Here is a 122,573-nt window from a genome sequence, read left to right on the forward strand (position 1 = left end):
TTTAGTGGAGGTGATTTAAAGTACCCTAAAGAAACAATATGGGCAGGGAGGTGGTGAAACGCACACCCAGTGCTCTCTTGGTATTTGTTGATCACTTGTCTAGTCCAATGTCATGCTGATTGTTTTAAGCTCTTTTGTAATTCAGTTTGGTTGTGCTATGTGGACATAAGAATGCTCGTACTTTTTTTACCCCAATGATTTAAAAGAAAAAAAAGTTCTTTGAATGAAGAAGTTAAAAAAAAAAAAAAAGCAAGAAAACTTTTATGCGTGGAGATGTTCTCTAGAATGATGTCCAGGAGGACATCCAGGAGGATTATAATGATAAAAATCTAAAAATAATCATAATAGTTGTCTAGCAATAGGAAAGTGGCTAAATTGTGATGTTAGCTCATGGGATATTATATGATGGTTATATGATTATGAGGATTGTAGTAATATAATCAAATTATGTATTTAACATATTAACTTATACAATTATATTAAATGTAATTACTGTAACTATTACATTAATTATATATAATTATCAATATATTATAATTAACACACCAGTATTCAATATAATGTTAATATAATTAAATGCTTGATATATTAAATGAAGAAACCAAAATCAATTAGTACATACAAGATGAATACATTAGCAAAATATGTAAATAATGACCAGGGACTACAAAGGAAACAGAAAAATACAACAGTTGATGTGATGCAGTAATGAGCTTCTGGGTAGATATCCTTTAAAATTCCTTTATTATAAAATTGGGCAAAAAATGAGGAGGAAAATGTTTTAAAATGCAAATAGCCATTTATGGCTTTAAAGATGTATTTTCATATTGTAAACCTTGTTAATTAGTGGACATATTATTGAATACGTATGTAAATGGCTTCTCTTGATTAAGATGCCTGTAAATAGCTATTTCTCAAGAATTTTAAAGGACACTCCTCTAGTATCTGTAGGAAATAAAACTACCATGTGCTGGGTACTGTGCTGAGTTGCTTTTATTTCTTTATCTCACTCATGTTTCACAGTTATCCTTTGAGAGTATGTATTAGGTGATTTATAGATTATAAGGTTATAATAATTTATAGATGAAAAATTGAGGCTTGCTGGATTACTGAGTGGTTAACTAGTGAGCTGGGAATTCAAACCCAAGTCAGTGAGTTCTTCCCGCTTTGCAGGTTAATATATTTGAAGTACCAAAGAAGTTAAGATTCTATGGAGTTTTTAGGGAAGTATGAAGTCTAAATATTATTTCTAAGGAGCTTCCTATTTAATTACACAAATAATAAATGTTAACTTTTGAAAATGTTAACTAATTGAGAGCCCTGGCCAATGTGGCTGAGTTGGTTCAGTGTCATCACATGTACCCAAAGGTCACCATGTCTAGGTGCAAGCTTGATCCCTGGTCAGGGTGGGTAAGGCAGCTGATTGATATTTCTCTCTCACATCAATGTTTCTCTCTCTCTCTAAAACACAAAGAAGTCCTCATTTATAAAAAACAAACAAGCAAAAACCAAAGTATCCCAGCCTGTGTGCCTCCTGCACATCCCCCTGCTGTGGGTGGAGCCCACAACCTGGGAATGTGCCTTGACTGGGAATCAAACCGTGACCTCCTGGTTCATAGGTCATCACTCAGCCATTGAGCCATGCTGGCCAAGCTGGATTAGTATTCTTTTTGTTGTTTGTTTGTTTTTTGGATTTGTATTCTTGAGATCAATCCTGGCTTCTGCACTTACAATGTAGGGCACATTATCTTCTCTGAGTTTTTCACCTGTAAAATTGTTGTAAAATCGCTTTTCTTACAGGTTGTCCTGAAGACTAGAGATAATATATGTCAGTCATACCTACTGCACCTGAGATAATATATGTCAGTCATACCTACCAATAGTCCTTGGCACCTATTAATGCATTCAATAAATGGCGGCTCTTTTCTTTCTTTCTTCCTTCCTTCCCTTCCCTTCCCTTCCCTTCCCTTCCCTTCCCTTCCCTTCCCTTCCCTTCCCTTCCCTTCCCTCTTTGTCTTTCCTTTCTTTCTTTCCTTCCTCTCTCTCTCTCTCTCTCTCTCTCTCTCTCTCTCTCTCTCTCTAATCCTCACCTGAGGATATTTTTCCATTGATTTTTTTGGGGGGGTGGGGGGAGAGTGGAAGAGAGAGGGAAAGACAGAGAGGAACATCGATGTGAGAGAAACATCAATTGGTTGCCTCCTGCACACAGCCTGGCTGCCCAGGTCAGGGAAGAGCCTGCAACCAAGGTACGTGCCCTTGACTAAAATCAAACCCGGGACCCTTTGATTCTCGGACCACCGCTCTATCCACTGAGCCAAACCGGCTAGGGCTAATGGTAGCTCTTTTAACACTCAGAGCCTTAAATATTATTTGTCTCCCCCTACAGCTCCTACAGCTACTTCCCTGTATTAATCCCATCTCAGATTGTAGGGAAATGGCAAATAGCTGGTCTTTATCAAAAGGTGGAATTCTCTCTTTCAAGGCATTGGGGAGCCGCTGCACTTTTGAGTTGTGGATTGACGAAGCAGCTTGCTCTTTTGGTACTGGGATCCAAGTAAGTGCAGTTTTATGATGTCAATATGCAGAATCTGTCTTCCTTAGGTTTCCCTCTGTTCCCCAAACCCAGACCTCTCTTATTTCCAAAGGGAAAACACAAACCTGACACAACGGAAACATCCTGCCCCCACTTCATGTTTCCCTCCCAGCCTGTGGCAAAATCCATGCTTGGTAAACCTATCAGATCAATTCTCTCTCTCTCTCTCTCTCTCTCTCTCTCTCTCTCTCTCTCTCTCTCTCTCTCTCAATACTTTCTTTGTTTACAGCAGTTTGAAATTTGCAGTAAAATTGAGAGGAAAGTACAGAGATGTCCCATATACCCTCTACCCACAAACATGCACAGAAAAGGGCAGGAACAGGGCAGGGGGGAAGGGGGCGGGGAAGGGACTGGAAAGAGAGAAAGGCATTTGTCTCAGAAGCTAGAAAAAGGGAAAACTTCCAATTGTCAAGTAATCTCATGTTGCTGAAGTGCTAAGTACTGTCCCTAATTGTGTGGGGGTGCTAGTTTAGATAATGTGCCAAGGGAAGTATGCAACCTCCACTTGCGCCAAATAAAACTGTTAAAAAGCAGTCTAGTTCCAGCAGGTACAAACCTCGGCTTTGATTTGTTCATCATTCTGTCTTCCTCCTTCCAGTCTTCTTCCCTTCAAATCTAGGTTGCATTGGACTTGCTCTTACAGCTGATTACTGTGTCCCACTGCTCTTGAGACGACTCCAACCAGCACTGAGTTTTACAGCTTGGACTGTTAAAATCAATATTGTGTTTAACACAGCGGTAGCTATGGTAGGTAGCTACGTGAGTTGTTTTGAGATTGCCTCGACCCTGCTAGCATGTTAAGTAGCTGTTTAAGAGGAAGGCTCTTTTCAGAATTATGTCAAAATTAGCATCTGATTGTCAGAATTGTTGTGGTCCAATAAGGAGACAGTAGTAGGTAACTTCCCTGGGGTGAAAGTATTGCTATAATGTGCTAGACCTGTGCTCTCTCCTTTTATGTTAGAAACCTTTATATGCAAAGCACTGGGCCTTTAGTACCCCAGAGATATTTTTAATGGGAGAGGGGCACACTTTTCCTTAAGGATAAAACAATGGGGTCTCTTATCTCCTTCAAAACAAACCCCAAAGTATTGTTAATCTACCAGTTATCTCCCCTCTGTTGAGAAGACTTCCCTTTTTCTTCCCATCCTAGAAATATTTGGGATGTGGGACCTTGACCACAAACAGATTTTATATTTATTTTTCTTCCCCTCTCTCTCTCCCTCTCTTCTTCCCAACCTCCTGACATTCTCAGAAAAGGTCCATCAGCTTAGTTCCTGTGTGGCCTTATGGGGGCAGAGGAGGCGGTCTTTTGACCTACTTTGGTTTAGGCTCTGGGTGGCCTAAAGAATCATCACAGCTGGAATTCTCCATCTGGTTCCATCCAGTCCAAAGCCTGGCCCAGTCTAACTAAGATTTGAGGCTGAGATTTGGCATCAAAGCTTGACGAGTAATTAAGGGTTTATATATCTTCCATTGCTTTCTCTGAATGTTGTTTCCTTGGGGACCTAACTGGAATGCATGGAGGAATGTGCATATTCCAAAAGGAAAAACTAGATGAAATCTGAAAGAGAGAGGGAAGTGTTATCAAAAAGGATAAATAATTCTGAAAAAGTAGTAATGTATAAAATAACATCAAGGTTTTGAGCCTGAGTAACCTGGGAGAATTATAGCATACTTAATGGAAATAACACAGTTACAAGGAGAATGACTTTTAAAGGGGGACTATATACGTTTGTTTTTGCATATCCTGAGTTGGAGATACAGTGGATATTCCAAGTAGTGATGTTTATGAGGCATTGGTTGTCAGGGGAGACATTAAGTCAGTATTTGCCAGAGAGCCTGAGAAATCCATATTTTGCTCGTAAGACTTTTTTTCTATTCTCTTCCTCGTAATTACTCTTGTCAAAATTCTCTTTTGTGCTAAACTCAATTCAGATGCTACCTCTGATTGTCTTTGTTGATTGCCCCCAAATGGGTATGCCCTCTGAATTCTTGAACTTAGACTTATTCTTGTGTGTGTGTGATTTTTTTTTTCATGGCACAACATTCTACTAGTTGCTTTTCTAATTATCCAAATGCTAGTGATTATGTCTTGAGTGCAAGTATGTCCCTACAGTGTGTAGCATAGCACTGAGTACATTAATAGGAGCTCAGAAAATGTTTACATGTATTTATTTGAACCCATTTGTTTTCAGTTAGTACCACTGCTTAGAGAGGTATGAATTTTATTACCCATTATATAAAGTTCCTTTAACAATTTTGCATAAATTTGTCTCTGAGGCTTTAAGAACATCTCCCAATGCTTATATTTCAGAACTTAACCAATAAGTGTGTTTATACTGTAAACCTGCTCTAACCAAATAAAGTCTATTTTGAGAGAGATAGCTCTGCTCTTTCTCATACTCACCATTGGATTTATCACCCTATGCTGCTGGGTTGTTGTTTTTTAAATCCTCACCACAGGATATATTTAGAGAGAGGAAGAGAGAGAGAGAGAGACAGACAGACATTGATCAGTGCCTCCCATATGTGCCCCGACTGGGTATTGAACCTGCAACCTAGGTTTGTGCCCTGACAAGGCATCGACCCTCCAACCTTTTGGTGTGTGGGACAGTGCTCCAGCCAACTGAGCCAACTAGCCAGGGTAGAGACTTTTTATAAATCATTTTATTTTTTCCTATACCAGTTTCAGTTTAGGTTTCTGAGGTTCATGGCCTCAGAAAGAAATATATGACTTATTCTATTAAGAATATGCTTTTTTTTTTTTTGCCAAACCGGTTTGGCTCAGTGGATAGAGCGTCGGCCTTCGGACTGAAAGGTCCCAGGTTCGATTCCGGTCAAGGGCATGTACCTTGGTTGTGGGCACATCCCCAGTGGGGAGTGTGCAGGAGGCAGCTGATTGATGTTTCTCTCTCATCGATGTTTCTAACTCTCTATCCCTCTCCCTTCCTCTCTGTAAAAAATCAATAAAATATATTTAAAAAAAAAAAAAAAGAATGGATCAAAATACCTATTTAAAAAAAAAAAAGAATATGCTTTTTAAAGAGTTTTGGTCTATCATAAGTATAGTTTAAGCACCATCTTTACCTGAACTGAACTGACCTGAAACTAATTTACTATTTACTTATCTGTTCAAAGAGCCCTGAAAGATCTTACTGTGTGTTCCCTCTCATTGAGCATTTTCCTGGTAAAAATGTTTAATGCCACTTAGAAATATGACCCTACCTCTGGCCAGCCTGTCACTTAGATTAGTTATGAAAATGTTAAATTCAGTCTTCACATCCATCACTGAAAGTCCACTCTGTCTAGAGAAATGGTTATTTATTCCTACTTTTGTTTTCTGGTCCTAATTCAGTTCTCTGTCCAAGATAAATATTCTACTGGCCTCACACTGTTTTATCCTCATAAAAACAAGTGACCAGATAGCTCTGTACTAATGCAGTTCATGTAGTAAAAACATTAATGGCAGATGAGATTCAGATGAATAAGGGAACACTTGTTTTGGTTTTCATTGGCCATAGTTTAAAAATACAACCTGCGTTTGCTAGTGCATAAGTCATCTGCTATTATAGCTTCAAGGGACTATTAGAAGTTTGTTTCTCCCATTTGAATTTTGTGGATATCAGTTTTGAAGTAAGCGGACCAACTAGGGCTTGAAAATACTTATTTCACCTATAAATTGTAGCTGTCCTCAAATTGTAAAGAGAGTTGATAGAGGCTTTTACTTTCCACATAACACAGCTTAGTTTGGGAAGAGGCTCCGTCAGTCACCCCTGCAACCTTTATTCTGTGAGATCCTTGCTCCGTGTTTCCTAAAAGAGTAGTAACAAATTAACCAGAGTCAAGGGTATTGTGATTTTGATCTCCTGGGGTTTCCTTCTCATGATGGTTCTATGTGATTTCCTCTTCATGATGTTCTTCCTACCTTTAATTTGCCACTTTAATGGATTTAGAGGAGGTAATTTCTTAGTGGGGTGGGGATAGGAAACACAAGGGGAGACATTATTTTCTGAGTCTTGCTTTTCAAGGCCTTAAGGCAGCGGTTCTCAACCTGTGGGTCGCGACCCCTTTGGCAGTCGAACGACCCTTTCACAGGGGTCGCCTAAGACCATCCTGCATATCAGATATTTACATTATGATTCATAACAGTAGCAACATTACAGTTATGAAGTAGCAACGAAAATAATTTTTTGGTTGGGTCACAACATGAGGAACTGTATTTAAAGGGCCAGAAGGTTGAGAACCACTGCCTTAAGGTTTCTTTTAGCTCCCAAGTGTGTGATTTTAATTTTACGTCTGAGACAGAAGCACCTGTGACTCCAGGTGGCTGCTGCCATCTCCCACTAGTCTAGGAGGGGACAGTCCGGGATTGGAGAATCTCACACTTACATGTTATTAAGAAAGTTAGGAACATTGCCTGACCCCCATGAGAGCAATTAGCCAGAAGTCCTCTTAATTGAATCATTTCTTTTCCTTAGCAAAGACAAAGATTTGTTAGTGTATGAAATATAGTGGTGATGGTTTCATAGCAGAAACAAGCCATGCTGGAAGTTTAGGATGATGAAGTTAGGAAATTACCTGTGATGCAAACCAATTTTTCTATGGTTTCTTTTCTATAAATTGTGGTGAGAGAGAGGTGAATATTGGTTAAATGTGCCGTTGTCTGTTAAAGGGCAGTATTTCAGAGAAAATGTAATTGATAAGATGGACTTAGCCATAATAACTCTCATTTATTTTCCAAAGCAGTTATATTTATTTTATAGACTAGGAAACAGGCTCACTGGCCAGGGTCACAAAAATAGTTGTCTGTATGGGTAGGGCCAGATCTGAAACACAGGCCTCTTGATTCTTGCATTGGGCCTCAGCCAGTTTTTAGTCCTAAATATGGCAAGTTGCCTTGTTTAACAGTTAAAAGCTAGCTGTTATGAACTTATAACTAAGATGCATTCAAAAATTTTTAATGATCATAAATTTGCATTCTTTTGTGTGTTGTTGAAACTTTGTTATTTTCGTTAGATTTATGCCCTTTCCTGATATTGCTGTGCTCAGAACTGTACATGAAACTCATAAAAATCACCTCTCAACTCCTTCACGTGGCTGCCTCTGTCTCATTTCTCTTTGCTTTTCCCGTCACACTCCTTACACCAAAGTGAACTTTTCTTAGTTCCTCAATTTTGAGCTTTCCCTTTATAAAGATTTCTTTGCCTGGAACTCGCCTTCTCCCTTCCGCCTTTAATCTACTGACTCCGACCTACGCTGGTGGTTGAGGCTGGGTGTGAGCTCTGGAACCAGACTTCAGGTTTCAAATCCTTTCACCATGCCTAATAGCTGTAGGATATGTATAATTCCTGAACTGCTCTGTGCTGTGTGCTGCTGTGTTCTTGGTACATTGGGAATAATAGTAACCACCTCCTGGTGTGGTTATGAGATATAAATGGGTTTGTTCTTGCAATGTTAGAAAAGTGCCTGGTACATGGGCATGCTCTGATAGGGGTCCTCTCCTAGCCTTCCACCCTCCCAGGACTAGATAGCCCTGCTCTTTCTCATACTCATCATTGCATTTAGCACCCTATCCTGCTGGGTTATAATTGCCTCTGCAAGACCCTACCACTCCACTGCAAGGACTGGGAGGACCATTTCAATGTCTGTATTGTTCACTTTGGGATACAGCACTCAAGCATGTATAGGTACTTGGGAAATGTTTGAATAAATGAATAAACAAAGGACCCGTTAGCTCATGTTGTGAGCTTAATGTCTTTGACCTCAGCTTTCCTTTTCTTTTTTTAAAATATGCTTTAAAATATGAAGGGAGAGGGAGAAAGAGAGAGAAACATCAATGATGGGAGAAGATCATTGATCGGCTGCCTCCTGCACGCCCCCACTGGGTATCGAGCCAGAAACCTGGGCATGTGCCCTGACCGGGAATTGAACTGTGACCTCCTGGTTCATAGGTCAATGCTCAACCACTGAGCAACACCAGCTGGGCAGCTTTTCATTTTTTCCCCTGAAGATCATCTTAGCTTTTGTTTGGGGTTTTTGTTGGGGATAATTTTAGGAGAAGGGAGATAAGATCATCTAGTTTAGCTTAGGTTTCTTTATGGAGATTTTGGACATTGTAGCACATTATTACTCAGTGTAAAAGAGGCTGTACATATGGACAGGCCTCTTGAAAAGTTGCTGTATTCTTTAAGAAAATGTTAAAGTGGGTTCCACAAAAACAGGCGAGTCTCCTGAGGAACACTCAGTTGATGTTGAGCGCAATCTGGATTTAACCTAATAACTGTCCCAGCCTCCCTGCCCCAGCTCTCTAAACACCCACTCACAGGATTTCCCGGCATTCAGCTTTTGTTGGCAGTCAGGTGTGCTATGTCCATATGTAGCAGTCAAAGCTACTTGACTTTTTGCCCTTACATGCTCTATCCTTAGTCAAGAATAAAAACAATGTAAAAGGGAAAGCTTATGTAACAGCAGAATAGTTTATGGTTGACAGTAATGAGAATTTTTTGTCCTACTCTAGGGATGGTGGCTTTGTCCTGGCAGTTACTCTGGAGTGGTGGGAATGTTCTAGATGAAAATAATGCTGCACTTGAGGGGAAGGGTGAAGGGGGAAGGAGGAAAGGGTCAGCTGTGCTGCTGTGATTCTTTTGTTTAAAGCCGTTAAAGGTTTAGAGTGAGACTAGCAATTAATTGCTGTAGAATCTATTGGATTGTCAAGGGACAGTAGTGAAAAGCCAGGGTTAACTAACTCAAACTGGACTTTCACAGCAGTATCATTTAAAAAACAAGTTCCATTTCATGAGCTTGCTCCTCCTCCCTTCCTACATCTAGTCTGCACTAATAGAAAAATGATAATAATAAAGTTTAGTGAGCACTGACCATGTACAGGCCCTGTTCCAAGCACTTTCCACATAGAGCCAATGTATACATGTTCAGTATATATAGTTTGTTTACATTTTAAATTTTAAGTTAAATAAATTTAGTCTTTTTCTTTTTTAGGTAGGATGCATAGCAGTTAAGAGGTTAAAAATATGTGTGATGTGTGTCAGATTTGAGCCCCACCTCTCTTTTACTAGCTGTTTAACTTTGGGCAAATTACTTTCTATCTCAGATTGTATATCTATACATTGAAATAGAGTCCCTCTTCGATGAGATAGTGAGAGCAGAGTACTATGCTAAGCTTATAGTAAGCTGCTCAGTTATTAGCTAATTAACCATTTGTTATGCTATCTTCTACTGGGTGTGACCTTTGATTGGGATTGGTGTCCAGGGAAATTTATGAAAAATTTCAGAGCATTTTCTATTCTATGGCTTGACTGGAAAGTTAATTCAGTGTATTGATCAGTGCTTCTGAGGGTATTGCTTTTGTCTGCCGATATAGGGTGAGAACACCTCACCTCTACGCAGGCTTACCAGGCCTTTCCTGATCTCCAGTCACATCTTGTAACTGGTTCTTTATTAATATGCAGACACAGACAAAATTGAAGCAGTGTTTCTCCAGGAAGTGGTGGTGCCTCATTGAATCACTCTGTTCCCAGAGCAAGAGGGGACCATATTGTATTCATGGAGTCTCAGCTACTTCAGATTCCTCTTCTTTAAGCTATACCTTAAACATAACTCTTGGTTCTTGAGCAGTCTCCTGCTATCCTCCCTTACCCTCAGAGCCTCTAAAATAGAGTGGGATTGGTGTGTGTGTGTCTATATAAAATACAGGCTCTTACCATTTGGAAGACATTTCTCATGGTTAAGATGTTAAAGGTGTTACTGTGTTATGAAGAATAGTTGATTCATGTACTATTAGAACAGTGGCTATAATGCAGTAGGTCCTCAGTTACGTCGGAGATCCATTCCTACAGCACGACGTAACGCGATTTTTGCCGTAAGTCGGAACCCACCTACCTAAGCAATGGAGCACATACACAGCGGTAATGAAGTGAAACAGTAAAAAATATTTAAAAGAAAGATAACGATTCCTGACCTTTACTTGTGGTAAATAAATAATAAAAAACATAAAGCACATATGTACATATGTCGAAATGACGGAACTTTCTTTTTAATAAATAAATGGGAGATGGCGACGTAACCACAAAACAACGTACGTTGAGTCCGACCTAACCCGAGGACTGTCTGTATAGGTTAACCTGGATGGCCAGGTACTCTGACCATCTTTTGTAGTGTTTCTGACATGTGCTCTGAGCTCTAAAAGTAAACTTAAATGAACTCATAGGACACCATACAATAAATCTTTATTCAAGAGCATTTACTGCCCTAGCCGGTTTGGCTCAGGAGATAAGAGCATTGACCTGCGGACTAAAGGGCCCCTGGTTTGATTCTGGTCAAGGGGACATGCCGGCAGTGTGGGCTCGATCCCCAGTACAGGAGGCAGCCGATCAAGTGTTCTTTCTTATCATTGATGTTTCTCTCTCTCTCCGACTCCCTTCCTCTCTGGAAAACAAACAAACAAACAAACAAACAAAAAAAGAAAAAAAAAAGCATTTACTGAACATCTTCCATAGTCCAGGTACAAAGGATTGGTAGAATACAAAAATGAATGCCCTTTAGCAGTTCAGTTCATGAAGGTTTAGTCCATACTGCTCTGTTACAGTGTGTCCTAGGAGCTAACATTATACCAGAAGATAGAGGCAAGGAGGATTTACAAGTGCTCCATAAACATTTGTTAAATGACTTAGGCCTCTGAATTTGGTGGATTTCTTTATTTTTTTAGTGTGTCTGTGTGTGTTTTCCCCCCATTAGCATCTTCTTAGGTTTTTATCTTTCCATTTGGTGAGTTAGATGCTAAATATGTATATTTAAGTCATTTTGATATTTGAGCTCATGATTTTTAAATTCTTAACATCTTTCCATTTAACTATAGATGTTTTTCTAAATATAAAGACCAGGTGTGTTTTTTTAATTAGAAGTTGTTCACTAGTATTCCAGAACCCTAATTCGGTGGAATGGACAGAGTTCAAGGTGAGAGGTGGGTGGAGGAAGGGGCAGAAATAAATGACAAGGTGTATTTGTGATAGGAATACTCTCAGGCAGTATTGCTTCCAGTCCCTTCTTATACATCATTTTTATTTTTAGTGGCCACAGATACACTAGGCTTTAGATGTTCATTCTGGATTGAGAATCCTTAGGAGTTTTTGTGTTCATATGTTTGTGATACTAGGAATTTTACGAGTTACAACTGGCCACTGTTAAAATACAGGAAATTCTCTCTTGGAACGTCATTGTTTTCCATAGACTTACAGAGTGTAATGACTCCCTGCCTCTGTGGACTGTCAGTAATGACCCTATGTGTTTCATTCCCCACAAGTTCTCTGCGTTGTATAGAATAAAAAATGAGGGTAATATAAATCAGTAATGTTGAGTTCAATATGTGTCAAGTATAGAAGGGTTGAAAGTAGATAAAAGGAAGAGATGGTGGGGCAGCTGATGGAGCAGTGTCCCTGAGCAGGGGAGGGACACTGAGACCCAGAGGTCAGGATCGATCTAGTCTTCTTCTTAGACTAGGGGAAGCAAAACTTTTTCCTATAGAAGGAGGCAAAGGTGAATGTGGATAGGTTCTGGTTAACAAACATTTATTGAGTGTCTTCTGTATGCCAAGCACTACTGGTATGCTAGTTTCTGGAAACAAATGGAGGATTAAGACCTGACCTATTTTCAGGGGGCTTATGGTTTAGTAGAGGAAATGGTCACAAAAAACCGTATCAGATACTAAGTACAGTTAATCCTCATTATTCATGAATTCCATGTTTTTAAATTCGCCTACTCACTTAAAATTTGTTTCTAACCCCAAGTCGATGCTTGTCATGCTTTTGTGGCCATTCAGGAACATGGGCAGATGGGCAAAATATGGAAGTCATCCGATGTTCACATTCCCTGCTAAGGTCAAACAAGGCAGCACTCTGCTTTCTTATATCAGCTCTCATGTTGCACACAGAGTCCTTTTCATGGTCTATTTAGTGTTGAGGTGGTCATTTTTTTTTTCATTTTTGTGCTTTTTATTGGTGATGTTGCCATTTAAAATGGCCCCCAAGCATAGTGCTGGGGTGCTGTCTAAGGCAAGAAGTCTATGATGTCCCTTAGGAAGAAAATATGTTAGATAAGCTCTGCTCAGGCATGAGTTATAGTGTTGTTGGCTGAGATTTTGATGTTTTGAAGCAACAATCAATATATATTAAATAAAGTGTCTTTAAACAGAAACACACATAAAACATGGTTCAGTATGAATCAGTTGATGAAAATGCTGTGGCCAGACCCTTGTAGGAACCTAATTGTTTATTTCCTTTAGTAGCAATGGTTCGTCATTAACTAATTTAGTTTTCTCAGAGATTTATAGAACATAAGTGCTGTGAATAACGAGAATCACTTGTACAGTAGAAGTGCTGTGCCTGCTCAGCAGCCTTAGAGTAGACAAGGTAAATGGTCAACTGATGCGAGAATGAGTTTTGAGGGCTGTTCCAGCTGAATGACTGATGTGGTGGGGAATGAAAGTGATGACTTTGTAGGGCTTGAAAGCCAAAGAAGTAAAGTCAGCATGGGTTTGATACAGGAAGACACTGGAAGGTTATATAAAGTCAGAGGTCAGGCTTGGAGGGAATAAGGCAGCTGTAAGGATAAGAGGTTGTAGTTAAAGTCATACTAGAAAATGGGAGAGTAGAAATGAAGGCTGTGAAAGAAGGCAGAACAACACATAGTTGGTTATTGGATCATCGTTCATAGGAGCGTTGAGCTCTGAGGGACAATGTAGTGATAGATCAAAGGGCCCAGAGAGCTAACAAAGACAATTTCAGTGCCCACTGAGTGCAGCTGTGTGCTTGTTTCCAGAGATTCCAAGAGCCCTGAGACATGATCCAGGAATTTTTAAAGTCCAGGTGTAAAAGTGGGTATAAGAGGCCTAAGCGAAGTATCAAATGAGTGACAAGGTTCTTCACTGCAGAGAACACATTGAACTTTATGGTGTACACCCTCTTTGTACCATGGGAAGGACATGGAGAAAAAATCAACAAGATTGTTTACTGATTAAATTTAGAGGTAGGAGGGGAAGAGAGGAGTTGCTCCAAAGTGTTGACTAAGTGTCATGAGATGCTTTTTCTTCTACCGAGAGCTAGATTGATGTTATGCTTCCAGAATTTTCTTTGTTATCTCTTGGTGCCTATAATTCTTCAATTTTCAGTTCCCTTGTCATGTGATTTTCATTATTATGGCATTTGAGACTGGCGGATGTGCATACTTATGGTTTGGTAAATAGAGGTAATGATCCCTCTCGGTTCTGTTTGTGTGGTGGTTGGTTAGATAGCCAGCTTCCTCTTGACTCTCTTAAAGGTTCCACTCACACCTCTCTGGACACTTTGATTCTAGCCTCCCAAACTTTTCCACTAGCCACCGGATTAGATTTTGTGTCTTTTCTCATTAGTTGTTTTGATAGGGTTTGGAAATGAAGGAGAGGCAAATCACACATGTACACTACTACTGTAATTCTTAAGAGTTTTCTAGAGCTATACTACTGAATTCGATAGCCACTAGCCACATGTGGCTGGTGAACACCTGATATGTGGCTGGTCTGAATTGAGATGTTCTCTAAGTGTGAAATTCACACTGGGTTTTAAAGCCAGTATGAAAAAAAATGAATTAGAATATTTCATTAATAATTTTTATGTTGGTTACATGTTGAAATAAGATTTTATATACAGTGATGGACAAAAGTAGGTTTACAGTTGTGAGTACATGAAACAGAGTTTATTATTGTATTACTAGAGGCCAGGTGCATGAAATTCGTGCATGTGCGAGGGGAGGGGGTCCCTCAGCCTGGCCTGCGCCCTCTCGCAGTCCAGGAGCCCTTGGGGGATGCCAGACATCCTTAGTGCTGCTGCAGCGGTAGGAGTCTCCCGCCACCTGAGCCCAGTTTCTGGCTGAGCGGTGGTCAGTGCGAGTCATAGCAACCAGTCATTCCACTGTTCAATCGATTTGCATATTAGCCTTTTATTATATGGGATTTTCTATATGAACAATTGTAAACCTACTTTTGCTCACCCCTATATGATGGGTTAAATAAATTATAAAAATTCATTTCACTTGTTTCTTTTTTCTTTTTAAAAATTTTGAATACTAGAAAAATTTAAATTTTATATACAGAGCTCATAATATATTTCTGTTGGATAGTATTTCATTGCTCCCTTTGAGTTTCCAGGGTATACTTTGAAAATGACTATTAGATGTTACTACTACTAAAAACCAAATTGCTAGGTCCAGTTGTATTTGTAATGTCACTGAAGTTGCTAGTGTACCTGAATGTAGTTCTTTTAAATAAGTAGAATACTGTCACTAATAGTAAAAAGTGTCTCTGCTAAGAAAACTTTTCCCTAAAAAGTTTGTTCTTTTTCTTTGGAAATCCTTCTGTAATAAATAAAATCAAGTCAATGGTCACAACAGTTCTACTGGATGAAATATAACTGAATCCCTTTAATAATTGATATCAAGGTTAGTGTTAGCTTGTGTTTTGGATTAATTAAACACAGTCAGATTTTTAAATGTGTAATTATTTTTCAGAGAACCATTTGAATCTATGTCACCTCCAGCCAAGGTATAATGAGGTTATGAGTGACTATTTCCAGAACTTAGGTGAACAGCTATTTGTGAGGCAGCCTTAGTAAATATGAGAGAAAAGAGGTCACTTCTAACTTAAGAACCATTTACTAAATGCCTTCACTCTGCTCAGTGTTAGCTTAGCTACACAAGGAAAACACAAAAGAAATTAAAGATGTAGTGTCCATGCCCTCAGGAAGTTCATGATCTGGTGTGGAAGTTCTCTAGGGATATTCTAACACTCTGATGTATGTGATGAACTGCTAGGAGAGAATAATACCTTACAAAAGTAGCTAAAGCATTACAGTCTGAAAATTGTTATTACAAGATGCAGGTTCGAGGTTACTGTGAATCAACACCGCTTCCCTGTGTGTTCTTTTCTGGGAATTGTGCATGGCTTGCAGCCCTTCTTCCCTACCCTGGGACCATTGCAGTGTGTAAGACACAGGTGTAGCCAAAGTGGGAAAGTTGAACCATGGCTGTTGGAGAGATTCTAGCTATAATAAACAAATAGAGAATCTTCTGAAGCATTGTATATAGAGAGTCTGTTCTGCCTTCCCATTATAGATAAATGTTGAAACATCTTTGGAAAGGGGTCATTGTGAGGAGTTTTTACAGGTTTGCTGCCCGTGGTTTGGGTCCTAAAACAACTTAAGAGGATTTGACTTGGAGAATTAAATGAAGGGTATTTTAGGATGGGAAACTGTTGTGATTGAAGCTACATAGGAGGTGGAAAAGTAATTTATCAGTGGAAGAAAGAATGCCTTATGTTAATTTGAAAACTAATTAGTTTGTAGATATAATTTTCTAGCTGTTGCACTAATTTGTTCTAGAGTTTATTGTTCGCAAGGGACTTTGCAATGAGTAATTTAGAGGGTTTAATTGCCTGGAGCTTCCAGAGAATTGGCCATGTTTTGGGGTGGGGGGTAGGGAGTTGACTTTCTTGGATAGAATTATCATTTGCCAGATGTCACTGTGGCCAAAGTTATTTATCTTGGCTTTATGTTGTGTAAATACAATGCAGCCGACTATGAGCTGAGCAACTCAAACAGGACAGGGAGTACTTTTGGATGCGTGCATATTTAAAAAAACAACATACACCACATTTGCCTAAAGTTGTACAGTTTTTCAGAGGGACTTTTACATTTTTAACACTTATATTTTTAACACCCAGTAAGATGGGTGGAGTAAGTATCATTATCGCCCATTTATTTGCAGCTGAGGAAATAGGCTCGGGAGAGCTGAGTGTCTTCCCCAGAGGCATGTGGCTAGTGAATAACTGGGCCAGAATAGAGATCTTCTTGCCTTCTATACAGGGTTCTTTTCCCTTGTATGACACCCTCTCGCAGCAGAGACACTGCTGATGGTGACTGCTTGTCTGGTTGCTGGCTTGTCCTGAGTTCCTAGTACTAAGCCTTGTCATGAGGAACTGACTCAGAGAAATGAGAGTCTGCTGATTCAGAGCTGAAGATCCTTTTCCCAGCCTCTCATTTCCCTGCTTTCTCTTCTCATAAATTAATTTCTATCCACTCCCAAGCAGCTTTCTCAGTCTTTGTAGCTTAGACCTCTTAAAGCACATTAAGAATCTTTCTCACTTAATTGGCCAGTGGTAGACATATTATAGGAGAAGCTTTTAATGTTAGCTATATTTTGGTAGTGTCACTATTGTTGCCTGTCAAACCCATACTGAAGGAGAACAGAAGAGGAGCATCTTCTGTCACCACTAACTTACCTTTTAACCTAACCTCTGTTAACTCTCATAACTTGATTCTTCTGTGTACCTTGCCTTTTCCTTTGAATGGATTTGTAGCAGGCCAGGAATGAGTGGGATACTGGTAAGAAGGCTACTGCGAGAGTCTTGGCCAAATCTGGGGCTTGGACAAGGGAGGCAGCAGTGGAAGTTGTGATGTAGGCTGCCTTATCTCCATGGGCAGGGGGTCAAGAGGGAGCCAGGAGCGCGACGTGCGTGCTGCAGATAAAACTTCTTCCCTTTCTTCAGCTCTCATATCACTAGTGGTGAGCAAAGAGACGACCTTAGTACTTTGGGTACTTCTAGTAAGAGCCTCTCCTTCCTCTCCCACCCTCCCAGTAATGACAGTCCTGTTACACCATCACCACATCTGCCCTGACACTGTCAGCACACTAATTGCGTTTTTCTTTCCTTCAGCATCCCTACACTGTGACCATTGCAGGGTTTAAGACACTGGTATAGCCTGGGGAGAGTGGGAGCACCGAAAATGCAGTACTGCAGAGCTGTTCTTGGCACATCAAACATTTGAAAGGATGAAGTCCTAAGTCTTTAGATAGCATGTTTTAAGACAGGTTTGTAAATTATTCTGCAAATCCAATGAGATATCTTTATAAATTGTATAAGAGTCAAATGCTTTTTATTTTGTTTGCTTATTTAATTACAGAATGGATTAATAAATAACTCCCAGTAGTTCTAAAATCATCCCAATGGCTATAACAGTTTCAATAACAACAGCTATTGTTTGTGTGATGCCATTTACACTAAGTTGATTGAATCATTTATTCCTCTGGGATAAATAGTTGTATCCCCATGTTATAAATGTTAAAAAATTATAAATGCTTAAACATTATGTTTTTAAGACTGTTATACGTGTAAGAAAGAGAGGGAGAGAAAGGCCTTTTGACAACAAAACTTTCTGAAGGAAGACTCAGAGACGAGGTGGGACATGGGACACAGGTGTGTAGTTTACCTGAATGGAGCACGGTGCAGAGCAATGAGTAGGCTTATTGCAGAGGGTCTCAATGCTCAGCTAAGGGAGCTAAAGCTTCAGTTGTGGCTTGGGCATGTGAGCTGCTGTGTCTGAATACTGACAGCAACTCAGCATGTGACTTTGCCTGACAGCTCTGCATTGCACTTGAGTAATGTAGGCTGCATAGTTTCAAAGCATCAACAGAAAAGTTTAATGATGTTGTAGCTCTACATCCAAATGGAAGGGAGACGGAGATAGCTGAGAGTTCCCCACTGCTATTTTTTGATACATGCTTCTCACAAATTATAGTTTTGGTAGGAATAATGGCAATTTTGATGGGGAGAGTGGGAGCACCGAAAACTGGCAGTACTGCAGAGCTATTCTCGGTCAGATAGGTAGCGTGAGCAAGTGCGTTGAACAGGAATTTCTGCAACAGCTCTTCAAGGCAACTTCTACTTTACTTTGTAACTGTGTGTGCTCTGATCACATGTTTGGTAGAGAATGGGAGACCAGTGAATGATTCCAGAGATGATGGCCCCAACCCAATAGCTCAGCTTCCAACTCCTTAAGCGGATCTGGACTATAGATACTTTTGCTAGGGTCCAAATGCTAGTGACAGCCTGGCTTGAAATCAGAGTTAAACTTTAAAAGTTGTGTAATATTTTGTCACTAATATGTTTCTAACTTGTGGAAGTCTTGAAAATAATGGTGTGCTTGTTTTTAATTTCAGTGAAACATGGGGATGGGTTGTAAAAATCATGCACAGGGAAAAAGTACTGCAGACTGAGGTCTGATCTTAGACCTTAAAGAATAAGTGATAAAGTTTTTTAAATCTAAATTTCTGGTTATCTAGCTGGTTTCAGAAAGGGTGAATCATTATACTGACACAGAAAGATAAGCAGTGCCCCTTCTTATGGGTGGAGAGTTACACTGTGGAGCCTTTACGGACCTTGACTTAGCAGGCCTGGCCTGGCTGCCTCTTTTTCTTGTTAAAGGTTAGAGATGAGATAGTTACAGCTACACTTTCATTGTAACTCGCCTCCTCAAGGCCACTGTTTCATTTATTACATTGGGGATCTCCTGGACGCTCATCTTTCTTTTCCTTATCTCCATTGTCAGCCTGTTGGTACTTGGTTAGATAGCCTTTGAAAAGCACTTTTTCAATAAAAGTGTAATGTATGTAGCTTAATCCTCTCATTGTTATGTGTTTTGTATTGCTGCTAGGTACTAAATTAAGTATCCAAATAAAGGGAAATTGAGGAGTTTTGCTTTTAGAGATTTTAAATTAGTATATAGTTGCAGGTATATACTTCTTCCGGCTTATATTAATATTAATGATAGCAATTATGTTGAAGGAAAAACGGTGTGAGTAGCATTGCACTTAAAGCATGGAGCTTTGCTTTGCTTTTCAGCGGAAATTGTTTTGACTCTGACAATTCCCTTACAATAAAGCCTGCAGAATTGTTATAGAATAAAGAAATCAAATGAACACTTCTGGTATGGCAGCAAGGACTTAAAAAAAAAAAAGTAGTTTCACTCATTGTTTGTAAATAATATATACCTACTATTGAAAAATGGAAAATAGAGAAGACTAAACAGAAAAACATTCTTTTTTCCATGTTGGGTTTTTTAAAAGTACACTTGTTACCACAGTGCATGCATAATTCTGTATCCTTTTGATTTAACTTTAGAACATAAGAAATTTTCTGTGTTTCACAGATTTCATGTAAACATGCCACTCATTCATTATTTCTTTCAGTGTTTTAGTACCCTTTCTGTGCCGGGTGCTAAATGCTGTTTTCTTTAAACCATAGGCCTATGGGAGTGGAAAATCATCTGGATTATAATTAGGAACTACAGATAGATTATCCTGAATTTTCATGTAACTTTTATCTCAATATGAAAGTCAAATTATCTCCCAGGCAGTTCCTTACTTATGTCAAATCAGCAGTACTGGTTGGTTTTATTATATATTTAAGCTAGATTTGTATGGATCAAAAAATCACTCTGTGTAGGAGTTTGTCCCTTAGCTACAGTGCTGGGCTGGGCACAGTCAAGAGAAGAGGGCAGAGCAGGCATCCCGTGGGGTGGCTGCTGTGCTTGGCTCCTGCACAGCAACTGTTTACCAGAGAGCGGGGCAGGGTTCATGGCAAGGTGTCCAACAAGAGCCTTAGTCACCCACAGTGCATGTGACTGGGGCCTTGTCCTCACAGAGGACTGAATGAGTGAGAATCTAAACATTGTAGGTGGCCCAGGGTTTGAGACGTCAGAGAAAGAATTTGACTTAATTTATCAGTCAGTGATATCCAGCTGCCTCCTCTTTAACCTCTTCCCAAATCAGCCCTCAGAATGGCAGGCGCAGATGTGCACCTCCCGGCATAGCAGGTGAGGGTGAATGGTGTGGTTGAGTCATGAGCGGCGGGGGGTGGGGCGGGGGGGAGGGGAGTGTGTGTGCCTGGACAGAAGGCTTGGCTCTGCCATTGACATTGACAAACTACATTATTTGGACCAGTTCCCTAACCTTTCTGTGCTGCATTCCCCTCATCTGTTAAAAGAAGATACTAGTGCTACCAACTTCCAGTGATTAAATGAAACACTTAGAACAATGCCTGGCATGAAGAATAAACAGTTGATAAATCTAGCTAGTTATTATCTACTTTGTATGCCTGAGTTTGCACCTATTGCCAAATTTCCCAAGTGCCGAGCTTGTCAGATGAGTTCAGAGGGCATTAGGGCAAGTATGTTATTTTCTGATTGCACACTGAACTGGCATTATGAGGCTGGGACACTACCTAGGTATTTGGAGCTCTTCATGTTCATGTTTCTGAAAACAGCCAAGTATTGACAGACTTGATCTTTTTTTTTTTTTTTTTTAAAATCCTCACCTGAGGCTATGCTTACTGATTTTAAAGAGAGGGAAGCGGGGGAGAGAGAAACATTGATGTGAAAGAGAACATTGATTGGTTGCCTTCTGTACACACCCCGACCAGGGATTGAACCCACAACCTAGGTATTTGCACAACCCACAGCCTTCTGGTGCATGGGATGATGCTCCAATCAACTAAACCACACCGGCCAGGGCTGATAGACTTGATTTTAATCCTGGATCTTTCTCCAAAGCCAATTTCCCTAAATCACACTGCTTTAAGAAAGCTTTCTCATCCCCTTACCTTTGTCCATTTGCTCTTGGTCCATGAGCGCTTTTTTATAAAACTCTGTATTGAACTATAATATGTGGACAGAAAAGTGTACATATTTTGCTTGCTGCGTATTCATAGCACCAGTGCCTAGATCATGAAACAGTAGTTTACCAGCATCCCATAACCCTTTTGTGTTGCCTTCTGGAGATTATGCTTTGAAAATCACTGGTAGAAAGGCTATGATCAGCTGTTCATGGGTGTATGGAAAATGCATTATGGAAGAAAGGAAATTACAGTAGTCCTCCCCTTATTCATGGTTTTGCTTTCCATGGTTTCAGTTACCCATGGTCATTGGAAGTCTCAACATATTAAATGGAAAATTCCAGAAACAATAAATAAATAAGTTAAATTGCGCTCTGTTCTTAGTAGCATGATGAAATCTGGTACCATCCACTCCATCCCACCTCGGAAGTGAAGCATCCTTTTGTCTGTGTCTCCAGGCTAGACACACTCCCCGACTGTTAGTCACCTAGTAGCATCTCACTTATCAGATCTCCTGTTGTGGTAGAGTAACTATTATTTTACTTAATAATGGCCCCAAAGCACAAGAAAAGTGGTACTGGCAGTTCAGATATGCCAAAGAGAAGCTGTAAAGTGCTTTCTTTAAGTGAAAAGGGGAAAGTTCTCAACTTAATATGGGAAGAAAAAAACTCATGTTTAAGTTGGTAAGATATACGGTAAGAATGAATCTTCTGTGAAATTGTGAAGAAGAAAGGAATTTGTGCTAGTTTCGCTGTCACACCTCAAACTGTGAAAGTTACAGCTTCAGTGGGTGATGAATACTTAGTTAAGAGGGAAAAGGCATTACATTTGTAGGTGGAAGACATAACATTGTCACGGCTCAGTGATCCTCCTCTGGAATATCATCAGGTCAGTAGCAGCCTATCGCTGTGCCACAATGTCAGCGTCATTCACCTCACATCACCTAATCACATAGGTACTCTGTCATCTCACATCATCACAAGAAGAAAGGTGAGTACAGCACAATAAGATATTGTGAGAGAGACCACATCCACACAACTTTTATTAGAGTATATTTTTATAATTATTCTATTTTATCCCCCATAGATAAGAGGTGACTACCGTACCCCAATAAGAGGAGGGTCATCTGTGGCAGCTAAAGCTCATGAACTGCCAAGGCCTCTCCTCCGTTTATTTTTCCTTTTTTTCTCACTAAGGTAATGTGAATAGGCAGATAAATATTCTTTATAGAAAGATTCATTAGATAGGGATAATTAGACTGGGCTTTGGGGGGAACTATATTAAACCTTTGTTTTTTTTTTCTCACTTCAAACCCATTTCTTTCAGTTGTGGCTTTTGAGTTAGTTTTTCATCACATATAGTGATTACTGTTATTTATCAGCTGAAGAGTGTGAAGTTAAGCGAATGCAGAATTGCATGAATACTTACCTTGAAACTTTTTTTCCTTTAATTTTCCCTACTCTGAATCAGTGAGGGGAATAGATTTTTTTTCTCAGATGCCAACTATTTTGGATTGGAGGTGGGTCCCTGGAACACTGCATTGGAAGGATCTGGAAGGAGTCTGGGCACAACAGGAAACAGTGTTCTCATTGATTAGAGATTTTGGCCATGGGCAAAAGAGACTAGACTGGCATCTTGAGTCCCAGCTTTTTGCTTGGGATGGTCTAAATTATACTTAGGCTATTTTATAAACTTAACGTTCTTCTCTGGGACCACTCAGTACCTGGACTGTGAGATTGGAAGCAGTGCAAATACAGCTGAAAAAGTTGAACCAGTAGTCCCCCTTTCTGACACAGATCACAGGGATGCCAGCTACTTCCACACTTCTCTGATCCTCCCTTCCAACATTGGGTAAAGTTCATCTGTGTTGTGAAAGTATCTGGTGGCAGCAGCAGTTTAGTCGACATGTTGAACTGCTGGGGGAGTATGCCAGTCCAGTCACTGAGGCAGATGCGTGTCTACTTGTGTAAGGTGGCTGAGCTGTGTGAAGGAAATAGAGAACTTTACCATCGGTGGGGTTATAGATAGGACTGATGATCAGTTTTAATGTGTATATTATTTAATATTTAAGAGCAGGGTATCCAGCATGCTAATGAGCAATAGCATAAGTACCTATTTAAGAGTATGACTCCATTTGGGGAAAGAGAAGATTGTGAAAAAGGGAGATTGGATTGAGGTAGAGAACAGAATTTCGGGCACCAAAGGTCTAAACATACCTTTCTCTTAGGTATTCTATGAGCTGTTGTAATATCCCAGAGGAATGGTTGTGATGATACAATTATTACTTTTTTTTTCATTTATTGAAGAAAAGTTAAGACTCCTACTTAAATATAAGGAAATTTGGAACCATATAGTGTATAATGGTTGTGGTTTTGATTGCATCACTACTTTATTACATCTTATCAGATTTTGAACTGAAATTAGGGGTTATTAAGGGGAGGAACAGGGGAAATGGCATTTTCACTTTTTAAAAGTTCTTTCTGTTAAGATAACATGCGTCACATCAATCGGAGTGAACATAAATTGTTAAAATGTCTAAAGGAACTTTGGCTATAGTTGTGGGGGAGGGAAAAGTTTCCCCCCATTTTTATTTATAGTTTTTCTGGTTGGTCTAATAATTAAATTGACATGAGACATATTAATAAGAGAAAAGAACCAAACTTATTATGTATGTACATACATACATGGGTTCTGTAAGAATATAGGGCGGAAGGTAAATCAGGCAATTAAGGCTTATATGCAATCTTGAGCTAAGAAGAAAGAGAAGGTAGGTAATTCACAGGTAGATGAGACACAGCAAAACATTGGGCAAACAGCCCTGGCCAGGTGGCTCAGTTGGAGCATTGTCCTGAACACCAACAGGTTGTGGGTTCTCATACCGGTCAGGGCACATACCTAGGTTGTGGGTTCGATCCCCTGTCTGTCGGGGCAGGTGCAAGAGGCAACTGATGTCAGTCTCTCTCTCTCCATCTCTCTCTCTCTCTCTCTCTCTCTCTCTCTCTCTCTCTCTCTCTCTCCCTCTCCCTCTCCCTCTCCCTCTCCCTCTCCCCCTCTCCCCCCCCTCCCCCTCCCCCTCCCACCTCCTCTTCTTCCCTCCCCCCATCTCCCTCTCCTTCTCTCTAAAAATCAATAAAAACATATCCTCAGGTGAGGATTGAAAAAACACACAAAGCATTGAGTAAACAAATTCTTGTCAGCCACCCAGAAACAGTAGGACAGAGGGGAGTCTAATAGACTTTGCTAGGTTGTTCCCTGTCTGCCACCCTTAATTCATAATATGTTAATGTGATGCTCCCTTCCTTTAAGCAGGGTTTCTATCTGAATCCTTTAAGAAGCTTTTTATTCTTAAAAATAGCCAAATAACCAGCTTAAAATAATTCCCAAAACTCTTTCCCCCCGCATAATAAATGAGAGAAAGAGAAAGTGTGTGTTTGAGCACAAACACCCTCCTGGCAGAGTTTATGTACAAAGAAGCACACTATTTGTTTGCAATCGATGCAGGTCATAATTTTAATGTAAATAGTCAGTGGCATTAAACCAATCAGAAAGTTGTCTATTGGGCATCTCCCATGTGTAGGAGGTACAAGAGGAATGTCAAGACCCAGTTTTGATACTCAAAGAATTTATGATCTAGTTAGGATCGAAAGACATGTACACTACTCTTTTGCAAAGCAGTTGTGTGTTGTGTTGAAAGTGTGGCTTAAAATTATAGAGGAATCCAAGAGAGAAGATGTTCTTCCAGCCCAGGAAGGCTTCCTGGGGAAGATGGAATTGTGACTGAGGAAGTGGTTGTCCAGTGTGGTTCCCAGGCCAGCAGCAACAGCTTTGGGGGAACTTAGAAATGTAAATCCTCAGCTTCCACCCCAGAAGTGTTGAATTAGAAACCCTGGGGAGAAGGCCAGCAATTCATGTTTATAAAGATGCTGAAGTTATAGCCTTACTCTACCAAGGAAATGGTGGCTAAAAGGTGTGCTGAGTTTCGGGAGAAACAGTGACTGGCACATAGTAAGTGTTTAGGTAAAGATGGCTGACTGAGTGAAGGAAACACACAGAAGAGGTTTCGGGTTTTCTGTGCCATTTGGTTTCTGTTTAAGGGACTTTTTCCCCAGTGCAGTTTGATCTTTATTTCATCCAAACACCCTTTGTAACCATGTTGTCATTTTCCACTCCTATGATTCTGATCATTTAAAATGTTTGCATCATCTGGATAGGGGATAAAATTTGTATTTTTATAACAGTTTTGAAGCCTTTGTAAAATATAAAGTATCAGAATTATTGAAAAGCTTGTGGCTAACTACTAGGTAAATGTATATGCAGAGCACGTATTTTAAAAGAGGGTTTCATGGCATTTCATCAAGTCCTCGATAAATATCTTTTAGAGATTAAAGTTTTTAAGTGAAAATTCAGTCTTATAAAATGTGGGATGTTGTTCCCCAGTGTTTCCTCTACATATTTTATAAAATTCAGTTAGTGGCATCTTTAAAGACCCCCACCCCATCAACAGTGAACTATACTTTTATTTCTCCTGTGCTTCTAGATGAGGTACACCCTAGCTGAATTGAAGATGCTGACTTGGGGCTTCACTGGTGATGGTGAAAGGCTTTACTTTCAGCCTTTGCTCAGTGAGCTGCCCCGACCTGAAGTGGAAAAGTTAGAGCATTTGCATAAGTGATCTTCTGATTCTCTGTTAAAAAAGACAAAGTGATTTTAAAGACAGTTCAAGGGGGGGGGGGGGGGAGAAGAACCCATGATCACACTCTGGCCATACAGTTAAACTTTAAGTTTAAAATGTGTTCTCCTTTCTGGAAAAATGAACCCATTTTCTCCTAATGTAGTTTTATCTTAGCACTATCCATTTAGCATGTTCCACAGAGCAGTCCAGTTGCTGTTGTAGGTGTGTTGTAATCTTTGTTTCTCAGAGGAGGATGTATTTAAGATCTTTTGGGGGTTTGTTATAGAAAGACTTCAGGGTCACGTACATAATAAAGTCTTAAGGTAGTAGAGACCTCTACCACACTATCATGAGATTTTTCTTCCACTTGTGAAGTGAAATACGGCTGCCATGTGTAAAGATGCATTTAAAACCTTCTGAAACTAAAGACTCAGGCAAGTGTTCATCAGATATTAGGACTCTGTTAATATTTTCTTCAGCCAAAATCAAGGATGAGGAAGAGGGAAAGGAATTGGGACAATCCTTTAGTTATTTATTTAGTATCAAGATTTGACCTGTATTTTTAGGGGCCTATGCTTTACTTCTCAAAGAAAATTAATTTTTTCCTTGAACTCACAGTAGTGTAGAAAAATCATATTTTATAACATTATTCTCAATTTACAGATGAGGAATGTTAGTGTCAGAAGTTAAATTTGAAAAGCTTTTGTTCTTGGTTCTGGTAGTCAGGACTTTCTCAACATAAATATACTCAGGAATCAAGAACTCAGTGCAAGAGTTTTGAGGGTTTATGGCTTCCCACTTATTACTATATATTAGTTTACAGTATGTATTTGGTATTAAAGCAAGGATGTGTCCCTACTCTGCCAGCCCTAAACCATCTCCTGTACATTAAGCCTTACATTTGTCTGTGTGGGTAACCATCTCTTTCACTTGCCATGGGCAGAGTTTTGCAAGGTTGCAGAGTAAGACCTGTCAGCTGATGCTTGCTCACATGAGAGCCATTAAGAGGGTGATGTGGCCAATGTCAGAACAACCTTGCAGCTGAAGGCAAGCCACTGCATTTGCCCAGAGCCATATGAATAGGTCTTGTGACTGAATACTTCACTACCGCATAATCTCCAACCGAGGAGCACAGATGGAGTGGGTCAGTCCAGGCTGCTGAACCTGTTGAGGACTTTTCTTCTGCTAACAGGAGCACAAGCTTAGGAACAAAAGTAGGAAGTGGGAATTGGACTTGTCTGTTGATAATGAGTTTGCTGAGAGCATGTTTTATAACGTGATGGATGCATCTGACTTCCTAAATCATTGGTGGGCTTAATTTACGTAACAAATGAATGTTCCTTTTTTTTTTTTTCCTTAAAAAAAAAACTTTCGAAAGAGGAATTTGTAGGCTGCTGCCAAGTAGCTTGTCTCACCTACTGTATAGGGAGTGCAGTGATCATTTAGAGTAGCTAGTCACTTCGGAATATCCCTCAAACAACAAAGGCTCTTCAACATTTGTATCCAAGTCCATGTTGATAGTCAGGATAAACCGGAAGGAGGTTGAACTGCTCAGGAGATGTGTGGCGGCACAGCGAAGACCACAAACCGGCCCCCTGGCCGGCAGGATTCAGCCAGTTACGTGAGTGATGCTGTTTCTGGTGCTGGGAGGACTTGCAAGACACTTTTCTGCACAAAGATTCGAAAACGTGCCAGGGTAGGAAGGGGCACTGATCACACGGAACTCAACAGCAGGTTTGAGATTTTAATTCTATTTCAAAACCTAAGCAAAGTTTTAATTTAATTCACTGTGTACCAAGATGGTATTATAATGAACTATTTTAATAATGGCGCTTAGCTAAATAGAGTAACATACTTGCTATATTTTTTTAGGCTGATTATTTCATTCATTTTAGAAGAATTCATTAATTTTATTAGGAGCTATTAATGAAAGCATTCTTTGTAAAGAATTTTATTGCCCTATCAATGAAAAGGAAAGAAATCCTTTGAGAATTACATTCATTCCAAAATATAATGTAGATCGATAGTAAGGAAAGCCATACATATACTTATTGATTGGTTTAAAATGTATTTTCAGGATATAGTTTCTGTCATATAAAAATCTTTGTCTTTCTTTAGTAGAAATTTAATAAAATGGTATATAGTCCACTCCAGTATAAGAACCCAGTAGGTTAGAGAGTTAGGGAGAAGTGTGGAAATCATTTTATGGGTATTGGGTCACATGCTGTCCACTCAAAGAGATAAATATGTAGAGGGAAAAGGTAATGAATAATGTGGTACATTAGGAAAATACATTTGAGTGCTAGATAAGAACTTCACTTTTATACTGTCTATTTGTATCTGTTTCTTATCAAGAAAGGACAGCTTAGTGAAAGGAAACGTAATGGATTAGCATTCATTTTATCTGGATCTTGAACCCTGTTCTGATTACACTTGATCCCCAGCTCTGCTGCCCAAGATCCTTGTAATATTGGGTGAATCCCCCAGCTTTTGTGGGTCTCACTCTCACCTGCTAAGCTATGTAGTTGGTTCAGATGATTTAAATAACTTTTCCTCTTCAGAGATTTGGAGATGTAGCATCAGGACCTTTTGTATTTCCTATTTCTTTTATTCGCACAGTTCTAGATTTCCCAAATATATATTCAGGGAAGGAGGTAGCATCCCCATAAGAATATGCAGGGCCATCCCAGTTACTTAAACAAAACTTCAAGTTTTGGGTATGTACTTAATTTCTCATTTTCAGTAAACTTACTATTCTTTGGTGGATTTTAACAATTTTCATTTAAACAACACTTTAAACTTAATAAAACATGTTCATATCCACTATCTTCTTTCCCTTTTTTAATTCGTTAGATTTACTTCTCTGATGCTGAGTGTTGTATTTTTCTTTAGAATTCTCTACAGTGATGACATATACTTGTCAATTAATTGGAATTCATCTCCAGACAGAACAGTTGACTTTGTAGACCTCATCCACTTTCTGTTCCCTTTTCTACAATCTTGAAACCGTATTTATGTGCAGTATTGTATTTGGTTTCCTGGATTTATTTAGGACTTGGGCCAGTCTCAAGGGTAGAGTGAATTATTGACAGGAGCTTGCCCTGTAAGGATCGGGCTCCAAAGTGCTCACGAGTTATCTGTTTGTCCAAGTCAGGTGGCAGTTAGGTATGACTTGCAACCCCTTCTTTGCTCTTAGGTATCTTAAATCAATATTTTCAGTTCACGGTGGGCATTCTGCAAGTGGCAGACTGACTTAAGTTATATGCAGATTTTTTATTGCATCTGCGTTATTCAGGGGTTAACTATAGTTTGTTTCCACCAACACCCCCTAATGATTTTCCAATTATTTAGAGTTGATGAGAAAGATTCCACAAATACAGCGGAGTTGTGTTGGATAGCTAGTAGTCAGCCGCAGTGTAAAACTGACACAGTTCAGTGCAGGAGGAGACATTTTAATCTTCCCAGTTATGGTTTATGTGGAATGAAACAATTCAGGAAAGAAATTTGTCCTCTGTATCTTTACTTCCATCCTCATTATTCTCTAGAATGACAGCTATGGGGGTTCAATTTTGTTCACAAAATAACAATGAACAAAAACCTAAGGAGTTTGATGAGACATCTTAAATGGTTTGTCAATAAAAAATTTCTTGCTAAAACAATTCAGATCTCATAACTCTGAAATCTGATACTAGGTATATTGTGCAGTGTTCAAATAATCGCTTCTAGTCTTCTTTCTTAAAAATGTCAACTTGCAAAGCTGCTAATAACTTGATTTTTAAAACTTTCCCAACAAACTAGATACATATACAGGGCTGTGTATAAGAAGATTGTGGGAGTATTTGCCAAGCTTATCTATGATCATTGTTTCTCCGATGGCAGGAGAAATCTGACATAACCTTGCCTTTGCAAGTATACCGTACACACACTTAGACTAGAGGAACTGAAACAAAGCACTTCAGAGTCAACTGTGCTTTAAGTTTCATATCTTGAAAAGGGATTCAGAAGAGATTCTTTGTACTGTTTTGGAATCACCAGGCTGGAAGGAGTAGAAGAATTAATTCATGTAAATATCCAACTTCTCTACAATTTGGATGAACTAATTCTACAGAGAGAGAGAGAGAGAGAGAGAGAGAGAGAGAGAGAGAGAGAGAGAAAGAAAGAAGGAGGAGGAGGAGGAGGAGGAGGAGGAGGAGGAGGAGGAGAAAGAAAAAGAAAGAAAGAAAGAAAGAAAGAAGAAAGATAGAAAAGAAAGAAAGAAAGAAAGAAAGAAAGAAAGAAAGAAAGAAAGAAAGAAAAAAGATAGAAAAGAAAGAAAGAAAGAAAGAAAGAAAGAAAGAAAGAAAGAAAGAAAGAAAGAAGAGAGAGAAAGAGGGAGGGAGGGAGGGAGGAAGGAAGGAAGGAAGGAAGGAAGGAAGGGAGGGAGGGAGGGAGGGAGGAAGGAAGGAAGAGCTGTAGATAAAGCTGTAGTTGCTTACCAAGAAAATAAGTACGGAAACTAGGGTCTGTTTTCCCCTAGTGAACTACTTCACAGAAATGAACTGAACATGATTTTACTACTAGTCTTTATTTATAGTAGTTAGGATTACTGACTAGGAAACAAAAATAGTCACTGATTTAGAGATGTGTAAAGGCAACAGACCAAAGAATTCTGAAGATTTTAGTAAAGGGCTATTAAAGTCTGAAGCAAGTTGTAGAAGTGGGGAGAGAGTTTTCTCATCGTGTTTTTCACTTAGAAACACTGTGTGAAAACCTTTCTGCTCTGATACTACCTAGAAAATGTAGCTGTTGGACAGGTTAAATGAAGTGAGCAGAGAGAAGCAGCAAACCCTGGTCAGCTGATGGTCTTGTGCTTCCTGACAAGCTTCACAGGAAGGTTGTAAATTGCCGGGCGTGACTCTTTCAGATGCATTGCGTATTGCTGTCACAAGTTCTCCTACCCTTCCTGCACGCCTTCCCTTTTCTCTGATTTTAGGGGCCATGAGGAATTTTCTTTGGCCAGTTAAAAACGTTTATTTCTCTCAGTTGATTTCCGTCAGGGATTCAGAGGTGTAATTTGAGCATGACTGAGTGAATGAGTGAAGGAATGCAGGGGTGACTTAGTATTGTTGCAAAGTCAGGTGTGATTTAGGTTTAAACAAACATTTATCTTTTCCCTCTGAAGCAACATGTCTTCTTAGGAATGAATCAGAGCAGTCTTACTACAGAGTTTTGAAGTGAATATGAACTCACTTCATAGGAACTGACAACTGACATAAACTTTTATCTGGGTCTTATTTTAAGTATTGATGACATAACAGGGTAAAGTCCTTGTTATTAGTCACTATAACTAATTGTTTCCAGAATGACAGTGTTCCAGACAGAAGACAAGATTACTCCAACCACTGGGTCTGCAGGCCAGCCACTGGGCCTCATGGAAGCATTTTTCCCTCAAGTTTGAGCTCAGCTGGATGCTGAACTAGAATACTCATTGAACTAATCCACAATTCCTGGTGCTCCTGTTATGACTTCTGTTGTGAGTCAGACTCCGGCTTAGCCTTATCCTTTTATTGGTACAGTAACAAAAGCTGAGTAACTCCTGAACAATGATGTAGCAAGCCCTCGTGGGAATTGGTGGGCGCAGTAATATCCTATGACCCCATATAAGATTACAGTTAAACTGCCAGTCACAGGGAATCCAGCCTGCGGACTCTAGAAAAACCAGGGTTCCTGGCAACTCTCTTCCCTTCTTACGGGATCGAAGTTTATATGAAATGTTGGTTATCAGATACCCTCCATCCACTAATGTTTATACATTGAAGAGTTCAGTCCTCTTACCAATTTAGAAAGATTAAAAAAAAAAACCCACCTATTCTCAGGTCTTTACAGAAGAGATGTAAATTAAAATCCTGTCTTTTTTCTCACTATGCCATTTTCTTTTACTTTTGTGTCTTACCCTGCCCAAAGGCCAATAAACAAAGAACTTAATAAAGCCACGATAGTTTTTCCACTTACTGATTTTTTTTTTAATTCAACTCTCACAAATGAGACCCTAGACCAGTGATGGCGAACCTATGACACACGTGTCAGAGGTGACACGCGAACTCATTTTTTTGGTTGATTTGTCTTTGTTAAATGGCATTTAAATATATAAAATAAATATCAAAAATATAAGTCTTTGTTTTACTATGGTTGCAAATATCAAAACATTTCTATATGTAACACGGCACCAGAGTTAAGTTAGGGTTTTTCAAAATGCTGACACACCGAGCTCAAAAGGTTCGCCATCACTGCCCTAGACTGTAGTACCAGTTATGGTAGGAGCACCTTTGATCTAGGGACCCTTTCTACCTTCATGAGGTCATTGATCTGAGAGCTCATCTTTGCCTTCAACTCACTGTGTCTTTGGAAACATTCCCTCATGGATCTGTGTTTCTATTTTCTCTACTAAAAAATATAAACAAAACAAAAGTGGTAGATTGGGTCAGTGATCCCCAAATATTTGAATGAATTCAGATCCATTGGAGCAGATTCCTGGAGGTGGAGCCTGTGAAGCTTTGTTGATAAAAACAAAAACAAAAAACAAACAAAACAAAACCACACACACACACACACACACAAACAAAAACCACAAAGAGCTTCTAAGGTAATTCATATAGTAAGTGGTGTCTGAGGTCCCTTATAACTCTAATATTATGATTGTCTGTCACTGACCAATGAGACCCAAAGATGTAAGAAAAATATGAAGACCTTGGGTAATCAAAGGAGTCAAAACTATCTCAGTGGTATTAAATTCAATCGAGTCAATTTGAAGATCTAATTGGCTTTGTTAAGCAATCCCTGAATCAGACAGCATTTCATCTAGCAGGTAGAGAGAAGTCCCAAAAGCTGTACAATCTGAAAGGCTTTTATAGGCAGAACTGGGCAGGGCAAGAATGTTATTAGCAAAAGAAAAGAAAGGATTGTTTCAGGCAAGGTTATGTTCCTTTGGGTGGAGTTAGTCTTGTCTGACAGATTGCCTCAGCTTCCTTTAGGCCTGGGGAGGGTGGAGAGGGCCCACATGACAAGTCATTGGTACTCACTAGGAAATTTCAGATTGACCACTTAAGATTACATTCATGGAGAAGGTTGAACTGCATTTAGGTCAGATATTAAGTCTAGGTTTGGTGTCATGGGCTTTAGCACAGATGACCCCATGTTGGGCCTGTGGTTTTTCTCCTTAACAGTGGTAATCTTTTTTCATGTGAGGGAACAAACCATGTGGTTATTTAAAAGAGTGTATTTTCAACAGAGGGAATAGCATACAGAGATCCTAAGGCAGGAACATGCTTGGTATGCACCTGTTCCTTCTACCCTTCTATAATTCAAATGACACATAGGAGATTTAAAGGAGAAAATCAAATTTTAATACGTGCATATGGGGAATTCACATACCATGAAAAGTCTAGATATTTAGGGAAACTGAAGTGTGTATGTTATTCAGAATTAAGGAGGAGGAAGTAAGGCTGTTCACAGAGAGATAAATGTATATTGATTATCTTGAAACAGTGGAAACAGAGGACTTTGGTCAAATGGGCTTTGCTAGGTTCCTCCTGTGTGATAACACCTAGTTCATACTAAAACATAGTTGTCTGTGACGATAACTCCCTTTCTGGAAAAAGTTCTTCCTTTGTCAAAATTCTTTTAGGTAGTTAGGGGGGAAGGTCAAAGATTTTTCCAGAGTTTTTTATTTCTTAAAAAGAACCAGCTTAAAATAATCAAATCCCAAAGAGGCATATTTTGAGGTGACAAACTCTGTTCCTCATTACACTCTAAAGAGAAAAATGTTGCCTAAGAACAAAGATGATTTGGATTCAGAGAGTCAATGGTTCTTTGTGGGAACATCGGTGAGGCTGAGGTGTGCTGGTAGACTGGGTTATCACACTGATATGAGAGGCAGGTGGAGGTGGCCTGCCCCCTAATATCTCTCCCATTGGCCCTTGCTTGATAAAAATTCCTGCTAATAGAACCTTATTTCTTTGTATTTAAGCCTTATTCTCTCTGGGCAGTAACTGATACCTTAGTAGGAACTAAAAGAAAACTTGTTCCTCTGTCAGGGAGAACAAGATCACATGAGAGGATTGGGTGTGTTCTGTTGAGCAGTGTGTGAGGACTGACCTTATCCTTTCCAGCTGGGTGGGCAGGACTGAGGGAAACCGCCTGTAATTCTGCTGAACAGGTCCAACACTTTTGATGGCTATATCCAAAGCTCAAATAATGTGCCCATGATGTTCATCTTCACAGGGAATTCTCTGGCAGACTATAACAGACCAAAATGATCTTCAGAAAATGATCTATCACAGACTTTAAAACTAGTGCTTATTACTAAAAGTTTCTGTATTTTAATTGACAGTTGATTTTTTTTCCTTTTAAAAAGACTATTTTATAGAGCTACTAGAGGCCCGGTGCACAAAAATTTGTGCACTCGGGGGGGAGGGGGGGTCCCTCAGTCCGGCCTGTGCCCTATCGCAGTCTGGGATCCCTCGGGAGATAACGACCTGCTGGCTTAGGCCTGCTCCTGGGTGGCAGAGGGCAGGCCCAATCCCTAGGTGCAGCCCCTGGTCGGGCTCAGAGCAGGGCCGATTGGGGAATTGGGGCGCCACCCCCTGTCATGCACAGAGCAGAGCGGATTGGGAGGTTGCGATGCCACCCTCAGTCACACTCAGGGTAGGGCCGATTGGGGGGTTGGGGCACTGCCCCCTGTCACACTCAAGGCAGGGTCGATGGGGAGGTTGCGGTGCCACCCCCTGTCACGCACAGAGCAGGGCCGATCAGGGGGTTGGGGAGCTCCCCCCTGTCACGCACAGAGCAGGGTCAATCAGGGGGTTGGGGAGCTCCCCCCTGTCACGCACAGAGCAGGGTCAATCAGGGGGTTGGGGAGCTCCCCCCTGTCACACACAGAGCAGGGCCCATGGGGTGGGGGGTTGGGGCGCCGCACCCTGTCACACACAGAGCCGCAGGGCGATCAGGAGGTTGGGGAGCTCCCCCCTATCAGGCACAGAGCAGGGCCGATCAGGGGGTTGGGGCGCCTTCCCCTGTCAGGAACAGAGCAGGGCCGATAGGGAGGTTGTGGCCCCGCCCCCTGTCACACACAGAGCCACAGGGCGATCAGGGGGTTTGGGCACTGCCTCCTGTCATGCCTATCCCGGTGCCGGGAGGCATATTACCCTTTTACTATATAGAATAGAGGCCTGGTGCATGGGTGGGGGCTGGCTGGTTTGCCCTGAAGGGTGTCCCGGATCAGGGTGGGGGTCCCCACTGGGGTGCCTGGCCAGCCTGGATGAGGGGATGATGGCTGTTTGCAGCTGGTTACACACCCTTCAGGGTGGGGGTCCCCACTGGGGTGCCTGGCCAGTCTGGGTGAGGGGCTGAGGGCTGTTTTCAGGCTGGGACTGAAGCTCCCAACTGCTCCTTTTTTTCTTTTTCTTTTTTTTTTTTTATTCTGAGCCAGCTTTAGCTCTGAGGCTCCAGCTCTTAGGCCTCCGCTCCTGAAAGCAGGTATCTGGTTTGTTTAGGTTCTACAATCGAAACTCTGTATCAACTCCAGGTCTGAGATCCCGGCTAGCTGAAAGCTGGTTTCTGGGGTTTTGTTTAGCTTCTATTTTTGTAACTATGCTTCAAACTGCCAGCTCAGAGGCCTGCAGCGGCAGGTGGGGAGCGTTGGAGTCCTCCGTCACTGAAGCAAGCAAGCCTCATGTTACTTTCAAGCTGCCTGGCTGCCGGCTGCCATCTTGGCTGGCAGTTAATTTGCATATCGCCCTGATTAGCCAATGGGAAGGGTAGCAGTCGTACGCCAATTACCATGTTTCTCTTTTATTAGATAGGATTTTAGGTTTACAGCAAAATTGAGCAGAAAATAATAGAGTTCCTGTCTACTTCCTGTCCCATACACAAAGTTTCCCCCTGCTGTCAACATCTCACACCAGAGTGGTGCATTTGTTACAACAGACGGACCTAAATTGACACATCAGAATCACCCAAAACCATATTTTCATTAGGGTTCACTCTTGGTGATGTACATTCTATGGGTTTTGACAAATGCATGAAATGTATTAATTAATATAGTATTGTACAGAGTAGTTTCACTGCCCTAAAACTCCTCTGTGCTCTGCCTATTCATCTCTCCCTAGTCCCAGGCAACCACTGATGTTTTCATTGTCTCTATAGTTTTGCTTTTTATGGATGTCTTTTGGTTGGAATCATAGTATGTAGCCTTTCCTGATTGACTTCTTTCACTTAGTAATTGTATTAAAGATTTCTACATGTCTTTTCATGGCTTGATAACTCATTTCTTTTTGGCACCAAGTAATATTCCATTGTCTTGATGTGACACCATTTATTTATCCATTTACCTACTGAAGGACATCTTGGTTGCTTCCAAGTGTTGGCAATTATGCTGTAAACATCCTGTGCAGGTCTTTGTGTGGACATAACTTTTACTCCTTTGGATACATATCAAGGAGTGTGATTGCTGGATCATAAGGTAAACGTTTGTATAGTTTTGTTGTAAGAAACTGCCAAACTTCCAAGGGCTGTACCATTTCATTTCCCCCCAACAATGAGTGACTGTTCCTGTTAGTCCACATCCTTGTCAGTATTTGGTTTTGTTATTGTTCTGGATTTTGGCCATTCTAATTGGTCTGTAGTGGTATCTTACTGTTTTTATTTGCTTTTCTCTAATGACATATGATGTGGAGCATCCTTTGCCATCTATATGTTTTTTTGAGGTATCTGTTTAGTTTCCCCCCCACTTTCTAATTGGATTGTTCTTTTTCTTATTGCTGAGCTTTATGAGTTCTTTGTATATTTGGATATCAGTCCTTTATGAAGATATGTCTTTTGCAAATATTTTCACCCAATCTTCTCATTTATTCATATTCTCTCTCTCTCTCTCTCTCTCTCTCTCTCTCTCTCTCTCTCTCTCTCTCTCACACTCTCATCCTTACCCGATGATATTTTGCCCCATTAATTTTCAAAGAGAGTGGAAAGGAGTGGGGAGGGGAGAGAGAGAAAGGAGAGGAGAGAGAGAAAAACATCGATGTGAAAGAGACATATCACACATCAATTGTTTACCTCCGGCTCACACTCTGACCAGGGGCTGGGGATCGAACCTGCAACCCAGGTATGTGCCCTTGACCAGTAATCGAACCCGAGACCCTTCGGTGTGCAGGCCTACGCTCTAACCAGCAAGCCACTGTAGCCAGGGAATGTCTTCTCATTCTCCTGGTACTGTCTTTCACAGACCAGAAGTTTTTAATTATAGTGAAGTTCAGCTTGTCAATTCTTTTTTTCATTTCATGTCTTGTGCTTTTGGTGTTGTTATCACTATGTCCAAGATCATCTAGATTTTCCCCCTCTGTTATATTCTGGAAGTTTTATAGTTTTTCATTTTACATTTAGGTCTGTGAGCCATTTTGAGTTAAGTTTTTGTGAAGGCCTGTGCCTAGTTTCAATTTTTTGCATGTGAATGTCCAATTGTTGTATCACCTTTGTTGAAAGACAATGGTTGCTCCATGTATGTAACTCTCCTGGGCTTTCTGTTGCTCTGTCTTCTCTGTCATCAGTACCACACTGTCTTAATTCCTCTAACTTATAGTAAGTCTTGGAGTCGGGTAGTTTCAGTCTCCTGACTTTGCCCTTCTCCTTCAGTATTGCTGGCTATTCTGAGTCTTGTGCTTCTCCATGTAAACTTTAGATCCATTTTGTTGATGTTCACAAAATGACTTGCTGTGATTTTTATTGGGATTGCATTGGATTTACAGATCGAGTTGGGAAGAACTGACATTTGAGTCTTCCTACCCATGAACATGGAATATCTCTGCAATTATTTAGTTCTTGGATTTATCAGAGGTTTTCCTCATATAGATCTTGTACATATTTTGTTACATTTATACCTAAATATTTTTGGGGCTGCTATTAGAAATGGTCTTGTGGTTTTAATTTTAAATCCCACTTGTTAATTGCTGGCATATATTTAAAAAATATTTTCACATGTGGATTTTTTTAGAGCATGGCTGCATTCATGTCAGGCTGGCTTCTTTTCCCTTTTTAAATGCCTCCATCTTTTTCTTAAATATGTTTTCTATCAAAATGATACAATTTTATTATAAAACATTTAGAAAATGCAAGCAAATATAAAATACGAAAACCCAAATTATCCATAATGTTATCACATAAATTTTGCTACTATAAACATTTTTATTTCCTTGCAGTTCTTTCTTGATATAGATATAAGCTATATTGTATTAACTGAGTCATATTGTATATCAAGCTATATAATCTGCTTTTTTTACTCAGTGTGATACCATGATATTTTCCCCATGTTATTAAAATGTTTTTGAGAACAATCTGTAATGACTTTGTAGTATCTTCTTAAATGGCTTCAAAAAGCTTAGAGTGTGTTCTGCTAATGGGTATTCAGATTTCCAGTTATAGTGCAGACAATGGCCCAATTTTTGTTCAAATTTCTGACAGGTTCTTGGGAGGGAATTTTCCTTGTAGGAAATTTGAAGGAGACCTTTTTTTTCTTCCTCAACAGAAATTGAAAATTGAGAGAGAAATTGGTCAGGTAGATGGAAATCAAAATATCTACATTTGGAAAACTGCTAACATATTGAACAATAAGAGTCTGCTAGTAATGAACCTCAAAGTTAGATTAGCTTGCCCACCCCATCCTGAGCAGCCTAGGACACTCACAGGCCTTGCCACAAAGGGGCTTGCCGCTCCAAAACTTGATTTTGAGGAGTGGATGATCACATCAGCATGTGTATGCTCTGCAGTCAGATAGACGCCCACAAATACAGGGAAATCTACCATTCAGAATTTTTTCTTCCCCTGAGATGAAGAGCAGTCAGGAATCTTAGTCTTCAGGATTGTGCCTCTACTGGTAGGAAACCTGAAGCAAAGGTAAGGAGACCCTCAACTCTTTTATAGATTAAATCACCACCTAAAGCATAGGTATATGAGTGGATTTTTTTTTTTTGACATTTTATTTTATTTTTTTAAATATATTTTATTGATTTTTTACAGAGAGGAAGGGAGAGGGATAGAGAGTTAGAAACATTGATGAGAGAGAAACATTGATCAGCTGCCTCCTGCACACCCCCCACTGGGGATGTGCCCACAACCAAGGTACATGCCCTTGACCAGAATCGAACCTGGGGCCCTTCAGTCCACAGGCCGACGCTCTATCCGCTGAGCCAAACTGGTTACGGCTTTTTTGACATTTTAAAAAGTATTTTAGCTATGTCTTCAGAGATAATGCATTCACTTGGTTCAATGATAAAAATTATACATTTGAAATATATTGCTCCCAACTCTTTATTCTTTCCTATCCCTTTTAAGTAATCGCTTTTATTTCTTAAAATTATTTTTATGTTAATTTTGTGTAGACATATGTATTCTTTCTTCTTACACAAGAGGTAGCAGGTTCTATACAAGAATCTGCTCTTTGCTGTTTGAACTTGGCAGTATAATCTAGAGATCTATGGGTCCTGCTTTCATTCTAACACTCTCTCTCCAACAGCTACTTGGAATTCTGTTCTGTGACTATAGTATAAGTGATTTAATTTGTCCCTACCAATATCCTCTCCAGTTTCTTCCAGTATTTTGCTCTTATCAAACATCCTGCAATCACATGGTTTTCAAAATCTGTTTAGTTCCAGAAGTGGGATTGGTGGGTCCAATGCTATAAATATAATTCTGATGCCTATGACAACTTATCCTCCGTATATGTAGTCATACCATGTTGTGCCTCTGCCTGTGTTTCTCTCATCTGGGATGTCTGACTTTTGAATGTTTGCCAATCTAATAGGTGTATGATTTTAAGTTGCTTTTCTAATTTCTAAGAGCGTTTTTTTCATGTGTTTAAAGACTATTTTTTTTCTTCCTGTGAACTATTTGTATCCATTGCCCAATTTTCCTTTGGTTTGCAAGTCTTTTTCATATATATATATATATATATATATATATATATATATATACACATACATATATATATATATACACACACACACATATATTTCATATATGTGTATATATATAAATATATATAGATTGATTTTTTTACAGAGATCTTTTTCATATATGTGTATATATATATATTTATTGATTTTTTTTACAGAGAGGAAGGGAGAGGAATAGAGAGTTAGAAACACCGATGAGAGAGAAACATGGATCAGCTGCCTCCTGCACACCCCCTACCGGGGATGTGCCCGCAACCAAGGTACATGCCCTTGACCGGAATCGAACCCGGGACCCTTGAGTCCGGAGGCCGATGCTCTATCCACTGAGCCAAACCAGTCAGGGTGCAAGTCTTTTTCTATATTGATTTTTGTTGTTTTTATATGTTAGGGAGATTAATCTTTTGTCTGTAATATGAGCTGCTAATTTTTTGTGAATTTTTTAAAAATCCCTTGATAACTTTTTTTCACGCATAGAGGTCATGCTATAGTATACATAATTTGGTGTTCTGCTTTTCAGTCTTAACATTATACACCAGAATTTTTACTCTTCAAGTGTGGCATGTTTTTACCCCTCAGAAGAAAATGCAGAGGGAGGTCCTGGAATGTAGAGGCTGTTACCCTGACTTATTTGCCGCTGATGGCTAAGGTGATAGTGTTGCAGAGTTGGAAGTGCACAGAATTTGGAGTCAGGAGACACTGGTTTGAGTCCTGACTTTGCCACTTAATGGGTATAACCTTGTTAAAGTCTCCTAACTTCTGTGTAAAACAGCTTATGTAATACAGGCTCTCACAGGACATTTGTGAAGGTCAGCTCAGGTGAGTTCTGTAAAAATGTTTGGCAGACTCTGAAATGTTAGGCAATTATTTATGTGTGTGCTATGCAGCTCTGATCACTGTCTTCCCCTCCTACAGCCAAACATCAGACCTTCTGGAACTAGAGTCTCTAGGCACTATATGATTATGCCTTAAGAAAGCAGTTATTTAATATGATCGAAATCAATTCGATACAGTAATAGAACAGTAATAATAAACTCAAAGCCACAATTAAGTTTACTAGATGAGAAGAGGGATTGCTTGTTTAGAGACTTGGTCGTGTTCCTGGGAGAGGCAGGGAATGAAGAAGGACAGGAAACTGTGGTATATGCATGCAGAGAAGAAAGCTCAATAAAGGTCATTGTCTAAAGCCAAACTACATATTTGAAACTCAATCTGAATTCCTTGAATTCATTAAGGTGGTTTCCCTGTAGGAGTTCACCCACTGCCTCATGCTTCAGCTATGGAGAAGCCTCTTTAAGCAAACAGTAATTAAGGTTGCTTGTCTTAAGACAATAATAGAATCTTTGATGGGTTTTAAAAAAAGAGTAGGGTGTTCCTATTGTATTCCTGTTTCATAATTTATTTTTAATTTTCCAATTTAAATTTTATTATCTATTTTAAAATACTTTAATTTTAATGAGAGGACAGTCATATGGTTAAATATTCAAAAGACACAACACCGTAGCGAATACTTACAGCACACTGACTTATGTGTGTCTGGCTCTTTGTTAGTCACTTAACTTTTAATCCTCAAAAGGACACTTAGGAGGTAGGTGTTACTACCCATGTGTTGCAGGGGAGTATACCAAGGAGCAGGGTGTGTAGGTAAGTCTCCAAGATCACATAGTGGGAAGAGGCAGAGCAAGGACTTGAACCCAGGCTGCCTGGCTCCAGAGTCTACACTCTTTCTCACTGTGCTTTTCTGACAGAGATTTAGTAAATAGTGTAGGGAAAGCCTTTCCCTGTGTCTGTACAATGAGGTCTGCTTACTTCTCTTCCTCAACAGCCCAGCTTTCTATGCCAGACAGCCAGTCTTACCAATTCATCATATATCTTTCTAGAGATACTCTATGCATACATGATAAAAATCCAGAGTTTTTCTCCTTTCTTCCTTTTTAAAAATATATATAGTAGCATTGTAACACAATGGTTTGTATTTTTTCTCAGTTAAAATTATGTTTTAGAGCTTATTTTATAATTGCATAAGGAGCTTCCTCATTTGTTATTGTATCAGTTAGTACTCTGTTGTGTGGATGTACATTATTTAACTATCCCATGGTTGTTTTCAGTCTTTTGCTATTCCAGACAGTGCTGTAGTAAGTATCTTTTTGTACATTATTGTTTTGGACCTGTGCAAGGTGATCTGTAGTATTAATTTCTACAAGTAGAATGGCTGAGTCAAAGTGTCTCTTTCTCTCTCTCTCTCCCTCTCCCCCTACCCCCCCCCCCAACCCCCTTTCTTCTTATTTTGGCCTCACCTCTGCCCCACCACTTCCCTATGTGCTCGTCTATACCCATCTCTTTTAATATATTTTACAATCAAAGATAAGTAAAGTTTCTATTTATTTTGGCTTTTTTGTGTTGCAAACAGAAGACCTCACAGAAAGACTCATGCTTTTGACCTCTGGAATTCATTAATTCTGAGAAAACAGAATTTTTATCTTATTTGTATACAGTTTAAATGGATCTCGAATGAATATGTATAATATGGCAATACATATATATGGCAATGTCATAAATGTTTAGTTTGAAATTCATTCATCTATCTGTTATTATACACACTCTTCTGGGGAGAGGATGGAAAAACCTTACATTCAAAAGAAGATGAAATCATGTTGATGCAAGTTGGTTTTCAGTAGAGCCAGTATACAATTTAGTAACCCTTGGAATTTGGTAATGCACGTTAACTATTTGTTTTATGCTGACAACAGTATGAAAGAATTAGCTCAGTGAATATTGAATAATCCATACATGGAGAACAGCAAAGCTCTTTTTCCAGGGGTGTGGGGTGGGGTTAGTACAGATAGTTTCTAGTTTATTGCTACCAGAAAAGAATGAGTAGTGCTCTATTAAAAATTAAAGGAATCATTTTTGGAAAATATAGGCCATATTTAAAGATTCTGTGAGTTATTAAAGGGGAGAAAGGAAAGAAACTATTAATAACAAAATCTAGGGGGTGGGGGCAGGCTAGAAGGGGTTGGGGGGGGGGGACATATGTAATACTTTCAACAATAACGATTAAAAAGCAAATCTAGGAAAGCTAGCCAGAGGTGGAGTCGTGGTTGGCACAGTGACCTGCCCACTCAGTGTCCCTCTTGCTTCAAAAGAACTTGCGCTTTTCCTCTTCAAGTTTTGTTAGCGTCTTCTGAACGTTCTCAACTGGAGATGTGTTTATATTAAGAAGCATGCTTATCAAGGAATAAAGTATACCTGGAGGAGTTAGAGCATGCCATGCAGTAATGTTGACTAATTTACTAAGATTGCTTTTCTCGCAGGACCTGCATTATCCATTCTGCATTATATTGTGCTCACTTAAAAGATAATTTGGGAGTATAGTGAGTTAGAGTTGGAAGGATGAGACCTTGAAGAATCATTTTAGTCCCAATCCATCGTTTTATAGAAGAGCATTGGACTGAGAGGTGAAGGAGTGTTACTAGGATTAGAATACCAATCCTGCCTAGAACCTGGGCATTCTGACACTGAGTGTGGGGCTCTGCTGTTTTGTTGATACCCAGGTGGCCCCAGGGCAGTGGGATATGAGTGGTGGTGTTGTGAGTGCCACACACAAAGTTGACCTATTGCAGAGTTTTACCTGACATGATCCTGAACTCAGGAAAGAAGGGAGGAATTCTATCATCTCCTCTTCTGTATTTCAGAGTTCCCTCGGGCTGTATTGTGACTCATAATATTTTGTCATTGCTGTGTGAACACATTATATAAAGACATGTGGTTTTAGCATGTGATCCTCACAATCATATATAGAATTGTTTCAGTGGGGGAGAAATAGGCTCTCCGGTACAAGCTACTTATGCATAAACTTTGATGGTCATCTTTGTTAAGGATCAGTTATATTAGGGAAAATGTGGGGAACCTGAATGTTACTTTAGTTTTGACCTTCCTCAGACATAGTATGTATTATATTGGTCAACGATCTCTTATCCTACAATTCCAAAATCCTGAAATCTCTCAAAATATTTTTGGAACTGACCTGAACTGATGTAAGGCTATTATAATCTCTATCTAAGCCACTTGGCATAAATATTCATAACTTGGGCTGGTGAACTATTAATTGGTTTGATTTGGGGGCTTGACTACACCTCAGACCCTGTAAGAAGCATTACATAATATATGGTATAAGCTTCTATCTATAGAATTCTGGAACATCTGGCCCCAAGGATCTCATTTAAAGGATTGTGTATCTAAACTTCTCTTTGAGTTATGCTTTACAATTTTAAAAGTAATTTCATACTTATTCTCTGTTTTTCCTGACACCCTTGTGAGATATACAAGGCAGATACATTTGGGGAATGCTGAGCCCTGGAGTAAGTTGAAAGTGGCAGAGCTAGAGTTAGAAGCTGTATTTACCTGGGTGAATACTAATCCGTATTCCAAGCATCGTGTCCTCTCTGACTTGCACTCATCCCCCACTGTGTGGACGACCTTTTTATCATTTAAGTTCCCCAGAAGCCACAAAGACATTTAACACCATACCTGTAACAGTATCGTTTACTTATTTATTTATGGGTTGGCCTTCCCATATCAGATTGTAAGCATTTTGAGGTAGGAACTGGATCCTGTCCTGGTCTCTGGGTCAAGCAGGTGTTAAAAGTATGTGGAAGGAAGGAATGCAGGAGTGTGCTTTTGGACTCGAATTACAATGAGTGCTCTTTCCATGCCATGCTGCCAATCATAGAGATTTATTATTTCATCCCACACATTTCTTTTACAAAAAGAATAAAGGATTTCTATATCCCCTACTTTCTTGAAGATAGAAGAAATTGCAGCCAACATCCAATATAAATATCTTTTGAGAAAATAATAGGGATACATATACTTGGAATAATTTTAATTTTACAATTTTTATTTTATTTTATTTTGGAATCATTTAGAAGTTATATCTTTAAGTCAGCATTATTTTCTGATGAGAATTGGGACCTTCAAGGGCCTTTTCACTATACTCTTGAACACAGGACAGTAATTTAGTGGTGAATTTTTATGTAGTTCCTCTGAAACTAAATTGGGCAATTTGTGCAGCTAAGGCTATATCAGTACAAAACAGGGGAAGAGAGGAAAGTTAAGTAATTTGCAAATTCCTTATCTTGTTAGCCATCTTCTGAGAATACTAACCTAGCCCAAAATTTTTTTAAAATTAGTTACTGCCATCTATTTACATAATTTTATTCTTAAAATAAATAGGTTGGGAAATAATGTACATTGGGCTGACCCGGTGAACTCTGATTGCCATCTCAAGCACATCTTCCCTTTTTCTCCGCCCCTAGTCTTCCTTTATTTTCTGCTAATAGTCATTAGGGTCTCCTTGCTGTTCCCGAGCAAATCTTTTGAGAGGGTTTCCATTTGTTTTTTGAAAAAGAGGAAAGGAGCAGTGGGAGTTGGCAGAAAAGAGAACAAAGAAGAGAGTTTAAGAGTGGCTAGAAAATATCCTTGTTTATAGTAGATTTCATAGGACCAGGAGTTAGATTTGTTCACTGTTTTATCCTGTGCCTGGAGGTATGTGTGGCACACAGTTGGAGCTATTGTTAAATGGATAGTATCTGCCAATGTAGGAACTACTTGTTAAATGGATAGTATCTGCCAATTTTTGTTGTGGTCATTACTGTTGGTTTTGTTTTGTTTCATTTACCCTTTCTTGGACCATTAAAATTTTCGTATCATACCTGATTCTTTAAAAATTCACATTCTTGGATCACAAGACTGCTCTTTAGACTCTTCACGTGAAGTTATTTTTCACTACATAGGGCTGTTTCCTTATGTGACAGCAAGAGTAAAAACACTTTTGAAGTAGTCTTCTTTCATTGGTCATGCTTCAGCATGGGTGTACTTGAGCCACCTCTAGCCTGATTCCTATAAAAGTTCAAGGGAGGCATCAACATTAGAACAGGTCTTGGAGGATGTACACTCTACAACAAATCATACAACTACTGCTCTCATCCTTATTAGCCATGACTCCTTGAAACTCTGGGTATGTGAGTCAGCACCACCTCTCCATTTGCCCTGAAAATGGTTTTTTCAAACAGCTTTAGTTCTCTCCTAAAACATAGGTGAGATCATGCCCTTCCCTTTCTCAGAAGGTTAGAATGACACACTACTGCTTGTGGGACAAACATGGTATATTCCTTGGCATAGCATTCAGAGTCCTTCACAAGTAATCCTAAACTATCTTTCCTATGTAATCCTTTTGCTGCTAGACATGTTCCAACTACCCAAGACTTCGACATTGTTCCATTTCACTTTTTGTGTTTATGTCATGCCTTAATCTGCAAGGACTCTGTTCCCTGTTCCTCATCACATGTTTAATCCTTATCATTCTTCATCCAATATTGCTTCTTCCAGGAATTTTTCTCTGTTCTTTCTCTTGCTCTCTATATTCTGCCTTGCCCTGTTATTTTCATGTAGTTACCTACTTGATTGTTTTCTAGATTTTAGGTTCTTTGTGAATAGGGACTTAGACGTTTCTTATTGTATCCCACTTGAATACCAGCATTCCTGGGCTTTTCTCGGCTTGTAGAAGCATAATTCCAGTCTTTGTCTCTGTCATCGCATCGCTATCTTCCCTCTGTGTCTGTGTCACATTTTTCTCTTTTTATGAGGACACCAGTCATTGAATTAGGGCTGATCCTAATCTTGTAGGACCTCAACTTAACTACATCTGTAAAGACTGTGTTTCCAAACAAGGTTATATTCACAGGTACTGGGAATTAGGAATGAACAGATCTTTTGAGGCAACATAATTTAACTCCAATATATAGTTACATATATTTTACAGAGAATTCTGTTTTCTGTACTTAAAGTCATTTGAACTATTGCTTACCTTTCAGGTAAGTAATTTAGACTTTGTTCACTTGCTTCCTGATCTTGATTATATAAGTCCAGAAATAAGACCTGGCTTCACTTCCAACCAGGTAAATCTTAGCATCATAGACTTTTAAAACCTAGAAGGATCCATGTAAGTCTTTTTGTTTACATTTTACATTAAAATGTAAAATTTTTGTGCCTCAGGTCACATAGCTGTGACTATAAAGTAGACAGATAATACCATGACCCTTGATGCCAGGGATAGTGTTTTTTCCTTGCTTTCAAAAAAAGCAAAGAAATGAGATAGTTCTGATTAAAATAAATGTCTTTAATATAGTCATATACTTTAAGGCAAAAGCTTAAGGAATATTTTTCATACTTCTGAATCATACCGAGTTGCCGTCAGGAAAGTACCATGAACTGTGGTTGGTGCCCATAGTCACTCCACAGTGACTGTTGGTTGACTGTTGAAGTGAATGTGAACATGAAGAGAATAAATGATGTACGTGATTATGAATACCTCAAGCCCTGTGTGTGGAGGATGGAAGAGAAAAGAGCTGGCAGTGTGCTGGGAGGTTTCCCTAGATTATCTCCTTTAATCTTCACATTAGGCCCTAAGTGTTGCTTGGAGGAACCTTCCCAAGCCCCCATTAAATCAGTGGGAGGCAGAGCTGAGATCTGAGCCCAGGCCTGTCTCAGTCTGAAGTGCTCATTTAATCTCCTTTGTCCTGCCTGTATTTCCTTCACCAAATGACTCAGCTGCAATTTCTTCTAATATTAGTGATGTCAAAATTATAATTAGGTGTTAAACCAAAGACAATATTGATATGGAAGAAGATGAATAGAGTTTTTCTCATATTTTAGAAAATACATTCTAAGGAATTTTGGTCAAAAAAAATCGGACAGTCTTGACATACATACTTTGCTCTTCCTACATCTTTTATTCCATCTTTTAAAGTCAAAAACTAATATGAAACTTTTAATAGGGTAATCATTATTAAATTTTAACTCTTCTGAACAGGCTATCTTCAGTTTGATTGATATTTGAGTCAGTATTGCCCCTCAGAAATAAGGATTGAACAACTTGCTTTGTAAATTATGCTATTTTGAAAAAATATGAGTTCAGGCCCTTCATAATGAAGGCAATAGATTGAACAAGAAGCACAAAGTAATTAAGTCTTTGTTGAGTTTTTACTTTTAAGAACTTTAATTTGTTTACTATGTTTTAACTAGAGGCCCAGTGCACAAAAACTTGTGCACTTGGGGGGGGGGGGGTGGAGTCCCTCAGCCCAACCTGTGCCCTCTCGCAGTCTGGGGCCCCTCGGAGGATGTCCACCTGCTGGCTTAGGCCCGCTCCCTGGGGGGATCGGGCCCAAGCTGGCAGTCAGACATCCCTCTGGCAGCCCAGCAGCTCTTGGGGGACGTCCACTTACCAGCAGGGAGCAGACCTAAGCTGCAGTCGGACATCCTTAGCGCTGCTGAGGAGACGGGAGAGACTCCTGCCACCACTGCTGTACTGGCAGCCGTCAGCCTGGCTTGTGGCTGAGCAAAGCTCCCCCTGTGGGAGTGCACTGACCACCAGGGGACAGCTCCTGCATTGAGCGTCTGCCCCCTGGTGGTCAGTGTGTGTCATAGTGACCAGTCATTCCCAGTCTTTCTGCTGTTAGGGTCAGTTTGCATATTACCCTTTTATTATATAGGAGAGAGGCCTGGTGCATGGGTGGGGGCCGGCTAGTTTGCCCTGAAGGGTGTCTCAGATTAGGGTGGGGGTCCCACTTGGGTGCCTGGCTGGCTTGGGTGAAGGGCTGATGGCTGTTTGCAGCTGGCCACATCCCCTTCAGGGTGGGAGTCCCCACTGGGGTGCCTGGCCAGCCTGGATGAGGGGCTGATGGCTGTTTGCAGGCTGGCCAAGCCACCCCCCGCCCCCAGTGGGGACCCTCACCCCATGGAGGTTTGGCCAGCCTGGGTGAGAGGCTGAGGGCTGTTTTCAGGCTGGCCAAGCCCCCTGGTGATGGAAGCTTCCAGCCTCTCCTTTTTTTTTTTTTTTTAAATTCTGGGATTTATTTACCTTCTATAATTGAAACTTTGTTGCACTTTGTGGAGGCTACAGCCGGCCGCGGGAAGCTTGGCTTCCTCCATCATTGGAGCAACCAAGCCTCCTACTCGCTCCAGCTCCGTGGCCACGGCCGGCTGAAAGCAGGTATCTGGGGTTTATTTACCTTCTGTAATTGAAACTTTGTTGCTTTGAGTGGAGCTCAGAGCTGCAGCGGCAGGCGGGAAGCTTGGCTTCCTCCATCATTGGGGCAACCAAGCCTCCTGCTCGCTCCAGCTCCGTGGCTGACAGCCACCATCTTGGTTGGGTTAATTTGCATATAGTTGCTCTGATTGCCTGGTGGGCGTGGCGTAAGGCATAGCAAAGGTACGGTCAATTTGCATGTTTGTCTTTTATTAGTGTAGAACTGTAGATGGTTGCAGCAAGTGTTTTTAGTGATCTTGTAAAATTAAAATTTAGTGGTTTTAGTGATTTGGGGGCCCGATCATTGGACTTTTCAGTGGTAAATGACAGAAAACTAACTCCAGGAATGGTGTTCGTTATGGAATAGCTGCCTTTGATTGCCAACAGGAAGCGGTCTCTTTCCATTCCGTTGCTCACCTCTGCTTTCCTCCACGTTGACTTTATCTTCAGAAAGGCTCTCACCTCATAATGGCACCAGCAACTCCAGGGTTACCATTTATCAGCTGAGCAACTAAGTGGGAACTGGCGATCACAGCCTGGCTGGACATCATAGGGTCATGTCTGATGGGCCAGGCCTGGACCGTGGACTATCTCTGGACTGAGAGTGGAAGAAAAATGATTTCCAGAATGCCCTTGCAATGTTATGAAAGTTGGGCATAGTAGCTTAGAACATGGTAGCTTAAGTTATTAAAAGAAAGTACGACCAGAACTTTATGTTTTTTTGGTGCTGGAATTTAAGAAAACACATCTGTTACCACTGCCTGAAAAAGGAAAAGAGCAATAATGCACAGTTTGTGATTTTTTTTTAAAAAAGTAGCATTATCGGAGAACCAAGATGGCGGCATAGGTTAACGCCGGAGTTTGCTGCCTTGAACAACTACTTCAAAAGTGAAACTAAAAAACGGAACGGACATCACCCAGAACCACAGGAACGCTGGCTGAGAGGAAGTCCTACAACTAGGAGGAAAGAGAAACGCATACGGACACTCAGAGGAGGCGCAGTGCTGAAGTCAAATTCTGAGGTGCAGAGTGCGCGGAGCGGACTGGCGGCGGAGGGCGCGGTTGGCGTTTTCAATCGGGAGGAAGTCGCAGACTCTGAGCTCCAGATACAGGCGAGTCTTTAGGGACCCAGACTCAAACGGGAGAAGCGGGACTGTCTGGCTTCGGTCAGAGCGAGTGCAGCTTTCTCTCCGAGGTTTGCAGCGGGTGCTGGGACTCAGAGAGGCAGAGCCCCTGGGGACAGGACTGAGAGCCGCCATAACTGCTCTCTCCAGCCCACCCTGTTGATCCTGTGCGACCCGCCCCGCCCAAGCCCTGCACAGAGGCATTTGCCGGATAGCCTCAGGCAAAGGCTAGATTAGCACCTCCCTAGAGCACAGAAGTTCTCTCACTGCAGACACAGCTGATTCTCATAGCCACTTGGCCTGGAGGTCAAACCCTCCCTGGTATTAGCTACAACAATCAAGGTTTAACTATAAGACTGCGCACAAAGACCACTAGGGGGTGCACCAAGAAAGCATAACAAAATGCGGAGACAAAGAAACAGGACAAAATTGTCAATGGAAGATATAGAGTTCAGAACCACACTTTTAAGGTCTCTCAAGAACTGTTTAGAAGCCGCCGATAAACTTAATGAGATCTACAAGAAAACTAATGAGACCCTCGATGTTATATTGGGGAACCAACTAGAAATTAAGCATACACGGACTGAAATAACGAATATTATACAGACTCCCGACAGCAGACCAGAGGAGCGCAAGAATCAAGTCAATGATTTGAAATGCGAGGAAGCAAAAAACACCCAACCGGAAAAGCAAAATGAAAAAAGAATCCAAAAATGCGAGGATAGTGTAAGGAGCCTCTGGGACAGCTTCAAGCGTACCAACATCAGAATTATAGGGGTGCCAGAAGATGAGAGAGAGCAAGATATTGAAAACCTACTTGAAGAAATAATGACAGAAAACTTCCCCCACCTGGTGAAAGAAATGGACTTACAGGTCCAAGAAGCGCGGAGAACCCCAAACAAAAGGAATCCAAAGAGGACCACACCAAGACACATCATAATTAAAATGCCAAGAGCAAAAGATAAAGAGAGAATCTTAAAAGCAGCAAGAGAAAGAAACTCAGTTACCTACAAGGGAATACCCATATGACTGTCAGCTGATTTCTCAACAGAAACTTTGCAGGCCAGAAGGGAGTGGCAAGAAATATTCAAAGTGATGAATACCAAGAACCTACAACCAAGATTACTTTATCCAGCAAAGTTATTCAGAACTGAAGGTCAGATAAAGAGCTTCACAGATAAGGAAAAGCTAAAGGAGTTCATCACCACCAAACCAGGATTATATGAAATGGTGAAAGGTATCCTTTAAGAAGAGGAAGAGGAAGAAAAAGGTAAAGATACAAATTATGAACAACAAATATGCATCTATCAAGTGAATCTAAGAATCAAGTGAATAAATAATATGATGAACAGAAAGAACTGGTGATTATAATAGAATCAGGGACATAGAAAGGGAATGGACTGACTATTCTTGGGGGGGAAAGGTGTGTGGGAGATGCGGGAAGAGACTGGACAAAAATCGTGCACCTATGGATGAGGACAGTGGGTGGGGAGTGAGGGCGGAGGGTGGGGAGGGAACTGGGAGGAGGGGAGTTATGGGGGGGAAAAAAGAGGAACAAATGTAATAATCTGAACAATAAAGATTTAATTAAAAAAAAGTAGCATTATCAATTCTCTTAAGTAATTATTGCCATTTTGGAGCACTTGCTGTGTGTCAGCCTCTATGTCAGTGATGGTGAACCTATGACACGCGTGTCAGAGGTGACACGCGAACTCATTTTTTTGGTTGATTTTTCTTTGTTAAATGGCATTTAAATATATAAAATATAAAAAATATAAGTCTTTGTTTTACTATGGTTGCAGATATCAAAACATTTCTATATGTGACACGGCACCAGAGTTAAGTTAGGGTTTTTCAAAATGCTGACACGCCGAGCTCAAAAGGTTCGTCATCACTGCTCTATGTGAAGCACTTTACATATTTCACTTAATTCCTATGGCAGGCAGCTTTGGGGGTGGGCAGTAACACTCTCATTGTACTGATGAAGAAATGGGAGCTCAGTGAGTTCAGGTTTGAATCCAGACTTGTCTGACTTCACTTCAGTTATTCTGTCTCTTAGTTTTACAGTTTGTTTTTGTCAGTCTCTCTGTCGGTCTAACTCAGTGGTCGGCAAACTGCGGCTCGCGAGCCACATGCGGCTCTTTGGCCCCTTGAGTGTGGCTCTTCCACAAAATACCACGTGCGGGCACGCACGTACATTGCAGTTGAAACTTTGTGGCCCATGCGCAGAAGTCGGTATTTTGTGGAAGAGCCATACTCAAGGGGCCAAAGAGCCGCATGTGGCTTGCGAGCCGCAGCTTGCGGAGCCGCAGTTTGCCGACCACTGGTCTAACTGTCCATCCTCTATCCCTTCAGGACAGCTCTTCTTCAGCATTCTCTAAGCAGGTAGCACCCCTTTTGCTTCAGGCACCCCTCCAGTCCACCACCAAATCTTATTAGTTCTGCATCCTGAACATCCCTCCAGTATTTGTCTCCTTTCCTCCTGTCACTGTAGCCTTCATTATGAAGAGCCTGAACTCAATATAAACTCTATTTGGCCTTCCTGCTTCCAGTCTTACTCTGTCCCACCCTGTTTTCCTTAGAGCAAGCCAGATTGAACTTTAAAAAAGCGTAGACCTGAGTTTATCAACCTTTGTTTACCTACTAGTAAGTGCTTCTGACTGTACTTAGGGCAGGATCCTGGCCTGCCTTCTCAGCCTACCTTTCAGGTTCTTTCTTTCTCTGGCTTTTTTTTTTCCTTTCTCAATTGCATCACTTTTACATCTTACCATTTCCCTTCCTCTTACTGTGTTCTTCATTCTCACACTTTATCTCTAACTCCTCTTCAAGTTTGTGTTTAAATGTCACTTCCTTAAATCATTTAGGGACTTCCCTGCCCCTCTCCCCCACCCCTTAATCTGAAAATATGAGAAGCTTTTAAAAAATGTATCTTTATTGTTGAAAGAATTACAGATGTTTCCCCCACCACCACCCCACTAGCCCCCTCCCCAGACCTTCACTTCACTATCGCATTCTGGTTTTATTTTTAATTCAGGAACAAACCTATGTTTAGAGCAGCTTTATCCCAGTAGCTTTTGGTCTGCTTAGGAATAAGACATGCTTCCTTTATTTGTTATTGTTTTTAGCAATTTAGATGCTGTCCAGTAATGTACTTGATTTTTAAAACTTCTTTGCCAGAGCCAGCCATAATAGATGAAAATACTAAATCTTAGGATATATAATTTCTCCCGATTTGACGTGAGCACAGGTGGATGGGAAAGGAAGAGAGAAGGCTCTACTGACTTGCTCTGAATGGTTCCCAGCCCAATGACACAAAAGCTTGAACATCCTAGACCTCAGGTGTGTTCCCAGAACCCAGGCATCCACATTCAGCTCTCTACACATGTCCTTAGGATTTCTGGCTACCATCTTTTCCCAAAACGGCTTTGGAACGAGAAGCTTTCTCACCAGTGATTTATTATGTAAAGCAGTCTTCCCAACCTTTGTCATGGACATTGGCAATGTTTGTATGGCCCATTGGCGTCCACAGACAAGGCCGTCTGCCCCAGGTATGAAGGGATCACTGTCTCTGCATACTTGCGGCCTTCTGATGTGCACACAGGCACACAGGTGGGGAAGATTATTCCAGGTCATACAGATACCATAACTTCTTTCTCTTTTTTTAATCCATAGTTGGTCATGTTCGGAGTTTGACCTGAATGAGATTCGCCTGATTGTTTACCAAGACTGTGAAAGGCGAGGTAGACAAGTCTTGTTTGATTCTAAAGCTGTTCACAACATTGAAGAGGTGGCAACTCAGGTATGAAATGCACTTTTACTTTCATCTTTTTAGTTTGTGCTTCTAACAATCCCTTTCTGATCAATCACTTATTAATTCATAATTGTCTCTTTGGGCTCTATGGTACACAGCCATTGATAGTTCAGAAGAAACATAAGAAAAGTTTCCCGACTTCCCCTCCATCTTCTGGGCTACATTTGTATTCTTTTGTTTTTTGCTTTTAATTCTCACTGAGGATATTTTTTCCACTGATTTCTAGGGATAGTGGAAGGGAGAGAGGAAGGGGAGAAAGAGAGAGAGAGAAACATTGATGTGAGAGAGAGACATCGATTGCCTCCTGCCCCTGCCCCTATTGAGGCTGGGGAACCTGCCACCAAGGTACGTGTCCTTAACTGGGAATCAAACCAATGACCCCTTGGTCAGTGGGCTGATACTCTGACCACTGAGCAAAACCAGCCAGGACTGCATTTGTATTCTTATTAATGCACAGATGAAACTGTTAGCAAGTAATTGTGACAGATGCCAAGCATTGCGCTGTAAATATTACTAGAGGTGAATTTGCTGGTGAGTAGCAATCTAGTAGGATTTTAATACCAAATATGTGCAGCGTAAAAGGAAATCTGAGAACTCTAAAATTCATAAAGTGTTAGCCTGAAGGGAAAATAATTAGATCATTCTGTCAGTATTTCTCATAGACAGTGCTACAGAGCACTGGGCTAAACACAATTAAATAGCTCTCCTCAGTGTGGGGCTTCAGCATGCTAACATGCCTTGTCATCTTCACTCAAAAGGGAGTGCGCTTTTGACCTGTCTGGCCAAAGAAACTTTTATTTATTTCCTTTTCTCAGTGGGAGGCAGGGTGGTGGAGTTGGTGGTGAGGGGCAGGGCACGGGAGGACCTGGGGATGGGGCAAGTGAGGGCAGAGCAGCTTTGATCCCTTGGAGCCAGAACGGGAAAGGCAAAGTGATGTGTCCAGGTGAGGAGCAGAGTCTGGCCCTCCCTGAGTCTCCTGGACGTTAGTCCAGGGTACTTGCAAGTTGTCACCATTAGGCCTTTCATTCTCTTTTCAATAGTTATTCAGCTTTTTGCAAATTAGATAAATCCATTATATTCATTCTTTACTTGCTACCTATACTGACCAAATTCTGGCAGTTTACAGAATGTGTAGCTAAAGTAAATGAATAGTTTATGTCATGCTCTTTGTCTCATCAGGGCCAAGGGGCTGTTTTCCTGCTTTTGATAAGGATCCTTTCTGCAGGAAGGAAGTGTTTGGTTAAAGGCAGTTAGCTGGGTGGATTCTGTAGTGCATTAAAGTGGAAGTCTGCCAGATAGCTAATCATTACAGTAGTTGTTGGGCTTGTTGGGTAGGTTTGAGGGATGGGTGGGGGGTAAGAATTGAAATGTCTCAGGTGATTCACCTGTAAGCTTTAATGGTGGATTTGTATCAAAGTTTAGGTGAACACTTGACCCTTTGTTTGGTGGGCGGGACGTGGTTTCCCCTTGATTTCCCGTATCACTTCCTGTTGCCCTGAAGACCTTGCACAGCTGGCTTAGTTGAGGGCTCCTAATGGTCATAACAGGTGGAGGAGGAAACAATTCTCACTCGTTTTCAAAAAGCAACTGGAATCTTTAGTCAGAGCAGCACTGACACTGGCATCTGGAATATAAGCTTTTTTTGAAGCACTCGTTTAATCAAAAAGGCAACTAGGTCCAGGGAGGTTTGTAATGTGCCCAAGGCTACAGGAAGTTCAGTGGGCGCTCTCTTCACTGTACCAGGTGCTGTCTCCAATTATAGACTACTCAGAATGTGTACCCCAGCCAAAGGCTCCAGCAGTTTGTGAGGCAGGTGTGGGCTTCCTGTCACTTTAGGTCCTCTGAGGGGCTGTGTTTCTGGCTTAAGTGGTATCAAGTAACAGCGAGATCTGAAGAGGGTGTTGAGGGAGTGTCAGATGCTCCGGAAAACCAAGTGCAACTTTGAATGCCATTACTGCTGGAGAGGCTGTTAAGGACCAGCACAGTTTACGTTTTCCTTACATTCTTTCCCCATTTTCAGCCCTCCACCCCCTTGGTAAGCACAATACCTCATGAGTTTGTATCAAGCGCATGCCTGCAGGCATTTGCATTAGACCACCAGTGTGACCCTCACATTGGAGATTAGATAAGCTGCAGTTGCATTCATGGTTTTCCAAGCAAAAACTGCACATGGAAAAACAAGACTTGGAATAGCAACAACTTACCATAGAGGGTACAGGATGCTTCTGTTGGGAGTACTATCTTTGGGTGTAGAAAGAAGGGAAAATTTAATAAAGATGTATCTTTATACCTTTATGTCATAAAATTAGCAGTGAACTCTGTTTAGGGAATGTATAGCAGATAACCTTCTAGTACCTCTAACCTTCAAAGGCCAAATTTCCATCACATGCTGTGCAACTCTCAGGAGCTCCGGTTTCAGAGTTTTGGCTTCATCTTTCACAAACTCAACTTCATGATTTTCTTTCCGATTACCTTTAAAGGAGTTTTATAGGAGATGTGTCATTAAATACACAAACCCAGTCTTTCCAAATTAATATTTTTGTTTTCTTAGTTCCATTTGGAAAAAATTGGAATTTGAAACAATGTCTTTCTCATTTTTTTAAAAATAAATTATGACTCTCTTTAATACTCAAAATCCTCTAATAATAAACACAGAGACCGGAGCTATTGATGATTTTGAAACATGAATTGGAAAGTAAATAATAGTGGCATTATTTAAAGAGGATAAAGTCTTAACACAACCTACCACCTTCTGTCCAGTACTCTTCTCCAGCATTTTCCCTCCTAAATATTGTAGATTCTTAGGAACCACATTTTGTCCTCAGTAGAAAAATAAAAATAAAAGCTTCTGGTTTCTATGCACTTAGCACAACATACAGAATGTTTTAACAAAGGAGTTCCCAATGAGGAGCGTGTTGAGGAACCCCGTTATATTTAGCCACACTCACCTTGCCTGTCTCTCCTAACCCAGAAAACAGAGGATGTCCCTATTAAAACGTCAGCCAAGTGCTGTCAGGGAGGCAGCAGCAGCAGCAGCACCAGCGGCAGCATCTCTTCCTACAGTTCTTCTGGGGGAGCCTCACAGTACGCGAAGGAGCAGCTTCCCAAGTACCAGGTACCCATCCCTCTCATGTGGAGTGCCCCGGGGTGAAGTCATTTACGCTAATTTCTCCACAGGGAGTAATGCCTGCTGGAGGGTTCCACTCCAGGAATATGAGAATCAGTGTTACAAAACGTGCTCTCTTAAATGTTTCACATCAATGCTGTTTTCATACGGTGGCTTTTATCTCCTGATAAAAACTGTGATCAAGCAGAGATAATACAACCCAATGAGGCAGAGGTAAACCCTCCGGTTTTGCTCCCTTGTTATGAGAAGCTGATTAATACACATGTGTTTCCCAGCTTTGTTATAAGAACTCTAAGGATTCTGGGAATGTACATGGGCCTTCTAAGAAAATAGCACTTGCTAGTAGAAGGGAGCAAAGAAAACCTTGAATAGGAGAAGGAAGGGCAAGGTGTAACTGAGTGTGAAGGACAGAGGGCTGGGAGCGTCTTTTATGCTGGGGTGTGTGTGTGTGTGTGTGTGTGTGTGTGTGTGTGTTGTAAGTCAGTGGAGGCTAGGGATTAGGGTTATTGAGAAATGGTATTGGCTAACTAGATATAAGAAAAGTTTTATAAATATTAAATAGCAGAGGCTGTACATTGATGAAAGGTATATCAGTTTTTTCCTTTTTGATCCATGTAAAATTTTGTCTGTCATGTTGCTGGAAGAGCAAAGCCAAGGAAATAACTGGCAGCCACACGTCTATAGAACTTTATTAATTTCCTGGTCAGGATTTGTGCCATGTATTTGCCTTTATTTCACAGTGCTTCTGGGTCTCAGAGTATAAAATATGCCCTGGCCGGTGTGGCTCAGTTGGTTGAGCATTATCTCATGCACCGAAAATTAACTGATTGAGAATCACACTTGGAATGTGGACCTTGTAGCCCAAGAAAAAGCAGATTATAAAAATGGAGGTCGTGTGTGGAAGTTACCAATAAAGAATATGAAAGCAAGTTGGTTTCTGTCTGTATGTAGTAAGAAGGGGTTAGTTTTAGCTGTAACCAGAGAGGAGCCTTATTAAACAAAGCTGATAGATTTATGTTTCTCTTTCCTCCTCTGCAAACACGTACAGGTAGATGTGTATATATGTTTGTGTGTGTATATGAGTGTACTTGCGTGTATGTATGTATGCATGTGTATATTTGTAGTTAAGAAAGAACGATTGAGAAGAGGGTATTAAGGATGACTCCCATGTCTTTGCTTGGGTGGGAAGCACACTAGAAGAGACTGTGGCTGGTGGGCTGGGTCCCAGAGAGATGGTTGTTTTGTTTTAGTTAAGCTGTGCTGGGTTATATCTGTCCTGTTTGTCAGTGTGTCACCAGCATTTATAATAGGTGCTTAGGATCCTATATCCAATGCATTCACTCACATATCAGATGTTCATAATATTCAAATATATGTGAATGAATGCATTTTGGATATAGGATTCGAGAGTTCAAGGAGAGGTTTGAGCCTAGAGCTAAGGATGTGGTGGATATTCCTATGCAAAGAATAATCAAAATCATAATGGTTGAGAATGCAGTAAGTGAATAGGAGGCCCCTCAGGGAACAACCCTGTTCAAGGGATGCTCTGGGAAAAAAGAGCTCTAAAGGAGTTACCAAGAGAGATACTGAAGAAAGCAAACTGGGAAGTGTCCATTGGAATTGACAGAGAGTCACTAGTGCAGTGTGAATAGAGGAGACTGCAGTGGGCTAACAAGCAAATGAGAATGGGCAAAGTGGAGGCAGCAGAGTCCACCCTTTTGGATGACAAAGGGGACAAGAAAACCTGTCAAAAGCTAGAGGCATCAAATATTCAAAAAATATTTGTGTAAAACTTCAAAGGTACCAAACCATCTGTTATCTTTTGGAACCTGATGAACGCTGCCTGCACCAGTTGGCATTATTATCCAACACTGTTCATTATTTGATTGAACAACACTGAACCCTATTTCTTTCCAGGATGTGTTCTTAGCACATTGCGTACCGCATAGAAATCTCTAAGACATACGCCGGGGACCGCACGTTTTTGGGCAAACTGCACGTTATTTAAATCATCATAATGCACTTTAGGTGTTGTTTTTCAATAATTATAACATTTTTATTTACAAAAACAATTGAACAATTAAAGTTCCTAGTACTTTTTTAATGTATGGTACTGCGTAAAACATTTTCCTCTATGAAGAGGGACCAAACAAACTTTACATAAGTATCTAGATTCGCTCCTTTTTCCATGGGCGTGAAAAACGAGAACACTCGTGAGCGGTCCTTAACAGATGGCGCGCGCGAGACATGAGAACACTCCTGAGCGGTACGAAATGTGTTAGTACCAAGGAAAGAGTGACCCTGTTTCCTCCATAACATAATCTTTCTATGTAGAGTTTATCAATGGAGATAATAAAAACATTTGTTTTTCATAACAAAATTAAAAATAATCTGATAAAACACTGGGATCCTTCTGAAGATATTGTGTAATAAGAAGAAATCATGGGCATCAGTAATAATTTGAGAAAAAATAGGCTATCATCATTAAGATCATAGAATGATCAATTGCATTGTGATAAGTAATTACCCACTAAACTAAAGAGGGATCCAGAGGTTAATGAACATTATTTCTATCACACTGTGCCACACGCTAACTGATTTTGGTTTCTTTCGTGTGTGGCAGTACACAAGACCAGCTTCGGATGTCAACATGCTAGGGGAAATGATGTTTGGCTCAGTTGCAATGAGTTACAAGGGCTCCACCTTAAAGATACACTATATACGGTGAGTTTGGGCTTCTTTTTCTCCTGGTTGTGAGAAGTGGTATGGTGATATTGAGTCATTAATTCCAAAATGTATTTTTTTCCTCCCCCCATCCCCCACCCCCCCCACACAGCTCTCCTCCGCAACTGATGATTAGTAAAGTCTTCTCTGCTAGAATGGGCAGCTTCTGTGGGAGCACAAATAAGTAAGTATGGAATTTTGCATATCACCCCCCCCCCGCCCTTTTTCTAGGTGGCTATTTCTGGATACAGTAATTCTTCAAGGGCCATAATGCCTTTTGAAATGAGAAGCAGGGTAAGTCCACATTAACACAGGGATCTTAAAGTGGACATTTTCCTATACACAGTGCACATGAAAAGGCTTTTTGACTTTATCAGGTGGACTTAAAAACAAATAACTGCTTCTCTGTATCTTTTGGGTCCCTCTGGTGCCCACTATGTTCTTACTACCATCACTAAGCTTCCACACCCTAGAACAGTGCTCGGCAAACTGCGGCTCCTGAGCCACATGCGGCTCTTTGGCCCCTTGAGTATGGCTCTTCCACAAAATACCAACTTCTGCGCGTGGGCCACGAAGTTTCAATCGCACTGTACGTGTGCGCCCGCACGTGGTATTTTGTGGAAGAGCCACACTCAAGGGGCCAAAGAGCCGCATGTGGCTTGCCAGCTGCAGTTTGCCGACCACTGCCCTAGAAAATGAACAGCAAAGGGGGGAAAAAGAGGAATCACATTAATGAGTTTATGGAACTTACCAGTCTTTTTGTCCTTTAAAACAAACTTGAAAACGTGTTTGTTAGTGTGTTTATTTGTTTAAGGAACAAAGTGCACAGAGAGTCTTCCCAGGCTGCTGAGGACCTGTTTGGCAGGACGGGTTGTCCATGCCTGCATCTAATCAGCTGTCAGTGTGGCCTCTGTGCTTGGCTGGTTCTTGGGCTGTGCAGTTTTCTGATTTTCATTCAAGAGTTTTTTCTTCCTCTAATTATGTACTTCTGTGTAGATGAAAAATACTGAAATAGCTAACTTAACTCTTATTCTGGTACATTTGTTTATATATTTTGAATTTTGCTAGCAGACATATTTTATATACTTTTAAAATATAAACACTTGTAATACTTTGGTACATTTGAAAGAAAGGTTAGTTATAAATCAAAGGGGCGTCCTTATGAGTGAAATGAAGGCTGTTATCCTGGGAAATTAAAAATATATTGCTTTGTAGATTTGAGTACCATCGTGTAAATCCGCTTACTCTTCAACAAAGTAATGGATTTATTTGTTGAAGCACTTAGCATTGGACTGTCATGACTTAGGCCAGTATGAGAAGTGATGTTTATTTCTTGTGAGAGATTCTTTTTCAGACCCTTGATATTACCTGAACATTTATTGCCTGAACTCCCTGTAGTAGAATATTGAGTTCAGATTTCACTAAAAATTACTGTGGCCTCATTATTCTGTATTACCTTCAAAATATTTATATTTATTTTACTTATTATAAATACAATGAATTATTAAAATCTGCTTCCCTCACAAATTTTTAGATATTGCGAACTCAAACTTCTATAGGAATCATATCAATTTCTGTTGTATTCTCTTCCTGAAAAAAGTTGCTGAATTGCTCATTGATGTTAACTAAGAGTTCAGATTAATTTTGTTGTGAAGATATTTATAAAATTACCTTTGAAATGAATAATAACATCTTGAGTGTCAGTCACTAAAACAGAAGTTAGAAATTAATAGCAATATCCTATGTGTCAGCCACTGATCAAAATTTGTAGAGTTTGGCCCTGACCTGTGTGGCTCAGTTGGCTGAAGTATCGTCCCATACACTCAAAAGTCTTGGATTCGATTACTGGTCGGGGCACATGCCCGGGTTGCAGATTAGACCCCCCCAGTCGGGGTGCTATGGGAGGCAACTGATTGATATTTCTCTCTCACATCAATGTTTCTCTCTCTCTCTCCCCTTCCCTTTCTCTCTCTAATGAATTGTTAAACATTCATAGAGTTTGGTATCCCATGTAATGGGAAACTGTTAGGAATGCATTGTTTGGTTTTATAGGTTGGACTGCCTCCAAAAAGCTTTTCTTTTCTTTTTCTTTAGCAAGTTCCCCTAAAGTTATCTCATACTGGTAGATGTGAGACTATTCATTTATAAAGAAAAGTCTGAGCAATTGATAAGGTGTCTATATTTGAGATTCTCTTAGAAAGCAGCTTTATTCATCTCTTGACATTTTTCTTCTCTCTTTCCCTTCCTCCCCTCCTGGGGTTTAGTTTGCAAGACAGCTTTGAATACATCAACCAAGACCCCAACTTGGGAAAGCTGAACACAAATCAGAATAATTTGGGTCCTTGTCGTACTGGAAGTAACCTAGGTAAAAATCAGCCCCATGAATGGGTTCTTTCTTTCTGAATACTACTGTTTGTAAGTGTGTGTTTTGCTTTATTTGAGTTTATTGTGTTGTGTTTTTTTTTGTGTTTGTTTTTTTTTTTTTTTGCATTATCTTGAATCTGTGTTTATTTTTTGTGTATACTTTGTTTGCCCTCCTCTGTGTGTTTCTGTCCCTAGGTCTGCTGCAGGCATGCAGCAGCAAGCTGCTGCAGGGGGTGGCAGAAGGAGGACCTCTCCGGCTCACCCGGAGTGCTTCTTTCTTTGCAGGTTTGTGTGGAATGCTGAGTATGGTGTGACCCACACACATATTAATAAATCCTGGGAAGGTTCCTAGAAAAAAATCCTATTTGGTACCTCTCTAGAAATCCAAGGGGCTCTTGGCGATATGCAATATTCGTTTCAAATGCAGCCAAGTTCATGGTGTTTTGAAAATTTCACCAGTGAACCTCTCTTGTCAATGTCTTTGTTAAACCCTAGGGTAAGCTGATTTTGGTCTGAAATGAGCCCTTAGTGTTTCTAAGAGGATTACATTTTCTAATTTTTGTAGGCCTCTTCTGCTGCTATGAACCTTTCCCCTTTGCCATGGTATCTTTTATTCATGTGTTCACCTGCATTCGTACCTGCACGGAGTTTCTTCAAAAATCACTCTAATAAAAGCATGGAAGACATCTCTCTCTCTCTCTCTCTCTCTCTCTCTCTCTCTCTCTCTCTCTCTCTCTCTCTCTCTCTCTCTCTCTCTCATTTAAGCAGTTTAAACAAAATTTTTAGGTTCTTTACAGGTGTAATCATCTCAGTCTCTGTGGGTAGGTAAAGTCTGAGATTTAATTGGCCTTGCTAGCTAAGTCTGTTGAATGGCTGTTGTAGTCTGGCATGATTAACAAGTGTGGGAACCTTCATCACTAACATTAAAGGTTGTGTTTATGGCAAATGGTATTCTGTTCTTCGTTGTAGCCTGAAATATGCTTAAACGCTATAGTTAACTGATGCCCCAATAAAACTGACACCTTCCTACCTACTTAGAGTAAGGATAACATGTTTATATACTCTGTAAAATTGTGAAAATAAACAGCTTCAAAAAATAGCAAGTTTATTAATCAGGCAGGGCTCTGGGTTTCAAGCTTTCTGTGGCAATATGTCATCTGCTTTCTAGCTCGATAAGAATGCAGTTGCAGTTTGAATCAATCTGAAGCACTCCTAGAAGTCTGTAATATTTTAGTGTTTTCTAAAATTCATGCCAGGACATGAGTTTTTCTAAATAACTGCCGTAGTACTGTATATGGGTGTACATGGAAAAGAAGTGGAGGAAGAAATATTTAAAAATGAATATGTGCTTTCTATCTGCCAAGAGAGTGGGTTACAAACAGAGAAACATTTTTTACATTTATGAAATGGTTTTCAAGTATTTTTCTTCCTTGAGTTGCCTATAGTTATGACTAAAACTGATTTTAAAGCATTTTGAAAATACAGTGCTATTTAAACGCTACTCCTAATGAGGAAAATGGCTAAAACTATCTGCCTGAGAATGTTTGTTCGTTGTTTTAACTGCATCACTAGTTGATTATTCAGTTTTTTAGAGATGAGCATCACTCAAAAAAGTTTATATGCTACAGTAGGATAGTGAAGGCAAGTCGTTACTTGGTTCTGCTTTCTTCTTACTCTCTTTGTCTTTTTATGCATTTAATTTTGATTCCTAATTAATCTCTATATAAATTTATGCCAATCATCAATAGCGGTAGCCTATTTTGATATTCAAACATTATACTCATTGAAAAAAACAACTTCCTTCTTTGAAGAGCCCACTAACATGGTTTCCTTTTGCCTTTATCTTAGCACATAGCACTCCAGTTGACATGCCAAGCAGAGGGCAGAATGAAGACAGGGACAGTGGCATTGCTCGATCAGGTATTTGTATTTCCTTTTATTGGTTTATTTAACAGACTGAACTCTTCACACTGGTGAAGTAGTCGGGAAAATAGAAGACTGGCCTCCTCTTCTGGGGTTTTGTTTTGTTTGTTTTTTTCTTCTCCATATTCCAAGATAGCCTAACATATCTGAAGATCTAGAACTTTGATGCTCAGCATCTAGGAGTGATTGCACAACATGGGCTGTTTTTTTCTATTACCCAAACTAATATGAGACTAAATATATTTTGAGAAATTTATTTTTAGAGGGAAGCTTCCTTGAGCTGATTGTACTGGGAATTTGCTTGCTGAATATTGACTGTAAAATGAGGGGAAGGAAAATATGTGTGGAAGTAACTTTACCCATGACTCAGGGAGGGCCTGCCAGCTGACGTGGCCACCCCTTCTTCTATCCTAGAGTCACTCCATCTAGATTTTATCTCAGGCACCCTTTCTCTCCTTACTTTAAGCCTGAGCTTTCCTAATACTGGTGGTAAGATCGCTTGGTTTCTGCTTTAGGACACGATTCTGCTACTAATTTTGATTTGTGGTTCCAATCTGAGGTAGATTCTCTACTGGAAAAGAAAGGTAGGAACCTGAAGATCTAGAATTTGGAGGACTTGGAGATGTGTGGGGCTTTGCCATACATTCTATGTGGGCCTCTACCTTCCACTGAAGACTAGGAGCACCCTGCTGGTCTCACCAGTGATATGTGCCCACTCACCAGTTAGGCCACCTGGTTGGTGCTTGGTGTCCGAGGACTGGATCCAGGTCTCAGGTGCCTTTCCTCCTGACATTTCCCTCATTTCTGTTTCCAGCTTTGGCACTCAGAAAGGGCTTGGAGGAGCCCTTTGCTCTTTCTGTGTAGCTCCAGAGTCCTGCAACATACTTGGTACAGCTTTGCTCCCATGTTATTAGATGCACTTTGTTACTGAGTCCTGCTGTTTTTTTTATATATGTCATGTAATGTAAAGTGCACAGCATTTTATTTATGGTTAAATAAAAATAGTTGAGTCATCTTGGTCTACTTAAACTATTTGGAATTCTTTGGCATGGGAGATCTGTCTCTTTCCCCTTGTCCATTCATTAATTCATTCATTCAGCCAATCATTTATATCATGGGCTCATAGATATGTATTTTGTACTTTGGGTTATAACCCAATTCTACATTATTTACTTGCTCAGATTGTTCTAGCTTTGGCCATGGAAGCCATGGAGCTCTCTCAGTTGGCTCCTGTGTTACTTTAACATACCCACTTTGGTGTGTGTGTGTGTGTGTGTGTGTGTGTGTGTGTGTATTTTGAGCACTTCCTTACTTTCTGGCACTCCCAGATGATCCAGACTTGTCTTGTATATTTCCTATTCCAGTCCTAGAATCAGCTGTTTCTCCATGGAGCCTTGTACTTTCTTTGGAGAATAGTATTAGATTCCAAGATTTGGACACAAGATGTGCTTATTGCTACTAGAGTGTCATTTCTTATAGGCCTTCTTAGCTGAGAAGCAAAAAATAGGAGTTTATGCTGTGTATAGAAATCTATAATAATAAAGGCATAATATGCTAATTAGACCAGACAGCCGAATAACCTTCCATATGTCCTTCCAGACGACCTTCCAGACAAAGCTGTGGCTGCGAGGGCCGAGGCAAGGTGCCATGGGCCAAGCCCAAATTTCGTGCATCAGGCCTCGAGCCCTCAGGGGATGTCCAGCTGATGGCTTAGGCCCTGGGTGAGCGGGCCTAAGCCATCAGTTGGACATCCTTAGCGCTGCCTCAGAGGCGGCAGAGGCTCCCGCCACTGCCGTTGGGCTTACCAGCTGTGAGCCTGGCTTCTGGCTGAGCGGCGCTCCCCCTGTGGGAGCGCACTGACCACCAGGGCGCAGCTCCTGCATTAAGTGGGATTGGGCCGAAACCAGCTCTCCAACATCCCCCAAGGGGTCCCAGATTGCAAGAGGGCACAGGTCAGGCCGAGGGACCCCACAGGTGCACAATCAGGGCTGGGGAGGGACGCAGGAGGTTGGCCAGCCAGGGAGGGACTGTGGGAGGGCTCCAGGGCGTGCCCAGCCCATCTCGCTCAGTCTTGATTGGCCAGATCCCAACAGCAAGCTAACCTACTGGTTGGAGTGTCTGCCCCCGGTGTTCAGTGCACGTCATAGTGAGCGATTGAGCAGCCTTAGCATCTCATTAGCATATTATGCTTTGATGGTTGAATGGACGGCCGGACACTTAGCATATTAGGCTTTTGTTATATAGAATATTGGTATATGTAACATCTGTATCTATATTAAGTTAAACATGCGTTTGTACTGATAGTTCTATTATTCATAACCCATTACCACATGCATCATTCTGCCTTCTCCCCTTGCTTATTTGTAGACTCCCACTCCCACAGTGAGAAGCCTGGCTCTCACCACCTGCCATCCATTTAATTGTTTCACTTCGTATGCATGTATTGCAGTGTCAGCGTTGTTAACTGGTAGCCTGCGGGAAACGATTTTATTATCTGGAGTACAGTGCTTGTGTGCAGTTCCTTTTCTCTTTAGTCTCACACACATCCACTTATTTCCGAAGTTACTTAGCTCAGCACCTTCGAGATAGGGGAATTTTAGCAGCCATAGGTACCAGGCCAGTAGAATCTCTGAAATCACAACTGACACTGTTTCATCTTGCAAATGGCTTCCTGCATGCCACCAGAAATTCTGATTGCACAAGTCAATTCTGAAGAATAATTTAAGGTGTGTTTTTTTTCTCAATAGTCTAGTAAAGTAGTAACTTTAGAAAAGCTTTTTTTGTTGTTTGTTTTTTAAATCATTATTTATAGAGAGAAACTCATCCCAGGATAAAAAGGAATTTTAAAGGAGGTTTTGCGATTTTCCATCCAAAAGACACCTGAGGTCCTTTGTCCTCCCATGGCAGTCCCTTCTGTAGACATCCCCTTCTGCAGGCCACCTCCAAAGAAAGGAGTGGATGGAGGAGCTTACTTCATGTGTAGCTGCAAACTTATTCTGTGCATAATGTGCTCTGGGAATACAAAGGGTCACATGGGTTTAAATTCTTAAAGGGGTTTACTTTGTTGTTAGAGAATTAAATTATTTTGGTGGTTTCCACAGTAAGACCAATTTGATACAGTTGAAGTTAAGGAAAGGAATTAGAAGGATAGCACCAATTCTTGACGAGCCAGCCATCAAGCCACATTTATTTATTAAACAACAACTCTGTAGCCCCCTGAGATGTCAGGCTTTACCAGAATTTGGGATGTTTTTGAAGAAGAGTAAAAATATAGCACCAGCCCTCAGGAAGAGTTATATGTAAACCAGGAGTTAAAAAACAGTGTGATAAAGCAGTACCTGGCAAACACTGTGGGGACAAGGAGGACGAGGAAGGGCCTTTGCCTGGGAAGTCAGAGGTTGCCTCAGAGGAGATGAGATATTTGAGTGGCACCTTGTAGGTAGAACAGAACTGTATCAGAGTTTAGGAAAAGAGCATTTCTGAAAATAGTTTGTACAAGGGTGTGTAGATCCTTGAGTGTATACTGTTAGAATGCTGGACTACAGGGCTGGGAATGTGAGGCCATGTCCGAAGGTAAGGCTGGCTATGAAGGACTAATTGGAAGGTGCCAGTGCTGTGCTAAGGAATTTGGATTTCATCTTGTTGTTGGGGCAGCTAAGGGACGTAACTTGGTTGGCTGTATATTTTAGATCCATGCAGTGCTTCACAGACCCCCTCCAGAGGAGCTGGACTAATACAGTTATTGCTAAAACAGATCAATGGCGAAGGGGTTAAGGGAGATGGATAATACATAGATTTTCCCCCATTAACTCTATTACTTTATTTCAATATAACATCCCCAAACTTATGGGGCTTCTTGCCACAGTGTGTTTGTGTGTGTGTGTGTGTGTGTGTGTGTGTGTGTGTGAGAAACTAGTATAAAATGGTTATCTGATTTAACATAAAATTTTGAAAATTAGTCCATTGTTGTTGTTTTCCTTTTCACCTCTTTTTTGGGGTAGTATCATAGAAAAATATACAACTTTTTTTTTCTGGGTTATCCAGTGGCTTTTTATAATAACAGAGAGGAAAGAAAATCTTAATTTTGATCTATCCTTAATGCATTTTACTCATAATTTCTCCAATGCCTCTTAGTATAGTTTGTAACATAACAGAATAGGAAATAATGCAATAACAAGAGTATCCAACTCATTCACGGCCTTAACTAGTTAGAAAGACTTTTTTGAAAGAAGCTTCAATAAAGGAATAAACTAAATAATAAGCTCACAGTGACTTTTACATTGTAATATTAGCAGTTTACTTACAGGTCTTTGCCTTACTCCCTGAAACTTTGGAATGAATTAAGGAAGTCAAGTGAGAAATACATATATATTTTTCAGAATTTAATATTCATAGACTTTTACTTACAAATTTGAGAACCATTTTTCTAGTGTCATTGTGGAAGATGAGATGTAGAAGTGGAAGCCACAAAGGAATATTTTTGCTTACCAAAAGATTGGAAGCATTCTAAGTGTTCATCACTGGGGATTGGCTCAGTGACATACTTCCCAGCAAGGGAATACCGTGTGGCAGTTAAAGGGACTGAAGCAGCTTGGCAGGCCTTGGAATAGAAAGTTCTCTTAGAGTGTAGCAACAGTGTGTTACAGTAAACTATCATTTATGTTTCAAAAAAAAAAAGGCATATACAAGATCTCTGTCTCTACACATGAAGATAATTATGCACATAGGCTGTCTCTGAAAGGGATACAGCTGAGGTAGGTATGGAGGGGAAATGCATTCTCATTGTATCTTCTCTTGGATATTTTGAATGCGTCCTCTGTACATATATAAATAAAAAAGATGAATGATTTTTAAGAGGTTCTTTTAGTGGCTGCCCTTAGAAATATTTCAAGTAAAGTCTTAGAAGAGGGATGAGCTTCAGCCATACCAGGAGGTAATTTGGCAGGGCTGGGTGACAGGTGGGACATGCAGGAGATGGGGCAGGAGGGAGGAGCCAAGGGTGTCCTCCAGTTCCTAACTTGGGAAAAGAAGCAACTTGGGATGATGGCGTTAACCTGTTTAGGCAAAGTAGGAGACAGATACTGAGATCACTTTCATTAGAAGTGTCTGTAAGTTGTCCAGCTCTGGGTAGTCTGCTGTAATTTAGAAATAGGAAGCTGGCTCTATAGAGATGAGTTGGGGCAGAAACTAAAATTTGGAAATCTTGGGGGCCCAAGTAGAGTAAGGTTCAGAGGGCTGGGATTGAATCCAGAGTCACTGAGCCTTGTTAACCTACCACCTTAATTCACATTTAGATTCTCTTCCTCACCAAAATGTCCACCTCTTCAACAAGAAAAAATAATTTCCCCACTCTCTGTGCAACTTCATTTCCTCTGTTCTTCAGAGCAGTAAAATAAACTGAAGATCAGTATGAGGAAAACTTCTAGTATGTACTGTGAAACATTTTTATTTGGGCATTTTAAAATGAACCCTCAGGGTAAGAACACACAGCATCATAGTGTTTAAAGAGGCCGTGGTCTGGGCCGCTGTGCAGTTACAGGATGGAGCCCACACCCAGAATGTGGCTTGGATGTCAAGACTGATGACACCACACACACACCAAGAGGGCGTGAGGTTTATTACCACAGACCGAGGCTTTCTGCTGAGAGCACGGTGGCTTCTCAAGCTGGTCAGAAAATGACTTGTGGGAAAGGGAAAGGAGACTGTTTGGGGGTGGGGTTATGGTGGTTAGGTCCAGGTGAGGGGTGCTGCACATGGTGTGAACTTCCTACCAGCTCCAAGGAGGGAGTACCCAGGCTTTCTCATCGGCTTGCCCAGATATGGTGGGGTTGAGGGAGGGGGGGAGGAGGGGATGGTGTGAAGCTTAAAAGCTATCAGCAGTCAAACATCACACAGTGGAGTCCAACTTTTTATTACCACAAGGGTCACCATTGAATAATGCAAAATGACATCCCATTTGTACCTGACACAGTGCTTTGTAGAGAGTTGCAGGAGTCCAAGAGTGTGCTGTTCCTGTTTGTTGTCTGTGTAGGGGAAGGGCCGTGGCACCCTGTTGGCCTCGCGTGCATCCATTATGGGAAACGGCTTCAACTGCCATTTATCAGTCTTGGTGGTATAGCTTGTGCTCCTACCCACAGCTGTAGCTACCCACAGCTGTCCACAGCTTGGAGGATGGGAGCCCTAAGGAGCTGCTAGGAGGTCATCTCCCACTCATGTCTCCATCTCTCCTGGGCAGTTCACATGGGACAGTTTCTCATCACCTCCAGGGTTCTGATGAGATGTGGAGCTTTCTGCCCAGGCCCCTAGAGCTGCAGAACATAAAGCTGGCTCCCCAGCAGCAGGGGGCCCCCACAGCTTGTGTTGCAGGCATCTGACCCCTTTTGTGTCAGCGTTGTCCTTTTTTGGTGTGTGGGAAAGGATCACTGGGAACTGGCACCTTTGGCTTATTCTTCTGTCTTTGTCTCTAACACACTATCCAAATCTTTACTGTCAACTCTTTACCTTGGGCTTTGCTTTCTCTTAAATGTGTGAACGTGGCAATCTGTACTGTAACTTGGGCAGAACTCAATTTCTTCATTTCTTTAGATTTCTGATATTTCAAGGCAGATCTTTGATATTCTACTGGAATGGATATTTTATTTTCTTCAATTTCACAATTTGTGGACTCTTTAGCTTTAGCTTTTTCCTTTGTAGGTTTGCCATTATGATTTCAAAATACCTTATTTTTTAAAATAGGCTTTATTTTTTTAGAGTAGTTTTAGGTTCACAGCAAAACTGAGTAGACGGTACAGAGATTTCCCCACCTCTACCCCATGCATATCCTCCCCTGTTATCACCCACCAGAATGGTACATTTTTCAGGAACAAATGGATGCTAGTTGAAGAGTTCTTCTCAGTCAGGAGGGTAGGGGAAAAAGCACAAATTTTTAAATTGGGAGTTAACTGGGTACACAGTGTTAACAGTAATCTGGTGATGGGATTTTGACTAATTTTTATTTTCTCATTAGTGCACAAAACTGCAAAAGTCTTTGTAATCCATGTATGTATTATCATTTTTCTAATTATAAAAGGATTCTACAAAGAAAAGTATACTGAAAATCTTAAGGAGCTTTAGACATAGCACTTTTGAAGCTTAAATTGAGCCTAGGAATAATTTATAAGTCTCATATTTTATAACCAATTGGAGAATTTGTTTACCCACCTCACAGAGCTAATTGGGGGCATGGCTACGGCTGGAATGCCCCCCACTGAATTCCCATGTAAAAACTCTCTAGTATCCAGTAGATGCCAGGCCCCATAGCAAAAGGAGTTTGCATCAACTGGGCAGAGCCTGTGCAGCTCTATTTATTTTTTTATTCCCCATCCTAGGATATGTTTTTATTGATTTTAGAGAGAGGAGAGAGAGAGAGACATTGATGTAAGAGGGAGAAACATTGATCAGTTGCCTCCCATACGTACCTCAACCAGGGATTGAACCCACAACCTTTTGGTGTACGAGACGACACTCCAACCAGCTGAGACACCTGATAGCGCACAGCTCTGTTTTTATCAAGCTCCTCAGGTGAACAGGCTGCACAGCAGAGCTCAGGCGTTGTATTGCACTGCACTGCCTTTCAGATTGAGCCTCGCCAACCATCAAATGCACTAAATGTTGATTGGATAGCTGGATCCACTCTTCACTCATGAAAAATGGCAGTAGTTTGTGGGCCAAAATTAGACCTGATTTTGTATTTGGGAATTGTAACTGTATTGTTTCTTAGGGTGTCTGATTGATATATACCACAGTACTTTTCCATAAAAATCTTACTGAGAAATCCTATATAATAAAACCCTAATGTGCAAATTGACCGAACAGTGGAACGACCAGTCTCTATGACACGCACTGACCACCAGGGGGCAGACGCTTAATGCAGGAGTTGCCCCTGGTGGTCAGTGTGCTCCGATAGGAGGAGCGCCGCCACTCAACCAGAAACCAAGCTCAAGGCTGGTGAGTGCAGCAGCGGTGGCGGGAGCCTCTCCTGCCTCTGCGGCAGCCCTAAGAACCCCTCGGTGGACATCCCCCAAGGGGTTGCGGACTGTGAGAGGGCACAGGCCAGGCTGAGGAACACACACACACACACACACACACACACACAGTGCATGATTTTCGTGCACTCAGCCTCTAGTATTAAGATATTTTTGATGAGGAAATGCTGGATAGCTCTAAGCCAGCACTTTAGCTTAATATTTTATTTGTATGCCATAGACATTCTTATTCAGCATTTTTTTAATGAGGAGAAAAGGAATAGTCTCTTCTCTTTTTTATTTTAATTTTTTGCCTTCCCTTTCATGTCTCTATTTACAAATCCTAGTTTCTTTTCATAATTAGCCAATCAGCATTAATAACCATTTAGTACTCAGAAATGTCTTAATTAGTCCACCTTTTCCAAGAATTATCAGAGAGTGAATAGCTAACATTCATCATGTGGGGCTCTGGACTAAATGTTTTATATGGATTGATTTAATTCTCACAGGAACCTTAGGAAATAGATCAGTGTTTTTCAAACTTTTTTTTGTCTGTAACACATGCAAATGCATTTCACATCATGATCCAGTTACAAACATCTTTATAAATAACAAACAAAAGTTTCACCAATTAATATTGACACTGCACTATACTGTTTTTAAATGTTGGCTTCAATCCACTAAATAATTCACAACACACTAGCACAGTGGTTGGCAAACTTAGTAGTCAACAGAGCCAAATATCAACAGTACAACGATTGAAATTTCTTTTGAGAGCCAAATTTTTTAAACTTAAACTATATAGGTAGATACATTGTTATTAACTTAATTAGGGTACTCATAAGGCTTGTATTGCTCTGTATATCACCACAGTCTTGCTTCTGTGCTGTGATAAAAATGTTTGTAGTACAAGTACTACCCCTCAACTGCCCTCCACCTGCCAACAGAAGAGTATTTGCTCAGCGGAAGACAGGAGACCCTGAAGATTTGGGAGTAGGGAACGAGGACCTTCTGGATTTTATAGGAGACTTTGAGAACTTGGGAGGTGGGGCAGAAATTTCTAATTGGATTTTTTTATTAAGTAATTTTGTGTGGCTTTGAGGAAAAAATTCTCTTTTATCTCCTTTCAAAATTGTCAGTAAAATTACTAACTCACTGATATTTGAAATGTGGATTTGATTTTGGAGATTTATGTCCAGGCTTAAATCAAGGCTGAAGCCAGATTGGAACAGAGGCCACCTGATGGAGCCAGCCACATCTGGGTAACACTTTAGTGCAGAAGTGCTGTATATGTAGTAAACATTTATTCAGTGTCTGCTGTATTCAGGGCACTGTCCTGGGTACAAGGCACACAAAGCATCTCATAGGCCTCTGCTGTGGGCAAAGCATCTATATTTTATAGCCTGGAAAGCTCATTGATATTCTTCTAGACTTGAAGCTTCATGCAGGCCGATACGTGTGTGTCTTGTCCACCACTGTATCCTGCACAACACCTGGCACATGATAGACACTCAGCATTAGCTTACTGAATATTGACTAATAGCCAGGTAACTCTTGTAGTATTAAAAAACTGAGGTCAGAGAGCCAGATTATTTCCATCTGCCTGTAAAGCATACATAAAAATATAATAGTCATTTGGAGAAACTGCCTTGTCAAGTGATATCAGTGAGCATAGTACACTATGATTACTGAAGTCAGTTTCCTTTGCCCTGTGATTTGCTTCTGAAAATGTTGTCTAGCCATCTGTAACACCCCATTTCCTTTTCCATTGGACTGAGTAACATTTCAGTATGTAATTCCTTAGCCCTAGGGAAGTAAAAGGGGAAAGTCCATCTCCTTCCATTCTTCCAAACCATTAGACATCCTCCGAGCCACTGTGATTTGAAAGAAACCCTGTGCCTACCTGAGATGGACCAGTCCCTCTCTGCCTGTTAGAAAAGTCTGGGCCAGCATGCCATCTCATAACTTACTGCAAGCCGAAGTGCAGGCATCTAGTATTATGTGTCAGGAGGAAGCAGAGAGAGGCTCGGAGGCAAATAGGTAATCCAAGCAGAAAATGGATTTAACCCTTTTCCGTCCAACGTGGAGGCTATTCGACAGACCAGACGCTAGGAGCAGGTCCAACGGCTGAGATCGACACCACAAACCAGTTCAACATTCAATCCCGTCAATTTATGTGGATCAGACTGTTTGAATTTCAAAAATAAAATTGGACTGCAAAGGGTTAAGATTAGAGACTGGAGATGGGTGGGGGCGGGGGGAAGGCGGGGTAAATATTGTGTATTTGGTGATGGGCAGCAGGAGAGAAGATATGCGGAGCAAATACGCATTTGCCTATATTTCATCTAGATTTACTTACACCTGTGTAAGTAAACATTGTGCAAATATTTCATTGGTTACCAGGTAGCAATATAATCAGTTATGTTATATGTGGACCATTTTATGAGCAATATGCACTCTGCACTCTAATTGAATGAGTAATAATTACTTTGCATTCATAATATGAGGCCAGGTAATTAATGCGCTTGCTAGGTTTGTAATCCCTGTTTCTCTTCATTTATTTTCCTTTTTAAAGGATGTTTCCTTTGCTGTACATAAGTCTTAATAAGGGAGAAGTTATGTCTCCCCCTCCTGGCTATGACTGGTAGAACCTAAAAATTTAGGTTATTTGCATGTATTTTTTTTATTTAGCTACACAGTATTCATTTACCACAACTTTCAACTTTTAACTTTCCTCCCTACAGCCTCCCTAAGCAGCCTCTTGATTACACCATTCCCATCTCCAAGTTCCTCTACGTCCTCTTCTAGCAGCTACCAGCGCCGCTGGCTTCGAAGTCAGACAACAAGTTTGGAAAATGGCATCATTCCAAGGAGGTGAGCTGCAAGTTTCCTCTTGCTGAGAAGGGGACTGGTGCAGGCAGCTTGGTGGGGCTGGCAGGACACTGAGTTCACCTATTGTCAAGGGAACAAGAGAGCTGACACTTTTTGATGAGCCTCAGTTTAGCCTGAGAGTTTATAAGTTAGAAGTTTTCTGGAAAGAACAAATAAAAAAAACAACAAAAATCTCCTGGTTTGGAAAACACTGGGAAATGTCCAGATGGTTGTGTCGTGTATAAACTATGTATGGTGTTCATTTAAAATGAGTATGTTCTATGTTTTCGTTGGCTTCCTTCCAAATGTAGCTCTTGTACATTAGGAGGGTGGAATAAATCTCTTCCTTGGGTTATGGTGACTCCAGTGTGAAAATATATGAACTCAAAGATTGGGACATACTCTCTCTGTAAAACTTAAATTCTTAAACTAAACAGTCATGAATCAGATTATGAATAGAGGTGGAATCAAGATATTTTCTGCCTTCATTTCAGTTGATTTTTATTATTTTTTAATTACCAGTTGACATTCAGTATTATTTTACATTAGTTTTATGTGTGCAGCATAGTGATTAGACATTTGTATAATTTACGAAGTGATCCTCCTGATAATTCTAGTACCTACCTGGCATGCTTTTAGATCTGAAGTTTAGTTATATTCAAAATACATCTTTTTGGCTTATGATGATGTTGCGTCAATAGCTTCCAACCTCTTTTTTCTACAACCCAGAAACTCAAAAGGGAATCAAGATAGGTTGTACCTATGAAAACTCACATGTAAATTGGCTGATAGTAAATTGACTAGTACTCATCATGTGTAGGGAATCTGTGAAAGTAAAAGATGATTCAGGTGCTTGCCTGCATTTGGGTAGTCTGAAGATATATACCACAAAGCCTATATAATAAAAGAGAAACATGCAAATTAACCATCCCTCTGCTACGCTCACCAGCCAATCAGAGTGAGTATGCAAACTAACCTGACAAAGATGGCGGTTAATTTGCATACGCAGGTGTCAAGGGCCCCAGGAGGCGATGGCAGCTGCGGTCTCCCGGGACCATTGCCGCCCCAGGAGGTGAGGCCATAGCCACGCCCGCGGGCTCCCAGGACCTTGCTGGCAGAGAGCAGAGCAGGAGAGCAGGAGGTTTGGAGGACTTGGCAGAGCAGGAGGCTGCTGGACATAAAGCAGAGCAAGAGAGAGGGCAGTTTGGTGGGCGTGGCTCCCTCTGTCACCCCAGCTTCCTCATCACAGCTGTGGAAACTGACAGCAGGGAAGAGGAATTCCCACCCCCATATAATCAGTCTTTGGTCAGACAGCTCTCAGCGGCCTGACAGCCAGGACTCTCATTCATCTGCATCTCAGACCGTGACAGTAGAGAGGTGGGACTATGTCTAAAGAACAGCTGTTGATACAACATAGCTCTGCAGCCGAAAGATGCCGGCGTTATCGACAGAAAATGTCTGCAGAGCAGCGTGCATCTGATCTTGAAAGAAGGCGGCGCCTGCGATAGAATGTATCTGAACACCAGCTACTGGAAAAACGTCGCTCTGATGCTGAAAAACACCGGCGTTATCGACAGAAAATGTCTAAAGACCAACGTGCCTTTGAAGTTGAAAGAAGGCGGTGGCGACGACAGGATTATGTCTAGAGAATAGTCATCAACAAGTACTACCAATACTGGTAGGAACTACCTTCTCAGCAAAAATGGAGTACATGAGGATGCAATCCTTGAACATAGTTGTGGTGGAATGACTGTTCGATGTGAATTTTGCCTATCGCTAAATTTCTCTGATGAAAAACCATCGATGGGAAATTTACTCGATGTTGTAGCAAAGGGAAAATCTGTCGAAATGATATACATTTTCCAGATCACCCAGCATATTTAAAAAGATTAATGACAAACGAAGATTCTAACAGTAAAAATTTCATGGAAAATATTCATTCCATAAATAGTTCTTTTGCTTTTGCTTCCATGGGTGCAAATATTGCATCAACATCAGGATAGGGGCCGTACTGTTTTAGAATACATGGACAAGTTTATCACCATACTGGAACTTTACATCCTTCAGATGGTGTTTCTCGGAAGTTTGCTCAACTCTATATTTTGGATACAGCCGAAGCTACAAGTAAAAGATTAGCAATGCCAGAAAACCAGGGCTGCTCAGAAAGACTCATAATCAACATCAACAACCTCATGCATGAAATAAATGAATTAACAAAATCGTACAAGATGCTACATGACGTAGAAAAGGAAGCCCAATCTGAAGCAGCAGCAAAAGGTATTGCTCCCACAGAAGTAACAATGGCAATTAAATATGATAACAGTGCCCCAGGTAGATGTAATTCTCCCCGTGTAACCGAGGTTGCTGTCATATTCGGAAACAAAGATGGAGAACCTCCTTTTGAAAGGGACTTGCGCCTTCATTGTAAACCAGATCCCAATAATCCAAATGCCGCTAATATGAAACAAATCAATATCCAGTTGCCTACATTAGATGCAATGACATATCCTATTCTTTTTCCATATGGTGAAAAAGGCTGGGGAACAGATACTGCATTAAGACTCAGAGACAACAGTGTAATCGACAATAATACTAGACAAAATGTAAGGACAGGAGTCACACAAATGCAGTATTATAGATTTCATTTCTCTGTGCGGGACATGTTCAATCCTATTTTAAATGCAGGAAAATTAACTCAACAGTTTATCGTGAATTCATATTAAAAAATGGAGGCCAGTCAGATAAATTTCATCAAAGCAAACCAATCTAAGTTGAGAGTTGAAAAATATAGTGGTTTGATGGATTATCTCAAATCTAGATCTGAAAATGACAATGTGCCGATTGGTAAAATGATAATACTTCCATCATCTTTTGAGGGTAATTCCAGAAATATGCAGCAGCAATATCAAGGTGCTATGGCAATTGTAACGAAGTATGGCAAGCCCAATTTATTCATAACCATGACATGCAACCCCAAATGGGCAGATATTGCAAACAATTACAACGCTGGCAAAAAGTTGAAAACAGACCTGACTTTGTAGCCAGAGTTTTTAATATTAAGCTGAATGCTCTTTTAAATGATATCTGTAAATTCCATTTATTTGGCAAAGTAATAGCTAAAATTCATGTCACTGAATTTCAGAAATGTGGACTGCCTCATGCTCACATATTATTGGTATTAGATCATGAGTCCAAATTACGTTCCTTTAATTTCAATGTGCACGAATTTCGTGCACCAGGCCACTTGTAATGGTATAAAGATCTTAAACGGTTAGTGCTATATAGAGCAGCGGTCGCCAACCAGTGGTCTGCAGACCATTGGTGGTCCATGAGGTCTGAAAGGTTGGTGACCGCTGCTATAGAGAGGCATAAAGTGCTCTGGGACTCTGAGAAGGGAAGGAACACTTGCTGGTGATGGTGGGGCGAACTGGGGGTCCTTCATGAAAGATGGTGCTGAAGGGACAAGCTGAGTGGGGTCTATCTGTGGCACATGGCAGACTGCTTGTTTCTTCTCCTGTTCTCAAGAGCTAGACAAAAAAACACACACATTATAGCTGCATCATTCACCGAGGAACTGCTTTTTGGTTGGTGGACTTGGAGGGGAATGGTTAAGCGCTTGGAATTTGGTGTGGGGAACACGTCCCCGCTCTGCCACTCAATAGGTCCGTGGTCGGCAAACCGCAGCTTGCAAGCCACATGAGACTCTTTGGCCCCTTGAGTGTGGCTCTTCCACAAAATACCACGTGCGGGCGTGCACGTACAGTGCGATTGAAGCTTTGTGGCCCATGAGCAGAAGTCGGTATTTTGTGGAAGAGCCACACTCAAGTGGCCAAAGAGCCACATGTGGCTCAGGAGCCGCAGTTTGGCAACCACTGCACTTGGTGAATGTGAGAATGAGTTCACCTGGATATAATTTAAAGCAGCATTAGTTGCTTCCTCTCCTACAGTTTGATAATTGTACTAGTATCAGCCTCACAGCCTTGTTGGAAAGGTTTGAAGAGATATAGCCAATTAAGTCAGGCCAAGGCGAGATATGGTAAGTAAAATATTGGCCAGTATGACTTACTTACTATTATTGCCATCGTTATCATTGCTGTCACTGCAACTGCCAGGAGAAGGCGTCCCACCATCCTCATGGAAGAAATAGACGGATCTTAGAAGCCTTCCTGTTCAGACAGCTTCCCTTTACTAAAAATGCTTTTCCAGCTTTTCAGGTTTGAATCCAAAGTTGAACAGCATTCTCCAACACAGTCCTTCAAAATTTTTCAAAAACTCTAATTTGAATTGAGACCTGGCACTGGGAACTGAGGAATCTCTAGTAAACTTACACCTAAAATAGATATCTTGGGCTCAAAAAATGAAAATACAGGGGCCCTTGTAAAAAGTGCTATTAAAGAGTATACTAAAATGTAGTTTCCCCTTTAAAAATATTTTACTTTCAAAACATAATAGGAATAATAGTGACACATGAACAAAACAAATTCATGAATTACAAAAGGTAATACTTTGGTGTTATAATTTTATGTAATAGAAAAAATTGTAGTTGCCCTAGCCAGTTTGGCTCAGTGGATAGAGTGTCAGCCTGCAGACTGAAGGGTTCTAGGTTCAGTTCCAGTCAAGGGCACGTACCTCGATTGCAGGCTTCATCCCTGGGCGAGTGCAGGAGGCAGCCAATCAATGTGTCTCTCTCTGTCTTGCCCCCCCCCCCCCTTCCACTCTCTCTAGAAATCAATGGAGAAATATTCTTCGGTGAGGATTAACAAAAGAAAATTTGATACCTTCATTCATCATAAGATTTTTCTGGCCCACATTTCTGAAAGTTCATTTGTATAGGTTATCAAAATTTATACATCAATCAATATAATTTAAAGCAGCCTTAGTAACTACTGGCAAATGCAAGATAGCACATATTTTTGATAATTTTTTATTTTGAGAAAGATCTTTCTGCTGATGCAACTAATACTGGAACTTTATAGTTATGACAACATTGAGATACATTTCTAATAAAATTTCAAAGCATAAATTTTAGTATATCTAGATCAGATTATTCTTGTGGAACAGTTTTTCTAAAAAGATTTAATTATTCACTCAAATCCATTTGTGTAAGTCTGAATTTAATTTTAAATGTAAATTTATACAAGATTATTTTAATGTTTCCTCTGACATTTTCTGTAACTTATGGAGGTCTTTTATATATATGTTTTCATTGATTTTTTTTAAGAGAAAGGAAGGGAAAGAGAGAGGAAGAGGGAGAGGGAGGGGAGAGAGAGAGAGAAAGAGGGAGAGAGAGAGAGAGAGAGAGAGAGAGAGAGACAGAGAGAGAGAGAAAGAGAGAAAGAGAAACATCAATATGAGAAACATCAATTGGTTGCCTCCTGCACGCCCCCTACTGGGCATTGAACCCAAAACCCCGGGCATGTGCCATGACCAGGAATCTAACCAGCATCCTTTTGGTGCATGGGATGATGCTCAACCAACTGAGCCACACCAGCCAGGGCTGGAAGTCTTAAAAGAAACTGAAAGTGTCTTTATGAATTGCATGTAATTTAGAATGCCTTATGCATTCTATCACTGTGTCTTCAACAGTATGGAAAAATTAATTTTATACTGGGCTTCCTTGTTAATAATTTCATCTGAAGCTTCATATGAACATAGTGTCTGTTTGGGGGCGGGGGGGTTCTGTCCAATGCATCAATCTTTTTATTTTATTTTATTTTTTTCATTTATTTTTATTGATGAAAGTATTACAGATGTCCCCCTTTCTCCCCTATTGCTCCCCTCCACCTGCTCCCACTCCCTTCCCAGGCCTTCACTGCACTATTGTCTGTGTCTGTGGGATGGATGGATATATATATATTCATTCTTTGTTTAATCTCTTCCCACCGCCTCCCCTCTAAAATATGTCAGTCTGTTGCATGCTTCAATGTCTCTGGGTCTATTTTGTTTGCCAGTTTGCTTTGTTCATTAGATTCCAAATATAAGTGAGATCATGTGATACTTGTCTTTCTCGCATCAATCTTTTAAAAAAAATTTAGTCCTCACCTGAATATATGTTATTACTGATTTTTAGAGAGAAACATTGATCAGTTGCCTTCCGTACATGCCCCAAACAGGTATCAAACTCGTAACCTAGGTCTGTGCCCTGACCAGGACTTGAACCCTCACCCTTGTGGTGCAAGGGATGATGCTCTAACCAACTGAACCACCTAGCCAGGGATAATGCCTCAATCTTTACATTTACTTTCTATTTCTGTCCCTGTGGATATTTGATTTATAATGTTGCAGCAGTTTTCAAAACCGGAGATTATAAACTCTGAAGAATTTTAATAACTTCCTGGTATGCTTCATTGTGGTGTCCACTCTAGGCTCTTACTTGGTGATTATTTACTATTCTGGGGCTTAGGTTAGAGAGGTAAATATTTATGCAGAGTTCATGGGGAGGGGCCCTGATGATGATGGACAAGCTGCCCTCCCACCATGGGTCACTGCCCTGCCTAAGTCCTTCCTCTCGCCCATGGTCGTGACCACTGCTGCTTCTGCTGCTGCCACCGTCAGCCACCAAGCTAGGCCCCGGTCCCAGCCTTGCCAAGTTGGGGCCTTGTGGCACCCTGGATTGCCCAGACATGTGTGTGTGTGCCTGACCACCAGGCCAGTTACTCATTGTCTGGGTTGCATGCCCTGGGGCTTGAGCCTACCACACACTCTGCAGTCTGGTATCTTTACCGCTCACACACATGCTCCATTGTCCCTTCATACTTCACTTACAGATTCAGTAATAAAATTATTAAGAGTCCAGGACAGCAAGTTGATTAATCACTCTGCCTCAGTTTCCACATTAGCAGAAACGGTCTATGGTACCTTACCTGTAGGTGACTGAGGGCAAAGATAAGATAAATTATTTGGGTGCATACCTGAATTTTTTAAAACATTCAGAAACATCTTTTCTTTGTGGGATAATTTTAAGCATATAATTACAATACCACATGACCTGATTTATTTCTGTTTGGTTGATCCAAGACTACAGAATGAAGCTCAGTTGCTTTAGAATTCAGTGTAGAGATACAGTGAAGCAAGTAAGACCTACCCAATACTGTGATAACTATGGAAGTTTTTCAGAAATTCAGTAGGGGGCGCTCTCTGCTACGTTGAAGTGAAATAGTTATTATTTACAGGGTAAAGATGAAGACACTGCATACATCTGCATAGGGTTCAGTGTTTATTGCCATTTGATTATTAAGACCACATTGGCTGAAAATGAATGGGCTGATGTGGTCACTTTGCTTTTGAATAAGAAGGGAAATAGGAGATAGACAAAAAGGGTTGTAAGGAAGTATTGGTATCAAATAAGCTCAGAATTTTCTCTTCAGAGTAGAAATAAGCTGATGTAGGGAAACAAATTATAGTATAGGTACTTTTGAAAAGAAGAAGGAGCATTGTATGAAATTAAGTAAAATTCTAAGAGCCTCAAGAATTTTTTTCTGGTGAGCAGATGATTAGGATCTAGGAGTTTCTCAGAGAAAACAGGTGATGGTTTAACACAAGGTGTCACATTTACAACAGCCTCTGGAGAGCAGGTCCTTGCAGAGGCATGTCTGTTAGTGAGAGCCTTTACTGATTTATCGACCACACCCACATCTCTGAGATCCTGCTTGAAGTCGAGAGAAACAATAACATATTTCTCTGAGGTTAGAACAGGATGTCTATCTCCTTTCCTTTAAAAATAAAATAGCGTTCCTGACCATACAACTTTTGATGTGTGTATGTTTTTTAAAATACGGGTATGCTTGAAACCACAGGCACATTGTAGATTGTGAGTAGAGCAAGAAATGAGAATTTAAAGACCAAGAGTAGGAGGCTAACTGCCTCGAATCCTGCAAAGCATAATGGTTGTGTTGTAATTTGTAGTAAAGAAAATGGAGGAAGTGGTATCCTTCCATATTTGGCAGAGATATGAGTCTAAGTGGTGGAGTCAATGAGTAAGAGAAAACGTATTGCACAACTACCCTGTGCCAGGCTAGGGGCTTTCCTTTGCAATGCTATGTCCTAGGCTTTGATTTTTTATTTATTTATTTTTGTAGAAAACAACAACTCTGTTTTATCTTTCTTTTCTCTTGCTGATCATAGCTATTTGGCAGTTATGCTGGTTTTTGAGAATAGTTAAATAAGAGACATGGTTGGCCCATATATTCAGGATTTATTGGCTTCATGATTCTCTTGTCATAGAAGCAGAGTCTCAAAAGAATGTTAAGTTTTTTCAGAACCTGACTATCCCAGAAGAGAGGTGGACCTTTCTGTTTGAGGATTTCCCAGGGAGCTAAATCAGCCACATGGCTCCATCGAGCATTTACAGAAGTAACTTCATCTAATTCGAACAGCCTGGAAAGTGAGCCTCAACTACCAGCAAATATCCAAATATGACCCTTGATTAAATGGAATCCCACTTGGGATCATTTCTCTTCAATATGACCCTTGATTAAATGGAATCCCACTTGGGATCATTTCTCTTCCCACATTCTTACCTATTGGTGCCTATCAGCTAGAACAAAGGGCCCATGTTTTGAGTGAACAGATGTTTCACACCCCTTCCTAAATACCACCAATCTGATGCACAGTCCAAGAGAAAAGTACTAAGGATCTAGCAAGGGGACATTTGAAATTGTTTTCAGTTTTCAGTTTATTTTCATGTCAGGATAGTATTAGGTTGTAAGCTATATTTTCATGACAGAGAATTACAGAAGAGAGTAAATTAGAGGTAGATCAACTCCTGGTTAAGACTCTGAGTGTTCTGGATTAGCCACCTGAATGTCATCCCCTGACATCAGAGTTTATCTTCAGTGTGATGCACTGATACGACTCATCAAACTTTCCTCCAGGTCAACTGATGAGACATTCAGCTTGGCTGAAGAAACCTGTAGTTCTAATCCGGCCATCGTTCGGAGGAAGAAAATCGCCATAAGCATCATCTTTTCCCTGTGCGAGAAAGAGGAGGCCCAAAGGGATTTCCAGGACTTCTTTTTTTCTCACTTCCCCCTGTTTGAATCTCACATGAACAGGTTGAAGAGTGCAATTGAAAAGGTAATGAGAATGTAATCTTATTCAAATAGAGAAGGGATTATGGGTCTTTAAAGACTCTTTATTCAGATATCAGATCACTTTTCCTAGAGAATGTTAATCATTGATATTAGATATCAGATAATGCATGGCTTTAGGAGAGGAAATTACTGCTTCCTGCCAACTTCAGGCATCACTACCTTGAGTGTTTTGATTATGATATTATCTTTTATTAATAAAGCCTAGTAGACAGTTATACAGCGTTTTCTTTGCCAGAGAGTAATTTGGCGTGTTTCTCTTCAATGAAGGCCATGATCTCCTGTAGGAAGATAGCAGAATCAAGTCTCCGAGTCCAGTTTTATGTCAGCCGTCTGATGGAAGCTCTGGGAGAATTCAGGTAAATTCACAGTTTGTCAATATAACAAATGTGTGAGTGAGTAGCAGTGGCAGCCATGGATCTAGGGAGACAGAGAGACCATGACTTGGAAGAATCGGGGCTGGCAGTTTTTAGTCACTTTAGTAGCTCCTTTAAGATAGAAACTAAGATCAAAGGAGCAAAAAATTTAAGTCGCCCAGCACCAAATTATCCTTACTACTGCCTGACAGACAGTCTTTGGTATTGTTTTTTAACAGGGTGAATGGATAAAACTAATATTTCGGTATCTCTTACAAGCCTGTTCATTACTTCTTGTCATCCTCACAAAAGCCCTAACAGTAGGCACTATTACCCTATTTTACAGATGAGGAAACTTGAGTTCAAGGATCTTGTCCAAAGCATAGGTGGAGAGAGTACCTATGTCAGGGAGATATACATTCTCACTTGCCAGAGTAGGCCCGGTTTATACCCACTGTCCTCCCACAAATGTCCTAGTCTAGACATGAAATTATATGATTATATTACAGTGCACTTTCATTGTTAGTTTCTAATTGATGATCTTTGTACTCTGGACAGTAGTTTTCTAGAGTCCTTGTCCCTGATGTCTGGGTGTAAAGGTAACCTACTTTGGATAGCACGAGGTATTCTGCTGAGTTGGGATTGTCACACCATTTCTTAGAGCCAGCTTCTCGATGGGGAATGACATCCCATTCCAAGGCAGTCAGGAGCTAATGAGTCAATGTTACTCTGTAGCTGAGGGACAAAAAAGTTTACAGTTCCTATTGTTAGAAGATTTTTGTGATGCTTAAGGTATATGCTGGTGAAGTCTATACCCCTTGGAGCAAAATTCTAGTCTTTTATAAGTCCTGGGTTATATATAAAGTACTTAAGTCATGTTAGTCATTATCTGGTGATTGTTAAGACCTAAGCCACATATGTCAGAAATAGGTAGTGTGAAGTTGTGCTTTTTGCTGGCAGTCTGATGATTAGTAAACCTTCTGTCATTTGTGAGGATAGACCTGAAGTTGACTGTTGCTCTGCTGTGGTTGCCAGAAGCTGGCCTGTGCTTGAGAGTTTGGCTGCTAGTTTAATGAGAGTATCAGTTTTTCAGAGGTCAAGAATGTGAAAGTATAGAACCAGAAAGCCTCACTTACAATGTACATAAAGAGGTCTTGTTCTTATTTCAACAGCCTATCCCTCCAGAAATGGGGACAAAATAAAGTATTAGCATTTGGAGACCTTAGGTTTAGTAAATGAATCCCAGTTCCATGTGACAGTAACTTGTCATTGCTACCCAACTTGGCAAATGCTCTGTTTTTTGCCAAGGTGGAATTCTGTTGTGTCTCAATTCTTTTATGCACACGGCCTAGGAAATCAAGTCAGAGTATGTCTTAGCTATTTTGATTTGGGGAGAATGGATGTGCTTTGCAGCTAGTCGACTTTGCCATTGTGCAAAAGCTGCAATATGTAAATGAACGAACATAACTGTGTTCCAATAAAACTTTATTTACAAAAAGGTGACAGTATTGGCCTGTGGGTCATAGTTTGATGACCCCGGTTTTATATTCTGTATGAGTCCCTTGAGTCCTACATAGATTCAGATTATTGTTATCTCCTTCATTCCTTTATATAAAGATTAGAGGCCTGAGGCACGAAATACGTGCAAGGGGCTCGGCCCTCACAGCCCCGGCTGCCTCTGCCAGCCATCGCAGCCCCAGCTTCATCCAGAAGGTCGTCCAGACATGCTAATTAGCATATTAGCTCTTTATTGTATCGGTTTATTCAAAATAATATTTGTGACAGTTTTGTATATTCCTTCTCTTTTCATAGAGGGACTATCTGGAACTTATATTCTGTTCCAAGGATAGCGGAACCTGTATGGCTCACCATGATGTCCAGCACTTTGGAAAAAACGCAGCTCTGTCAGCGTTTTCTCAAGGAGTTCACACTCCTAATAGAACAGGTCAACAAAAACCAGTAAGCTTCAGCTCTCTGTAACGTGGTGTGCATATTCTGTGGCCAATGTATGTTCTGTAGATGACATGCCTCTTCCTGCGTTGACTCATCTGGTTGTATTTTCTTCCATTTCTCAAAGGTTTTTTGCTGCCTTACTGACTGCAGTGTTAACCTACCACCTGGCCTGGGTACCGACTGTCATGCCTGTTGATCACCCTCCCATTAAAGCCTTCTCAGAGAAACGCACCTCTCAGTCGGTGAACACACTGGCCAAAACACATCCGTATAATCCTCTCTGGGCACAGCTGGGTTAGTACCTGATTTGATTATTCAGAGACTATATGGGACAGAATAGGGAAAATGCTAGAATTTTTATTGATATTAACTATTCAACCCAGTGATACAAAGCATAGGAGATTGGCCCACAGATTTCTAATTGTGATGCTACCAGCTTCCTCACCATTCCCTGCTAGCAGCTTTGTTCTACTCTTTTAAAGCTCTGTGGTAAATTTTGTTCTCCCAGATCACACAGCAAATCACCCTAGAGCAGTGGTTGGCAAACTGTGGCTCTTTGGCCCCTTGAGTGTAGCTCTTCCACAAAATACCACGTGTGGGTACGCACATACAGTGCGATTGAAACTTCATGGCCCATGCGCAGAAGTCGGTATTTTGTGGAAGAGTCACACTCAAGGGGCCAAAGAGCCGCATGTGACTTGCGAGCCGCAGTTTGCCGACCACTGCCCTAGAGCAAGGTCTCTTAACCTCGGCATTATCAGCCTTCGGACCAGATAATTCTTGTTAGGGGTGGAGGAGCTGTGTTGTGTATTGTAGGAGGTTTAGAAGCATCACTAGCCTTTGTTCATTAGCTGCCAGTGAAAAGCCCCCCTCCCCTCCAAAGTTGTGACAATAAACAATTTCTCCAGATGTTGCTGAGTGTCCCCTGGGGTATGGGGAAAAGACACCCCCTGGCAGAGAACCACTGCTCTAGAAGATGAACTGGATAGGAGAAAAATAAGACAAAAAAGAAAGTAGTACATACAGTTTTACCATCTTTTAAATTTTAGCATAAGTCAGAAACCTTATCTTTTCCTACACTGCTTCCTTGCAATTAGTTGGTGCCATTATTTCCTCAAAGCTTAGTACTGAAGCATGGTATTAGAATCTTAATGCTTTGGCAGAATTGGGTACAGAGTTTGGTATTTATGAGACCAATTTTGCATATTTTGGGTTCATATGGAGGAGAGCTATACTATAGAACTGCTCATTTATCAAATGTTTAGAGTGACGAAGTAAAATTTGCACACTCACTCTGTCCCAGACCCTGTGCTAGATGCCAGGGATATGGAGTTGAATAACATGCACTGCTTAGCCTCCAGAAACTAGCTGTCTAACCGAGGAGGCAGATTTGTATTCAGATGATTTCAGGATGTCCTGAGTAGTCCTTTGATGGGGGTGTGCAGAAAGGATGTAAGAGAGAAACTGTAAAGTGTGCTAGTAAAGGCTAAGAGCATGAGTGCTGAGCCAGAACTGCTCAGATCAAACCCAGTGTCCATGGGCAAGTGACTTAACCTCTCTGACTCAGTCTCTTCATCTATAAAAAAGGGCAAAAATAGTTGCTGATTGCTGTGGGAATTCAATTAGTTATATATAAAGCACATTCGTTACTGGTGCGACTAATGAAAATAATATTGGAGGTCTTAGAAAACAACATGTTATAATAACAATAATGAGAGTTGTCACTGTGAGCCAAGCACTGTTTTTTAAGTGCTTTTTACCCATATTATTAATTAGATTCTCAGTACAAATCTATTACTATTGCCCTCACTTTATAGATAATAAAGATGTCTTGCCCTTGTGCCCTGGATCATGAGATGTGTAAGAAAGAATACCTGTCTCACCGTTAGGGGGATAATAGATGCATATTAAATGAATTAATAAAGAATTTATTAATTAATAAAGAATCTAAGGATGTTAAAATGTATTTAATACAAGCGATCAGTACTGAGTTCACAAAAGTATTCGGAATGTGCCTAACTCACTCTGGGTCATCTGATTCTTCCTGGGGAAGGCAGAGCATTATTTATTGTTCTTGTTACAGAACAATAGTCCTGAAGAAAGGTAGTATCATCAACTAGTCACTATGAAGGGAAGAGGGCTGGATGTTAAGGAAACATGATTACATGCTGCCAGGTCACCCATTTAAAAACAATGCTAATTAAGTAGTATGCATCTAATTAGATAAATGTATTTATAATAAGACATGCTTCTCATTTAAAATTTAATTAATTGAGAGCCATTAATTCCCTTTATTCAACTTAACAAGGCAAAGTCCCTTCCTATGGGCTCCATCCTTTTCCAAGGAGATCATGTATAATTGAATCTCCCATGTTCCCTTCCTTCAAACAGTGCAGCAGTGTCAGGCTGTGGACAAAATGGTGTGAGGAAGGGATAAGGTCTTGGTGCAGAGTCACACCTTAGCTTTATAAAGTCAAGTGTAAATAATGGTTAGGTTTCTATTATTATAAAAATCAAGAGGCTTCAATAATTTGACAGGGAACGATGCTTATTTCCAATTAATATTATGTTTTCGTTGACTGTTTACCAAATCACAGAAAACAGGAAAATATAAATTGCCTGGAATAAACACTGATGCAGATATAATTTTAATCCAGGTTCTAAGTAATAGAGAAGATTCTATCTTGAATTATTTTAAAGGCATATCTGAAAGTTTAGCAGGACAGGTACTGTTACTAGTGGAAGTGGAGGGATGTTTTCCATAAGCCAATATTCTTCCCAGTGTGGGTCCTATCTGGGTCGCCATCTGATACCAGTGGTAGTGGAGTTTGCCATGAGGAAAGGAATTTCTTGAGGCCCCCATGGGAGGATGGGGTGTCGTGGAAAGCTTTATTGATGATGTAAGATTAAGGGGGTTCCCCTCTAAGTTCCCATCTTCATCTGTCTAACCATGGAAGAAGTCTAATCTTTTCTTTAGCAGGGCCACAATTAATGTCACTACCCAGAATTTCTGCTCCATTTAAAAGTCCAGTCTAGTCCAGCATCTGGCTAGCTTATTTTGTGTTCTCAGCTGCAGTCCATTGTGTGTGGGGTCTGCATGACCATGGACCATGTGGCTGCTTAAGGCCACATGGCTATGGAGAGAGAGCAGATGAGCAAGAACAAGAGAAAGGGAACTCTTTGGGGATTTTAACTTTTCAAGATTTTGTATGCTTTTGATGGGGTCCATGCTCTAGCTGATCCACTGTTCCTCTGGCTAGACTGACATGCAAGTACCTTTCCCATATCACCCCAACTTCACTGTGCATGTGCCGGCCTCCCCCTTTGTTGGAACCCTTCCCCCAGTGATCTGCAGGGAATGGATCGTTGGTTCCATGAAGCAGTAGCTTCCTGGTGAAGCTGCCCAGATGACCATGCTTATAATGACTAGCCGTCACTTTGCTCTCTTTCTATTATTAATATTAATGAGTTAATTACAACAATAACAGTACCACTGTGCCCCCTTCTGCCTGGTTTCTTGCATTCCCTGGGAAACGAGGAGAGACACTGGAAGCAACAACCCCTTCACATTCTCCTGAGTTTGCTGCTCAGGGGCTTAACCTTCCCCACTTATGCCTCACACGTGCTCTTGGCACACGGATTTTCCAAGGTGTGGCTAAGCACCCAGTAGTGGGTGTGCAAGCTGCTCAGTAGGTCAAAAGAGCATTTAAAAGTACAATAGAATAGAAAATATCAGTGACACATGTGTTTCATAAACTGGTTGTTTCAAGGGAGTGTGAGGCTGCAGTCTAAATGCGTTTCTTTCTTGGGACGGGTATACTAAGTTGGAAAGCCACTGTCTTTCATCACTGATTGAAGGAATTTCATGTGGGTCTTATTTTGATCTAATGACCTCAAGGATTTGTGGAAAGCCAAACAATACTTACAAGAGAAATTACAAAATAGTTTGAGCTAAATGATAATGAAGAGGCAATAAATTACAATGCTTAGCATTAGGGCAACTTTACTTAAAGGGTCTTCATAGCATATACACATTTATTATAATGTAATCAATGAATAAGGGGCCCTTTAAGATAATTAGTTTCTCTCCTCGTCTCCCTTTTAATCTCCTCAGTTTTTCCTTGTCTGCCTTTGTTTCTCCATCTCCATTGTCCCCCCACCTCTCCCACCCTCTCAGTTTCCCCTCCCCTTTATAATGCTGCTGAATTCTATCAGCTTCTCACCTCATTCTCTCCCCTCTCTTATTCTAGCCCTTCTCTTTCTACTTCCGTTCCTGTCTTTTCTGTTCCCCTTGGTATCTTCCTTCCCTCTCCCTCGGTGTTTTCTTTTCCTATGTATGCTTTACGCTCTCTTCTTTTCCTCACCTCTGAGCTTTTCTCCAATTCATTACCATTTTGTTCCTCTCCACTCCCCATCTCTTCTCTCTTTCCTTTCTTCTCCTTACCCTCTGTCTGTTCTTCTCTTCCTTCCATAGGTCCCCTCCCTGTTCCTCTCCTCACTGTCTCCCCTCTCTAGTGTCCATTCCCTGAGTCCCCCTATTTGTCTTATTTCCCTGATCTCTCCTCTCAGTCTGTCTGCACCCCTCCCTGCTTTGTTCACTCTCTGTCTCTGCTCTCTCTGTTTCACCTATAGTCTCTTTACCCCCCCCCCTTTTTTTGTGTGTTTCTCCCATTTTCTCTCTTTTTTCTTAATTTTAACTTGGTATTTTAAATTGTGCTTAACAAAGAAGCACAGAACATAACATTTATCATCTTAACCATTTCTAAGTGTACAGTTCAGTGATGTTAAGTCTATTCGCATGGTTATGCAACTCGCCTTCATTTTGAAAAATTATACTCAGAAGAACAAAGGAATCTACTCTAAAATTAGTAGCTTTGTCAGTCCAGACTCAAAAAATTGCCTTAGCGTTCAAGATCCAGGAAGTCTTTAACGTTACAGGTATTTTTTAAATGATGCATTATTTTTATGAAGTTTGGCCCTAAAGTAATGGCAGAATCTACACAACATTATTCTCATTACTTAATAGAGTTTAAATTATTATAAATTGTTTTTAATCGCCATCTTTAGTTTTATTTTTTTAAACTTACGACTTAGTTATTAAAATGTTAAATGCATTGAAAAATAATACCATTCTGTGATATTTTTTTAATACCAGATTTCAGATGTGGGAAGCTTATCTTCTCTATTAACACTGAGACTGATTTAACAAAAGTGTCCCATGAGTGCCTGTCACAGCTGCGATGCCCTGCAGCAATGGGCAGTGTAATCACTGGAAAGTGAGAAGAAGCTCAGTATTTGTCCTGGCACCAGACTGAAGTTTGAGTTATTGTTTTGAATTCTCAGTCAGTTGCAAAAGCCTCAAAGATAAAGCTCTATTAGCCTTTCATCTAGCCTTTTTATAGAGAGGACTGTATAATATCATTCCTGCCCTGCCCCTTAAGTTCTTAGGCGCAGTAGCCTCACACGTGGGAACAGTCTCTATAGGAGGTACTTCCCAAGGGTTCCCCAGGGCAAGTGCTTGCCCCAGTCTTAACCTATCAATTTCATTAGTTTATCTATTGTGTGCCCTTATCAATGCCTTCCCTCCTTCCTCTAGATGCACTCCTCACATGGGTTCTAACTTCCCGAGTTCTTATTTATAACTGTTATCTTGTCTCTCCTCTCCTTTGTTTAGAACATTTTTAACTTTTGATTTATTAGAACATTTTGATTATTCCCGTAATGGTTTCTAACTCGGTTGGGTCTGTAGAGGTATAAATGAGATAAATCCATGTCAAACACTTGGCACTATGTCTGCACAGTCTGTAAATGTTGGCTTTTTGTTGTAATTTTCATCATTATTATCAAAGAATCAATTATGTAACTTATCAAATGCAATAATTTTAATAAGCACTTGACCAATACTTTTATTTTTTAATCCTCATCCAAAGATATGTTTTTATTGATTTTAGAGAGGAAGGAAGGGGGGGGAGGGGGAATCGATCGGTTGCCTCCTATGTATGCTCTGACTGGGATTGTAACTGCAATCTAGGTATGTGCCCTGACTGGGAATCAAACCTGCAACCTTTTGGTGTAAGGGATGAAGCTCCAACCAATTGAGTCACCTAGCCAGGGCTTAACCAGTATTTTTGATGAAAAGTTTATATTGCTGGGCTTATTGACACATTTTCCCTTCTTCTACCTTTAAGCCAAATGTTCATGGTTCATTAGCCAGTTTTTAATCAACTTGTTAGGTTATAACTTACGGGACATATTTTTTCCAGCAGAATTTTCATGTGAAGTAATAGAAATATTCAGCTTCATTCATATTCAGAATCATATTATTTGTGACTAAGTGATTTTCTTCTTGTTAATTAAATTGATTCTACTTGGTGCGTGTGTGTATATTGAGAGAAGTCTGAACAGGCCATTCATTAAGTATTTTGAATTGATTCACTGCACTTCAGTTCAGAGATCCTTGAATTTGGATTTCATTCCAGGCCTATTGTCCAGGGGTTCTTCTTAAAAAGTCTCATCATTCTAGTTTCCAAGATACAGTATTTGACTTGGTCACATATTCAGGGCTCTGACTTTATCCTTCCTTGGGAGGTAGAGTTGGCCAGCCAGTGAGATGGGTAGGCAGACCTATAATGGCTGTATATAGCAGTGCTGACCCTTGGCAACAAGAGCAGCGTGCTGCAGCCGTGCCCCGCCTTTTCAGACAGACTCTCCCCTATAGACACAAAACTAAAACACGGCATTACTAGGCATTGCTTGTTTTCCTCAATCATTTGTGTGAAGAAGCAATTCTTATTTGGGACTGTAAGTCATCTGTTTTTCTCTTGTAAAAGCCGACATATCCAGGGCACGCTCACCCCTGATGACTTGTATTTTGTCCACTTTGCTCTGCAGGTGATCTCTACGGAGCCATCGGCTCTCCAGTTAGGCTGACGCGCACTGTGGTGGTGGGGAAGCAGAAGGATTTGGTCCAGCGCATACTTTACGTCCTGACCTACTTTCTCCGCTGTTCTGAGCTGCAAGAGAACCATCTGACCTGGAATGGGAATCATGGAGAAGGGGATCAGCTGTTAAATGGGAGCAACATCACAACAGCCTTGGAGAAGGGAGAGGTAGAGGAGTCTGAGTACGTGGTGGTCACGGTGAGAAGTGAGCCTGCTCTCCTGCCCCCCATCCTGCCAGCAACACTGACTGCCGAGGGAAGGAGCCCCGGACCCGAGGGCCTGGCTGGGACCCCAGAGGACGAGGACATCAGAGACCTTTGTACCCAGCCTGACACAGAAGGAAACAAGAGTTCTGTGGCCTGCAGCCTGGACTACCAGGACCCAGCCCTGGGCAGCTCTTGGAAACCACAGGATGTATTTTGTGGGGAGGAAGAAAGTGAAAAAGAGGCCCCAGGAGATGGCTGTTCCAGGTTCTCCAGCTGGAAAGGTTTGGGGGCAGGATTGAAGGCCAGTGAGGAGTTGAAAAGGGAGATGACTAAGAAACTACCGCACCGGTCAGCGGCCTGGCCTTGCCCGGACAGACCTCCCCGGGAGAAGCCTCCCCTAGAAAAGGTCACTTTCCAGATTGGGAGCTCCGTATCTCCAGAGTCCGACTTGGAAAGCCGTGCTCAGAAAATGGAGGAGCGGCTCACGGCCTGTAGGCAACATCCAGAGTTAGCAGGTTGTCCCTTGGTGGAGCCCAGGGTGGCCGCTGACGCGGCTCGGGGCCAGCAGGCTTCTAGGTGCTCCTTCCTGCCTGGCTTCCGGCAGAGTGTCTGCTGTCCTCAGAATCCGCCATCTGAGGGGGATGAGGGTGACTTTGACAGGACTTACGCTGAGGACAGAGGCTTCAGCACTGAGGCTGCAGCAGATGCTGCCGGGCAGCTCAACCCCCCTGCCGACTCATCTGCCCCTGATGCCAGTGCGGCAGGAACTGGGCAGAGGACACTGGAGAACACAAGAGGGTTGCATTCAAAGGCTGGGGAGGGACCTTTGATAGAGCCTGTGTCTGGCAAGTGTGCACAGCAGGACTCCGGCACCTCCGTTGCTACAGATGTCCCCTGTGGGGATGCCGACGGGACGGCTGATTTCAGGACTGAAGGAGACATTCCCAGAAACGAAAGCTCGGATAGCGCTCTTGGAGACAGTGATGACGAAGCGTGTGCTTCAGCCACACTGGATCTAGGTCACAGCAGCGACCGGGCTGAAGGGTCCTTGGAAGTGGAGCTGCCTCTGCCCAGGTAACGCTGGGCGGCTGGGACGCAAGGGAACTGGGTCCAAACACAGCCATGACCACGTTAGCTGCTGTTGGCTGTCACACATATCAGTTGTTTTTCCCCAAGTGTTAGAAGTTTTATCAAACTGATACAGTTTCCAGCCTGCCCTTTCTCCCGGGATGCCCACGGGCTGAGTGCATCATCGAGCTCTCTGAGCGAGGAGGCGGGTGGTACCTTTGCCAGGTTTGGGGCATGTTGGGGACCCAGGGGATGTGATGTAGTGGGTGGTGGGGCAGGGCGTGTACTGTCCCATCATCTGGATGGGGCTGCACGGTGGGCAGCAGACGCCTTGCTTCGGAGGAGGCGGATTGCACTCACCGGCCGCTTCTAACCTGCCGGTCGGAGCAGTGTGAAGCAGCTGGGAAACACCACCTCTTCCTAACACTCCCACAGGCCGATGATTTGGTCTGTGATGACTGAAAGCAGTAATTAGAGACTTCTTCTGTTCTGCTGCCCTGTGGTGGGCACCACCCTGTGCAGATGTGTCGAGTTTCTAAAGCCAGACAGCTGGCAGGCTTCCCCCATAGACTTTCTCTTTCTTCACTCCCTTGACACAGATGCCTGGTGGATGTGCCTTGTGAGATACAGGAACAAACTCATAACCAGCCATCAATATACTGTTTTCTTCCATTAGAAATATACTACCATTAGAAAAAACAAACAAACAAAAAAACTCTCTTCACTTTTCCAGCCCCTTCCCTTTTCTGGCACCAGTGATCTGCTTACTGGCGGTCTGGCAAAACAGCCCACCCTGAATCTGGCCTGCGTGGCTTGGGTTTTTGTTTCAGTTGTAACACAGAAGGGAGTCCATCTTTAATGGTGTATTCTAACAGACCAATATTGTTTTAGGTCTCAGAGCATCAGCAACCCGAATGTCAGGAACTTTGGCCGCTCCCTTCTGGCGGGTTACTGCCCCACGTACATGCCTGATCTGGTGCTCCACGGGACCAGCAGCGACGAGAGGCTGAGGCAGTGCCTGATGGCTGACCTGGTCCACACGGTCCATGTAAGTGCTTGCAGCTTGGCGCCCTGGCTGCCGACAGTGTGTCCACCAGGGTCCTGCCCAGCCCAGCCCAGCCACAGGTGTTTAGACTGTTTCATATTGAAGAGTGTGCCTTGAAGGATTATTTATAGAGATGTGGGCAGGGTTGGGGAAGCACCAGGGATTAGAAGCAGCTGGGCTGGGAGGACTGGGCCTGGAAGAGTAAGGGAGTGCACAGTGAGAGCAGAGCTGGGACTGGAGGAGGGACTCCCTGGCCGCAGAGGCACTGAGGAGGGTAGGGGCTAATGCCTGGCATCTCTCCTCTCCAACTTCTGAGCTCTTCTCGTGCTTCCCAGTGGCTGGGCCCAGCCGATGCAGACATAGGCCTGCAGTCCACAGAGGTCTGCCTACTGGGGCCCACACAGGACAGAGAAGGGCAAAGAGTGCAGCTGGGGGTGTGTGGGGGCTATAGGCCAAGCAAATAGAATAAATAACACTGATGGTGACAATTCTAAGCCATCACGGGGAGGACGAAAGATGTCACATATGGTTTGCTTTTTACCCGATCCATACAAGTTCAAAGTAATTTATTTTAACTGGTTTGTCATTGAGTTTACTCTGATGGCCGCATGAGATGACTGTGTAAAGATGAACACGTCTCCCTGGAAAATTGCCCTGTGGCTGCCGTGAAGTGCTTCTCTGCTGTATGCAGCATGACGGACTGAGCAGTGAAGGCAGCTGTGTCAGTCTGATGGGCCTGTTTTTCATTGAGCTGCTATTGGGCAGATGTGCAAAAATAGATGTTTTGCATTGGAAACATATTGTATCTTGTGCAATAGGGACAGTCCTCATTACATTAAGGAAAATAGAATTTGGCTTGTTGTCTACCTCCTCGCCCAACAAGTATTTTTCTGGGAGGTGAAACAGAGGCACTGCATGTTATCTTTGGCCTTAAGTACCTCCTCTGTGAAGACTAAACATGCATCAGGCTCAGGCTAAGCCGGCTGAAGATTTGTATGAAATGGGAAGAAAAGCTCACTAGTGAAGCAGATGTCCTCCTAACCCCCCCTGGATGGGATGGGAGAAGAGACGAGGAAGGGCGACCTGAAGCTGGAAGGCCAGCCCAGGGACGCATTAGACCCCAACATTCCTAACCCTGCCCTGCTTTGTGGTCAGATGTCACCCCTCTCCAGGTGTTCCTGGAACAAAGCTGTATACAGAATCTCAAGTTTTGCTTCCATACTTGTAATGAACACTGCATACTTGTGCATCATTTCACAGGTGCATCCAACAGGGACACAGGATAAGAACAACGCTCTCCTTACATGATGCTGTCTTTCTGGGTTGTCCTAAACTGTGTATTCTCAATGACTTCAGAGTCTCACATCCATTTGCAGCTGTCTGTGGCGTTAAGGCGGGGAATCACCTCCTTTCCTTTTCTGTCAGCACCTTATGTTTATATCCATATATGCAAAACCTGTGGGGTTTTTCTTTCTGCTCTGCTGGCTGTTTGATTTGTGAGAACATTGGTGTTGCTCGGTGGACCTTTCTTCCATGAAGCCCCAGGTTCCAGTTCTGACAGAAGTGCCAAGAGATCTAGTGTGAACTAATGGGATTGTCTTCAGTGCCCTTGATTTTGCTAGCTGGGAGGTGGTGCCCAGAGGCCCCTGACTCACTCACCAACCACTGTGGAAATATAATCTATTGATTGATAACGCTCCTTGAAATTACCTGCAAAACCATTCATGACGTTTTTAGTATTCTTTATAGGCTGACAAGTTCTGGTTTTTGTGTATTAGGTTTTCATGGTGACCATCTAGCTCTATAATTTATATATTTGAAAAAATAAAACAATGCTTCCTCTATTTGTACTCTTAAAGATTTTTCAGATATCAGTTCCCCTTCCTTTCAGAAGTAGTACTTTCACACTAGCTTCTCTCGTTTCTTTACGCAATCACCCTGAGATACCGAAAGTTATTAAGCATAATAACCTATATTATGTCAAATTGTGGGTACATCCAAAGTGCAGCCAGTCATGGGTGTTAATGGGCAATTTCAAAGGGTTCATGAAAACATCTTCAGAAGTTTAATGCATTTAGAATGTATCCAATTAGCATTAGTGGATTTCTAATTTCACTTGGCACACTCATCATCATGAATTTTACTTTCGAAGTAGTGTTCCATTTAATCTGCCTCTCAGATTGGGACTCTGGTCTGTGACAGTGTTTAAATTAAAAAAAAAAAAAAAAAGCATTACTATCAAATGCCATTTACAAATATTTGTTGAAAAGTAAATTAAGAGGGTTTTTAAAAACATATTGAATTTACTGCTCCATAAAGCCTAGTAATTATTTAAATTCTTGAGTAGATTGCCAGAGAAAGAAGCAGATTCAAGAACAAGTACATGACCAGAGTTAGAACAGAAATAATCGCTTTTTGGGGAAGAGAAGATTAGGATAAATTGCTTTATCACAGCTTGCTTTCAAAATCTATTTTTGGATGTTATTCATTTTTAGTGTTCATGTGAGACTTCATTGGGCACTGCTATTCATAATGTTTTTAGAGGATTTTTTAATAACTGTTTAAATGCCATTGATCTATTTTCTAGATCTAGGCATGATTGGATTATAAAATCTATCTTACGTGACTGTGCATTTTTATAACCAGGATGGATTGATTTGTGGAGTTTCTTCCCTCATTGAAGAATTGTATTCTTGGGGTTCCAGTACTAAGCATTTCTCTTTGTATTTTTCCTTACTGTAGTCTCTTATGAAAGAAAGGCATATTAACTTTATTTTATGTATTTCCATTTTTATTACTGGCTTTCACGTGTTAAAATGTGGTCTTTAAATATTTAAACACATGTTCTTGTTTAATCCATATACTACCTTTTTTCTGTCATTTGAACTGTTTCTCTGCCTCCTAACATATAGATTGTACAGCTGCCTTAAATTAGGCTAAAGTAATATTTAGTTTCCTTTTTCTGTGCTACATCTAAATGTGCATTCTTTCCTCTTGTTTTCCTTCTGACTTTAAATGGTAAAGTGGGCGAGAGGAGAGAAGGGGGAGGTACCTGTACCTCAGGTAGCTTTTCCTCTCTTGCTTTTTTCCCCTGTATGTTTGCCTGCCTGAGAATACTGCTGGCAGGGCAGTGTCAGGGGCATTAAGTTATGGGGCAGGGGAGAGTGTGGAGGAGCACTGACCTACCGCTGATGGCTTAGGTTCCAGTCTCAGGATTACCACTCATTCGCTGGGAGTAGAGTAAATCAGTTGGCATTGCTAAGCCTCAGAAAAATGTATTTAGAGGAACAGATGAAATATAACCCAGTGGTTAGGAGTTTGGCTTCAGTAGACAGAGGAACCTGAGTTTGAATCATGGCTCAACCTTTCATGGCTTTGTGGCCTTGAGCAAGGTTATTTGATTTTCTAAGCATCAGTTTTATCTTCCATAAAGTGAACAGTATTTATAGGTCTGTTTTGAAGACTGTAAGAGAATGCCTATCAAGTGTTTAGCACAGTGCCTGGCACATTACTAAATGCCAATAAATGTTAGCCATTAAGATGATATATGTGAAAGTCTCTTGTAAATGAGTTTCCCAGGAAACTCCTGTTGGAGAAGACGGACAGAACCCAAGCACATGCTCGTTCAGTGCTAGAAGTGTCCACGCCCCCTTTGCCTGTGACATGACAAGGAACATCCCAGGTGGCTCGCTGCAGAGTAGGGTTGTCTAGATCAAAAATAGCATCACATTTTAATGCTTAAAAAAAACACACAAAAAACTATGTTCCAGGCTTCAGGCATTTTATAGAACACACTGTAAAGCAAAGTAACAGTTGGCTATAGCAGCCTCTTTCATTTGATTTTAAGAGTAGCAACAGATTGACTCCAGAAATATCGTGCGGAAATCAGTAGCACAGATAAGCAGCTTTGCTGTAAGCTTGGCTGTGATATATGCTCATGAATACCCAATTAAGCCACGCAGTGCAATCAGCCAGGAAGACGACAAAAGAACAGCAAGTCACATCAAGTTATAAGTCATTACGTAAGTTACACAGAGAACACTAAGTGCCCAAGTCAGCAGTAGCCTTAGAATCAATAGCAATGCAAAGGCCACATCTATGTAGGACACACCTGCCATTTTAGAACATCTCTTACTGCTTTCGTTTCCCTGTGTTGGATGGTGCGCTTGATAATGCCTTAGGCCTATAGCACTGTCTTACTATTCAGTGAAATCTGTGTGTGTGTATGCACATGTATGCGTATTTATACACATGTATTCAGGGACACACATGGTCACACGTGTGTAAGCATGCACACTGGGTTATAATGTTAAAATGTATTTCTTATTGTGGATTTAAAAAGTATTTGAAAAAGATATTGATCTCTGAATATGGCCAACTCCAATCTGACATGTTTGTGATTCTCTCATTGTGACTGCTGTCTTATTGAAGTTCCCCTTAACCTTCCCAACTAGTGGTCCAAGTGCCAGTGTTCCCCCTTCCAATCATACTGCATGGTGCCATGGTGCCACAAGAGGGCTCTTTCTAATGATCACTTACTCTTCTGCTCTGATAGTTTCCCCCTTTTTTAAAGAGTAAAATGTAAACTCCTTGGCTGGATTGGTCTCTTTATGTCCTTCAAATACACACACACACACACACACACACGCACGCGCGCGCGCCTACACTACACACCTCCATCTTCTCTTTGCTCCAGTCACGCTGTTTGCCATCCTGTAGTGGCCCATCCACCTCCCACTGTGCACCTTTCCTTCCTTTGCATAAGGCCCTGTTGAACAAATTTCTGTTCATTGTTGGAGACCCAGTTCACATGTTGCCTCTTCTTTGAAACCATCCTGGGCACCCCTAGGTAGAACTCAACTACTCTCCCCACTCCAGGCTCCTTAGCACGTTGCTCTGTGCCTTTGTTTTGTGTCCCACTATGGTTGCAGGCACCTGGAAACTGGGAGCGGGCAGGGGAGGCGGGGGCTTACTTTCGTTCCTACCTCAGCACCTCGCCTGGTGCCTGGAAAGTGATGTGGCTATTTCCCATAGAACGTGTGTTTATTACTATGGATAAAGTTATGCCGATTAGTGTCTCTTTCTTCTGAAGTAAAGAGAAATAGCAGTCTTTCTTTAAAAAATAAAGGAATAGAATAATGTGTTTAGACATGATGCCTGTGGCTTTTTGCGTCCATTTTCTTTACCTAAAAGATAGTGAAACACTTATAATGGGTCTCTTGGCTTCATTTCTCTTGCATTTTGTAAATATTAGATCATGGCTAATTTTGATGTTTTCCCAAATTTTTGCACCGTGTACAAAATATTTGGACATCGATACTGTTCTCTTCAAAAAAGCTACCAACCTTCTCACGTTTTATTTTGGAGTCGTGCACATCCTCCCATAATTTTATCCTGATGATCTTTTTCCACTTGGAGCACCTTTCCTTTCCTCAGCAAGTGACTGCCTGACAGGGCAGCCGTCCCCAAAGTTGCACACTGCATTGGCAAAGCCACAGGCTGACTTCGGGGGTCAGTCCAGTGAGCCTGATGACCACAGTCACAGACGCAGGTCAGATGTTTCCTTTGTGCACCCCCCACCCCACCCCACCCCACCGCCTCACTTGACTCTTCCCTCTGCCCCCGGGTCCTGGCATCATGATGTCTTTGGCGTCATAGAGGCCTCATGTTGATGTACCTACCAGGATCCCTCAGCAATAATGTCCCATCGTCCAGAATGATCGGTTTTCTCTTCTCCTCCACTTTATTACAACTCTTAAGCCTTTAATGGCTGACATTGAGCCTGCTTCTAAGAGAAACTTGTTATAAACAAATGTTTACAGAATTATAGTAAGATGAATAAATATCTTCAGTATTTTCTTATGTTAGCAGCCTGTTTGATGAATAGAAATTTCTGATGGCGGTGTTTCAGGTGGCCTGGCCAACTTGCTTGGCCAGCAGCGGGGCAGGGAGGCTAGAGATGGCTTTGGGGGACGAGAAGGTTTATTTTTCTATTAGAAAATACTGAGTCCTTTTATGTACTGTGGGCTATGTTTACAGCCACAGTCAGGATACGAGGTGGGAGGATTCCAGGAACACATCGGGATACAGATGGTATGCCTCCCTCTAAAACTATAAAAATAATGGATAAAATACTACCATCCCCACCCAGCCCCTTGTTATAAAACCTATATGCATGAGGGAAAAAAAGGGGGAGAATCTTTTCTGTGCCAGAAACACATAGGAATCAAAGCCAGGACAGTAAGTTTGGGCTGATGCAACAGCTGCCTTCTGGCGTCTCATACTGGATACAGCTCCTAGGAATCAGGTCTGGAGTTTATAAGATCCACTCAGGATGGGAGATGTCATCTCACACCTGGAATTGAGCCTTTTACCTAAAACCTGGAGCTTTAAAGAGGGGACTAGAGAACTCCAACCATAAACAGTGAAGCAGCAAAGGCACACATTGGAAAGTTGGGTGGGGAAAAATAAAGTCACCCATGGCAAATCAAACTCCAGGCCTGTGCTATGAGCGGGTTTGGGGTTCAGATTTATTTTACCCAAGTGACTGGGGAATCCCTGCCCAAGAAATAAACATCAAACCCCTGGGACTGGTAGAAGGAAGCACACTCACACTTACCAGCCACAGGCTATAAGACACATGGCTTCTTTTCCACTTCTCCACCTTATTACAACTCTTAAGCCATTAGTGACTGACACTGAACCTGTTTCCAAGAGACACATATAGCACATAAAACAAAACGAAGAACTCCCACCAAGATCAGCTCGTGTTCAGAAATTACAAACCATGTCTGAGGACACCAGGATATACAGCCAGGAGAATTAACACGCCTAGAACAATCCGAAATAACGTCTAAGTAATTATGTTTTAAATGGTTACAGATTGAAAGGAGGAATTGGAACAGCTTTAATTTTAATTTTTTAAAATCTTCATTGCTGATAATATTACATATGTTCCCCTTTCTCCCCCATGGACCTCTTCTAGCCTGCCTCTGCACTGGAACAGTTTTTAAAAGGTCATATGATGTAGTAAACTATCATAGATTTGTAAAAGAACTAAAAAGAGCTTCTAAAATTGAAAAATGTGGTAATCAAAACTAAAACTCAAAGGTTAGAGAGCAGAGTAGATTAAATGCAGCTAGAGAGAATTAGAATTTGTGAAATGGAGGCCACATATCAAACCAACTCTTTAATTGTAGCTCTGAAACCAAAAAAAAACACAAAAAACAACAACAAAAAAACCCAAAAAACATGGAAAAGCAAGTAGGAGACATAGAGACTAGAATAAGGTGTTAAACTTGCCAGTATATTACTTCATATAGAATGATTAAGAAATTGACACTCAAATGATGGCCAAGAATCTTGTGTTATTCTCCAGAATATTCCAGAGAAAAAGAAAAGGGGTAGGGAGGTACGTCCAACGATCTGAGACCTAAATCACCTGCTGGCTTTGTGTTTGCAAGAGGCTGTCCAGTGGCTCGACCCTAGCAGTAAATGTGCATGCACTATTGTGACTAGTGGGCAGATTTCAGAGCTGGTTTTGTGAACGGAAGTCTGTCTGCACTCCTGTTGTCTGTAAGACACACGGGCTGGACATCTTTGAGGATTAACAAAGGGTCAGTTTAGAGTATGTTATTGGGCAGTGCCAGCTGTGTAAAGATGGGGACTTTTCTTAGCAAAGTCATTGTAGAGACTTTCAATCTTATCTTCTGAGGGATTTACACCATAATAAGGTTTTAGGATTTCAAAGTCGGGGCCTTGGCAGGCTCTTCCAGCTAAAAGTTGGAAGCACTTGAATGAGTTCCTAGATTCTATTTCTGACACACCAGGATACTTCAGCAGCGCATATGTGTTTTGACATTGGTGTTCCTATCTGTGGAGCAGGACTGTGTTCCTGGCCATCCCACAGGGAGAAGGCATGATGAAGTAATAAGTAGTTTTAGGGAGCATGTATGAGGGAATGGTGTTTTCTCATCTGTAAGTTAAAAATAGGTAATTATGTGAAATGTTAGTCATTTAAATGTGGTACGCGGAAAATAAATATATTAATACAGTTCTATTTAGTCATCACACAATTATTAATATATTCAATACAGAATCCAAAAGTAAAGAAATCTGAGTTGAGAATTGTTCAATGGAGCCAGCTTATATTAGATATTTAGCACATGCCTAGTAATTTGTTAGGCTTATTTCAGAGGCTAAGGAACAAAAATAAAATGGGATTTCTCTCCTTGGGTTACTTATGAAATTACCAAGTAGACAAACAGATGGGAGATCAAGAACAAGTTAAGACAGTGGGATTAAACATCAAAATGTAGATGTTTCAGAAGTTAAAGGAAGAGCAGAGGATGTGGGGGTGGGGGATGGGTGGAGATGGGACCCAAACTGGGTCCTGGAAGGATTAGACATTTCAAAAGTAGCAGGGAAGACATTCTGGGCACAGCCTGAGGTGAGAGGCAGGGGTCCTCCCTGCCCGGAGAAGGTGTTTTCTTCTCGAGCCCTGGGAGGTAAATATGTAAAGGTGAAGGTGGGCCCAGACTGGAGAGCTTTAGGTATGGATAAAGAGACACTTGAACTTAAGTGTTTGGGTGATATGTACTGGAGTAAGTTTTTGAGTTGGTGAGGGAAATGACAATGTGGTATTTTAAGAAGTTTGAAGGTTTAGTGGGCACAATTAATATAGAGAGGGAGTGGTATAAGAAAGCTAATCAAACATACCTAATAAGCATTAGGCACGTAGCTACATGTTTCATACACATGTATCTCACAGAAGGCCTCTGTAAATTAAACCTCATGGAAACTGTGAATCACGTACTATCACATTATACAGATGTAGAAACCGAGGCCCAGATTGAGTTGCTAACATCACACAGCTAGTAAGTGACAGCATGCAAGCCCAGTCTGATCTGACTTCAGAGCCTTTGCTGTTATCTTACTGCCTTTTGTTGAAATGTCAGAACCACAACTCTTCTGATCACCCAGGCATTACCTGTAGACCTGGCGTGTTCCTGGAAGTTTGAGGCAGGTGGAAGGCATGTGCACGGCAGCCAGAACAGTGTGTTTTGTGCCCTCAGAGATCTCATCCAAAACCTGGGCGTCGGAGTGTCGTAGGCACCAACACTCCCAGGACACAGACCCATAAAGCCTTAGTGCTTGCGAATTAGCCAGACTTGTTCTGTTAATTCCACAAGATATAATAAGCAAAAAGTACTTGAGAAACCTTTTAAGATCTATAACAGCATTTCATTTGTTCATTTATCTTGAGAAATCTGAACAGGAATGTAGTTTGGATAAATTAGATATTGACTAGGTAGAGCTAAATAAATGATTGTTTCTAACTCTCATCAAGTAGAGCAAGGCAGAAATAAGGGCATATTGTCGCTACTTGGTTCCTCTGGTGGAGACTGGCCGTCCACCCTAACGACCACCTGCAGTTCTTTTATTTTTGATATATTGTTATTGATTTCAGAGAGGGAGAGAGAGAACCATCAATGATGAGAGAGAATCATTGATCAGCTGCCTCCTGCACACTCCACACTGGGGATCGAGCCTGCAACCCTGGCATGTGCCCTGACTGAGAATCGAACTGTGACCTCCTGGTTCATAGGTCACCGCTCAACCACTGAGCCATGTTGCCGGGCCACCTGCAGCTCTTTATTGATCTCCAGTGTTCATTCGTCCTCCAGTCTCCATCAGAAGTTTCTGAGTTGCCTGATTACGTTTCTGGGGGAGGCATGGAAAACGCTGGCAGTGGTTTGTCTGGAAGAGGTGGCAAGAAGCATTAGGGGCTGTTGAGGGTTGGTAGCTCTGGGGTGCTACTTGGGTTAGTTAGTGGGCTGTGGACACTTGGAAGTCTCAGATTGTGGAGGAAGTAGAAACATTCTGCAGACTCATTCTGATAAGAGAATTTAACAAACTCTGTGGGCAAGAAACGAACTTTAAAATTGATTCTCTTCAGGCTTGAGAGAAAAAGGGGAAATTAATATATGTGTCTATAAGGTTGGTTAAGCTTTCAACCAAACAAGCATTTTAAGTGGAAATGACTGATTTAATGTTAATATTTTCTTCAGATTTTCATTCAAAACTCAAATGTCAGAGGTTCTGTTTAATCTGAGACAGAAATGTTTGGGAAGAGAACTTTGGTGGGGGGCGGGGGGGGGTGGTGTTTAATATTAGGAAGAGGATTCTTACTAAGTAATCTTGCTTGCCAAGCTGATATTTATATTGTGTCTCCTTTTACAGAAGAGCCATAGGAAGCCAGACTCCTTTGGTTCATGTGTCAGTGTTGGGATGCAGCCAAGCCTCACCTGCTCTTTCTTTTTTTCTAGTCCCCTCGCCTAAGCTCAAAACCCTAAGAATAGCAGATGGTTGAGTCAGGCATTTCACAGATGTTGGAATCATTTCATCTTACGTTTTATAGCATTTCTTTAAAGTACTGCTCCATGTATGTTATGGCTCAGAAATGTGTGTGTTTGTACCCTGATGTGCACGTGAATGTGATAAAATTGTGAACTTAAAAAATTGTCCTAGCCCTGGCCGGGTGGTTCAGTTGGTTGGAGTGTCATCCCATATACCAAAAGGTTGTGGGTTTGATTCCCGGTCAGGGCACATACCTGTGTTGCAGGTTGCAGTCGGGGAACGTATGGGAGGCAACTGATCGGTGTTTCTCTCTCATATCAATGTTTCTCATATCAATGTTTCTCCCTACCTCCCTCCTTCCCTCTACCTCCCTTTCCCTCTCCCTCTCCCTTCCTGCCTATCTCTCTAAAATAATCAATAAACATATCCTCAGGTGAGGATAAAAAAAATCCCTAACAGGTTTCATTATTAATTGCTTCTAAAATTAAGATAAGGCTAATAAGAAAAAGTATTATAAATATACTACATGTAATTCAGTATTTCCTTTATTTGTGGTTCTCTATAAGCCTTAAAAGTAGAGCCTTTCCTAACAGGAACTTTAGTCAACACCGGGGCATAGGGTGTGTGCGGGTGTGCGTTTCTGTGATAAATCCAACCAGGGTCTTCTGGGTCTTAGAGTTCTTTAAATTCTAAAACTGTGATTTCCAACCAGTGTGCCGCAAGAATTTTTAAAACATGCAATATCTTACTAGTCATGGCCACAACCTCTTTTCCCTTAGATTGTCAAATTAAAAAATGATATCAGCTAACACAACATCCAGTGTGAATAAATCAAAGTTATATCTATTTTTTTATCAGTTCGACAAAAAAATATATTTTTGGTGTGCTGCAGAATTTTAGTAATTAGTTTATGTGCATCATGAGATTAAAAAGGTTGAAAATCACTCTTCTAAAATCTCAGAGATTAACTAATAAGCTCTTTAATGAGGCTGTGTTTCCTTTGGAAAGATATATCTCAGAAACTTCCAGAATCACTGGAACTTAAGCTTTAACTCTGTGCACCAATAGAAGTTTAGACCATATTACCTATGGGCAACTGGTCGCCCTGGTGCCCCTTAAATGTAACTAAAGTTGTTGCTGATGATATTTTTCTCTTTCTCCAGCATTCATTTATTTTTTCCTCGACTATATTTCCCTCCCATTTCCATCTGCCTTTAAAAAGTGTTCTTTTTTTCAGGAAATAAGTGGGTAGCTACTGGATGATATAGTTAGATGGAGGCAATTGGGTTGCCCTGTGGAAATATTCAGGGGATTGTGTGTTAGTTATTTAGTGGCCTAGGAAGGTGCAATTCTTTGAATATTTTTTTAAGTAATTTTCTAAAAACATTTAGCTGGTTCTTTTCTGTCCCTTGAGCCTGCATACATAAAATCAGCAGTACCTTGTGTTAGGGAATGGAGCATGCTCATCAATTCTGCCATTTGCTTGTGCTTAACTTGTTTCATATTACTTTAGTAACATTTTTCAAATACCAGATTTTATGCCAGGGGCTAAGATTACAGGGAAAAAAGATTCAGCTCCTGGTTTTAAGGAATGGGCTCCCAAATTTCTGTCAGTTTATCCCAGCCCATGGACCTATTCATCTTTCTTCGTTCCCCAGTTTTCCATCTCAGATGCTGCCTCTTTGCTCCAGTGATTTAAAAACGACTCATGCTCATTTTTCACGTTTGATTGTTTTTTACATTCTCTAGCCCATTTAGTTCCTCCTTTTAAAATAATTGAGCCAGTTCTCCGTCCCCTTTCGTTATCATGTGTGAATCCACAACCATCTGAAGTAACTCATGCTTGGAGAATCTCCCATCCATCACCTCCCAGGGAGCCTCATTGCTCCTATTCTGGCAGTTTATGGCTTAAAACAAAGCTCTTTGTGTTGTTGTTGGTGGTGGTACCATGTAAGTTACAGTCTATGTACTTTCCTTGGATTGACACTCACTTTCCTTCCCTACTACCGTGGTGGGTAATCACTTAGGGAAATGATTTGAATTAGGAACTGGACCCAAATATCTACTGCAGATAATTAATCCATAAAAAAGCTAAACTCATAATATATATATATTTATATATGGGCATATGGTCAGTAATGATTATATATACTCTCAGAATATAAGTCCCTTGAAGGAAAGGTTCATATTATAGATCTGTTCTGTGCTATACCCAGCACACAGTGAATTTCTGATAAATGCAAAGCATTAAAGAGGATTGAGCTCAAAATACAAATGTTTTTCATTTCTTTTTAAATCTTTATTGTTGAAAGTATTACATATGTACCCTGTTTTCCCCCATTAAGCTCTTCTAGACTGCCCCTGCCCCCTGCCCCCTGCCCCAAGGCCTTCACCACCCTATTATCTGTGTCCATGTTTAATTTCTTTATTTCCATTTTCTTTGTTCATAAAGACCAGGTACATCAATGGCAAGTCATTGTCATCTTGCTGTGAATTAATGACACATTGATTGAGCAAGAAGTTCCAGGAATTTGTAAAGGGAAGTCACTGAGGCTTTCTGTTTTGGAGAATGTGTATATGTATGTGTCAGAAGAGTAGGGGTGAGGGGCCACAAAACCCTTAGGTAAGAGTGGGAATGCAGGGTCATGTGTGAGAAAACTTTTCCACTGTTTGATTAACAAGTCTAGAAAATGAGAACCATTTTTAGGAAACTGGGATTCATTAATTCAGGAATCTGCTTTGTCAAATTCTTCATTTCTCATGTTTGAGATTATTTGAACATACACTTACTAGTAAATAAATGTTGGACCATTAAACTTTGCCTGATTTGTTACTATTTCAATAAGAAAATATTCTAATCCCTGAAAGTTTCCCTCATGAACATAGTATAGGAAAGGGTGTTGGCCCCACAAAGTTTCCATCCAGCCCACCAGTCACTTCTCCCGACTGTGAGAAAGAACACAAAGCTGGATAGACTTCCCTTCCAATGAAAAAGCCCACAACGAGGGAGCCAAATCACCTGCTAAAATTGCAGTGTGACGGCATACACCTTGGGTTCCTGTTTGTAGTCTTTTCACTACTAGTGTTAGATCTTAAAAATCTCAGGTAATCATGATCTGAGGCAGGGCTGTGTTTTTGTTTGGGTTCTTTGTTGTGAGTAGCAGAAACCAACTGTCATTAACGTAGGCAAAAGGAACTGTATTGGAAGGATATTAAAGATTCATAGAATTGATAAGAAGGCCAACGAACTAATCTTAGAATAGACAGAAAACAAGGCAACTGTGAAAGTCCAGGAACCAAGGACTAGGAAAGTGGTGGTGCCAACCATTCTTGTCCTCCTGACCACAGGGAAATCATGGGGAAGGAGCACCTAATTGGCCTAGCTTGGGTCATGCTAGCACACCCTGCTGGAGGAAGGGTGGGGCCTCCAGGTCTTATCTAAGAAAGTCATTCTCCGAAAGGAAATAAGGTTGCACTTACTGGGAGGAAGATATGCTAAAGTAGCCAAAAGCAACAGATGCCCACCGGGTAGTAGAAGGGATTGAGTGACAGAAGGAGGCAGTACCAGTTTTCCTTTGGTAAATGTTAGAAACATGTGCTCATGTCCATTGCCCAGAAGGTGTGTCTGTGTCTGTCCCGTATACTCTCTCTCTCAATTTGGGCCTAGGAGGACAGTCCTGTTATAATGATTTGCACACATGTGGGATACTAAATATGAATATAAAAGGTGTTGGTTTTGAAGCAGTTTTATACTTACATCAATTTTGAGAAATTGATTTTTTGGTAAGGCCCTCTTCCTTGACTAATTCAGTGTTTACCATTTGCCCTGTGGCACAGTTTACTAAGTTAACCCGCTCTATCCCTAAATCTCGGTTATTGAGGATTTTGTATTTTAAGTATGTTCTTCAGAAGCCATATTTTTTCCTTTTGGACTCTCCAGATAAATAAATTCACACCCCAGTCTGCTTTAGTTGGTTGTTGGAGTTGATTTATGCACTTACTAAGTAAGCATTGCTTAGTGATTAAAACTATAAGGGAATATTAATTTACTCTGCCACACCTTCTTATTGGAGATATGGCAATAGAATCCTACACCTTATTCTAATATCTTATTTTCCACCTCAAGAGGAGAGTGCAGCCTTTCAAAAAGAAATGAATTTTAATACCCTGAATGTAGGGAGGGCACGTATCTTTTCCTTATGTATGAACATTTAATAACATTTATAGTGTACCTCCTGGGTATAAGAAAGAAACGATTAAATGCAGCTTTTATAAAATTAATTTTTAAATGATGATTTAATGATGACACTCTTATTTTAGTCCCTGTAAATCTCTAAATTTCTGTAGCTCTTACCATCAGCTTCTGAACTGAGTCTAATCCTGGACAGAAACCCTGAACATTCCGAGGTCATTTGGAGTGTTGCGAAAACCTGACCCGCTGTGCTTCTCTTCCAGCATCCAGTGCTTGATGAGCCCATAGCTGAAGCCGTCTGTATTATCGCAGACACGGACAAGTGGAGTGTGCAGGTGGCCACCAGTCAGAGGAAAGTGATGGACAGCACGAAACTAGGCCAGGATGTCCTGGTCTCTAGTCAGGTGTCCAGTTTACTTCAATCCATTTTACAGCTTTATAAGCTTCACCTCCCTGCTGATTTTGTAAGTATTTGTTCTCGCATCACCAAAGAAATATAGTTTAAAGACACTTTTTTTTCCTTTGCAATAATGGTTTTAATCTACTATTGATAAGTTTAAAAACACTTTTAATGATACTTTTTAAAATAATAAATTCACATGTATCCTTTGGGTACAATTAGACGATAGTCTAAGTAAATATAGATCATTCAACAAAACCAGCAAATGACAGATTTTAGAAACAGTAGCCCTTCCATGAAACAAATAACGTAGAGTGACAAATCTTTTTCAACAGGTACAGTTAAACCTCGGTTCTCGAACATCTCCCATCTTGAACATTTCGGTTTTTGACGAGGTTGTTCATGGAAAAAAATGTCTCAGTCTTTGAACAAAAATTTAGTTCTGGACCTGACAGCCCTTTCAGCTTAACAAAAAGCATCTCTTAGGCCACAAATAAAGGAGGGAATGCCAGTCAATTTACCTCTAAATCTCAGAAATTGTGCAGTGAATATTTTTGTGGGTTTGTTGTTGTTGTTGTTATTGTTGTTTTGCCTTTGTTGCTGGCAAAGTGGATGATTAGCACAATTTCAAAAGAGGCCCTATCAACAATTAAAAATGTGTATTAAAAAAAATAAAGAGGCCATCAGGAGTGCTTAGGGCAGTGATGGTGAACCTATGACACGCGTGTCAGAGGTGACACGTGAACTCATTTTTTTGGTTGATTTTTCTTTGTTAAATGGCATTTAAATATATAAAATATCAAAAATATAAGTCTTTGTTTTACTATGGTTGCAAATATCAAAAAATTTCTATATGTGACACGGCACCAGAGTTAAGTTAGGGTTTTTCAAAATGCTAGCACGCCGAGCTCAAAAGGTTCGCCATCACTGGCTTAGGGTGTGAAAGAAACAGTGATCACAGGCAATTAAAGAGGTAGAAAAACTTGTTGATCGGATAAAGGAAAAGCAATTAGCTGGTGACTGCATTTCATTGATATGTGAAAAAGTGAAGATGCTGTATGTTGACCTCCTAAAAGACACCGCTGGAATGAGTCCTGAAAGATTCATTTAAGGCTAGTAGGTGGTTTGATAACTTTAAGAAAAGAAGTGCTTATTTATAGGTAAAATAGTACATTAGACATGTACTATATATAAGAAAGGTTAAAACAGGCAATGATTTGGGCATCTGGAACGAATTCATTCGATCTATAATATTTCTAATGGGGGGGAAAATGACTCGGTTTTTGAACAAATCACTTCTTGAACAGCCGTCCGGAATGAATTAAGTTAGAGAACCGAGGTTCCACTGTATATAGGAAAGTAAGTTAGATGTGGGGGGAGGGACAAGCATAAAGGGAAATTTAAAATCCTCCTTTGGAGAACGAATTGTTTTTCCTTTTATTAGATTCATATCAAGCACGCTGATTCCTGAAGGAATTGTAGTTTGTTTTCAGGGACCACCCTTACAAGTCGTTAGCAGATAAAATAGAATATAGCTCGTGTAAACACTTGAAATTCCGAAGTGCCATACCCATAGAAGATGGTATCAGTTATTCCTTTTCAAATGGGATTTTAAAATCACTTTCATGACGTTATATTAAATTCAAACAACAAATGAGCCATCAACTCCTAGAAAATGATCGACAGCTCTTCCTGAGTTATTGGAATTAATATACAAGGCAAATTCTCTTCAAGGTGTGTGTGTATGTAGAGAGAGATCGAGAGAAAATATATTTAGAGGGGAAGGGAGAAAAGTGGGAGTGAGGCTTGAGGGCATCCCTAGGAAAAACTTGGGGACATGGGCTTAGATATGAGTTACGCTCACCTTCTTTGCTCCTTCCTCCCTCTGCAGGCTTTTGCTCTCTAAAGAATAACCCCAAACCAGAACATTTGTTATCTCCCTTCTGGCCTCCACAAAAGATACAGAGATATTTAACAACAAAGTTGGAAGCTGAATATTAATTACCTGCGCTAATTGCTAATGGAGGGTAATTTTCCTGGGTTCTTATGGCTGAATCTACAGTGGTACCACATGTCTCAGAAATAGTCAGGATTTTTATGGCCTTGAAGAAGGTGCTTTGAAATAACCTCCTGTTATTTCAATATAACCCACTGTCTAAGTAGACAGTGTGGCATAACAGTGACTGGGTTCAAGTCTAGGCTTTGCCATCAATCAGTTGTGTGATGGTGGACAAGTGTCTCTGAACCTCAGCTTTCTCATTTGTAACAAGCATGTTAAGAGAATCCTCTGAAAATTAGGGCTGAGGTACTTACTGCTTTTTCAGCGGCCAAAGCAGAGGTTAAACAGCCAGTATACAGTAGTGGCCACTGCCTGGGCTTGAGAGTCCAATAGCCTGAAGTCAAACACAGGCTCAGCTGCTTCCTGTGTGACTTCTCAATTCCCTTATCTGTAAAGCTGGGGATATAATAGAACCTAACTCATATGGTTAGAAAAGAAAATTAGATGATTCACGTAAAGCACTTGGGATGGTGTTAGATGCTCTAAGCACTCAGAGGCAGCTACTGTCCATGTGGTTATTAATAACCACTTTCATAAAACAGGGTTAATGGTTGTAAAGACCAACACCACCTTTTCACTAAAATCTTTATTTGGGCTTTAAACTGAAGTTTGTTCTTGCAGATCACCTGTCCCTGGGGTAATCGTGTGAAGAACTCTCAGGTTCCTATCATCTAACTTTTGTTCTATATTTAGAGTCAGTTTTTCTTTCTAGTAGCAAGTTGCATCAGGCTGATTTTGAGGCTGAAATCTCTTTTTCTGTAAGGGAAGGAAGATATGTTAGATTTTATAGTTTCTTACTGTTTTAAGTATTTACCAACTTTCATATTTTATTCTCTAATACATAGCTCTTGTTACTTTTGACATCTTCATTTTCCAACCAATAAATTACTGTAGCTGACTTTTTTCTTCATTTGGACCAAAATATGTTTAACCACTTAATAATATGCATGGCTTACTTAGCCTGACAAAACCAAGATCAGAAGAAATTTCATCTGCAGTTTAAAATTCACCTTAAAAATCATTTCAATGAAACATATGATTAAATGCCTATTAGAGCCATCAGTATAAAAGGGAAAGTAGCTATTTAAATTTTCAGAAATTAAAAATTAAAAAACTCCATCTCAGGATTAAGAGACCCGAAAGGAGAAGGAAAAATGGAAAAACTTCTATTTAATAATCAAGCCTTTTAAAAAAAAATTCTAAATATTTTGATTTCAAAAATAGTATACATTCCATATAGACCAATGTTCTCTTTATTTTGACATCACAGCATATAATTTTTATGGAGACTATGAATACACTGCAGATTAACTATTCTAAAACACAAAGGATTCATGTAATGTGAATATTTTTTAATATTTTATAATATTCTTATTAAAATTTTTATATTTACTCCATAAGGAACTAAAACTTAACAGAAGGGAGATGCTTTCACCACTAAACTCCGTTTATTTGGGGGACCATGTTCATGAGGATTGGTGAAGTCCTCCTTGCTTTGATTATTATTCTTAGTCACTTACCAGTTGTGTTTCATCCACCCAACACAAGGCATTTAAGATTTTAAGCCAATGGAAAACTGAAAAGATTACATCTCTAATGGATACTTTTTCCATGTCACTGATCAGGCCAGATGGTCAAGATCAACATTCTCAAATGCATCTGTTAATCTTTTTTACCTTGAAAATAGCAGGCGTAATGGTCTAGAAGAAAATTATGTGTGATAGAATTACCCTTGCCAAAGCCATCAGGTGTCTTACTGAAGATGCTTGGAGAGCTCTTCCTGCCAAATGCAAAAGCATTTGCCTCTGGTGAAAGACACAGATGGTTGCTATTCTCTAAAAAATGAAGTTGGACACAATTCCAAGGGTAGTGATGTCCTGAAAATAATTGCCCTTTCTTTATTGTTTTTAAAGACCTAGTTAAAATAGACTCCAGAGCCAAAAAAAACCACAAAACAACTTCAAAATATACTTCTGAGAATGTATTGTGCCCAAATAATCTGATATGTAGGGAAATACTACAACAACAGAGATGTCCTTTACAATGTTTAGAACAAAAATGCAAATTGCTATGTGGTTAAGTAAATAATGGTAAATGCACAATCTTAAAAAACATGTAGCCATAAAATTACATTGATAAAGAATTTTTACTAACACAGGGAAAGGATTATTACAAAGTTTTTTAGAAGCACTTATAGAATGATTTCAACAAATGCTTTTTAGAAAAGACTAGAAGATAATATATGAAAATCTTATTAGTCATCGGAAGAAATAAACTTTGCTTTACAAAACCTGCTGGTGATAGGGTTTGAGATGGCTTGTAACTTTTTAAGGGTATTTGAAAGAGATTAGATTATAGTTATAGACTTAAGAATGAATCAGGAGAACCCTAGCTCTGAATGCTGGCAGAGGTTTCCATTCTAGCCCTCATTGTGAATGTTGTTGGCTTCACAGTGCATCATGCATCTTGAAGATCGACTACAGGAGTTGTACCTGAAAAGTAAGATGCTGTCTGAATATCTTCGTGGACACACACGAGTCCATGTGAAAGAATTAGGTGTCGTACTGGGGTGAGTTCGGTGAAGTGCCACCCTTTCTTCTCCCTGGGATGGGGTTGTCCCTAGCACTGTACCCACAGACCCATTCAGCCTGTGCCACCTGAAGGGTTTGGGGACCATCAGGCATGTGCCTCTGCTGCTCTCCAGTTAACAGCATGTTCCTTGTTTCGATAGTGGAAATAAGCGCAGAACTTTAAGCTGGTGGTACTTTATGTTAATCTTCTCCCTGGGTTATTTTATGTGTGAACGTGAAAAATTACACTCCACTCTGTTTGCCCATCTGTAGTCATTTCAGTAAGATGTCCAAGTCACAAGCTGTGCGATGCAGCCATGTTGGGAGGCAGGGGCCTGCCTGTCTGTTCACGGGGGCCGGCTGTACCTTCCTCCCTGGAATGGTAAGCCCGCCAGGAGAGGAGACTTGCTTATGTTACTCGTGTTGTACAGCATCTTCCTGAGGGTCTCTGCCGTGACTTCTCTAAAGAAGAAGTGGGGACTTGTCCTCCTTACCTACCATGATGGTTCCCCTAATTTGGGCAAGAAAATATTGTGTATGTATTGTCGACCTTGAAATTTTCTTTTAAGCCTGCTAATCAAAGTATCAAGACTCAGGCCTTTCCTGTGTTTTTGTGTTTGGCTCTTAGAACTTCATGTTATACATTTTTCTTACCTCATTTTAAAAATATTTCCCCCTTTGGAGGCATTTGCTTTTGCAGTTAACTTACAGAGTATCTCTTGCTTGTGTTTTTTTGTTTGTTTGTTTTTCTTAGTTCTGATTTAGATCTCTTAGTTCTGTTTCTTAATTCTGATTTAGATGATTAGTGGGAATCATCCCCAGCCTCTCTAGCCCCTTCCCCACTGTCAGGGCCACAGCGCTCCCTGCGGCAGACCTGGAAGTAGACCTGCAGGGAGCATTACTGGAAAAGGCAAGGAAAAACTCCATGAGGTCATTGAAATTTCATTTTTAATTTTTTGTGGAATTCAATGGAAAGATTAGGACATATTTCACGGACTGAAGCAGTCCTCCTTTTTCTCAGGACATTTGTCAGCATTTAGCCTGGCCCATGCTACATCCGCCTCTGCTTTAAGAGAGGCCGCCAAAGCCAGGTCCATCTGATGCCATGTCTCTTGACTCAGCATCTGTTAGTGTTGCTTTCTCTCAGAATGTTGCTTAATGTTATCTAACTTGTATAACCAGTTGAACAAAGCCCAAGGTTTTTGAAGAAATTGCCACCTTCATCATTTTCCTAAGACTAGTTGTAACTTAGGAGCAGAGTCTGTGTGCATTAGGGATGAATGAGGAGACAGTGGAGGAAACATTAAAGTATAACAATGAGGCTCTACAGGGAACCCAGGAAAGTTACGGGCTTGGACTCGGTGGCCCCTGCTGTGGAAGAACAGTTTTATGTCCACACGTGTGCCCAGCACACCTCCTGGCCTTTGTCCTCTGGTCATTGTCCACTAGGAAGTCATAATTAAAAGAACAGGTTTATCATCTTGCTCTCCCTCTTACTTTTTCTTTTGTTTTAAGCAATGATCTAGCAAACTTGGTCCCTAGCAATAATACTGAACTGCAGAATCGTGTTACTTTAAATTAATAATCTTCTCCTTTTATTCAATATTCAGGATTGAATCGAATGACCTGCCTCTGTTGACTGCTGTTGCCAGTACTCATTCCCCGTACGTGGCTCAGATCCTCTTATAAGCTTAAGCTCAGGACCATTCTTCCTTGGCAGGAAAAACACACACATTCTCATGTGGAGGAGAAGAGAATAAGCTCTCCATGACGTCCAAAGCATAAGAAGAGCAAACAGAAACAGTCATTCCACCGCTTTGTCTTGTTTTTTCTTGTTGCTTTTAAGTGGATGCTTTATTGGAACTTAGGTTTACTTGACATAATGGCATGTGTGTTTCCCATGAACACTGTAGGTCTTTGTTACCCAGGAGTCAACAGAGAGAGTGACCTTTCTGGAAGGAGGAAGCATATGCACTACACTACACACTAAGCTGTTGGTACTGCTCGCCTTGTGTGTTCGGGCCAAACGACAAGGGACTTTGGAGCAGGAGGGAAACAATGTGCAGACCATTCCAGCAGGAAAATGCTTCAGAGCTGACGCATGAGCTCTCCACACTGGAGAAAGCATATTCCACTATCCTAAGAAGACATCAGGAAAGGACTTCAGATTCCAACTTGGAGTTTGCTTTTTACAAAAGGTGAAGTAAAGAAAGCCACATGGGCCCTTGTCAGCTCTGGTGGCTGTGGGAGCGACAGTCTGACCTAAAACAGGGAAGAATATTGACTGTTGGGAAGAGAGTGCTATAGGGACCCGCTCTTTTCACATCTTCTTGGAGTTTTCCTTGTCTCAGATACAGCCACAGGTAGGTTAGAGGTGGATTGTTGGTGCAATAAACCCAAGAATCAATGTAGCATCTTAATCCCATCAGGATGGAGTTTGTAGCAGCAAAGTACACAGGCTGATACCGTGTGTTTAACCTTATACTTCAGAGCTTTCAGCAGCCTCTTTAAGAGAGGCCATTTACCAAAGTTATTTCTATAAGCTCAAGAGTATTCCTGTTGCTAAATTCTTCTAGCCAAAGCCACTTTCTTCCTGTAATAGCTAATACAAATGACTATTTATACTCTACAAGGCACATCTGTCCTGGTGGGAAATGAAACCTGCAACAGTTCAGGATGACTAATGAAAGCAATTAGTTTGAACATTTATAAACAATTCATACATGGTCTACATTTTTACATTATCATCTCTGTGCCTTCTAATTCCTACATACTTTTCAAAACACTGTTCCAGAAAGTAACTCCCCCATAGTATCGAACCTGCCAAAATGAGGAATTGTTTATTTGCTAGCATAGTTGACTTTAAAAAAATAAAAAACACGAAAATGTTATTTTCTGTTACTACAAAATAAATTTTTCTTAGTTTACTGACCATGAACTATGACCCTGTCAGACGATGTACTGACATCCAAGATAAAGAAAACGACTTAAAAAATTGATCATTAAATGACAAGAGCTGATCTAGTAAAACAGAACATTGTTAGCTAATTATAACCAGGCTCCAATTTCCTTTCACTCTTTTATAAGAAAATGAAGTAACTTCCCGACTAGGGGTTAGAATGACTTCAGATTTTCTATTTGATAAAATCCTATCTTAAACACCAAGTTACATAAGTGTGTCTCTTCTTTTACAAATGCAAGTGAATTACTTGTTTGAAAGAGCACCTAATGGGAAAAAATGGGTGTATTACTTCTTAGGAATGAGTCAGATTTGCTGCCTTCCGCTCTTTTTTTTTTTATGATGTGAAATGTAGATGGGTGCATTAAAGCTCTTAAGATCTTTAATTTTTATTTTATGTCTTTCTTTCATAAAATTGAAATTTTCCATCCTTTGTAGATTTTTCTGTTTTCTTTTGCCTAACATCTGAGTTTGTATTTTAAATTCTCTAGTTCCATGACATCATTCATTGCTTGTTGTGATGTTACACAGAGAGAATGAACCTTACCTGTGGCTCAGCTCACTCGTCATTTGCTTTTCATTACATGTAAATTAATGGTAATAGCTGGTGTTACATCATTTCCATCTGCACCAGTTTAAAGCATTCCCTCATCTCTTGTTCCCTGTTCCTTGTTTACACGTTTGGGCACTTTCTCTCATTCACCGCCTTCCAGGGTTTCATAGAATATAACTAAATCCAAAATCAATTCCATTCTTATGTGGCATGTTGAAAATTCGACCCATATAGGGGGAAATTGAGATTTAAAAGGCTGATTCTAAACTTCATACATAAAAGATTGAGCCCAGCCCCCTCAAAACCCGAAAAGATTTCATTTGCCTTTTAATCTACTTTTCCAAAACTCTTGGAAACGTCTGTTGGAAAACCACAGGTGGGTCACACGTGGGGATGGTTTCAGTGATGCTCAGGGTTCCGGTCAGAACCTAATCCTCACACCTATTGCCTGGAGAAACAGACTGAGAATGTTGCTGCTCTTTTAGAACCCTCCTTTAAATAGCATTCAAGTTTTGTCTGTCTTAAATTCAACCTCTTCCCAAAAGTAGAAAAGAAAAAGAATCTCATGGGCTTGTGTTGAGATACACCCACTCACACACCATACACCACCCAGTGACTTCATTCTGTCTTAGCTGCAGAAGCAAAAAAGGGATTCCACCCTCTCCCATGCCCACCTCAAAAAACAAAATTTTTTAAAAAAATTTTTGAAAAAACTACCTCAGTTGACAGGATTCCACCTTTAGGGTTTCTTCAACTTTTAAGTCTTACCTGTTGAGTGTAGCTTTTGTAGAATCTTGCTTCTTTAAGCAAGCTAGTGAGGCATGACAGAGCAGAGTGTATACGTATTCCTGTGATGGCCCTCTTTCTAGCATGTCGCAGTTTTATTTTTAATAGATAGATACGTGATACAAATGTAAAGATAATTGTGTATGTTTAAACATGACAATGAAAATTTAAAATGTAGCTTCCATACTTGTGCATAACTCCAAAGTATTTTATTTTTATCAGTGTTAAATAGCTTTTTGTACAGGCTTCGATCCATTTTTCTGAAGTGTGCTGTTTTTTAATGAAAGTAACTATAATCTTTTCACATCCCATGGAACTGCCGTTTACACATCACAACTTTTTAAACTTACCATATTTTTCAAAATTAACTTTTTTGGAGGGAGGGAAATTCCTGCTTGCTAAATGATACTAAACTGTTGTTTGGGGCTCTTATCATTAGGTCCTGAGATTTTATAAAAATTTAGTCTTTAGCTTTTCAGGTTCTTCACTAGAGTTGGTTGTACATAAAAATAAAGAATATAAAGTGACCCCCCCCCCCAAATTCTTTTAAATGTCTGGATTTTTCCAGTCTTATGTATTTTTGGAACTATTTTGTTCATGCATACTTTCACCATTAAATTGAGTCTTTAGCTTCTCTTGGTAAATGTGAACCATTTGTTTTGTACTGTGCTTTGTGGGAGGGGATATTTTGTTATAATACTTGCCTAAATCAAGCAGTCCCCTCTGAATGTTAATTTTTAAATGTCAAAATTTGGTGAACTATATATCTTGGAAGCAAAATTGCAATATGCTTACATTTAAGTGGTGTTTAAACAAGGAGAAAATTCTGGGATTTGTTACCATTGAAGCTTCATGAAGACAAATTGATAGGACCTTATATTTTTGATCAGTTAAATAGCTATCAATGTCATTGTATGGAAATTTTTTTCTTAAAACGTGTCCATGTATTATTTTGATCCATTTTTTTTTGTGGCATTTGGTGCAATAAACCTTTTGAATTTATCTGAACATTTGTTTGTTATATTGAATCTTAGGACTTAAGAATCTAGAGGTCTCATATCCATGAACTCATGTGTGGAAACAAGTTCATTGTCAGTGATTTTCAACGGGGGTGTTGGAAATATAGAGCCATTTTTGCTCAGCATAATGAAGGGTGACGGGGGATGGGGGCTGAGGATGAAAGGAGAAATGTCTTGTGATGTGTGGGACACCCCATGGAATGAATAATTGTCCCATCTCTGGAGTGACTGAAATATCATGGTGGGCATTCATGGGGGTAAAAAAAACCAACCTGTTTATAGTGATCTAAGCTGAGAATTTAATTCTGCTTTTCATAAAAGCACAGTGTATTTTTCAGATGATTTTCATGTATGCTGAATTTTCCAGGAATGTCACTGATATATAAATTGAGAAGATTTGACCTTGTAAGGTTCCGAATTTTAACAAGAATTGACATAATTTGGAAAACATAACCAAAAACTACAGTACTCCTGGAATTTGAGTCATCGATACAGCATATTTGTATCAGTCTTCATTTATAGCTGTTGCATTCATGGAGACTATATACAGATGTAAGCATCTACCCATTTCATTATATTTTCTATTCTAATCTAGTTCCTCAATGTCTATATTTTAAATATCCTATCTAATAAAAGAAACATGGTAATTGGCGTACGACCGCTACCCTTCCCATTGGCTAATCAGGGTGATATGCAAATTAACTGCCAGCCAAGATGGCGGCCGGCAGCCAGGCAGCTTAAAATGAACATGAGGCTTGCTTGCTTCAGTGACGGAGGACTCCAACGTTCCCCGCCTGCCGCTGCTGGCCTCTGAGCTGCAACTCTAAGCAACTATGTTACAAATATAGAAGCTAAACAAAACCCCAGAAACCTGCTTTAGTTGCCGGGCTTCAACCAGCAGAATCGCAACATTGTTTCAAATACAGAAGGTAAACGAAGGCCAGAAACCTGCTTTCAGCAGCGGAGGCCTAAGAGCTGAAGCCTCAGAGCTAAAACTGGCCCAGAATGAAAAAAAAGGAAAGAAAAAAAGGAGCGGTTGGGAGCTTCAGTCACCCGCCAACCTGAAAACAGCCCTCAGCCCCTCACCCAGACTGGCCAGGCACCCCAGTGGGGACCCCCACCCTGATCCAGGACACCCTTCAGGGCAAACCAGCCGGCCCCCACCTGTGCACCAGGCTTCTATTCTATATAGTAAAAGGGTAATATGCCTCCCAGCACCGGGATCAGCAGAGCCAGGAGGCCTCCCGGCACTGGGATCAGCGTGACAGGGGGCAGCGCCCAAACCCCCTGATTGCCCTGCGGCTCTGTGTGTGACAGGGGCCGGGCCACAACCTCCCTATCCACCCTGCTCTGTTCGTGACAGGGGAAGGCGCCCCAACCCCCTGATCAGCCCTGCTCTGTGCCTGATAGGGGGGAGCTCCCCAACCCCCTGTTTGCCCTGTGGCTCTGTGTGTGACAGGCTGCGGTGCCCCAACCCCCTGATCGGCCCTGCTTTGTGCGTGACGGTACGGAGCCCCAACCCCCCTGATGGGCCCTGCTCTGTGCGTGACAGGGGGCAGTGCCCCAACCCCGATTGGCCCTGCTCTGTGCGTGACAGGGGTGGCACCGCAACCTCCCCATCGACCCTGCCTTGAGTGTGATAGGGGACGGTGCCCCAACCCCCAATCGGCCCTACCCTGAGCGTGACTGAGGGTGGCATCACAACCTCCCAATCCGCCCTGCTCTGTGCATGACGGGGCGGCACCCCAACTCCCCAATCGGCCCTGCCCTGAGCCCAACCAGGGGCTGCACCTAGGGATTGGGCTTGCCCTCTGCCACCTGGGAGCAGGCCTAAGCCAGCAGGTCGTTATCTCCCGAGGGGTCCCAGACTGCGAGAGGGCACAGGCCAGGTTGCGGGACCCCCGTTCCCCCCGAGTGCACAAATTTTTGTGCACCGGGCCTCTAGTCTATATAATAAAAGCCTTCGCAACCGTTAGGGCAGAACTACCAGAACGACCGGTTGCTATGATGCACAATGACCACCAGGGGCAGACGCTCAATGCAGAAGCTGCCCCCTGATGGTCAGTGCGCTCCCACAGGGGGAGCACCGCTCAGCCAGAAGCTGGGCTCATGGCTGGCAAGCGCAGTGGCAGTGGCGGGAGCCTCTCGTGCCTCTGCTGCAGGTGGGTGGTAAGGAGCGAGGGGTCCTGGGCTGTGAGAACCCAGGACTGCGAGAGGGATGTCTGACTGCTGGCTTAGACCCGATCCCCGGA

The 122,573-nt window shown here is 40.9% G+C and overlaps 1 protein-coding gene across 1 annotated transcript; it reads left to right on the forward strand.

Moving 5' to 3' along the window:
- The first annotated feature begins 27,298 nt into the window (after positions 1-27,298).
- Positions 27,299-119,193, forward strand: FNIP2 (folliculin interacting protein 2). The gene is made up of 18 exons (XM_081091817.1): positions 27,299-27,489; positions 53,616-53,742; positions 56,726-56,869; positions 59,505-59,605; positions 59,718-59,789; positions 61,870-61,970; positions 62,165-62,254; positions 63,818-63,889; positions 74,640-74,769; positions 83,640-83,841; positions 84,126-84,214; positions 86,024-86,170; positions 86,289-86,458; positions 93,056-94,385; positions 95,271-95,427; positions 110,239-110,439; positions 114,888-115,003; positions 116,615-119,193. Exons 1-18 carry the CDS (start codon positions 27,314-27,316, stop codon positions 116,691-116,693), a joined length of 3,504 nt encoding a protein of 1,167 aa, XP_080947943.1. The 5' UTR covers positions 27,299-27,313; the 3' UTR covers positions 116,694-119,193.
- Positions 119,194-122,573: the final 3,380 nt, after the last annotated feature.

Source organism: Myotis nattereri, assembly GCF_964212035.1.
Source record: "Myotis nattereri genome assembly, chromosome: 5".
Taxonomy (NCBI): Eukaryota; Metazoa; Chordata; class Mammalia; order Chiroptera; family Vespertilionidae; genus Myotis; species Myotis nattereri.

Coding starts and splice junctions, on each gene's coding strand:
- FNIP2 (XM_081091817.1), top strand. CDS start 27,314: ATGTGTGGCGGCACAGCGAAGACCACAAACCGGCCCCCTGGCCGGCAG. Junction 62,255..63,817: donor GAGTGCTTCTTTCTTTGCAG/GTTTGTGTGGAA, acceptor CCTTTATCTTAG/CACATAGCACTCCAGTTGAC. Junction 83,842..84,125: donor TGAAGAGTGCAATTGAAAAG/GTAATGAGAATG, acceptor TCTTCAATGAAG/GCCATGATCTCCTGTAGGAA.